This window comes from Odontesthes bonariensis, chromosome 22 (genome assembly GCF_027942865.1).
Source record: "Odontesthes bonariensis isolate fOdoBon6 chromosome 22, fOdoBon6.hap1, whole genome shotgun sequence".
Classification (NCBI taxonomy): Eukaryota; Metazoa; Chordata; class Actinopteri; order Atheriniformes; family Atherinopsidae; genus Odontesthes; species Odontesthes bonariensis.
In genome coordinates, this window is record NC_134527.1 from 3,221,061 (window position 1) to 3,354,281 (window position 133,221).

The following is a 133,221-nucleotide window of genomic DNA, read 5'->3' on the forward strand; positions in this document are numbered from 1 at the left end:
ATGGCACTTTCATTCATATGGCAGCACATTTAAAATAAAGCTAAATGCTAAAAGCTATACACTACTTTTGGATTCATTTTTGGATTCTGCGTACAAATGCGATTAATCGTGATTAATCAGGGAAATCGTGTGATTAATTAGATTAAACATTTTAATTGTTACCCGGCCCTAATAACAATCCATGCTATATTGGTTTGAATTATTTAATTTGGTCCAAATTCTGACACAGGATGCCTTCGGTTTCTGTAGCTCCAAAAAAAGGCAGTTAGTGGATGTTAAACAATGCAATAATAACAGTATAGCTAAACACTGAATGGTGCATAATGTCCTTAAATCAGGAAACAACACAATCACCCGTCTTACACCATGAGTTGTTTTATTTTAAAGGAAGACATATCATATATGTAACTGCACTACTGATACCATGTCCTCAAATGTATACAGAACAAGTTAAAAGATTTTACACACCTGCCCTTTAATCTAAAACGAGCAGGTGTTTCCAGACCTTTGCTTGGCACTGTGTGACATGAGACAAAGTGGAAACATGGTCTATGTGCACTGGAACACAAAAACTCCCAAAATAAATAATTCCAAACAACAAAATTACACCAGAACTGTAATGAAACCTATTTCGCCTTTAGTTGTATATACACCAACTCTGCATGATGCATTTTTCAGCTTAACACACCTCTGTAATTAGCAACAACTGAATCATGACACTGATAACAGAGAATCATAAAAAAAAATAGATAAATAAGGAAATATGAACCCATGTTTAGCAAATTAATTCAATTTTAAATGGAGTTTGAGTCTGAAAAGAATTTGTACATTTTCAAATTCCTTCTTTTAACGTGGCGACTTGCCATAAGTAACTAACGGCAACCGCCCAAAGCACTTAAAATAAGATGTAGCATAAAGCAAATTTGTGTGTGACAAGCAGCAAAGGCCCCACTGAGTTTGTAATTTCTGTGACAAAGTCAGCGGCTCATTCAGTGTCGGCAGACACCGACACAACAAAGGGATTCCACTAAACTCCTAATTGCTGTTCATCTTTTGCTCTGTAACTGCACTTATAAGTTAGCTTGGAAGCTACATAACTTCTGAGAGAACTGCAGCACCCAGGTGAGCAAGCTAATAAGCAAAAAGTGTGTGAGCTTTATATCAAAATGGTCAGAATCACTTAGCTTTGAATACAATTAAGAGGAATGGCCTATCCAAACAAATCTTTTTTTGAGCTCATTAGCTAATTTGCTACCAACATAGCATGCTCCTTGTGCATAGAGTTGTTAGCTAAACTTGTACAATTCAACTACAGCAGTTTGAAATATCAAACATCCATAAAGGATATTTTTCCTGGATATAAACAGAGTTGTCAGCAGCCCAGATCACAGCAGAAATGGCGTAATTCTGAGTCCAACTCTAGGATTTCTAATTCGCCAACGTAAAAAGGCACATTAGCATAGCATAACAGGACAAAAACGGTTGAGCTTCCTGCCCGTATTTCTTACACATTACGAGAGATTCTCGTTCTAAGTTCATTGGACAGCAGGTTGAGCCAGACACATTCAAGATTTCTTTTTTTTTTCCTTTTTAAATCTGCAGTGAAGCTAATTATGGCATTCTTTCATTTAACCTAGTAACCAGTTTAATGAGGTTAGCCACGTGTAAGCATTTGTTCCCACCCAATGACAGCTGAGATCTACAAGACATGTAGGCTAAGCTGTGGCTGACGTACAGACGGGTGTTCAGTTACTGCACTGAGGTCAGGGATGACCTCAATAACACAATGCTGAATAACACATACTACATTTGGTTACCGAATTAGACAACTACTGAAATTTCATGTTCATACTTTCAATATAGTCCTAAAAACCTGACATATTCTAGTCTTATTGCGCCTACAGGCATGGGACGTAATACAAATTGAAAGCAAAACATTTTTGCTTTGTTGCCTCAGACCTCAGAGTAAGCTAGCAGTTGCTGCTAGCTAGCTGTAACTAGCTAGCTAGCAGTAACTAGCTAGCAGCAAGTTTGCTAAATCTGTTACAAAATCAAACACCAGAGAGTCCAAATGACTTTCATTGAGTAACTAATGGGTATTTTCATTCCAAACTTGATGAAACATAAAAAAAATAAGCACTATAACACAAAGGTTTTAGGGGTCAAACTAGAGTTAGCATTCTTTTCACGGTTGGAGGTGTAGTGGTGTCAGAAAATGTTGAAAAACAAGTGGAGACCTTTGAGATTATCGTCACAGACATGAATAAACTTAAATCCCTGATACGTAAAAGTATAATCAGAGCACCACTGACTTATTCATATGAGCTTCAAACCCAGTAGCTTTTGTGCACCATCATCTTAAAGGACACACTGACAGAAAATGGATAGAAAATGGACATTTCTGACCGTGTCTCAGTGAGTGTTCACCTCATTTCCAAAAACATGACTTAGTTGGTGTATTTTCCCAACTAATTAACTAAAACACCCTCTTAAAATGAAGAGAGGAGTCCGACAATGAGAGCACGGACCGTCACCATTACCCCACAGGCTGTTGCAGAGGTAAAAGATTCCCTTTTCAGTTTCAGAGGTAACAACAATTTGAAAAAGAACTGACAAAATCCATGAGAGGTGTGTGGTCATCAGTACCAGCCAGAGTGGGAAAAAACAAGCGTCTGATTATGGTTAGAAAGCGCCGGCGATGGGAATGTGAGCACGGGAAATTTCAAAAGTCAAAGAGAGAAACAAAAAACCAAAAGGCGTCAGTTCTTTTATCTACACGGACTTTAACCAAAGGGCAGCCGTAAAAACTTACAGGTGGAAGGAGGGACAGCAAAATAAAGTTAGTCCAGTTTGTGTGTGTTTTCTGGGAGACTGTGTGTGAAGCTTTCATATTAAAGATGCTTTCAGTCTCTCCAGAGGTAGCCCTGTTGCAGGAAGGGCTTCCGGTTGTCTAAGTGTTTGTGGGACAGCTTGTTTCTATGAGAGTTTCTGGTTGGCGAAGAAGGCCTTGGTCTCTCCGCAGGTGGGGTTGGTGCACAGGGGGCAGCGCAGCGTCAACTGGCGGGAACACGGCTCGTTGGACTTGAGATGAGACTGGACCAGATCTGCAAGAGCCTGCACACAGCATGAAGACAAAAGGTTCAACATTCAGAGGGGGAACATGTTAGCTTTGTTATGGGAACAAAGCTAGGTCAGAACGGCTAACGGCTAGGTTAGCTAACAGGGTTGGATAGTGGGAGGAATCAGACATCAAGTGCAAAACAAGGTACTAAAATGAAGAAAATATAACCTCAGGTGACATATCGCAAAGTGGAATTATGTATTTGCAGAGGTGGGTCACGTGTGTTCCAAACCGCATACTTCTCCTACTACTCCCACTACTCCCACTAACTTTAACTTTTTTTAAGTTCCCGGATGCATACTAGATTCTCCGAAATGTTGGGTATGCATCATGAGGTTACTACTCATACTCAAACTACCCAAGATGCAACGCAACGTGACGTCGCCGATCGTCATTTCCTGTCAAAACGGCAGTTTCAAGCTAGCTACAACGAGGGTAGGTTCACTTCCTGTTTTCAAAACAAAAGCACCAATTGTATTGTAACGGCTTTCCCTATGATAAAAAGCAACGGGTATTTTATTTTGTGAAAATAACAGGAAGTGCGTTGCTCACTGCGGCTAGCTTTAGTAGCGCCGAATTCGTGGGAACAAAATTGTAAACAGCCGGTATTTTGTCAGGTTTTCAACACGTTGGGGATCTAAACGACTACTTTCTCACCTGAAAATGTTTCAAATGTTGCTAAAGTTTACAGAGTTTAGAGCTTAAGGGAAATCAGCTTCAGGCCGGCTGATTTCGGCTCGGGCAGGAGCGAAATGCATTGTGGGTAAACACTCTGCATACTGTCTGATCGATCAGTATGGCTGTGTTCGAAACCGCCTACTACTCCTACTAACTTTAACTTTTTTAAGTTCCCGGATGCATACTAGATTCTCCTAAATGTTGGGTATGCATCATGAGGTTACTACTCATACTCAAACTACCCAAGATGTAACGTAACGTGACGTCGCCGATCGCCGATTGGACTGAAGACAAGTTTCGGTGCAATCTGTTGGTTTCCTTTGCCAGGAAATTGTTTTTGAATTGGCTCTATATGAATAAATTGGATTATTTTGAAAATAATTATGATTACAATGAATAGAACTCCAATCGGCTTGAATTGGACTTTATTATCTAAGTGCCTTGAGATGACATTTGTTGTAATTTGGCGCTATATAAATAAAACTGAATTGAATTGAATAGTTGTTCCACACTGCTGGTGACCTCTAAAAAAAAGGGGATGAAAGTTAAAATGATCTATAAGGATTCAGCGGCAGACTGAGACCAGCGAGTAATTTGATGGAGGTTCATCAGAGTGAGAGGCAGTGATGGAAAAGCCTGATGGATGCATTTCTCTTCATTTTCCAGCTGCTGCTGCTGCTGCTTGCAGACGGCAGCAGCTCACTAAGAAACTAAAACCACACCAAGGAAACCATCCTTCAGTAACTACCAACTAATCATCCTCTGGATATTGATTTCCTCACGTGCACGTGCACAGACACTTGGAGACTTTGGTTGAGGGGTCTCTGAGCGGGTCTGACCAGCCAGCCAGCCAGCCGGGCGGTTCAGTTCTACTGTAGTCAGCTCTAAAGGTTTCCATTGATCTGCCCCCTTCCTTTAATAAACCCTGAACACACACACACACCTGAACACACACACTTTGCTGTTACAACCGGAGGAGCTGCCTGTTGGAAGGTTTCAGGGATGACAGGAAGGATGGAGACAAAGGAGAGAAAGAGGGAAGGAAGCATCCGTTTATCGAGCAGACATGCCCGCAGTTCACTTTGTTCACAGGACCTCGACAAGCCTTTCTTCCTCAATTCAATTCAGTTTTATTTATATAGCGCCAAATACAACAAATGTCATCTCAAGGCACTTAAATAATAAAGTCCAATTCAAGCCAATTGGAATTCAATTCATTGTAATCATAATTCCTTAATGACACTTCTAGGAGTATTTTTAAATCTCTATACTTTTTCCTTTTCCTTGAGTAGATGTGTGCAGAAGAAACTGTCCTCTTACTCCGCTACATTAGGCTACAATGAGCTGGTTACTTTTCTTCTTACCTCTTTGGTATTCTACGCCTCATTTTTATCCCCCCCGCGTACGCCTCATTTTAATGTTTTATTCTGACAGAGAGAGAGACTTCCGCCAAAGGCTCTACCACCTGACTGTGTTCCACCAATCAGACGCAGCCGTGCAGTCTGGTCACGTGACCGTACTCAATCTCAGCGGCGGGACGGGTTAGCTTTAGCATTAGCAGTCGTAGCAAACAAACAAAGAAACAGATGAAAAATGTCAGAACCAACGGTGGGAAATGAAGACGCAGACGAGGCCTCATACTGAAAGCATGTTTACCTTACAAAGAGTGAGAAACAGCAGCTACATTATGTGTCTTCTGTGTCAACCAAAACAAACGCACATTTCAGCAGAAACTCAACATCTAACTTGAGGAAACATGTAGCGCTAAGTTTCCTAAACTCGTTTTCCCCCCATGGATAGGTGAATGTTTGTTTTTTAGGTTACATATGGGTTACATATGTTTTAAACATTTCCTAAGTCTCTTTTATTTTTTATTGAAGTACTTGAATTTACCTGGATTATTTTAATTTAAGCTATTTTGTAATTAATTCATACATTTTCATTTATTTTATTAATTGGATGAACTCTAATTTGCCTAAAGATGATTATTTAGTATTTTTGTCTGTCTGATTGAATGCTTGTGTTAACAAATAAATCAGACGTTACTCAACAGTTACTCAGTACTTGAGGAGTTTTTTCACCAACTAATTATTTACTCTTACTCAAGTAATTATTTGGATGACTACTTTTTACTTTTACTTGAGTAAACTTTTTCGGCTACTCTACCCACCTCTGCACACGAACTTCACGAAGGAGAAGATTTTGCAGTTTGAGAACCAGAGTTCCAGAATCTATCGCCACCTTTCTCAAAAATGTTGCATCTGCTCGACAGTTAGCGACTGTACAAGTCAGCCTTTTATAAAGCAGACGCACACACACACCTTCATAAAGAGCGGGTTCCCATTCAGCGACTCTGCTCTCCGGATGTTCTCCACCCCGCACTAGAAGAAGAAGAAGAAGAACAAAACAAGTTAAAAGTCGATTCCTTTTTCCGGTCCCATCACAGATTTAGTTGCTCGGTAACTGCTGCAGCATAGATGTCGGTCTGAGGCGCTCTAAGCCCAGCAGAGTGAAGGATTTTGGGTTTTTACTCAACACCAAAGACCTAACAGTGGGCTGTGTTCGAAACCGCATACTTCTCCTACTACTCCTACTAACTTTTTGAGTTAGTAAGCGAGTTTGAATAAGCGAGAAGTTCCCGGATGCATACTAGATTCTCCGAAATGTTGGGTATGCATCATGAGGTTACTACTCATACTCAAACTACCCAAGATGCAACGTAACGTGACGTCGCCGATCGTCATTTCCTGTCAAAACGGCAGTTTCAAGCTAGCTACAACGAGGGTAGGTTCACTTCCTGTTTTCAAAACAAAAGCACCAATTGTATGGTAATGGCTTTCCCTATGATAAAAGGCAACGGGTATTTTATTTTGTGAAAATAACAGGAAGTGCGTTGCTCACTGCGGCTAGCTTTAGTAGCGCCGAATTCGTGGGAACAAAATTGTAAACAGCCGGTATTTTGTCAGGTTTTCAACACGTTGGGGATCTAAACGACTACTTTCTCACCTGAAAATGTTTCAAATGTTGCTAAAGTTTACAGAGTTTAGAGCTTAAGGGAAATCAGCTTCAGGCCGGCTGATTTTGGCTCGGGCAGGAGCGAAATGCATTGTGGGTAAACGCTCTGCATACTTTCTGATCGATCAGTATGTAGTATGTAGTATGTAGTATGTAGTATGTAGTATGTAGTATGTAGTATGCAGTATGTAGTATGCAGTATGTAGTATGCAGTATGTAGTTTGGATATTTCAGAAACGAGCTCCCAGGATGGAGCAAAACGCTTCGAGGCGCAGACGTGGGTTTAGGTGGGCAGCCAGCAGGTGAAGTTAAAAAAAAAAAAAAAAAAAATCCGTCAAGAACATCTTAATCTATATTAGATTTAAGAAAAAAAAAAAAAAGGTTCTGAACATGTGTGGAAAACTGTTCTCATTCTGTTGGACAAGGACGTCAAGAAGTAGAACCATTTTGTTCTCAGTTTCCAATTACTTTTAACAGCAGGTTTCATTTTCCAGAGAAGCTCTTGGCTGTGGATGGACTCAAATGGTCCAGACGTGTGTGTGTGTGCTGTCTGATAGCTCCATCTTTCTGAGGACAAGTCTGGCTTTTGAGCCTTAAGGTGGGAAATCAGGACGTCAACGTTTGGTTTAAAGTAGGGCTGGGCAACGATTAAAATGTTTAATCTAATTAATCACATGATTTCCCTGATTAATCACGATTAATCGCATTTGTACACAAAATCCAAAAGTAGTGTATAGCTTTTAGCATTTAGTTTTATTTTAAATGTGCTGCCATATGAATGAAAGTGCCATAACATTTGTTGTGCAAACACACTAATTGATATTTTAGACTGGAACTACTACGCTGAGAAGACAATTCAACTTGGCAGTGTTTCCAGATGACTTTGGTTCTGTCGACTCCGCCGTCTGGAAGAACTTTAAAATGAAAATGGCCGAGTAAAAGTTCCGTACCCTTCTCCATGTTTGGTGGATCCGCCGATTACTTTCTTTTCCTGTTCCACAGCAGACAGCAGCAGACTTTTACAAAATAAAAGCCTGTGAGCAACAGACTTTTACAAAAATAAAATAAATAATAATAAAAAAATTAAAACGGCCATGTGCTGCATGTTGTTCCCCCTCTCTCTGCCCCCTGCTTCCTGTCTCTCTGAACTTTCCTATCCATTAAAGGCACAAAAGCCCGAAAAATAAATAATATATATATTTATCAGCGTTAAATAATAACGAGTTAACTCGCGCAGCCCTTGTTTAAAGTGAACTTTGGGGGCAGTTAATTATGGGATTTTGGCTCATAAGCATACAGACTATTAAGTGAAAATCCACCACTATATAACTTCCATGTGGAATTTTCTGTGGCTCACAGAATATTTGCGCACGTTTTGACTTTCTGTTGTCAGTTTGAAACAGAAAACAACCAAAGAACTCTACAGCAACCATTAATCATATAAGATATAAGACCGAGACATTTAAGGCAACAATGGATCATACGATCGTGCTTTTTTTTAGGGCCGTAAGAGGCAGACAGAACAGGAAGTGTTGGGAAACTCGAGGTTTTTTTTTTTTTTTTATCTCACCTCTTCCCCCAGCACCTGTGCGTACTCGATGTCCAGCTCGTGTAACGTCTCTATGTGGTCCGAGGTGAAGGCGATGGGCACCAGCAGCAGGTTCTTCTTCCCTCGTTCACACAGGCCTTTGATCACGTCGTCCGTTTGGGGGCCGAGCCACGACATGGGGCCCACCTGCAAGACCAAACACAGGGCACAGTTTCCACCTGATTGGGATCGGGACACAAAAGGCAACAGAAGGCATTTGGTCAGAGATGGGGACTCGAGTCACTGACTTGGACTCGAGTCGCTGTTTTGAGGACTTGTGACTTGGACTCGAGTCGCTGTTTTGAGGACTTGTGACTTGGACTCGAGTCGCTGTTTTGATGACTTGTGACTTGGACTCGAGTCGCTGTTTTGATGACTTGTGACTTGGACTCGAGTTGCTGTTTTGATGACTTGTGACTTGGACTCGAGTCGCTGTTTTGATGACTTGTGACTTGGACTCGAGTCGCTGTTTTGATGACTTGTGACTTGGACTCGAGTCGCTGTTTTGATGACTTGTGACTTGGACTCGAGTCGCTGTTTTGATGACTCGGACTTTAGTTGCTGTTTTGATGACTTGTGACTTGGACTCGAGTCGCTGTTTTGATGACTTGTGACTTGGACTCGAGTCGCTGTTTTGATGACTCGGACTTTAGTTGCTGTTTTGATGACTTGTGACTTGGACTCGAGTCGCTGTTTTGATGACTTGTGACTTGACAAAAAATAAAAGACTCGAGACTCGACTCGGACTTGGAAGTTAAAGACTCGGCACTCGACTTGACTTGAGAAACGATGACTTGAGTGTTAAGCATCCAGCATAACTTCGAACTTTGTTCGTCATTTGAAGATCCATTCTGACTAGTAAGTGCTCGTCAAATTAGCTAATATTATCCTGTTAGCCTAGTCGGTAGTTAGCTAACGTTAGCTTGATATGATACGGGGTGGACAGGTTGGACGCGTTGGCCAATGATGTTTACTGACAGTTACTTATATCTTTGTGTTTTCACTTTATTAAGATCAGATTCTGCAGGTAAAATTAAATAATAAGGTAACTTGACTTGCCCAAGAAAAAATTACTTGAGACTTGAAAGCTAAGACTTGAGACTTGCACATGTGTGACTTGGTCCCATCTCTGCATTTGGTTCATTTGGTTTTCATGACAGTTTCTACATATGTAGAGAGCCGGCTCGCTGCGAGTTGGATTCCTGAGGAGTTTTTCATGCTGAAGATTAAATCTGAAGGTTCTGAACACAGCAGGTGATGCTGCCGGTCCATCCGTCTGCTTCCAGGTATTCCGACAATTCACACTTTTAAGTCATCATTCTGTTCGGTTTGTCTGGAAACACCCAACAACAGCTCTGTCCTTTTCCACTGTGGTCACTTCTGATGATCAGTGAGCCATACAAGCCACCTGCCACCTGCCACCTGCCACCCAGACCTTTGACTGTTTCCAGGAGCTGCAGCATCTCTCAAACCTGTGGCTCCATCTTGTGGACAAGAAGCATCACAGCAGGAACGAGCAGATAAAAAAATAATCTGGTCCTTACTGGGTCTTAAAATGAAGTCAATCAAACCTCAAATGAACAAACTATCTGGAGTCCATCATTCAGTCAAAAAACATTCAGGACAGCCGTCAATCTTCCCAGCAAGGTCACCCCAAGGTCAGAAACCCAAAGAGCTACATCTCAGACTCTGCGGGCCTCAGTTAGCATGTTAAAGGTTAAAGGTCACCCCAAGGTCAGAAACCCAAAGAGCTACATCTCAGACTCTGCGGGCCTCAGTTAGCATGTTAAAGGTTAAAGGTCACCCCAGGGTCAGAAACCCAAAGAGCTACATCTCAGACTCTGCGGGCCTCAGTTAGCATGTTAAAGGTTAAAGTTAGTAAGTTAGTTTTAAGTCATGATGCCTTAAAAACATTTTAACTTTGGCCAGGAGACGCAGCTGGAAAAAACTAGTCCTGACGACATTGTTAATTTGGTATAAAGCAATAATGCCGAGCAGAAGCAGCTCATGACCTCAGGTGTTTGTATCTTCACTCACCCTGGACTGCCACACCAGCCTGTAAGGGTTGCAGTGCCCCAGCCTCTCCATGACCCTCTGCACCGTGGCTCCCACCTCCTGAGGATACGGGTCACCTCTGTTTACAACCTGTGCAGGGAGCACACAGACTTCAGGTTCATTCAGAGCAGAAAACATCCTCGTTCTGCTCCACAAATCAGCGTTAAAGTTGGAAAAGTCGGGACAGTTACACCTGGTTCTGAGTGGGGAATGATTTAAGGCTGCTGTCACCAAACGAATAAGAACTTTGTGTTATTTTATGCCACCTTATTTCAAAAAAAGGTGGTAGTAAACTCCCAGTAATGCTGTTTTTAATGGTGTCAGCTGTGTCTGTTGAACGCTGGGATGGGAGCGCCATCGAGTGAAGAACCCTCCGCCTAAACCGCCTAAACCTGGCCTAAACCGCCTAAACCTGGCCTAAACCTGGCCTAAACCGCCTAAACCTGGCCTAAACCTGGCCTAAACCGCCTAAACCTGGCCTAAACCTCCTAAACCTGGCCTAAACCGCCTAAACCTGGCCTAAACCTGGCCTAAACCTCCTAAACCTGGCCTAAACCGCCTAAACCTGGCCTAAACCTGGCCTAAACCTGGCCTAAACCGCCTAAACCTGGCCTAAACCTGGCCTAAACCTCCTAAACCTGGCCTAAACCTGGCCTAAACCTGGCCTAAACCTGGCCTAAACCTCCTAAACCTGGCCTAAACCTGGCCTAAACCTCCTAAACCTGGCCTAAACCTCCTAAACCTGGCCTAAACCTGGCCTAAACCGCCTAAACCTGGCCTAAACCTCCTAAACCTGGCCTAAACCTGGCCTAAACCTCCTAAACCTGGCCTAAACCTGGCCTAAACCTGGCCTAAATCTGGCCTAAACCTGGCCTAAACCTGGCCTAAACCTCCTAAACCTGGCCTAAACCGCCTAAACCTGGCCTAAACCTGGCCTAAACCTGGCCTAAACCTCCTAAACCTGGCCTAAACCTCCTAAACCTGGCCTAAACCTGGCCTAAACCTGGCCTAAACCTGGCCTAAACCTGGCACACTTAGCAGCTTAGTTTCTGTTCAGTTTGGCTGCAAACGTCCGAATCTCGTGGAGAAGGGAAGAGATGCAGACGGTGCACGGTGATACTCACAGCCATGGGGAGCGAGTGCGCGGAGAACAGAATGACCACGTCGTCTCTTTTCTCTTCGGGAAACTTCAACAGCTCGTTTCTGACATGATCTGCAAAACACTGACAGCACACACAGAGAAAACATCCATTTTTACACAGTTTCCTTTCCTTTTCCATAAATTATCCTTTAATTGTTCCAGGAAGACTTCGACCACGTCTGTCAGCTGCTGTGATGGCAGCCGCAGCTGCCCAATATTAGCTGGAGTCCCTTTGCTCTGTGTGTGGCTCTTAGTTCAAGTAGTAATTTGATCTTAAAGGGACAGTTCGCCTCTTTTGACATGAAGCTGTATGACATCCCATATCAGCAACATCATTTCTGAACATCTTCTTACCCCCTGCTGCGTCCTGTGAGCAGAGTTCCATCCTCGTTTTGGTGTTGACGAAAGTAGTTCCGGCTAGTTGGCTGGGGTTTAAAAAATAAAGCGTTTTGCTTCTCAGAACAATATGCGTTCAAAAGAGTAATACATTTGCATCACAAAATGGTTCTCCAGGAAAAAGTCGGACCTCACAATCTCTTGGGCCTATTTTCTCACCCTTCGAATCACTGCCTGCTGCTACCTGCCGACAGCAGGGGACTGCTCGCTCTGCACAGCAGGTAAAGGAAAGAAAGGAAAGGAAAAGAAAGGAAACAAAAGGAAAGGAAAAGAAAGGAAACAAAAGACAAGGAAAGGAAAGGAAAGGAAAGACGAGGAAAGGAAACAAAAGACAAGGAAAGGAAAGGAAACAAAAGACAAGGAAAGGAAAGGAAACACAAGGAAAGGAAAAGAAAGGAAACAAAAGACAAGGAAAGGAAACAAAAGGAAAGGAAAAGAAAGGAAACAAAAGACAAGGAAAGGAAACAAAAGGAAAGGAAAGGAAAGGAAAGGAAAGGAAAGGAAACAAAAGGAAATGAAAGGAAAGGAAAGGAAACAAAAGGAAAGGAAAAGAAAGAACTGCTCGGTCTGCACGGTCTGCACAGCAGGCAGTGATACGAAGGGAGAGAAAATAGGGCCGAGAGATTGTGAGGTCTGACTTTTTCCTGGAGAACCATTTTGTGATGCAAATGTATTACTCTGTTGAACGCATATTGTTTTGAGAAGCAAAACGCTTTATTTTTTAAACCCCAGCCAACTAGCCGGACTACCTTCATCAACACCAAAACGAGGCTGGAACTCTGCTCACAGGACGCAGCAGGGGGTAAGAAGATGTTCAGAAATGATGTTGCTGATATGGGATGTCACACAGCTTCATGTCAAAAGAGGCGAACTGTCCCTTTAACGTGTGTGGTCGAGGTCGTGGTTTAATGTAATGGTGGGGACACAACACCTGGTCGATCTGATGTTTAGGTTTAGGCATGTGTGTGTGTGTGTGTGTGTGTGTGTGTTTCTAACCTCCACCAGCAGGGGGTGAGTGGGCCAACGGTCGATGACGCTCCAGCTCATTTTCGGCTTGTCTTCCCTGTTGTTGTAGTAACGGTAGATGGCGTTCAGACTGCTGCCTGTTTGAGCAACAAACCAGATTCATGTCAGAAACGTGATGTCACGGAGCGACCCTAACCCTAACCGACCTGGAGGTCTTTAAGATGCTCATCAGGGTGAGTTCAGACCTTCATCTTGGATGAAACTGAGGGGAAAACTTCAGAAACCTTAAAGTTTTCTTACAGGTCGGGAAAAGTTGAGACCAATTCAAGCAAAATATGAGCAGTTTGAACCTTTTTAAAGTGATGGTTCGGAGTAGATTCACCCTGGGGTCATTTGAACCGTGACATCCAGCCAAGTAGCCCACCCGAAGTTTTTCCTATCTTGGCTGAACATCAGCTGAGTTACTGAGTTATCCCGAATAGCTTAGCGCTAACGGACCCTGGCAGTATCTCCAAAATTACCACACTAAAATCACATGCCATGACACCAAACTTCTACAGTAGTACAAATATGGTCTGTACTCACAAAACGATGCATTTGGAAGTTTGTACATAGTCCAGGAGTTTATTATTATCAACACAAGCCTAATAGGAAGTGACGTTGACGCAGCAGAGAAGCTATTAGGCTTGTGTTGATAATAATAAACTCCTGGACTATGTACAAACTTCAAAATGCATCGTTTTGTGAGTACAGACCATATTTGTACTACTGTAGAAGTTTGGTGTCATGGCATGTGATTTTAGTGTGGTAATTTTGGAGATACTGCCTAGGTTCCGTTAGCGCTTGTATTAAGCTATTCGGGATAACTCAGTAACTCAGCTGATGTTCAGCCAAGATAGGAAAAACTTCGGGTGGGCTACTTGGCTGGATGTCACGGTTCAAATGACCCTAGTCTACCCCGAATGACCCTAATCTACTCCGAACTATCACTTTAAAGGCAAAGAAATGCCTTCGAAAAGTGTCCTGCTTTACAAAAACAGAGCTTAAACCTGAGAAAGTTGAGAAGCAAACGTTTCCCATCTGGTTTAACAGACTCAGAGCTTTGTTCTGGCCGGGCTGCGACAGCTACCTGTGGTGGAGCAGCTGTACTGGGGGTACTGGGTGAAGGCCACGGCTCTCTCCACTCCGTCCTTCTCCATCTCCTCGATGGCTTCCTCTGTCAGCGGGTTGACGTAGCGGAAGCCGATGTAGAACTTGTGAGGAGCTGATGAACGAGAAACAGCAAACACCGACACAGCGTGAGAAAAACTGGATCCAAAACGTGCATTTTGCAATAAAATAACCATGGAAACGCAAGAAGAAGAAGGATAAAAGGGAAGGTTTTATGAATATTAATCTTCCCAGCAGACAGTTTAACCAGGGCCGGTTTTTGCTATGGGCAAGACTGATCCCAGGCCACAACACAAACTGCTGCCAATCCAAATAAACTGTATTTCATTCCTAAAATGAACATAAACCCATAAACCTTCAAAGACCAAAGAAGCCATCAGGTGCCCAGTTTAGAAAGAGAAGAGAAGAAGAGGAGAAACGGGCAGAAGATAAAGGGATGCAGATTTCTATCAGTGACCTGAGTGACGTAGGCTATAGGCTAGCTGTTAGCCTGTTGCTAACATGTTGCTGTTAGCCGCGACTGTGTTTGATTTTTAGTTTTGCTGAACTAGAATTGAGGCATCATGTCATGCAGCTAATTTCACCCAAAGGCAACCTGGTCTGGTTTGTGTTTGCAACACAACAAGAAGTCCTGACTGTGGATTATTTTTATTGTTATGAGCTATATGCTGAATTAAATAACTTAAATAACTTCTGATATACATTTACATGGCATTTTGTAAGCTACATGTGGTATATTTGTGCACCTTTTTGTATTTAAGATTACATATAATAAAATAATGTAATATGTTGTTGTGTTGGTGGCGGGTAAGTCTTTTTTTTTTTGGGTGGGGCGGCGGTAAGGGATGGTTCGCCGTAAATCTAGCCAGGACCCCCTCTGAGTTTAACTGCTTCTCCCGTTCACTGGAGCAGCGTTTGGGCTGGATGTTTGTTATCAGCGAGGTGTGTTGCAGGCGTGTGAGGAGACACTCCTTCCCTGCTTTACTATCTCCACTTCACACACTCTGCAGCCACCAACGAAGTCACACACAGCAGCCGCTTCGTTATCGACCTTTAGGGCGTCTTCCCTGATAGCTGAAACAGCCAAACAAAGAGGAGCCGGAGCTCTGCTCACCCGTCTCAGGGCTCATCTCATCCAGCAGCTTCACCATGCCTTCCCCCTGCATGGAGGTCCAGTGTTTGATGGGGGAGCCTCCTCCGATCTTACTGTACTGCTCCTGGATCTTCGGCGTGCGCCGCTTAGCGATGAGCGGACCCAGCGTGCTGCGGAGCAGAGGAACATACGTCTATTACAAAGCAAATCAGGTTTATTTGTAGCTCATTTCATGCACAAACAGTCCAAAGTGCTTTATATAAAATAAAAGCATTGCAGCAGGGAGTGGAAGAAGCATTAAGAATACATAAAAGAATATAAAGAGAAACAAATAAAGTAATTAAAATTATTAAAAACAAGCAGATAAGTTCAAAGATATCGTGCAGATTTCATGCATAGACACATGAGAACAGAAATGTGTTTAACCTGGATTTAAAAATGTCTCCATTTGGTGAAAGTTTAATCTCCACTGGCAGTTTGTTCCACTTGTTTGCAGCATAACAGCTAAATGCTGCTTCTCCATGTTTAGTCTGGAAGCCAGAGTAAAGATTTTAAAGCTGCTGTGATGTGTTCAGATCTCTTAGTCCGGGTTAAAACTCCAGCAGCAGCGTTCTGGATGAGCTGCAGATGTTTGATGCTCTTTGTGGGAAGTCCAGTTAAAAGAGCGTTACAGTAATCTAAGCTTTTATCCTACATTTATACAGAAAAATCCCAAAAGTCTTTGCAACTTTACAGCAAAGTTCATGAACATGAAGCCTCTGCTGCTGTTAGGATGATGAGATATTCTCATTCCTATTTTCAAATATCCTTCTTTTGCATTTTGGCATGAAAGAAACATCTCCTTCCATCTTCCATCCATAACAGCCAGACATGAAAAGTTTATTTTACACCAAAAATGCACATTTAAAGGTGGGCGATCGCAGATTTCATTTCACCTTTTGTGACCCCAAACTTCCACAGGTGAGGTCAGCCGGCTCACGTTTACTTCAGCAAAGAAAGAAAGTGACGCATCTGCTGAACTAAAAGAGCGTTACAGTGATGGATGCATTAACTGCATTTAATTATCGTGGTGTCATCAGGAAGAAGCCACAGTTCCCAACTGTGTGTGAGAGTTGAACATTTCCTTTCTGCAGGAATCACAGGCCAGCGTAACGTCCATGACTAACAGAGCCCGTGGTTCCCGTCCACCACAGAAAAATGAGGAGGCCTCCTAATCTCTGAGAGTATCTGGAGTATTACATCACGCTCACCTGATACCGTGTGCTCAGATCTGAGCAGCCGTGTCACTTTAACGCAGCTCAGGTGTGATTAACGAGTGTTTCCATAAGCCCCAATGCAGGGGGGGGGGGGGGGCGCGTCCTGCAGGTTTTAGATGCTTCCCTGCTTCAGATCAACGCGTCATCGGCAGGTTTGTGCAGAACTTAATCTTTTAAAGATCTGAATCAGGAGCAGGGGAACGTCTAAAACCTGCAGGACAGCGTGCGTTTCATGTGCCGTGTGGACAACAAAGCAGAGATGGGACCAAGTCACACATGAGTAAGTCATTTTTTCTTGGGCAAGTCAAGTCAAAGTCACCTTATTATTGCAATTTTAGCTCGTTTAACCCTTTGTTGCTTGTTCATAAAACGTAGAGCCGGGCTGTGTTCGAAACTGCATACTTCCATACTACATACTCATCGATCAGACAGTATGCAGAGCGTTTACCCACAATGCATTTCGCTCCTGCCCGAGCTGAAATCAGCCGGCTTGAAGCTGATTTCCCTTAAGCTCTAAACTCTGTAAACTTTAGCAATATTTGAAACATTTTCAGGTGAGAAAGTAGTCGTTTAGATCCCCAACATGTTGAAAACCTGACAAAATACCGGCTGTTTACAATTTTGTTCCCACGAATTCGGCGCTACTAAAGCTAGCCGCAGCGAGCAACGCACTTCCGGTTATTTTCACAAAATAAAATACCCGTTGCCTTTTATCATAGGGAAAGCCATTACCATACAATTGGTGCTTTTGTTTTGAAAACAGGAAGTGAAGCTACCCTCGTTGTAGCTAGCTTGAAACTGCCGTTTTGACAGGAAATGACGATCGGCGACGTCACGTTACGTTGCATCTTGGGTAGTTTGAGTATGAGTAGTAACCTCATGATGCATACCCAACATTTCAGAGAATCTAGTATGCATCCGGGAACTTCTCGCTTACTCAAACTCACATACTAACTCAGAAAGTTAGTAGGAGTAGTAGGAGAAGTATGCGGTTTCGAACACAGCCTATGACTCTCGGTCCCGCTGACATGTTGATGCATATCTGATATGAGTTTATTCTCTCCAATAAACACTAAGGTATGTAGAGAGGGCAGGACTGATTGACAGGGTAGGGATCCAATCATGACGCCATTCTCAGCCTGCGCTCCTACCGGGTAATCGATGTTATTCTTTAAATTAATTTACTAATTTTATATTCAAACTGAAAACATGAACTGAATAACTCTCAAGTCATTCAAGTCATCGTGTCTCAAGTCAAGTCAAGTGCCGAGTCTTTAACTTCCAAGTGCGAGTCGAGTCTCAAGTCTTTTATTTTTTTGTCAAGTCAAGTCACAAGTCATCAAAACAGCGACTCGAGTCCCCATCTCTGCAACAAAGATGTCCAAAAATGTATAAATGTTCCCTAATCTGGAGGTTTGGGACCACAAGCTGTTTGGGAACTAAAGAAAAAGCATCGCATTCACCGGCAGAACCTGAAATCAGCAGCTGGAAATCTTTCAAAGCACGCTGACACATTTATGTTGTGCGTTTGTGTTCGTACTTCTGCACGGGGAGCTTCATCAGGTCCGTGTCCATAAAGAGCCGCAGCAGGAAGTCATGAACATCCTCCAGTTTCTCAGGTCCTCCCATGTTCAGCATCAGGATGCCCGTCTTCGGCTTCCTGCACGCAGAAACATCCACATCTCAAAATGTTTTACAAAGTTTATGATAAATCTGTTCAATCATTTCAACATCACATTTTATGCAAACCCATTTTAGAAGGTTTTCTTGAATTTTAAACGGATAGATGCGGAACTGTGCAGAAGTCTTGAGCCGCCCCGATAAGTGGAAGGAAAACAATACATCTAATGAGTGTAATTTGTGTTTCTAACTTCTAAAATCTCTCAAACAAAGGACTGGAATAGAAAAGGAGTTTAGGATTACAGGGAGGAGCGCTGAGCTTGTTCAGATGTGGGATCCACCGGGTCCATTTCTGACCAAATTAAGCTCTCTGCCCAGCACTTTGAAGAGGAATCTGCTGCATCCTTCATTATTATTGCTTGGTTGTAAACTTCAGAGCACAGCTGAGAGGAGGGCTGGCCAGGATCCACCATTTCATTTCTAATAAAAACCAACAGGTCAGATCAGGATGGACTGGCTTCTGTTCAGCTGGATGCTGACTCACGCTTTTAAGGTATTGGAATGTATTTATTTAAGCAAATTAAACCTTTTTTTCCACAAAATGTCCATCTCTTTCTGGAGATTGGTGCTATCACTTTTGGTGTTTCTGACTTTTATCATTTTGAAAATATTAAGGTTTTTGTGCAACTTTTCCTCCCTTTAAAAGTAATGGTAAATCCTTTCAAATCATTAAAAAAAAAAAGCTTCCTCCTCTTTCAAACTTAACTACTTCAGCATACTTTCAGCGAGAGACACCATTCAAACTTTAAAATGTTCACAGGACATTCAACTATCACTGAATGAAGCAGCTTTTTAAAATATTCAGACAATTTTGAACTATCACAGTTTAAAAAGTTAGTCAAATCCTTGATGATTTCTGAGTTTACAATGCATTCCAATGGCACGGAATGTTCGTGTGCAGAGTGGAGGCTCTAACTGACAGAGTGGAAAAATACAGAAAGTTTTTAATCTGTCTCTGTTTCCAAAATCTTTAAGCCACAGAAATAATTTTAGCATTAAAACGTAGGAAAATCTGTCCTCTTTCAGCCAATGTGACTTTCATAGCCTTCAGAACTTTACTTTTTGAATTAGAGGCTGCGCAGTGATACAGTGTTTACTGCTCGGAAAGTTACCCTTTCTGTAGGCAGGCGGCAGCAGGCAGTGATACGAAGGGAGAGAAAATAGGGCCAAGCGATTGTGAGGTCTGACTTTTTCCTGGAGAACTATTTTGTGATGCAAATGTATTACTCTGTTGAACACATATTGTTTTGAGAAGCAAAACGCTTTATTTTTTAAACCTCAGCCAACTAGCCGGACTACCTTCATCAACACCAAAACGAGGCTGGAACTCTGCTCACAGGACGCAGCAGGGGGTAAGAAGATGTTCAGAAATGATGTTGCTGATATGGGATGTCATACAGCCACCACTACCCAACACACTTTTAAAACATACAATAAACCCGCTCTGTGTGTCAGTCGTACCTGTTTTCCTGCGTGTCGGGAGCTGCACTCTGGGCTAAAGCGGCGGCGGTGGAGCGTCTCCTCACACTCAGGCCGACGCTGCTCCTCACAACTGTAAGCAGAGGAGGGAAAACATTCATTCACTCATTCATTCATCCGTCAACTCGTTTTCCTTCGAGTCTGCAGCTCAACAGGAAGTTCAGAGTCTGAACGACTCATCTCCCTGCCAGGCACACTGGTGAAAACATTGTATAAAACGCTGCTGTGTCTCACCAGTGCTGTATAGTCCCAAAGTAAAAATACTTCACTTCTGTACTTAAGCATATTTTGGAATACTTTGTACTTTCCTCGAGTTTAAATTTTTTTGACAACTTTAACTTTTACTTCACTATATTTCCGAACTTAATTGCATACTTTTACTCCGATACATTTTCATTGTTCGGTTTAGTTCCTTGTAACAAAAAAGGAGAGAGAGAAAAAAAACGCAACAGTGTTTTGACCCCATGCATGTTCTGCCTGCCCAAAGACGTGGAAATTCTATCTTACAGAAACTCCCCTTTTTTAGGTTTTAAGGTAGTTTTACAAAAAAGCTCTTCCTCTTCAGATGCAGATGAGCTGCAGTTTCTTTTTTTATTTTGTATAATGGCCGGTTGTGTGTGCACCTCCTATAGCTTGTGAAGTACAGTAATGTAACAGCTTTTTTTCTTGGTGATGTTGGCCGCATTTTCTGTACTGAGTAATTTATTTATTTTTTAGAAAGGTTTACAAAAGGGGTTTCAAACTGGACTCCCTCTTCAGATGCCAGATAAGCTTCAGTTTTCTCCTATTTTTTTCTTTAAATGTTGTTTATAATGATGGCAATAACAGTAGCAGCCTCTTTTGTTTCATTTTTTTCTTAATGGTGTAATGTACGCCTCATTTTCAGCACTGACCTTACATGAAGAAGAAAACCTTAAAGGTTCACAAAGTTTGTATTTTCTGTCTAAACCTGGTCTAAATTTTGCCTGCACTTGGTTGTGTGCAGATTTTAATTGTATTTGACCTTCAAAGTTTACCAAAATATAAAAAATGTCATTCAAACTGCATTTGCCTTGTTTACTTTTTACTTATACTTTTCATTACATTACTTAAGTACATCTATTTTTACAGTAATTCTCATTCTTAAGTACAAGACGTTTCGGATACTTTAAGACTTTAACTCAAGTAACATTTCAGTCAGTGACTTGGACTTTTACCAAAGTCATATTTTGGAGGGGAACCTATACTTTTACTTGAGTGTGAGATTTCAGTATTTTATATACAACACTGGGTCTCACCAGGTAACCTTTTAACACATTTAGATAACCAGCAGCCATGACATCAGCACAAGTGTGTAAAATAACAAACAAAGATGGCAGAAAGCTGCCCAGGAAACACAGACACCGGCGCTTTGTGATATTTAAAGAGCTTCTTATTCATGCAGTGAGTTTTACTTTCATAACCCGGGCTGCAGTATGCCGATTGGCCGCCAGGGGGCCTGGCAGATTACGCAAGTTCCCGGCTCTGTAATTGTGTAACTGCGTGAAAATGTTCACTTCTTTCTCGGGCAGAATAAGCAGACAGTTGCGTCCACTGTCCACGGCACAGCTTCCTAAAAGCAGCAGTGGGTTTGGGTCCGTTATGCAAGGCGGAACAGTGAATGAGCGGCTGACAACCAGCGGAAATGCCTCCATTTGTGCGTAAAATAAAAGCACCCTGAAGGTCACATTTCATCAGCTGTAAATATCTGGAACTATTTTACAGGATTAAAACAAACAAGGAACACATCACTAAATGTATTTTAAGTAAAAACAACGAGCTGCGCGTGTTGGATAAGTAAATAAGGGCGCACGTTGCGGCACAGTCTCACTCACATTGGATCAGGCGGCCGGCGCTGCCCAGGTGCGCCATGACGGGATAAAAAGTCTTATTTCCTGGTCCACTGAAGCCCGGATCCTTCTGCTCTGTGCGGCGGGTTCCACGCGTGTCTCCAACTTAATAATGAGAGCGGCTCAGGTCAGGAGGACGAGACGGACGGATTCCTTCAGCTGCCACCCGGTGGCCGTGCGGGCTTCCGTCAAGAGCTGCGGGAGGAACGGTGGACTTCCGGTTCAGGGTTTCAGAATAAAAGCGAAGCGGACGCAACAGCCATAGATCTGTGCCACCTGCCACCTTCGCTGTGTGTGTTTTCAAGGAAGAAAACTGCATTTTTCACTTTAATTTAACAGACAAACAAACACAAAACATAAATACATACAAGATACACAAATGTAAAAAACTATAAACATATTCATATGTCTTCTTTTACAACATGCTATTCAAACACAGACAGCAGCGTTACCATGGATGGTAACGCTGTGAGACATATAAATGTAATAATAAATTATATTTATATGTCTTATTATTATTATAAGACATATAAATAATAATAATATGTAAAACATAATATAAAAATTATATATTTTTTTATAAAATATATAAAATAATATATATATTTTATAAAATAATATAAAAATGTATATTTTATATTATCAAAATATAAATCGTTACATTTATATGTAATACTTATTAAATATAAATGCAATAATAAATATAAAGACATAAGACATATAATTGTCTTAGATTTATATAGATAATATACTTTATATAAAATAATATAAACATTTATATTTTTACATTATTCAAATATAAATTATATATGTAATAATTATTACATATAAATGCAATAGTAAATATAAAGACATAAGACATATAAATGTCTTAAATTTATTATATCAATTATATAATTATTTTGATATAAATCTAAGACATATATAAATCTAATTGTCTTAGATTTACTCATCTATTTATCATTTTTATTGTGATTTATCTATGTATTTATTTTTATTTTTTTTACTTTATGGGGTTGGCATTCTGTTCTGATTGTTCCTGTGTGTCTGTGTTCTATTGTGAAAAAAAGCTTAATAAACATTTTTTTTTAAAACAATAAAGAAAACCGTACTGATTACAAGCCTGTCGCGAGGGCGCAGTGGAAGTATTTGGAAGTGGGTATAAATACAGGAAAATATCATTTAAAAAAAAAGGACACATTTCCCCTTTGATGGTTTAGGATAAATCCTTTAGAAAATCCATGTTTTAGTAAAACAATGCACTGTGTTTTTAACAGTCGGCTTAATATTCAGAGGTAATAACTGTTTTATTCCTTCTGCTCCATGTCTGATTTTACTGGAAAGATGCCCGACTTTATGCTTTTATCTTGACGGGTTTGGCACGTTTCCGGTGTGGCCCTACTTTCTCTTGTCGGGTTGAGGCCAGTGGTTGTCAGTGCGGCGTCAGATGTACGTAACGAGCTCGTGCTCGTGACACGCGGTGACGCCCACGTCAGCTATTCCCTGTTTCTGCTCCTTGTTATTTAGTTTCTATATTTTTTTTTGGTTTGGCCAACAGTCTGAAGTCCAGACTCTTTATTTGGACTCTTTGGAGTTAAACATGTCAGAACTTTCTGCTCATTCAGGTCAAACAAGGAAGTAACTTTAAATAAAGATTTGTGTGGGTGAAGTCAGTCTGTTTTTATTAGGGCTGGGCAACGATTAAAATGTTTAATCTAATTAATCACATGATTTCCCTGATTAATCACGATTAATCACATTTGTACGCAGAATCCAAAAATGAATCCAAAAGTAGTGTATAGCTTTCAGCATTTAGTTTTATTCTAAATGTGCTGCCATATGAATGAAAGTGCCATAACATTTGTTGTGCAAACACACTTTTAACATCAGCATCTTTCTGTAGTTTTTATGTAGAAGCCTCGCTCCACTGTCTGTTTCCTTGAATGACTTGCTGCTATCAGTTGTGTGTTTTGCCTTTAAGTGATATTTTAGACTGGAACTACTACGCTGAGAAGACAATTCAACTTGGCAGTGTTTACAGATGACTTTGGTTCTGTCGACTCCGCCGTCTGGAAGAACTTTAACATGAAAATGGCCGAGTAAAAGTTCCGTACCCTTCTCCATGTTTGGTGGATCCACCGATTACTTTCTTTTCCTGTTCCACAGCAGACAGCAGCAGACTTTTACAAAATAAAAGCCTGTGAGCAACAGACTTTTACAGAATAAAAGCCTGTGAGCAACAGACTTTTACAAAATAAAAGCCTGTGAGCAATAGACTTTTACAGAATAAAAGCCTGTGAGCAACAGACTTTTACAAAATAAAAGCCTGTGAGCTACAGACTTTTACAAAATAAAAGCCTGTGAGCAACAGACTTTTACAAAATAAAAGCCTGTGAGCAACAGACTTTTACAGAATAAAAGCCTGTGAGCAACAGACTTTTACAAAATAAAAGCCTGTGAGCAGCAGACTTTTACAGAATAAAAGCCTGTGAGCAGCAGACTTTTACAAAATAAAATAAATAATAAAACAGGGGTGGTCCATGGCGTAGTGGGTTGAGCAGACGCCCCATGCTGCATGTTGTTCCCCCTCTCTCTGCCCCCTGCTTCCTGTCTCTCTGAACTTTCCTATCCATTAAAGGCACAAAAGCCCCCCCATTATTATTTTTTTTAACTTTTTAAATAAATAAAAAACATAAAAAAATAAAACCTGCATTAATGCGCGATAAAATATTTATCTGCGTTAAATAATAACGAGTTAACTCGCCCAGCCCTAGTTTTTAATCGACCCAGTTGACAGTATTCTGCATTTTCTGGGCCCGTTAAGTGTCGACAAACATTTCAACATGTTGCACACTTTCCTCCTAATTCTGCTTTAAAAATTAAACTACCTGCAAGTAATCTGATTACATTTAAAAAAAAAGGATAGCCAGTCAGAACCTGCTTCTGATAATAGAAAATGGATTTTCCAGGAAGCTGCTCGGTTCATCCACCTGTTAGAACATATTTTCTTTCATGCAGAACATTTCTTTCAGCAGGTTTCTACAAACCGCGACACCAGTTTTTCCAGACACTGCGATTAGTTTCCTTCTTCCTTTTCGAAGAGAGTTAAAGGGGAACTCCGCTCAAACATTCCTCCAAAAGACGGAAGCGCTCCCTCACAAACCTGCCTCTGTGTGCTTTCTTTTTTCTTTTCAGTATCTGATGGCGACCATTCGAGGGGAAAAGATGCTGAGTCACTGCGGTGCAAGATAACAGCTCACTGCAGCAATTTACTGGCTGAACGAACATCAAACATCTGGAATTAGGAACAAAATGTGTCAAATACGACCTTTTAATTCTTTATTTTTTGCTTTTTTTTTTAGTTAGAATGAATATATTTAAACTGATGTAGAAGTATATTAACTACTGTTCCTTACATAATAAAAAGTGACTGTTATAATCTTCCTGAATTACTGAATTTGAGTGTGGGTGAGACCATTTGTCTCATTTATTAAAACCATCTTTAGTTCACCATACTCGTTTGTTTTCAATCATTTTACTATCAGTATTCATCATTTTACAGATGCAGACTATCCCGGGTTTGTTTGTGTTTTGAATCATGTTTGGTTATATTTCATAGTTCAACATCTTTGGTTCAAATAAACACTGACAAGTATTGGTAAATTCAGTTATAATTTATTGAATTATATTTCCTTAGAATAAGTTAAATGAACATTTCAGTGTGCTACCCACCATGTGCTCAGAGACTAAGGGAGGAAGTGCTGCAATATTTCTGCTTTTATACTCTGAGGAACATGATTGGGGGAGGTCATTGGACTAGTCCACATCAGTAAGGTGAGACACATTAGGTTTAGATATTATTTGGTATTTAATTTATGTCTGGTTAACATTTAGATTAAAAGGTAAAACCGCTAAGAGTGTTTTTACTGTAATTTGTATGATTGGTGACGTGTGAAACAGTGAAATGGTGAAGTTAGAAGCCAGTGGAGTCCCCTCCTCTGTTGGTACGACCCAGTGAGGTGAGGCTATTTAAGCAGCAACCATCGAGCTGATTGGGTGTAGCAATTTACATTTGATTTAATTTCTTTTTTTTGTTGTTTAGTTCTAAGTTGAGTTTTATTTAGTTCAACAAAGTTAACTGTTCAGTTCTATTTTTGCTACACGTGAAGCAGAATAAATAATAATAATGATAATAAAATAATAAATATTAAATAAATAAATAATAATGTAAATAAACACCTTGTGGTGATTTTTTTTTTTTGGACAAACTGCCGTGAATCTGCCTCCTACTTATGCCGAGTGTTGAATGGTGTCGAGTGTTACTGTGTATAACCTGCAGATGACCAACACGTCCTGTTTTACTCTTTCCTCCCGAGAACATCGTGTGCTCGTTATACGAGAAGCCTGCAATCTAAGGAGGATATTTAAGCTTCTTGCTGGTGTGTCTGTGTAACCTTGGCAGGAGTTCTTAAGGAGGAAATGTAGCAGAACGCTCAACTATTCCGAAGGAGCGTCTTTGTCTCAGTGGTCAGAGCTGCTCTGTACCTTGTAATGTTATCAAAAAGCCTCTCATTTATTTACTTATCTCCTCAGAAAATAACCGAATCAATGACAAAGTCTCACCAGCGCCTTTACGGAAACACCTTTACCTTAAATAACTCTGAATCTCCTCCACCTTCCAAGAGCCAATGGGACCATGGACCTGCCCAGCCACCCACAGACCGTGGACTCCTTTAAAAACCTTCAGACCTTCCTTTTTAAAAGAGGCTTTTAATCCATCTTAAAAATAATTCAAATCCATTTTATTTCTTTCTCTTTATGTTCCTTTATGTATTTTTAATGCTTCTTACGCTCCCTGCTGCAATGCTTTTATTTTATATGAAGCACTATGAATCGTTTTGTACATGAAATGTTCTACAAATAGATTTGAATTGATGAAAGTAGTTCCGGCTAGTTGGCTGGAGTTTAAAAAATAAAGCGTTTTGCTTCTCAGAACAATATGCGTTCAACAGAGTAATACATTTGCATCACAAAATCGTTCTCCAGGAAAAAGTCAGACCTCACAATCGCTTGGCCCTATTTTCTCTCCCTTCGTATCACTGCCTGCTGTGCAGACCGTGCAGACGGAGCAGACCCCAGCCAACTAGCCGGAACTACTTTCGTCAACACCAAAACGAGGCTGGAACTCTGCTCACAGGACGCAGCAGGGGGTAAGAAGATGTTCAGAAATGATGTTGCTGATATGGGATGTTACACAGCTTCATGTCAAAAGAGGCGAACTGTCCCTTTAAGCACTTTTTTAAATTATTGTTGTTTTCTTCCTTTTTTCTGACTGTAGCACTTATTATTTTCCTTCTACAATCACGACTGTGTTTGTAACTATGAGCTAAGAAACAAAAAAGAGAGTTAAAGTGAAGCTTCAAGATGGAGAAGAAAGAAGCTAAAACTTAAAGCTGGTTTACTGATTAAATACCGACCGCCGGGACTAAAATAAAGACGACTCGTGCGGCCACATCACTGGATTAGATTTTATTCAAGTGCAGCTTCAGCAGGAGCTTTTTTTCCAGATGAAACAAACAGTTAGACTCACTGATGCCGACACATGCCGTATCATTTCTACGTCTGATTTCCAGTCAGGACACGCGTGCGATGCAGAATTATTCTTTTTGTGATTAAAGTCAGTGATGGAAACACAACGACGGGAGCAGAGTGTGTTAAACTATGTTAAATATCATCATCTTCTTCTCTGTATCAGGCTTTAAAGGAGGGACACGCTTTAAATGCGCGATTTACCTACGATTACAACTAGTTTGAAGGCTGATGTGACTTTTTTCCGCTGTCGAAAACAGGAAGGCTGCAGGTTGAAACTCATTCGAAGGCAAATTAAAATGGATGCCAGTCACAGAACGCGGCCGGATCCGTTTGTGGCGACGCATCACTGCAAAGCTCGGAGATCCTTGGAATCCAACTCTGATACAGACGAGAAAACGGGCAGAGGAACACATCTACGAAATCTGGCGCTTGATTGGATGAGTAGCAACAGCAGGGGGATGAGAGGGGGCGTGGTCACAGGAGAGGGGGCGTGGCCACAGGAGAGCGTGCGCTCAGGGTCGGCAGCGCTGGATGAACCGTGGGTACAGGCACACGTCTCGGATGTGATGCCTGTTCAGCAGCCAGGTGAGGAAACGCTCCAGGCCCAGCCCGTAACCTCCGTGGGGACACGTTCCGTACTTCCTCTGGAAAACAGACGCGGGAGAAAGGCATTAGCATTAGCTTTAGCATTAGCTTAGCTTCAATCTGACAGCTAGCAAGAGTTCATCGTTTTTCTACCGAGTTCAGCCACACAATATCACGGAAGCTAAGGCTGAGCAATTTTACAGATACTGCGATATAGATATATATATCTCGATATTTCGTTTTGTTTTTTTGGAGAAAGCTTTATTGAAAAGTCAGACGTTACAATTAGTGAAAACACGGAACAAAACAGCGATGACTCAGTTCATAAAAACGGTATATCTGTGGTCACGTTGTCCAGAAGACTTCACTCCCTGATGTCCATGCTATTATGGATGATACCATTGTATTTATGGGGGTGTAACCTAGGTACAGAACTAAATAATGTGATTTTAATGAATAACTAACAATTAATTTTGAAAAAAAAAAAGATCACCAGCAAAAGTGCACAGCTAGATGTTAAGGTTCATATCAACATTTATTGACTTTTTTCATAATTTTATTTGGTATTGTCAAAGCATGCTTTCATCGTAGGCCATGAGGGACAAAATAGGTGGCGTCAACTGAAAAAAAACCCCACTATTATTTCCTATAAAAATATCAAATTTAGTTCATGTTTTTTAGGGCTGGGCAACAATTAAAACGTTTAATCTAATTAATCACATGATTTCCCTGAGTAATCACGATTAATCGCATTTGTACGCAGAATCCAAAAATGAATCCAAAAGTAGTGTATAGCTTTTAGCATTTAGCTTTATTTTAAATGTGCTGCCATATGAATGAAAGTGCCATAACATTTGTTGTGCAAACACACTTTTAACATCAGCATCTTTCTGTAGTTTTTATGTAGAAGCCTCGCTCCACTGTCTGTTTCCTTGAATGACTTGCTGCTATCAGTTGTGTGTTTTGCCTTTAAGTGATATTTTAGACTGGAACTACTACGCTGAGAAGACAATTCAACTTGGCAGAGTTTACAGATGACTTTGGTTCTGTCGACTCCGCCGTCTGGAAGAACTTTAAAATGAAAATGGCCGAGTAAAAGTTCCGTACCCTTCTCCATGTTTGGTGGATCCGCCGATTACTTTCTTTTCCTGTTCCACAGCAGACAGCAGCAGACTTTTACAAAATAAAAGCCTGTGAGCAACAGACTTTTACAAAATAAAAGCCTGTGAGCCACAGACTTTTACAAAATAAAATAAATAAAAAAATAAATAAATAAAAAAATAATAATAAAAAAAAACTGCGTTAATGCCCGATAAAATATTTATCTCCGTTAAATAACGCGATAATAACAAGTTAACTCGCCCAGCCCTAATTATTTCTTATAAAAAGATCAAATTTAGTTAATGTTTTTTTACACCGTATTAAACGATGCATTTCAATGTATATATAATGCTGTTTAAATATTAATTTTTGGTGACCCAATAGATGAAATACACCTAAAGAGGTGAGAGGGACTCAAATTGTGCCATTTTCATGGAATGACTTATAAAGTGCACAGCGCTCACGTTTGTGACACGTTCGTTCGTTTCTGTTTGTCTGGCGGTGTCGTCCTTTGGGGTCAAAGGTCGGAGCACCGGTCCAACCAAGTGTAGCGAATCGTCGGCTGAATATCGTGGATCGTATCGTCAGATTGGTGCATCGCTGCTCAAAGCCGAGCTGCAAAAAGAAACAACATCAAAGAGTTTTCTGTTACCTGGTCGGTGTACCAGTAGTACGGGGTCGGGTCGATTCCCTCCCTCTTGTATCCCTCCAGCAGCTCCTCGGAGTCCCAGATACGCATTGAGCCTCCGACGATCTCCCCAACGTTCGGCATCAACACGTCGACCTGCAGCGCAGGAAAATAGTCGCCACATTCAGTCCGACTCATTGTTTTTTAACCTTAGAACGACATCATATCGTGACATCATCCGACTGAAACTGAGCCAGAACTCCATGCGCTCCACGAGGTTGAACTGGATCCCAGTTTGATCTTTCGTACCGACTCGGTGAGGCGTCGGTCTTCGGGACAGCGCTGCATGTAGAAGGATTTGATCTCCGCGGGGAACCGGCAGAGCAGGATGGTCTCGTTGATGGCGTCGGTCATCAGTCTCTCTGGAGCCTCGGGGATGTCCTGAGAGGCAGCGGGACGGACAACGCACGGGTCAGACATGAGAATAAAGCAACTTAAAGAAAATAAATAAATAAATAAAGAGGCGGTGACGTTGTTCTAAGATAATCTAAATTCAATTCTAAAGACCCAACATTCAGATTTCTCTGATATGATGGAACTGCAGCTGCCAAAGTGCAGCAGTGCCCTCTGCTGGTGAGTCTGGTAACTACAACTACAGAACTCTCCTATGCTATTATGCAATTAATTAATTAATTTTCATTTATTTTACTCTAATTTGCCTAAAGATGATTATTTAGTATTTTTGTCTGTCTGATTGAATGCTTGTGTTAACAAATAAATCAGATGTTACTCAACAGTTACTCAGTACTTGAGTAGTTTTTTCACAGAGCACTTTTTTACTCTTACTCAAGTAATTATTTGGATGACTACTTTTTACTTTTACTTGAGTCATATTATTCTGAAGTAACAGTACTTTTACTTGAGTATAATTTTTGGCTACTCTACCCACCTCTGGGGAAGTGTAGCATCTCGTAACTTTTTAACCAGAAAAGATTCAAGTTGCGGATGTTACAACATTGCTTCCTCCTTAAAAATCATCTCTTAAAACCACCTTAAATTCACCTGTTGTACAAATAAGTGAATTTAACCAGTTCACCTCTCCAAACTCATAGTAAGTGCCATCATCTTTCTTGATATCGTGCTCTCTGAGCCACTCGATGGCTTCGGTGTAGTTCATCCTCTTAAAAGGCCTTTTGGGAGGTTTGAAGTTCTGGAAAACATCAAAATTAATTATTCTAACAACCGTCAAAGACAAAGATTCCAGCCTTCAGAGTGGTTCCTAAAAAGAAACGTGACATTTTGCTTCAGCGTAGCTCCACAGTTTCAGAAAACCTTCAAAGCCAGACAGAGAAACAGAGCGGTGGCGTACCGGGTTGATGTCGTGGAGCAGCTGTGCAGCCGGAGATTTGAGCACTCGGTCCACCACGTCACACACCAGGTCCTCCAACCTGGTCAGCAGGTCCTCAAACGAGATGAAGGGACACTCGGCCTCGATGTGAGTGTACCTGAACACAAGGTGTGGAAATAAGCGAAGGCGGGTGGCTCAGAAAACACCAAGAGAGAGAAAGCTGCATGAGTCCAAGTGGCTTCACAGTGTTGGTTACATGAAGGGATGGGAACTGTCAAGATTTCAGCAATTCCGGTTCCCTTATCGATATCGCTTATCGATTCGGTTCCTTATCGATTCTCGCCCGGTTATATGTTGTACAATTATAGTACAAATGGCTTTGGTTGCAGTAACTTTAATTTCAAGTATGCACCAACATTTTTATCTATTTTCGTAACCCATACGTAACCCAAAAAACAAACATTCACCTATTCATGGGGAAAAAAAACGAATTTAGGAAACTTACCGCTACATGTTTCCTCAAGTTAGATGTTGAGTTTCTGCTGAATTTTTTTTAAATCTATTTGTCTCATTTTTTATTTTATTTGAATCTATTTTCGTCTACTTTTTTATTTTATTTTAATCCATTTTCGTCTCATTTTTTATTTTATTTTAATCTATTTTCGTCTCATTTTTTATCTTATTTTAATCTATTTTGGTCTCATTTTTTATTTTAATCTATTTTCGCCTCATTTTTTATTTTATTTTAATCTATTTTCGTCTCATTTTTTATTTTATTTTAATCTATTTTCGTCTCATTTTTTATTTTATTTTAATCCATTTTCGTCTCATTTTTTATTTTATTTTAATCTATTTTCGCCTCATTTTTGGGGTTGCCACTGAGCCTGCCACTGAGCCTGCCACTGAGCCTGCCACTGAGCCCTTTTTGATGAAATATAACCAAAATTTGGAGCACGATGCCATGTTGGAAACATTCTGAGCCAAAATATGAAGCGCGCACATGACGTCATCGCACAAAGCGTCAGACGTTAGCGGAGCCTATAAACGGGATCGTTAGGCAGGCGGATTAACGATTCCATGGAATCGAACCACTGGTTCTCGATTCCCATCCCTAGTTATATGGTATGCATACTGCGTTATGTGCAAATGGAACTCATGTAGAATAAATCCGCTTTGGCTGAGACTCCTGAGTGTAAACAGTGTTTGCAGCAACGTTGTTCCATCTTACGCAGGACGTTTCGTGTTCCTGAGCGGACTCACTCTGAAAGGTGTCTGCGGGTGCGAGACTGCTCGGCCCGGTACGACTGGGCGATGCAGAAGGTGTCGCCCAGCGCGGGTATGCAGGTCTCCAGGTAGAGCTGGGAGGACTGCGTCAGGAACGCCTCCTCGCCAAAGTAGTTGAGGTTAAACAGCGTGGAGCCGCCTTCCACCTGAGTCTGCACCAGGGTCGGAGGAGTGATCTGCACCCAGAGGAAACGGAACAATGCAGCACGTCGTGTAATCTCACAGATACCAGCCTCGCCGTTTCCTCGCCGTTTTACTGACAACACGAACCCAACGTTTCCATCTGCTGCTTCAAACCAACAGATTTCAACCAGCAAAACACAGATAAGCTTTAACTGTTAACAAGTCTGATAAGATGATGTCGTGGTCACCAGGCTCGGACCGGCTGTGTTCCAAACCGCATACTTCTCCTACTACTCCTACTAACTTTTTGAGTTAGTAAGCGAGTTTGAGTAAGAGAGAAGTTCCCGGATGCATACTAGATTCTCCAAAATGTTGGGTATGCATCATGAGGTTACTACTCATACTCAAACTACCCAAGATGCAACGTAACGTGACGTCGCCGATCGAAATGCATTGTGGGTAAACGCTCTGCATACTGCCCGATTGATGAGTATGTAGTATGCGGTATGCAGTATGCAGTATGTAGTATGCAGTATGCAGTATGCGGTATGTAGTATGCAGTATAAAGTATGTAGTATGCAGTATGTAGTATGCAGTATGTAGTATGCAGTATGTAGTATGCAGTATGTAGTATGCGGTATGCAGTATGTAGTATGCGGTATGCAGTATGTAGTATGCGGTATGCAGTATGCAGTATGTAGTATGCGGTATGTAGTATGCGGTATGTAGTATGCGGTATGTAGTATGCGGTATGTAGTATGCGGTATGTAGTATGCAGTATGCGGTATGCAGTATGCAGTATGCAGTATGCAGTATGCGGTATGCAGTATGTAGTATGCGGTATGCAGTATGCGGTATGCAGTATGTAGTATGCGGTATGTAGTATGCAGTATGTAGTATGCGGTATGTAGTATGCAGTATGCGGTATGTAGTATGTAGTATGCAGTATGTAGTATGCGGTATGTAGTATGCAGTATGCGGTATGCAGTATGCAGTATGCGGTATGTAGTATGTAGTATGCAGTATGCGGTATGCAGTATGCAGTATGCGGTATGTAGTATGCAGTATGCAGTATGCAGTATGCGGTATGTAGTATGTAGTATGCGGTATGCAGTATGTAGTATGCGGTATGTAGTATGCAGTATGCGGTATGCAGTATGCAGTATGCGGTATGCAGAATGTAGTATGCGGTATGCAGAATGTAGTATGCGGTATGTAGTATGTAGTATGTAGTATGCAGTATGTAGTATGCAGTTTGTAGTATGCGGTATGCAGTATGCGGTATGTAGTATGTAGTATGCAGTATGTAGTATGCAGTATGTAGTATGCGGATGAGATCTTTCTCGACTTGAAAGAATTGGAATGGGCCTAACAGCCAAATCCGTCCGTTTTCACGCTTAAAGATGCTAAATAATAAAAACCGAGCCTTCACCTCGTAGTATCCACGGCTGAACAGGTGGTCCCTGAAGCACTGCGTGACGGTGGACCGCACCCGGAGGACCTTGGACACGTTCTCCCCTCTGATCAGCATGTGTCGGTTGTTCAGCTGAACGTCCACGTCCGACTCTTCATTCAGCAGGTTGTCGGCGCCGCCTGCCGGAGCTAAGCCAATCAGCTCCCAGAAGTCACAGTGCAGCTCGTGACCGCCGGGCGCCTGAGAGAGAGAAGAAGAAGAAGCAAAAGAAGAAGTCAACATGTGTTACTGCTGGTATGATGTTAGATACGACAGCTTTATAATTACTAAAGAGTTTCATTCTAAACACGAGATTGAGGAATAAAGCTCAGTCGCTTCTTTTCATAAACAGTCAGAACCTTTTTTAAAAATAAGCTCAGCAGTTAGCTTTGGGATCATGCGGCAGGTGTGGGATCCTGCAGCAGGTGTGGGATCCTGCAGCAGGTGTGGGATCATGCGGCAGGTGTGGGATCATGCGGCAGGTGTGGGATCAATGCAGCAGGTGTGGGATCCTGCAGCAGGTGTGGGATCATGCGCAGGTGTGGGATCAATGCAGCAGGTGTGGGATCAATGCAGCAGGTGTGGGATCAATGCAGCAGGTGTGGGATCAATGCAGCAGGTGTGGGATCCTGCGGCAGGTGTGGGATCATGCAGCAGGTGTGGGATCAATGCAGCAGGTGTGGGATCATGCGGCAGGTGTGGGATCCTGCGGCAGGTGTGGGATCCTGCGGCAGGTGTGGGATCCTGCGGCAGGTGTGGGATCCTGCGGCAGGTGTGGGATCCTGCGGCAGGTGTGGGATCCTGCGGCAGGTGTGGGATCATGCGGCAGGTGTGGGATCCTGCGGCAGGTGTGGGATCCTGCGGCAGGTGTGGGATCCTGCGGCAGGTGTGGGATCATGCGGCAGGTGTGGGATCATGCGGCAGGTGTGGGATCAATGCAGCAGGTGTGGGATCAATGCAGCAGGTGTGGGATCCTGCGGCAGGTGTGGGATCCTGCAGCAGGTGTGGGATCAATGCAGCAGGTGTGGGATCATGCGGCAGGTGTGGGATCAATGCAGCAGGTGTGGGATCATGCAGCAGGTGTGGGATCCTGCAGCAGGTTTGGGATCCTGCGGCAGGTGTGGGATCCTGCGGCAGGTGTGGGATCCTGCGGCAGGTGTGGGATCATGCGGCAGGTGTGGGATCCTGCGGCAGGTGTGGGATCCTGCGGCAGGTGTGGGATCCTGCGGCAGGTGTGGGATCATGCGGCAGGTGTGGGATCCTGCAGCAGGTGTGGGATCATGCGGCAGGTGTGGGATCCTGCGGCAGGTGTGGGATCATGCGGCAGGTGTGGGATCCTGCGGCAGGTGTGGGATCAATGCAGCAGGTGTGGGATCAATGCAGCAGGTGTGGGATCCTGCGGCAGGTGTGGGATCCTGCAGCAGGTGTGGGATCAATGCAGCAGGTGTGGGATCAATGCAGCAGGTGTGGGATCATGCGGCAGGTGTGGGATCAATGCAGCAGGTGTGGGATCATGCAGCAGGTGTGGGATCCTGCAGCAGGTTTGGGATCCTGCGGCAGCAGGTGTGGGATCATGCGGCAGGTGTGGGATCCTGCAGCAGCAGGTGTGGGATCCTGCAGCAGCAGGTGTGGGATCCTGCGGCAGGTGTGGGATCCTGCGGCAGGTGTGGGATCCTGCGGCAGGTGTGGGATCCTGCGGCAGGTGTGGGATCAATGCAGCAGGTGTGGGATCCTGCAGCAGGTGTGGGATCCTGCAGCAGGTGTGGGATCCTGCGGCAGGTGTGGGATCATGCAGCAGGTGTGGGATCCTGCGGCAGGTGTGGGATCCTGCGGCAGGTGTGGGATCCTGCGGCAGGTGTGGGATCAATGCAGCAGGTGTGGGATCCTGCGGCAGGTGTGGGATCATGCGGCAGGTGTGGGATCATGCGGCAGGTGTGGGATCATGCGGCAGGTGTGGGATCCTGCTGCAGGTGTGGGATCCTGCAGCAGGTGTGGGATCCTGCAGCAGGTGTGGGATCCTGCAGCAGGTGTGGGATCCTGCAGCAGGTGTGGGATCCTGCAGCAGGTGTGGGATCCGGTGTGTTTACCTGTTTCCCTTCGGGGACCGGAGTGACGGTCCCGTACAGCGCCACGGTGCTCTCTGTGGACAGCACCAACCCGTTGTAGCACTGACACTAAAGACAACGAAACACAAGTCGACAAATGTTAACAGGTGAGAGTTTAAGAGCTTCTTTTTTTTAATTATATACTAAAGTTTCACTGTTTTAACTTCATTCTGTTGCTCATTACAGTGAAAACAAAGGAAGTAAAGCTGTACCAGATGATCCGACAGGACACACTGGAGGAAACCGGTTCCATCTCGCAGCACAATGAACATCAGGTTCTTCCCTGAAGGAGACAAAGACGTGCGGATAAGTCCAAGCTCAACGCAAAAGTTAAAGTTAAAGGTGACTGGATTCCTCACCCTGTCTCCTGAGGCGATGGACCCATCCCAACACTTTCACCCTCTGACCTCTCTTTGCCTCCAGATTAAGGATTTTAACCTGGAAAAAAAAATGCAGTGGTCAATTTTGAGTTTTTTGGGCCAGTTTACTCCTTCAATATGTGTTCTTTCAACCTGCTATAAAGAAAACGTTGAAAACTTAACTTTAATGTTTATTTTATTACATTTTGTTTAATGGCGGCAGTACGTTTCGCCCAAATTTACCAAAATGAAGGTTTCTATTTAAATCTTTAAATGCCGTTTTCTCAAAATCAGTTTTTTGTATTTTTCCAGTATCAATATCTCAGCCTATGGAGCACCTACTAACACCAAACTTTCCAGTTATACACTCAGCAGTATTCTGAAGATATTTACAGAAGGATTTGTTGATAAATTATTCCTGGCCTGATTTATGTGACATTATAATAAAAAAAATATGGCGAAAATCAATGTTTTTTAGGCTATGGGCAGTATATTTTGGTTTCCTAGGAAATGAAAGCAGATATCCTGAAATCCCTCTAATTTTCTTTTCATTTTGTCTGTAAACAAAATGAAAAAAGAATTTTGCACCCGGCTTTATCATATGTTGAGATCTATCTTCCGGTAATATATGCAAATGTGCGCATATTTAATGAGGTAATGCATAAATTGCATAATTAAACATACAAATTTCTAAAACTTGCAATACATTTTTTTTCATATTTTTTACAAGTAATCAACTGAGGAAGTTTCACCGTGATATCTCTTATTTTAAAATATTACCCTATTCACCATGAGAATTGGTTCATATTTTCCATAAATTTAGCCGTTGTTGTTGTGTGGTTGCTAATTTCTTTTTTTTATGATTTAAACTTTTTTTATTTTTCAAACAATAACAATGAACAAACAATAATCCATATTATATTATTATACAATATAAATTCAGTCCTTGACAAGTGACTTCAAGTGAATTATACAACATTACACACACACAAAATTAAATAGTAAAAGGAACGAATGTATACAAAACAAAAATTAACAAATAAAAAAAAATATATATATATATAAATATAATCTTACACATAAGTATTAGTATATTAGTAAAAAATAAAATAAATAAAAAATAATAATAATAAATACAAAATAAATACAAACAAAAGTGATGCCAAACGAAATCTGGACGTGAAGTTTCAAGAGTTCAGCTGTATAAGCCTATTCAATAAGTATTTGAGCTAATGCTAACGCTAATTTCTGTGATTAAAACCAACTATCAAAAGATCTTTAAAAGGTTTCTCTGGGAAGCTGCTGGTTCCCCTGATATAAGCTCTTCAAACATTAACCACAGCGTTCTCACAGCAGCTTAAAGGAAACCTACTTTTGTCGGGTTGAAACGGAGTGAAATACGTACAGTTTCAGGTTGAGGCAGGCTGGCGTCGTTCTTGATGACGATCTTCTTCGCCTCCTCCAGGTTCTTCTCTCTCCTTTCGCTGTCCTCGGCCTGCAACACGGGGCCAACATTTAGACACTTCCTGGTTTTATAGATGCTCCAGCTAAACGGCAACAGGCAGAGACAGAGCCTTCAGTTATCAGGCCCCTCTCTGTGGAACCAGCTGCCAGTTTGGGAGGCAGAGCCTTCAGTTATCAGGCCCCTCTCTGTGGAACCAGCTGCCAGTTTGGGAGGCAGAGCCTTCAGTTATCAGGCCCCTCTCTGTGGAATCAGCTGCTAGTTTGGGAGGCGGAGCCTTCAGTTATCAGGCCCCTCTCTGTGGAACCAGCTGCCAGTTTGGGAGGCAGAGCCTTCAGTTATCAGGCCCCTCTCTGTGGAACCAGCTGCCAGTTTGGGAGGCAGAGCCTTCAGTTATCAGGCCCCTCTCTGTGGAATCAGCTGCTAGTTTGGGAGGCGGAGCCTTCAGTTATCAGGCCCCTCTCTGTGGAACCAGCTGCCAGTTTGGGAGGCAGAGCCTTCAGTTATCAGTTCCCTCTCTGTGGGACCAGCTGCCAGTTTGGTGAGGCAGAGCCTTCAGTTATCAGGCCCCTCTCTGTGGAACCAGCTGCCAGTTTGGGAGGCAGAGCCTTCAGTTATCAGGCCCCTCTCTGTGGAACCAGCTGCCAGTTTGGGAGGCAGAGCCTTCAGTTATCAGGCCCCCCTCTGTGGAACCAGCTGCCAGTTTGGTGAGGCAGAGCCTTCAGTTATCAGGCCCCTCTCTGTGGAACCAGCTGCCAGTTTGGTGAGGCAGAGCCTTCAGTTATCAGGCCCCTCTCTGAGGAACCAGCTGCCAGTTTGGGAGGCAGAGCCTTCAGTTATCAGGCCCCTCTCTGTGGGACCAGCTGCCAGTTTGGTGAGGCAGAGCCTTCAGTTATCAGGCCCCTCTCTGAGGAACCAGCTGCCAGTTTGGGAGGCAGAGCCTTCAGTTATCAGTTCCCTCTCTGTGGGACCAGCTGCCAGTTTGGTGAGGCAGAGCCTTCAGTTATCAGGCCCCTCTCTGAGGAACCAGCTGCCAGTTTGGGAGGCAGAGCCTTCAGTTATCAGGCCCCTCTCTGTGGGACCAGCTGCCAGTTTGGGAGGCAGAGCCTTCAGTTATCAGGCCCCTCTCTGTGGAACCAGCTGCCAGTTTGGGAGGCAGAGCCTTCAGTTATCAGGCCCCTCTCTGTGGAACCAGCTGCCAGTTTGGGAGGCAGAGCCTTCAGTTATCAGGCCCCTCTCTGTGGAACCAGCTGCCAGTTTGGCAGGCAGAGCTTTCAGTTATCGGGCCCCTCTCTGTGGAACCAGCTGCCAGTTTGGGAGGCAGAGCCTTCAGTTATCAGGCCCCTCTCTGTGGAACCAGCTGCCAGTTTGGGAGGCAGAGCCTTCAGTTATCAGGCCCCTCTCTGTGGAACCAGCTGCCAGTTTGGGTCTATATGAATACATTGGATTATTTTGAAAATAATTAAAATTACAATGAAATAAACTCCAATTGGCTTGACTTGGACTTTATTATTTAAGTGCCTTGAGATGACATTTGTTGTGATTTGGCGCTTTATAAATAAAACTGAATTAAATTGAAAATTTGCTGCAGTCTGACGCTGGAATCCTACGAGAAGCATGAAGAAATAAAACAAAAAAACTAGCAATCCTCGTCTTCATCTTGAGTTCCAGGTGTAACATGTGCGCACACTCTGAGATACACATGTGAAAACAGGGGTCGCACTCAACAGATTTTCGGTCACAGGGACTCTGGAGCTCAGCACAAACCTCTTTTTTGTCTTTGGAATCAGTCTTCATCTGTTCGCGGTTAAAAGCCTTCTTTGCGTTCTTCATCTGCGTCTTAGAGATCACCGCCCAACGCTGACAAGGAGCAAAAAAAAAGGGTCAATATTGACCTAAAATGTCTTTACTTACATACAAGGTTACATGTAATAAGAGATAATTATTATGTGTGTAAACAGATGCTGCAACAGTGGCCAGAAACGTTTTTCAAGATGGGATAATAATCTGTACCGGGGAGAAAGAATACTAATGCCTGGGTAAAAAACAAAAAATTAACCAACCTCTCCCTCCTTCTGGGAATCTACATAGATGGTCGGGAACGGCTCCTTCCCAGTGAACAACAGAGCCTGTGAGGATTTAACAAACCAACTGGTGAAACAAGCAGCGATAAAATCCCCTTATTCCTGCATAAAGAAGCATCTGGACACACAACTTGCCTTCAGAGGAGTTTTGAAGGGTTTCTGCTGGGAGCCATCGCCACCCTGGTCGCTGCCACATTTGTCGGACACGTACATCTCACCTGAGAAACAGAAGCCCAGTTAGACATAAATGTAGAGATTTTTAAATCCAGGTTAAAAACATTTCTTTTTTCATTTGTCTATGTATGAAATCTGCACAATATCTTTTAATTTTTGCTTGCTTTTAAATTAATTTAAATCATTTTATTTGTCTCTCTTTATATTCTTTTATGTATTTTTAATAGGGGTGGGACGATATGCTTTGGTCACGATTCGATTGTATCACGATTCTTGATAATTGCGATTCGATATAATCAGAACACTGGAAAAAAATCCCCCTCCAAAAATAAGTAAAAAAACCAACAAATACAAGATGTTTTTGCTTGAAATAAGCAAAAAAATCTGCCAATGGAACTAGTGAAAATCAGCTTGTCAAGATTTCTTGAAATAAGATGTGATATTTAGGACTTTTGAGATAAAAGTGATCTTGAAATTAGCTTAAAAACCTCTTCAAATGTAAAAAAAAAAGCTTGTTTCATATGAAATCCGACTCAAAACAATTTGTTTTCAAGACTTTTTCACTTAACAAGATATTCCAGATGTATTGTATTAAAACCAGTCCCTATATCTGGCTGAAATGGTACTTGTTACACAGTTGTGTCTTATATTAAGTGTAATGAGATATTTTGAGAAATGAGACAAATATACTTGGTAAGACTTTGATTTTTTTTCCAGTGTAATTGCAATTTTCTTCCTCCTTAAAAAATAAGTTGAATCATACACGTCGGAGAATGAATGTCATTCCCATAAACAATGCACGATGGCATTATTTCAACCGAGACAAAAAGAGCTACTTAACATGTACAGCATTTTTTAAAGTTTACAGTTACAAAATGAATTGAAATGTCCACACGGCACAAATGTGGGCTAGTTTTAACATAACTTAATGTAATGAATTGATGAAGTTTTGAGTGGGCACGGATATGACATAATATAAATCGATTCAGGTAAAGAAATAAACTAAAAAATAAATAAATCGATTTTTAAAATCATCCCATTAAAAAAATAAAATCGCGATATGTAGATGAATCGATTTTTTTCGCCCACTCTAATTTTTAATGCTTCTTCCACTCCCTGCTGCAATGCTTTTATTTTATGTGAAGCACTTTGAACTGTTTTGTACATGAAATGTGCTACAGATAAATTTGATTAGACACAGCAAACACAAAGTTCGGGCTCATGACTCTTGGTTTTTGCTAAAATGAGAACGGTCACTGGGAAATTCCAGCCGTCGACACTCAAATTGAAACTCGATGCCAGGTCAGTGCGCTCCATCAGCCCAACGAAAGAACCCTAACCCTCCAGGGAACTTTTTACATTTCTGTTTCACTATGCCCAACACTTGTCTATTGTTCCAATGGTGCTCTGATTGTGAGTGTAATTGCAGAGAAGTCATTGTGTGAAGCTCACAGTAGCAAGAAAAGTTAAAGTAAACTGCCCCGTGGAGCCACGAGTCGTCCAAGGACATCCTGCAGTCTGATGCAATAATGAAAGTGAATGGCCATTTCAAAGCTCATCTAAAGCAGAAACTCCAGCAACCGTTTTTTGTCAACTGACGCCCAAGTGTATTGATGGGACACTAAGTTCAGTCTGAACTTTAACTAGACAGGTTTTAAAAGACTAAATTTAAAGGGATAGTTCGCCTCTTTTGACATGAAGCTGTATGACATCCCATATCAGCAAGATTATTTATGAACATTTTCTTCCAAAAGGAAAGGAAAGGTCTGACTTTTTCCTGGAGAACCATTTTGTGATGCAAATGTATTACTCTTTTGAACCCATATTGTTTTGAGAAGCAAAACGCTTTATTTTTTAAACCCCAGCCAACTAGCCGGACTACCTTCATCAACGCCAAAACGAGGCTGGAACTCTGCTCACAGGACGCAGCAGGGGGTAAGAAGATGTTCAGAAATGATGTTGCTGATATGGGATGTCACACAGCTTCATGTCAAAGGAGGCGAACTATCCCTTTAACTGTGTTAACTGACATTAAACCATGTGTATTTGGATGTTCTCCTATTTTCAAAGCTAAGGCGACACCCAATGTCACAGCCATCGTTTGAACCACATCAGAAAGCAGTATGTGGGCAGTATGTGTTAAAGAGCCCTTTACTCAGTCATATCGCTTATATATATATATATATATATATATATATATATATATATATATATATATATATATATAAAATATAAGAAGTCTGTTTCCTGCTCTGACTGAGATTCAGTTCGGACTGACGCAGCCCCTCAGCCCCTGTACCGCAAAGTGACAGCTGTCCTTGCTAAGTATTAGCCTGCCTGTCACTGGCCTTTTTATTATGAGATTCATTCATTCATTATGTTGATGTACGTAAGTACGTAGGAGCGACTGTGTGTATATGTATATGTATGTATATGTATATATATATATATATATATATATATATATATATACACACATTTATATATACATTTTTTAATATATATATATAAAAAATGTCCCGTATGAATATTTGTTAAACAACAGATGCCTTAAATCAGAGACCAGCGTTAGCCGGTAAGCTAACTGCTACCATCACTGCAACTGATGCAATAAGCCAGACACGCAGGATCAAGCTAACTGCTACTAGCTAGCTAAGCTAAGCTCATCTCTTCCTTACCCACAGAGACTTGTTCCACACCTTTCGTTATCTCCGTCGTCATGTCGGCTCGGGTTCGACAGCACTCCGATGAGGAACAAACTGACTAATTTTAGTTTAAAAAAAAAAATAAAGATGATAATTTAAACGCAGCAGAGGCGGCTGCCGGCGACGTCTGCTTTGCCCAACGTGCAATTTTGCATCAGCCCTGACGCAGAGACGTGACGTGGGAGGACGTTGTGGACAACGGATATGAGTTGGGGCATGTAGCGACCCGACGTGAGTACTTACCCGATGTGAGTAAGTGTGTGTGTGTGTGTATATATATATATTTTTTTATTATTATATATATTTTTGTCATTCACCAATGTATGCAAAAGTAATCATATAAAACCAGTTAGTATATATTTTGCAAAATTAATCGTATAAAACCAGTTAGTCTACTGTTTATGTCCCCTTAATTTTGAAATGAAATTCTTTTTTTTTTTTTTTTTTTACTACTATATTTCAATATTGACTATGCGCATTCAGCTCTTGGTTGGTCTTGTGCTTGACTCCCAACATAGATTAGTGTAATCCTAAAGTTTTAAAACAATGGTGTTTATAAGACTTTCAGTCCAGTCTGCTTGACAGCGCGTGTGTAGTGGTAAATGGTAGACAATAGCACCAAACGGCGTCGTACTAATCTTATATTGTTATTGTTTCGTGTCAACCGTGAGATTACTTCTGCTCATGCGCGACTCACAGCGCGACTCACATCGGGTAGCAGTGGTACCGCAAAGCATTCGTGATGTTTGAAACGCACGTAAATACTCGCCCGGATATCCGGAGTACTCACATCCGGTAAGCACTCACGTCGGGTCGCTACATCGCTACAGGGCACAGCCCTGGTTGGGGGCAGGTTGCCGAAGCTGATTGGCCAGCGTGTGTTCCTGTCAAACACATGGTGCATTCGCGTTACCTCGGAAATGAAGATATTAAGGATACTTTGACCTGTGACTCATCAGATCAAGAACAATCAAAGAAACATTTTACGCTTAAATTAAAGGTAAATAAAGACTTAGAAACACCTTGCATTGATTACAGATTTAAATACTTCTTGTGGTGTTTAAAAAAAATATATATATTATTGTTTTCTCCAGCTGGGCCTCCGAAACACACATACAGCACAATTCCAAGCTGCCGTTGAATCCAGCATGTGTGTCCTGAACACATTTTTTATGTGAACACGATAGGTGCCTAACGGAAAAACAACAAATAAATAAATAAATAAATAAGCTGAATTGCTGTACAGAAATTAATTTAGAAAAATCTAGAATTAAAAAATAAGTCAGGAAAAACACGTCGAACATGCACAGAGTTTTAAAAAATTAAAAAAGAAAATCAATACTGAAATAGTTCTTGGTATTTGCTAAAAAGCCGATAATTTCTAAAAGAATTTGAAGACATTTAATTTTTAATTTAGAATAGAATAGAATAGAATAGAAAAATACTTTATTTATCCCCCAATGGGGGAAATTCAAATTCGTCAAGTAGCTCAACATTTTTTTAAATATTTACAATGATTGTATTAACAACAATAAAACAACAATAATAACACAACTACTATCTAAATAATAATAAATGACTAAATGATCAAATAAACAAATAAATAAAAATAAAAAGCAGTTAAGAAAGCAGGCTTTGTGGAAGAAGAAAAAAACGGACAAATTAATGATATATAAATGCATTGGATTGTTTTTAAATTAATTATGATTGCAATGAATTGAATTCCAATTGGCTTGAATTGGACTGTATTATTTAGGTGCCTTGAGAAGACATTTGTTGTAATTTGGCGCTATATAAATAAACTGAACTGAAAAAAAGAAAACCATACAGAAAAAAATACATCCATAGCCTACACTAAAAAAAACTACAAAGACCTTGCTACTCAGCAGAATGACAAGTGGTAATATGCAGCTGTACAACAGTTCCCCATGCATCAGAAAGTGGTGATAAAGGGGTACCCTGTGTAGAAAGCTCCAGTGTGGAATTAATATACCTTAAACCTTTGGAAGATACAAGCATTCCTGTGGGGGATGTTTTTCTGGGTAAAGACCAGATGTGAGCAGTCTACACAAAGGAAAGGAAACTGAAATCGCCTAATTTACAACCACCTTCGGCCTATGAAAGCTTTTGGGAGTGGATTTAGCAACAGACTTTTGCCATAAACATGAGGGATGCCTTAACAACTCAAGAACCCTTTTTTTGGAGAAGTGGGAGACTAACCCATTTCCTATCTTATCTGGACCAATAAATCGAAGTTGACAACCCTGCATCGATGAATTAATTAGGTGCTACAGTCAACAATTCAGCATACACGTGTAATGGGTGAAATGGTGCTAAAATGAGAACGGTCACTGGGAAATTCCAGGCGTCGACAATCGCCCCAACGGAAGAACCTTCCCTCCAAAGCCAAATTTCTGCTTCAGTATGCTCAACATTCGTCTATTGTTCCAATGTTGCTCTGATTGTAATTGTAATTGCAGAGAAGTCATTGTGTGAAGTTAAACGGACCGGACGCGCTTGCCTTCTTCTGCTCACAAAAAGCAAGAAAAGTGAAAGTAAACTGCCCCGTGGAGCCATGAGTCATCCATGGACAAACTCCAGAGGCCCACTAGATAAAAAAAACAACAACTATTATTAGGGATGGGAATTGATAAGATTTTTACGATTCCAATTCCATTTTCGATTCTGCTTAACGATTCGGTTCTTCATCGGTTCCCTTATCGATTCTCATTTGGAGAAAAAGGACAACAAACCGGTCGATTAGCATCAACTTTGTTTAGTTTAGAAGTAACACGAGTCATGACCTCACAAACCCAACAACGGTGAGGTCCACATTGGTCTATCCTGGCCTGGGTAATTTAACTCTTCCTGCTCTGGTGAAAGGAGAAGCTGGAGGTAGAGGTGAACTGGGGGTAGTACCACCAGCCTCTGAGCCAGTCAGGCTCTGTCTCTCATGATTTCATCTAAATGTAATGCCTGAGAAGGCATTCATTTAACCTTAACCGTTACTAACAGCAGCTTTTACAATGAGGCAAATGGTGCTAACATGATAGGCAGTGTTTGTTAGTTAGTTACCTGCAGTGTTAGCCGAGGACATGCTAACGTTGCTGGGTTCAGATTCACCAACATTGGTCCGGAGCAGATCGAAAACGCGACATTCATTCATAGTTATTGCATGTTGGTAGTATTTCCTCCCATGGGCGTCGCACCTGTGGGGGATGGGGGTGTTTCGACACCCCCACTTTTACAGCAAGATGATTTCACACCCCCACATTTTCCAAAGGTAAACCGGTTTGCCCCATGGATGTATTATATTAACGGTTTGCCCAACCTCGTAGTGCACCAACATAAAATGTGTTTTAAAGACTCTGTACCCTCTTTAGAATAATTCCATCCAGATTTGAGCAGTCTAACTATTGTAGTTTCCATACAGGACCTAGTTTAGGGTAATGAGAATACAACAAAAAAACAGTAAAATGGCCCTGTTCTGCATTTTCACAAATCAGAAAAAGGTTTCACAAATCCCAAACAAGGTTTTAATGAATCTACAGCCTCTTTAGAATAATTCTATCCAGATTTGAGCTGTGTAACTATTGTAGTTTCCATACAGGACCAAGTTTAGGGCGATCAAAATGCAAAAATGCAGTGAAATGGCCCCTTATGCCCATCCATTTAATTCGCGAATCGGATTCCAACTTCAGCGTGGTGTCTATGGGCTTGATGTGGCGCTCATGTGCCCCCCCACATTTAAAATCACTGCTCCACCCCTGTTTCCTCCCTTTGGTGAAATATTCACTTTGCAAGTTGCCCTGTTGTCGTCTTTTTTAGGGATGTGTAATCAAACTTTCGAGCGTTTGTAGCGCTTGGGCGCCATGTTTACTGTTGGCTGCTGGCTGCACTGGACTCGCCACGCAACGTTGCGTGGTGACGTCATTCGCGCCCACTGGAATCGATAAGGGAATCGTTTGCAAAATCGCCAAACGATTCCAAGGAACACTCAACAAGAACCGGTTTTCGATTCCCATCCCTAACTATTATTGAGGTTATTAACAACATTGAGGTGAGAGATTTGAATTTAGTACCTGCAACCGTTTTTTGTCATCTGACGCCCAAGTGTATAGATGGGACACTAAGTTCAGTCTGAACTTTAACTAGACAGGTTTTAAAAGGTCAAGGTCACGTTTATTTATATAGCACCTTATAACTATCCGGGTTGACCAAAGTGCTTTACATAAATAAATAACAATAAAATTCAACAGATCCATTTAACAAAGCGAGAGAACCAGATGCCTAAATAGAACTGGAAATTACTTTACTTAGATTCAAGGTGTCTACATGCACTTAATAACTCAGTCTGATTGTAATTTAGCCAATAATCCGATCCTTTCAGTGCCATGTGACCCCACTGAGTAATAACTGATGAGGCCAAAGAACAGGGGGGCGCGTATCATAGAGTGTACAGGTCGATGATAACGGTGACTCGGTGCTGTCAGAGATCGTATATTGTGATCCTTTCATGCCACTAAGAAAATAAACTAAATTTTGTTTGAATAAAAACTGCTTTATTGGAGGAGAAAAAAAGTGCTCAAATTAATTTCTTTCAGCAAAAGTTTAATGAGTACTTACAGTTATATGAATAAAGCAATGTTTTTAACTCCAAGGTCTTATCAGGATACAATAAAAATCACCCGGTCATGACCAGCATCATGATTAGGTCAGTCAGGGCTCAGATGAAAAACATTGCGTGACATCTTACACCGCCTTATTTATTTAACAGAAACTAAGACACAAGGATGAAGCAGTGAAATCTGGTAGAAAAACCTGAAAACGTTCAGGGGAAATCAGCTTAACATCTGCAAAACAGACAAATATGTTTAAAAAATGGAATTGTTTTGAAGTTGGGGATTAGCTTTGAACTCCAGAAAAACAATTGTTACAATCATTTTGTGTCCCTGACCCAAAAATGACCCAAATCATTCTTTAGTAACTGATTTTTTTTAGGGTAAACCTGTACAGTATTTACATCAGCACTGGGATTTCCACACTGAGTATCAGAATAATCATGGCAACTTTGTGCAGCTTCCAGTCCAGTCCCGGACTCTTGAGTGGGGCAAAAAAATAATAAGACAGCAATAAAACAATGTGATTTACATATCTAAAAAAAGGCAAAATCAGTCATTATTCATGGTGACTCTCTGACAGATGCCCACTGGTGTCCAGTTATTACATTCTTTTGTCTTTTGGACTCTTATTCCAAATAAAGTCCAATGATGGAAAGACGTGAAGACGTCTGGTGAGCAGAGGCGGGAAAGTACGGAAGCCCGGAGCGGACGTGTTACGTACAAACTTTTTTTTATGGTTTTCTCGAGATAACGAGATAATTTACCGCTGGTTTTCGAGGCCAATTTTTCTCCCCAGAGATAACTTTCATATCGGCCCGCGTCCTTTAAGGAGACGGCCGGCTCGACTGCAGCTCAGCAGGCGTTTACACCTCAGTGATCCTGCTGATGTAGTCGACTTCATCAGTGACCAGGCCGTCTCCATGGTTACCGAATGATGCACGAGAGGTGCTGTTATTGTGTTCTCGAGACAACGAGATAAATAACTCGTTTTCTCGAGAAAACGAAATGCTCGTCACACCAGCGGGATTTGCTTTGTGCATTTTCACAAACGCTCCATGTTTGATTCATAGGCGACTTTATTCAGTTTCCAATGAAAGGGGGTAAAAATGGGTAAAAACCTTTGCCAGAAATACATATAAACACATATAAACACATATAAACAGGGGCGGACTGGGGAGAAAAAGTGACCTCGAAAACCATCCGTAAATTAACTCGTTATCACGAGAAAACCATCAAAAAAAAGTTTATACGTACCGCGTCCCCTCTGGGCTTCCGTAGGAATGGCCGCTTGAAGAATCTTTCATTTCCATCATGTTGCAGGATGAGTTTGTTTCTTAATGGGTCAAAAAAAAAAAAAAAAAAAGGTAAAAAGATTTTAAAAAGTGCACGAATGTCTTCAATCTGTGCGAGCCACGGCCTTCTACAGTGTAAAGTTGTACACAAAGTTCATTACACTAATTTGAGGCTATCTCGGATTTACTCCAATATAACCGATTCCTGTAACAGGTGCAAACAATCCCCAGCCGACCATTAACATATGTTTTGGTTTCGCCCAGGCTCGCCACATTTTGGTCTAAAATCTTTAAAACTCTTAGCACAGCTTACAACACTACTATTTCTCCGGATCCCCTCTTGGCCCTATTTGGTTCCCCCCTGCAGCCTCTTGCATCTAAAGTTTGAGAGGAAGAATGGTTAGAATGGAAGGCTTCTCTGTTGCGCTGTACTGCTACGTTGCTACCTGTGAAATTGCTTCCAATAAAGAAAGTCTATTAAAAAAAAAGTGCACGAATGAAAACCAAAGCTTGAATAAAAAGGACAGCACGGGAAACAGTACACATAAAAAAATGTAGGGATCGTCAGTCAGTCTGACATCCAGGGGCCCGTTGCACAAAAGTAGGATTTAGACATCCAGGATGAGTTACTTAGCCAGGTTCAAGGAATCCAAAACATGGCGCCCAGGCTTAGTTGGTTGCACAAAGGCCAATCCAGGATGAGCAGACACGGATTCATTAAGCCAGGTGAAAGCGATCCTGGATAAGTGCTGCACACGGCTTTCTTAAATAGACCCCACGATCGATCATAGATTCACTGATTCACCATGGCAACAAGGGCGGCGTATTTCTCCCCAGCGGAGCAATAATTATTAATGGAAGCATATGAAGAGGTGACAGAGAAAATAAAACAAAAAGGAAATACTTCCACAGTTAAAAAACAAAGGGAGCAAGCGTGGCAAACCATTGCTGACCGCCTGAATGCGTAAGTAGTGCACAAATACACACTCACCACTCCACTGAAATTATCACAATTAGGCAGTGTTCGAACTACGGGGGACTCGGGGGATCCGAGACCCCCTGAAACTGACACGAGACCCCCCCGAAAACATGATTTGGGAAATATTGGCAAAATGTGATTTCCCCTGATGAGTTATGATTGCAGACGCGATGCGTGTGGAGGTGTGGAGCCTGTGTGCGTAATTGGCATAAAGCTGTGCTGTCCGCCGCGTATGATTCTGTATAGCTTCTCATGTGTTTGAGTCAAGCGCAAGCAAGCAACGCCAGCAAATGCCATTACAGTTACAATTACAATGTTAACATTCAGCGTAAGATACTCATTGCATCGTATTACAGGTTTCCCCAATGTCATTGGTGCAGTGGACTGCACACACATCAAAATAAAACCCCCCTCAGGTGGCCATGAGGGGGATTTTGTGAACAGGAAAAACTTCCACAGCATCAATGTACAGGTGAACATGACTTTTGATAAAGTTATTTAATGAACACTGTACATTGCCTGTGATGTGCATTAATTGGTTTAACATCTTATCATTTCAGATGGTCTGCAATGCTGACTATTTGATCAGTAATGTTGTGGCAAAGTGGCCCGGCTCGGTCCACGACTCCCGAGTGTTTCGGAACTCAGAGATCTATCAGCGCCTATCACAAGGTGAGCCACAGAACCTCTATTGATAACCACTTTTAACATCATGGCTGTGTTAAGAATGTCACTACTTATGAGGTTGTGATGGTAACATTTTGTATTCACAGGTGAATTCCTGGGTGTATTGCTGGGTGACAGAGGGTACGCCTGCCAGCCTTTTCTGCTCACTCCATTTGCAGACCCTCTGGAGGCACAACTGGCATACAACCATGCCCATGCCAGAACAAGGGCCCGGATAGAAATGACATTTGGCCTACTGAAGGCACGCTTTCAGTGTCTGACCCACCTGAGAGTCAGCCCAGACAGGGCATGTGATATCACTGTGGCCTGTGCTGTCCTCCACAATGTGGCCTGCCTGAGAAAGGAGAGGGCCCCCAGAGTGCCAGCTCTCATAGACTGGGACATTCCTGCCATCTTCCCGGATGACGACTGTGGTCGGCTGGTCAGAGACCAATATGTGTTAAATTATTTTAATTAATATGCATGTTGATTTAAGTTGGGCCTGCAATGGCAGAGGAATTTTTGTTAGGTTTTTGTGCTGTATAGGCAAGGCAATTTTATTTGTATTACCATTTTTACAAACAGTTTGTCTCAAACTGCATGCTTTGATTCTGTGCTTTTTGTCTTGTAGAGCACTGTGTGACTTCAGTTTTGAAAGGAGCTGATGGTTTACTTGCTTTGATTCATCCTTGTTCAATAAAGGAACATCATGGTACTCTCTAATGTGCATTTATATTTATATGGTGATGTACTTTATGTGTAGTCTGTGGGAAACTAAATTATCTAGTGGTTCATCTAAAATCATCAGTTATCTAAAATGATTTCAATTAATGATCACAAATGTTTCAATAATGATAGTGGGTATAGTTAAATGTTTTAACAATATGTTCTAGGCAGTGGAATAAATATTGGCTTCCATTTGTGGCGACCGCTGACTGAGATAAGGAATGAGATTAAATAGATCCTGGAACTTAGCCTGGTCTGGAGCAGGCTAGCTTCACAGAATAAATCTCCATGGTAACTTACGTCTGAACGTATCCCACTTTTGTGCAACGGGCCCCTGCTCTGACTGCTCACACATTTTAGTCATCTCCTGTTTTCTTTGGTGTAGAAGAGAACTCAGCGGTGGCATCATATGAATACAAACCAACTCCAGGACAGAGCGGCTGAGTGAAGGTGGTCTGCACTCTGTGGAGCAGAGTCATGGTGTCGGAGACGCTGTAGAAGGACAGAACACCTGCTCTGTGGTCCAGGTACACTCCTATTCTGGAGGACAGAGCACCTGAGATGGAGGTTCTGATGTTGTTATGACTGAATTCATAATCACCATCTTTGAAACACTGTAATGCCCAAGACTTATCATTGTTTCCAAAGATACTTTCTCTGCCTGTTCTGCTTATGTTCTTGTATGCGGCTGCTATGAAAACACTTCCTGACCACTTCACCTCCCAGTAACAGCGTCCAGTGAAGCTTTTTCTACACAAAACCTGGTACCAGTCAAGGAATTTGTCTGGGTGAGAAAGTACTTCACTATTATTGTAATGAAATACTACTTTAAAGCCATTCTGAACCCTGATATGCTTGCTTGCAGTGCGTGCATCTAACTCGATGGGACACGCATATTTTAGAAATTCCTCTCTGGTCTCGGGTTCTGCTCGTGGAAGCAGAACGTTCCCTTCAGGTACAGTCGGGGAGGTTTTGGTCCATTCCTCGCTGAGAATGCCCTGCAGGTGACCCGTGGCCTCGGAAACGGCCGCCTTGGCGTCTTCAGCGAACCTCAGAGAAGCAGCGCCGGTGTCGGGGGACTCTGGCGCCCGGCCGGGACGCGACAGCAGCCGGAAGCCGTGCAGTAAGTGCACGTGGTCCTCTGTGTGCGAGAGCCGCTCCAGCTCCACGTTCCTCCTCCTCAGCTCGGTGATCTCCTGCTCCAGCCGCTTTCTGGCCTCATCCACACCGGCCACCTCAGTCTGCTGACGGGATCTGATCCGCTGCCTCACGTCTGTGAGGATCTGCTCACTGCGCCCCACGGCCTCGTCGGCCGACTGATTGATGGCCTCCACCTCCCGCCGCAGCGTCTTCACACCCGTCTCGCTCTCCCGGATTCTCTGCTGGATTCTCGCCCGGCTCGCCTGTAGGGGTGGGACGATATGCTCTGGTCACGATTCGATATGTATCACGATTCTTGAGAATTGCGATTCGATATAATCAGTAAATGCAATTTTCTTCCTCCTTAAAAAAACAAACAAGTTGAATCGTACACTTCTAGAATGAATGTCGTTCCCACAAACGATGCACATCAGTCTGTTTCAGTCAGTCCAGCAGCTGACATTTATTTCAACTCAAACAAAAAGACCTACTTAAAGCTGCAGTCGGCAAGTTTTCAAAATTGCGAGTCTAAAGTCGGAAAATTCGAACTGATACAACTTTCAGGTCCCTCCCCCAACCTCTAACAAGCTCTGAATCGCCCCCCAAACCCCTCCCCCTCTGTGGACGAGGTTGTGCACGTGAGTTCACACCAGTGTGAGCGCACGCTCAGCAGCGTGTGCACAAGCTGTGATTGACAGGTAGGATTCCTCCACCCTAACTTGATTGGTTAAAAACAGCCGGGCGCGCTCGGTTTTTGCAAGCATGATTACAGGCTTTAGAGGGAGCTACAGATTTCGTTATTTTTCCTAAACAGCCTATTTAATATTCTACTTCCAGAATCCCATAACAGTTCAAGCTAATATGACTAAAAAATAGTTGCCAACTGCCGCTTTAAAGGTGGGGTAGGGGTTCTTTTTCTGGAGCATTTTTTTATAGCTTGGGTGTCAGCCGAACTTAGCCCCGCCCATAAAAATTTTGGTCGGGAAGTTCCGTCTGGCTCTGCTCAGTTGGGAAATCATTATGCCCGACCTGGAATTGGACATTATCGACTACGTCACTAAAGAGCGCTTGGTTTGAATCCGTTTGAAACAAACATGGCTGCCGCTGGAGAGCTAGGGCGTGTAGATTCTGCCATCGAGTCTGTTCTACAGGATCTCCACATTGCATTCGTTTTGAAAGACGAACAGAGGAACGCGATAAAGGCTTTTATCGATAGAAAAGATGTTTTTGCCGTCCTTCCTACAACATGTGTGTGTCGCTTAATCTACGTCACATACTATGTTGCTCTGATTGGTTGTAGGTCTATCCAATTGAGCGAAGAGGCATTTTTTCTCCCGGTTCGGTTGAAACACGCCCCATACTCAAATCTCTATCCAGCGGTATCAGACTCACATTCTGACTAGAATCGTGAGTATGACGTAGTCAGGCAAATTTTTTTACATATTGCTTGAAATACTCTTCACACCCCCATTGCAACCAATTAATTAAAAGTTTTGACACAAAAATGAAAAGTTTTAGTGGCCTCTAGGACGTACAATCCAGGAAAAACTGTATCCAATCATACTGAACGGACCATTAACGATGATTGGATTCTGATGCGTCTATCAAACTGCAATCTGCTCCTCCCTCCCCCTCCATCCCCCTGTGCGCGTACTAGGCTTGTCCCGATCCGATATTTGGATCGGCCGCCGATATTTGCAAAAAAATGCGTATCGGCCGGCATGGAAAAATGCCGATCCAGACTCCCGATCCAGTTTTTTTTCCAGCACACCTTCAACACGGTAAAAATGTCAGCTGTGTGGGATTATTTTACCCTAAAAGACGAAACAGATGAAGAGGTGGAGTGCAAAGTGTGGAGGAGATTGGGGAGTAGAAGTCATTTTTGTTTTTAAATAGTTCACAATAATATTTGCACTGATTTTTTTTTAAAAGCCTTGGTTTACACTTGTTCAAGAGCAGAGTACTGATGCTGAGTTAATAGACTATTTTCTACTCAGGTTGTTTGTGTGATTTGCTTTTTTAATACAGTTGACAGTATTATTTGCACTTTTTACTGTTAGCTGATGCCATTTCTGTTATTTATAATTTTGTCAATTTTGTGTTTATCCCTGAATAAACAGGAAAACCTTTTTCAACATGAGTCTGACAACTAAGTTAGTAGGCTAAATAATTTTAAACTTTAATACATGCTTGGATAGGCCGGTATCGGTATCGGAAGTGCAAAAACCTGGATCGGGACATCCCTAGCGCGTACCCTGCTCCGTGAACGAATTACGCGTCCAGAAGCTTGGCAGGAAGCTAAACTAGAGCCAGCTTGGCTAGCACCTAGCATTATTAAACTTATAGTTAGCATATACTAAATACTAAATACGGCAACGATCGATGCTTGCTGTCAGAACAGCGCTCATGCACCTTCGTGCTCGTGCGCGTTCATGTACTCTAGAGGCGTGCCTTCGGGGGGAAAGTGAAGAAAAGGGTTGGGACTTTTGACCTGTGTATTTTCAAAATGCAGCTTCGCTGGACTCAAAATCCAGGATCTCCTACCCTACCTTTAACATGTACAGCATTTTTTAAAGTTCACAGTTACAAAATGAATTAAAATGTCCACACAGCACAAATGTGGGCTAGTTTTAACATAACTTAATGTAATGAATTGATGGAGTTTTTCTGGACACGGATATGACGTAATAAAATCAATTCGGGGGAGAAAAATCGATTTTTAGAATCATCCCATTAAAAATCGCGATATGTACATGAATGGATTTTTCCGCCCACCCCTACTCGCCTGGAGCTCCCGCTGCGTCTCGCTCACTTGCGCCGCAGCAGAGACGGTGTCGTGGCCTCGGTGCTCGTCCATGGAGCACAGGTAGCAGATGCACGTCTGGTCGGTGCGGCAGAAGATCTTCATCACCTCGTTGTGGTGCGAGCAGACGCTCTCCTGGAGCGTGGCGGACGGCTCCACCAGCTTGTGCTTCTTCAGCGCAGCCACGTGGTAGTGAGGCTGCAGGTGCTGCTGGCAGTAGGACACCAGGCACAGCAGGCAGGATTTGACGGCTCTCACCTTCTCTTCGGTGCACAAATCGCAGGCCACATCTGCGGGTTCCGCAGCTGGAGCAGCATCTGGAGCAGCATCTGGATCAGCAGCTGGAGCAGCAGCTGGAGCAGCAGCTGGAGCAGCAGCTGGAGCAGCAGCTGGAGTAGCAGCTGGAGCAGCAGCTGGAGCAGCCTGCAGTCCTGCCTTCTTCTGTTCCTCCACCAGCTCTGCCAGCACCGTGTTGCTCACCAGGACCGGCCTCGGGGTGAAGGCCTGTCTGCACTGCGGACAGTCGGGGCTTTGCTTCCGATCCTCCTCACCCCAGTACCTGCTAATACAGCCCAGGCAGTAGCTGTGTCCACAGGGAACAGTTACTGGATCCTTCATTAGGTCCAAACAGATTGAACAGCAGAGTTTTTCTTGTTGCGCCATTTCCATGTTGGTGATAGTGAGAGAGGAAAGAACTGGTGGGGGCACGGGCTGAGGGGGCCGGACCATTTCAAAGAAGGAAGTGGAGGGAGGGGTTATAAGAGTTTGGTTTATTCCAGGAAATAAAGGCATTTTTTTTTCTTAATACAACTTTATTTTGCTTTACAAGATACAAAAACAGTGCAAAAACATGACAAGTATCATTAACAATAAATGAAGAACAAATAAGCATACCAAAATAAATACACACATAAGTAGTTTAAATAATAAATGAAGAGAGAGATAATATACTAGGGGACATGAACAATGAGGATTACACTGAGTTAAAGATTTCAAAGTGGGAGACTAGATTTATAGTTTTGATAGCTTTCTTGTTATTAGAGGAGGAAATTGACTTGAGATACATCTGGAGTTCTATCATGAAAGCACAAAAATTGGGTTTCACTTTGGCAAAATTTACATTTGTGGATGTAATACTTAGCAAGAATTAAAATGAGATTAATTTAAAAAATATTCTTTTTCAGTGGGAGCATCACTCTTTATAAAAACAAAAATGACATTTTGCAGAAGGAGCTCTAAATCACAGCATATATTATCTAAAATAAATCTACAAATATCTTGCCACAGGCATTTTGAAGCAGATTTTTTTTTTTAAATATACTTTATTTAAACAGAAATAAATATACAACAAACAAACGAATGAAGTATACAACATAACATGACAGTTATGTAAACAAACAACCAGGGGTGTTAGATGAAAACATGCAAAGATGTACATATGGAAATATTGTCCTTAGAGCCTTTTCATTAGTAGAGTCTGTTATTGATTTAAAATATTGTTCTATATCTTTAATAAAATGGGGAAAACATGGCGTTTTATGAGCCAATTTCCATTTATGAATAGAAAATTTAGCAAAGAAAATAAGCAAGTTTATTATAAAAAAAAAACATTTAGCATCCTTTCTGGGGAATCTATAGAAACAAAATAAAACATTTTCCCAGCATAAGGAAAAATTCCTTAAAATATGGTCATTAATAAACCTGCTAAACTCCATCCAAAACCTTCGTGTGAAAGGGGCGGAGCCAAAATAGATGCGTCACAGTTTCTGGAAGGCCATTACAGAAACTGCAATTAGTATTTATGTCTCTTTTAAATTTTACCATATAGTGCTTCCTCCCCTTGAGCTGTCACCTTAACGTGGTGGGGGGGGTTTGCGTGCCCCAATGAGTCTGACCCTGGTAGGGTCACCCATGGCAAACAGATCCTAGATGAGGGACCAGACAAAGAACAGCTCACAAGAACCCCTATGATGATTAAAGAAAATGGACACCGTGTTCCCTTGCCCGGACGCGGGTCAACGGGGGCTCCCCCTGGAGCCAGGCCCGCCGGCGAGCGCCTGGTGGCCAGGTCTGTGCCCGTGGGGCTCGGTCGGGCACAGCCCGAAGAAATGACACGGGTCCCCCTTCCGACAGGCTCACCACCTGTGGGAGGGGCCATGGGAGTCGGGTGCTTTGTGAGCTTGGCGGCAGCCGAAGGCAGGGACCTTGGCGGTCTGATCCTCGGCTACTGAAGCAGGCTCTTGGGACGTGGAACATCACCTCTCTGCTGGGGAAGGAGCCTGAGCTGGTGCGCGAGGCTGAGCGGTTCCGGCTAGATATAGTCGGACTCACCTCGACGCATGGCTTGGGCTCCGGAACCAGCCTCCTCGAGAGGGGTTGGACTCTCTTCCACTCTGTAGTTGCCCGCGGTGAGAGGTGTAGAGCAGGTGTGGGCATACTTATTGCCCCCCGGCTGTGCGCCTGTACATTGGGGGTCACCCCGGTAGACGAGAGGGTAGCCTCCCTCCGCCTTAGGGTGGGGGGACGGGTCCTGACTGTTGTTTGTGCCTATGCGCCGAACGGCAGTTCAGAGCACCCACCCTTTTTGGAGTCCCTGGAGGAGGCACTGGAGAGTGCTCCTCCGGGATACTCCCTCGTCCTGCTGGGGGACTTCAATGCTCACGTGGGCAATGACAGTGAGACCTGGAGGGGCGTGATTGGGAGGAACGGCCCCCCCGATCTGAATCAGAGTGGTGTTTTGTTGTTGGACTTCTGTGCTCGTCACGGACTGTCCATAACGAACACCATGTTCAGGCATAAGGGTGTCCATATGTGCACTTGGCACCAGGACACCCTAGGTCGCAGCTCGATGATCGACTTTGTGGTTGTATCGTCGGACTTGCGGCCGTATGTCCTGGACACTCGGGTGAAGAGAGGGGCGGAGCTCTCAACTGATCACCACCTGGTGGTGAGTTGGCTCCGCTGGTGGGGGAGGAAGCCGGTCAGACCTGGCAGGCCCAAACGTACTGTGAGGGTCTGTTGGGAACGGCTGGCGGAATCCCCTGTAAGGAGGAGTTTCAACTCCCACCTCCGGCAGAGCTTCAGCCATGTCCCGGGGGAGGTGGGGGACATTGAGCCCGAATGGGCCATGTTCCGTGCCTCCATTGTTGAGGCGGCCGACCGGAGCTGTGGCCGTAAGGTGGTCGGTGCCTGTCGTGGCGGTAACCCCCGAACCCGCTGGTGGACCCCAGTGGTGAGGGAAGCCGTCAAGCTGAAGAAGGAGTCCTATCGGGCCTTTTTGGCCAGTGGGACTCTGGAAGCAGCTGATGGGTACCGACAGGCCAAGCGGAACGCGGCCTCGGTGGTTGCTAAGGCAAAAACTCGGGCTTGGGGGGAGTTCGGGGAGGCCATGGAGAACGATTTCCGGACGGCCTCGAAGAGATTCTGGTCCACCATCCGGCGGCTCAGGGGGGGAAAGTGGTGCACCGTCAACACCGTGTATGGTGAGGGCGGGGCTCTGCTGACTTCAACTAGGGACGTCGTGAGTCGGTGGAGGGAGTACTTCGAGGGCCTCCTCAATCCTACCGACACGCCTTCCGATGAGGAAGCAGAGTTGGGGAGCTCGGACGTGGGGCCTCCCATTTCTGGGGCTGAGGTGGTTAAAAAACTCCTCAGTGGCAGGGCCCCGGGGGTGGATGACGTCCGTCCTGAGTTCCTCAAGGCTCTGGATGTTGTGGGGCTGTCTTGGTTGACACGCCTCTGCAGCATCGCGTGGACATCGGGGGCAGTGCCTCTGGACTGGCAGATCGGGGTGGTGGTGCCCCTCTTTAAAAAGGGGGCTGGAGGAAGTGGCCGGGGACAGGGACGTCTGGGCTTCTCTGCTTAGGCTGCTGCCCTGCGACCCGATCCCCGGACAAGCGGAAGATAATGGATGGATGGATGGAGTTTGGGGGAAACAGTTTGGGGAAACAGTTTGGGGGGAAACAGTTTGGGGGAAACAGTTTGGGGGAAACAGTTTGGGGGGAAACAGTTTGGGGAAACAGTTTGGGGAAACAGTTTGGGGGGAAACAGTTTGGAGGGAAACAGTTTGGGGAAACAGTTTGGGGGGAAACAGTTTGGGGAAACAGTTTGGGGAAACAGTTTGGGGGGAAACAGTTTGGGGGGAAACAGTTTGGGGAAACAGTTTGGGGGAAACAGTTTGGGGGGAAACAGTTTGGGGAAACAGTTTGGGGAAACAGTTTGGGGGAAACAGTTTGGGGGGAAACAGTTTGGGGAAACAGTTTGGGGATGGCCCCTTCCTGTTCCAACATGGCTGCTGCACCAGTTCACAAAGCAAGCTCCATAAAGACATGGCCTTCTGTCCAACATAATCAGTGTCTGAGCTCACAGATACTGGAAAAACGGTCAAAAACTCCCATAAACACTCCTAAAGCTTGTGCAAAGCGTGGCCAGAAGAGTTGAAGCCGTTATAGCTGCAAAGGGTGGGCCGACGTCATATTAAACCCTCTGGATTAAGAATGGGATGTTACTGAAGTTCATATGCATGTAAAGGCAGATGAGCCAATACTTTTGGTAATATAGTGCATGTATCAAATTACACAGACTCCACGTCTGTCATAGTTTAATATCCTTTGCTTACAAAACCTGATTTCATGCTTTCACATACAAAAACATGAACATGTCAGGTCCGCCATCTTTAAAACAAGAGCAAAACACACCAAATGACTTCTGTGTCTACCTTGTGATACATTTTCCTTGTAGCTAGCTCTTCATTTCAGTCAAACCCACATGCAAATTAGCTGTGAAATCCCACCCAGCTAGTAGACACAAATGGTTCCTCCAATCTTCTATGTTCAACATAGAAAAAAAACCCGGCTTGAGTGCTGCTTTCTGCCCTCTACCTATGTGTGCATTCAATCAGATAAACACATGTATGATGTAGTTATATCATTCCATTCCAGACTCTTTAAAGCAGGACCAGCAGGGGATGCACTTCTCGGCATAACACCAGTGCTGTGTGAAGCTTTTTCCCTGTACAGAGACCGTTTCTCAATACTCAAGTACGCAAGTCCGTACTCGTGTGCTTACAAGTATGGACTTGTCAGAAGTACGGACTTCTGAGCCCACAAGCACACAAGTACGCTCATTGTGCATTTGGAACGGAAGCGTCATCATTTCTCGTGCCGCACAAGCTGTCTGAAGTCTACACAAGTCACCACAGAAGCAAACTCGATAAAATGGGCGGAGCAAGAACACATCCGGGAATGTGGAGCGTACTTGTCTGGATGCGTACTTTGAATTGGAACAGTACTTGGTCCTTCGGTGATGACGTTTCAGAAGTACACGAGTACGCAAGTACAGACAAGTACGCATATTGAGAAACGGCCCTGGTACAGAGTCTATACTTCAGACAGCATGCTATCCCAGAAAGCAGTGTGGCACGAGCGATGATGACGCTTCCGTTCCAAATGCACAATGAGCGTACTTGTGTGCTCAGAAGTCCGTACTTCTGAAAAGTCCATACTTGTATCAGGGTGCTTGCTCTTTTTCCAAATTAAAATTCCAGACTTTTTCCAGACTTTTTTAAAACTGATACTATTTTCCCCCCAAGACCTTAACTTTATGTACTTGTAACTTGTGTGCCTACTTCATTGGTTGAGATTGTACCAACTGTGTTTATTAGAAATGTTCATTTTTATAGGCTAGTATTCAATGAACAAATGCATTATTCACAGTAAATTATGCTTTTACTGATGAAAACGTTTCAAAACATGAAAATCACAAGTACATGAATTTCACATCAAACAAGTGTCACAAAAACTATCTATAAAAAAAATGAATGGATGGATGAATGTATGTAGAATTCAGTCTCTTCACTCACATCTCATCCCATTAGGCTAATACAGTACGTGACCAGTTAGTAAAATTATAATTTTATAGCCTACCTTCCTATTTCTCATTTCACAATGCCTTTGAGCATACTGTAACATTCTACCATACATTTATTTTCCATACTTTATTAAGACTTTCACACAAAATTCAAGACTTTTCAGGGTCTGGAAAACAGTTCTTCAAAATTCCATACTTATTAAGACTTTCAGAAACGGCCAGGCTCTGATCTGCTTCAAAATGCCTTTACTTCCTGGAATAAACCAAACTCTTATAACCCCTCCCTCCACTTCCTTCTTTGAAATGGTCCGGCCCCCTCAGCCCGTGTGATTCCTGCTGAGTCATGCCCCAACCAGTTCTTTCCTCTCTCACTATCACCAACACGGAAATGGCGCAACAAGAAAAACTCTGCTGTTCAATCTGTTTGGACCTAATGAAGGATCCAGTAACTATTCCCTGTGGACACAGCTACTGCCTGGGCTGTATTAGCAGGTACTGGGGTGAGGAGGATCGGAAGCAAAGCCCCGACTGTCCGCAGTGCAGACAGGCCTTCACCCCGAGGCCGGTCCTGGTTAGGAGCACGGTGCTGGCAGAGCTGGTGGAGGAACAGAAGAAGGCAGGACTGCAGGCTGCTCCAGCTGCTGCTCCAGCTGCTGCTCCAGCTGCTGCTCCAGCTGCTGCTCCAGCTGCTGCTCCAGCTGCTGCTCCAGCTGCTGCTCCAGCTGCTGATCCAGCTGCTGATCCAGCTGCTGATCCAGCTGCTGATCCAGCTGCTGATCCAGCTGCTGCAGAACCCGCAGATGTGGCCTGCGATTTCTGCACCGAAGGAAAGGTGAGAGCCGTCAAATCCTGCCTGCTGTGCCTGGTGTCCTACTGCCAGCAGCACCTGCAGCCTCACTACCACGTGGCTGCGCTGAAGAAGCACAAGCTGGTGGAGCCGTCCGCCACGCTCCAGGAGAGCGTCTGCTCGCGCCACAACGAGGTGATGAAGATCTTCTGCCGCACCGACCAGACGTGCATCTGCTACCTGTGCTCCATGGACGAGCACCGAGGCCACGACACCGTCTCTGCTGCGGCGCAAGTGAGCGAGACGCAGCGGGAGCTCCAGGCGAGTAGGGGTGGGCGGAAAAATCCATTCATGTACATATCGCGATTTTTAATGGGATGATTTTAAAAATCGATTTTTCTCCCCCGAATCGATTATATTACGTCATATCCATGTCCAGAAAAACTTCATCAATTCATTACATTAAGTTATGTTAAAGCTAGCCCACATTTGTGCTGTGTGGACATTTTAATTAATTTTGTAACTGTGAACTTTAAAAAATGCTGTACATGTTAAAGGGACAGTTCGCCTCTTTTGACATGAAGCTGTATAACATCCCATATCAGCAACATCATTTATGAACATCTTCTTACCCCCCGCTGCGTCCTGTGAGCAGAGTTCCAGCCTCGTTTTGGTGTGGATGAAGGTAGTCCGGCTAGTTGGCTGGGGTTTAAAAAATAAAGCCTTTTGTTTCTCAGAACAATATGCGTTCAACAGAGTAATACATTTGCATCACAAAATGGTTCTCCAGGAAAAAGTCAGACCTCACAATCGCTTGGAACTATTTTCTCTGTTCATAAATGATGCTGCTGATATGGGATGTCATACAGCTTTATGTCAAAAGGCGAACTATCCCTTTAAGTAGCTCTTTTTGTCTGAGTTGAAATAAATGTCAGCTGCTGGACTGACTGAAACGGACTGATGTGCATCGTTTCTGGGAACGACATTCATTCTCGAAGTGTACGATTCAACTTGTTTGTTTTTTTTTAAGGAGGAAGAAAATTGCATTTACTGATACAAATCGAATCGTGACCGAAGCATATCGTCCCACCCCTACAGGCGAGCCGGGCGAGAATCCAGCAGAGAATCCGGGAGAGCGAGACGGGTGTGGAGACGCTGCGGCGGGAGGTGGAGGCCATCAACCAGTCGGCCGACGAGATCCTCACAGACGTGAGGCAGCGGATCAGATCCCGTCAGCAGACTGAGGTGGCCGGTGTGGATGAGGCCAGAAAGCGGCTGGAGCAGGAGATCACCGAGCTGAGGAGGAGGAACGTGGAGCTGGAGCGGCTCTCGCAGACAGAGGACCACGTGCACTTACTGCACGGCTTCCGGCTGCTGTCGCGTCCCGGCCGGGCGCCAGAGTCCCCCGACACCGGCGCTGCTTCTCTGAGGTTCGCTGAAGACGCCAAGGCGGCCGTTTCCGAGGCCACGGGTCACCTGCAGGGCATTCTCAGCGAGGAATGGACCAAAACCTCCCTGACTGTACCTGAAGGGAACGTTCTGCTTCCAAAAGCAGAACCCGAGACCAGAGAGGAATTTCTAAAATATGCGTGTCCCATCGAGTTAGATGCACGCACTGCACACACGTATATCAGGATTCAGGATGGCTTTAAAGTAGTATGGTGTCGCTATAAACGTGAAGGTCCTGATCACCCAGACCAATTCCTTGACTGGTGTCAGGTTTTGTGTCGAAAAAGCTTCGCTGGACGCTGTTACTGGGAGGTGGAGTGGTCAGAAAGTGTTTTCATAGCAGCCGCATACAATAGCATAAGCACAACAGGCAGAGAAAGTGTCTTTGGAAACAATGATAAGTCTTGGGCATTACAGTGTTTCAATGATGGTGGTTATGAATTCAGACATAACAACATCAGAACCTCCATCTCAGGTCCTCAGTCCTCCAGAATAGGAGTGTACCTGGACCACAGAGCAGGTGTTCTGTCCTTCTACAGCGTCTCCGACACCATGACTCTGCTCCACAGAGTGCAGACCACCTTCACTCAGCCGCTCTGTCCTGGAGTTGGTTTGTATCTATATAAATCCACCGCTGAGTTCTCTTCTACACCAAAGAAAACAGGAGATGACTAAAATGTGTGAGCAGTCAGAGCAGGATGTCAGACTGACTGACGATCCCTACATGTTTTTATGTGTACTGTTTCCCGTGCTGTCCTTTTTATTCAAGCTTTGGTTTTCATTTTCATTTTCATTCATTTTTTTTTTTTTTTTTGACACAGTAACTATTGTTTTTCTGGAGTTCAAAGCTAATCCACAACTTCAAAACGATTCCATTTTTTAAACATATTTGTCTGATTTACAGACGTTAAGCTGATTTCCCCTGAATGTTTTCAGGTTTTTCTACCAGATTTCACTGCTTCATCATAGTTTCTGTTAAATACATAAGGCGGTGTAAGATGTCACGCAATGTTTTTCATCCGAGCTCTGATGACCGGGTGATTTTTATTGTATCCTTTATTGTAACCTTGGAGTTAAAAATGTCGCTTTATTCATATAACTGTAAGTACTCATTAAACTTTTGCTGAAAGAAATGAGTTTGAGCACTTTTTTTCTCTTCCAAAAAAGCAGTTTAATTTTGTGATTTGAATTATTAAAACAAAATTTAGTTCATCAATTAAATTTTTTTTTTTTTTTTTCCAAACTACCGTATTTACCGGAGAAAAAAAAAATAAAATCGCATTTATTTCATAAAATTTCTCTGTGGCACTTCGGCCCATAGGGATGTCAAACGTGAGGGGGAGCTCGTCCGTGTTGATAATATGATCCCGTGACATGTGTTCAGTTACCTGCTTTTCAATGAACTCACGGAAACTGTCGACCTCGGCCTGGATCTCTGCCGGCAGTTTCTGACACACCCGTTCCCGCCTGCAAAGTTATTTATATTCGTCTCCTTTGGAAGTACGAGGGCGTGGAGACGTAACTGCACCGCTGACAAGCCTCTCCATGCAGTACGTTGTTCTATCACCCATCTGTGGACTCGTCCATCCACCTCCGGCCATCTTGCTTTCAGCCTGCGATTAGCTTTCTTTGTTAGCATAAAGTTGCCACAACCTCGTGTCCTCTCCTCGCTGTAGATAGCAATGTTTACTCCTTTTTTCATGTCAGTCAGCATGAATGGACATTTAAAACCACGTTAAATTAAAAGTATTTTGATATATTAGTCGCACCCGACTATAAGTCGCAGGAGCAGCGAAACTATGAATAAAAGTGCGACTTATACTCCGGAAAATACGGTAGAGAACTATCTGCATAACTATGTTCGGCACTGTGCTCTGATCTGAAGCTCACTGAAAATATTAGAGGGCAGAAATTCCTCCTTAGAAAAAGAAAACAAAAGTAGGAGCTCTAATGGACAGCGGAGTGGAAGAAACTACCAGATTAGATGTTAAAGAACCGTGCCAGTAACAGATTTTTTTTTTAAATGTTTGTCTCACAATATGGAACATAGTTTTAATTCTTCTTATTCCAGAACCTCGTTTGCATCATTTTCTCTAACTTCAGTGTAATTTCTCAGAGTTAAAATGATGCAAAACTTTCTGCATTTTGAGCATTTGACGGCGATCAAACTAGAAATTTGTTCCTCCACGAGTCCGGCAACTCTCTGCACACAGGTTGTGGCTTACACGAATTAAAGTTTTACACTTCTGTACACAGTTTCATCCTTAACACGATAAGGATGCAGGATCTCATTCACCCGTAATATCAGTAAAAGGCCTGTCGTGCTAACCGCTACCACATATTCTGTGATTGTCCCAAGGTAAAAGTCTTCTGGAGGGATGTCCAGTCTTCTTTAAGCACAGTCTTTAACACTCAAATACCCCTGAGTTTTGATGCCCTATACCTGGGTCACGTTCCTTTTTTTTAAATGTAGGAGAGATAAAGCTGCTACTAATACTCTTGGTGGCAAGTAAGAAAACAATTACCAGAAGCTGGTTATGCCCGACTCAGCCTACCTTAGATGACTGGTTTGGAATTACTCTGGAGATATTTAGGATGGAAAAATTGACCTACCAAATAAGACTCCGAAAGGACAAATTTTCATCAAATCTGGAACAACTGGATTTCATTCATAGCCCCCACGAGAGCAGACTTCATTTGATCTCACTGGTAATACTGCTTTGTGATTTACTCATTTTATCTGTGACTGATTATCGATGTTTATCTCTAAGACAGCAGCGGCGGGGAACCCCTCCCCCAGGTTTTCTGTACATAGTTTTGTAACTGTTCCTCCTTCCATTAAGTTATATCAGAATTCTCTATAAGTGAACTTGTGAGCCTCCTCTGGCTCTACTTATTTTGAGCAATTTATCAACACGGGCTTTAAACGGTTAACCGTGTTTCCACCGATGCTACTCCTGTGCAGTTCTCTATGTTATCATAGGAGAATGGGTTCTGCAAGGGACAATCAAAGTCTGACGACATCACACGATTTTCACCGCCTGGCCACGCCCACACCGTTCAGAGATTGGAAAGGTTTCTCCATGATCCCCCCCCCCCCATGTCTTAAGAGTAACCTGGCCAAGTTTGAAGTCTGTAGCATTAAATCTGTAGGACAAGTTCGATCTTATGCAAGGCGTGGAATCGGTCAAAAATGGCACCAAAACTCACTTTCCATCCAAAATGGCCGCCTTCCTGTGGACGTGGGACCATGGCGGCAAGAGGCTTTTTTGTGCGTCTGGGCATGATGAATGAGTGTACCAAATTTCGTCGCCCCACGTGAAACTAACCCCAATGCGGGGGCCATTTTTAAGCATCGTAGGGGGCGCTACAGAGTCACTGAGCGACTCCCAAAAATATGAAGTTTAGATTCTTTCATGTCGTCGACTTTTCGAGCACCTTTTGCAAAGAATAATAATAAACCTTACAGATACAAAAAGGCCTGTCGTGTCTCCACCTGGTCGCAGCTTCTGTTCCTCCACCTGCTGAAGGTCCTCAAAAAGAAGCAGACTTGAGGCACATGCCTTTGAAAAAGGACTGTGTTTTATTTACAGGGCTTTCATCAGAATTACAATATAAACGATTTATAGACCGAGTCTCCAGAGATGAGATTTCATTCAGAGCACGAGGAGGATCGCAGGAGGTTGTGTGTGTGTGTGTGTGTGTGTGTTTCTTTTCCGACAGCTTCCCATGTGGCAGCTCTGGAGGAGGGAAAGTCCTTTGGGTTTATCTGCAGCATCCTCCTCTCCTCAGCCTCCCTTCCCCTTCGTCCTGCCGCTCAGTGGCTCTCGCCTTTCTTTCCAACGACCTGCGGAGCGACAAAGGAAAAGGAAACGGTCGGTGGGTGAGTGCGTCTCACTCTCAGACGCACCTGAACAAACTGCAGCTGCTTCGTACCCTCTTGAAGTCGTTCATGTTGGTGGCCTGGACGGGAGTGCCTATGAATGTCAGGTAGTTGATTTTTGTCGTCTCCTCGTCCCCTTGGTTTGACTTGACAAACAACTGGTGGGATGAAAAGAAATCGTGCAGTTAACAGAGTGGAAATCATCTCTAATGAGATGGTTAGAGCACAGCCACACCTTTCAGGCTGTTTTATTCAGGCTTTGGAAAAGTTTGACCATTAAAGGAGAATTCCGGCCATTTTACAAACATATCCCATCTGTTGGAGACCCAGGAAAGTTGGCCAAAGGGAAAAACGCGAGAAATTTTCATGCCCGCTGCGCAAAGTTGTCCAATTGCGCTGATTTCCATGAAAGCGGGCTCTATCGGGCAAGCTCTTAACCTTTCCTGAGGCTCTTAACGTGTATCAAACTCGTCAAACTCTTCCATTCCAACATCAGAATCTGACGAACTATCCATCTCGAAATTTCTTCCAATAAAATCCAGAGGGTTCTTATCTCCCGCAGCTTAATAATGGGTGAAGGTGCGCTCCTTCGAGCAGTCATGTGACACGTCATGACATCACGGCGAAAATGGGTGTTGAAACGAGTCAGCTGTTCGATAGGAAACAATAACAAACATCGGTTCCCGAGGGTCGTTTTTGGTGGACAAAAAGACAATTTTGGAATACTATAGTGTATGACTTCGGCGATCGATTAATTTGTGCGCACGCCTGTGGAACACGGAAGCTGAGAAAGGTCAGTGCGCTGTTTTTGAAATCTCAAAATGTATCATGTCTGTGCTAGCTAACGGTACGGTTAGCCCCTGGGTTGAATTGTATTGCTACTGACACCACGGCCAATTCGGTAAAAAGTATTTTGATACACGTTAAGAGCCTCAGGAAAGGTTGAACGCTTGCCCGATAGAGCCTGCTTTCATGGAAATCAGCGTAATTGGACAACTTTGCGCAGCGGGCATGAAAATTTCTCGCGTTTTTCCCTTTGGCCAACTTCCCTGGGTCTCCAACAGATGGGATATGTTTGTAAAATGGCCGGAATTCTCCTTTAAATCCTTTGATGAACCACTGTTGGTGCCATCAGCTGAGGTTAGCTTAGCCGCGGTAGCTAGTTTCCTCTAATAACACATGATGGGTTGGACCCATTATCAGAGGTGGGTAGCAACAAGTTACATTTACTTGAGTAAGTTTTTGAAAACATTATACTTCTAGGAGTAGTTTTAAATCTCTATACTTTTTACTTTGACTTGAGTAGATGTGTGCAGCAGAAACTGTCCTCTTACTCCGCTACATTAGGCTACAATGAGCTGGTTACTTTTCTTCTTACCTCTTTGGTATTCTACACTAATGAGCCTAATTTCTATACATTTCTAATCGAATATGGCATCTCATCTCAGATGCGCTTCCATTTCCTCACCGTGACACTCTGCACGTTCTGAAACTTGACGTAACGCAGAGGAATCAGACAGTCGTCTTTGTAGTCCTCCTCCGACAGCTCCAGAGTCTGAGTGGCTTCACTCCGCTCGGCGTCATCGAAACTCATCGACCGAGGAAGATTGATGAAGATCTTCACCACCTTGGGGGCTTGGGCTGACCCAGAGAGGAAATCAGAGTCAGTATTTCTCCAGAGGACAGACTGAGATTACTGTCAGCAGCAGAACTAAACTCACCAAAGTCTGAGGACTGGAGTTTCATAGAGAAGAGCTTCACCGGTTGGTTGAAGGCCATAGTTATCAGTAACTGGGGAAAGAGTCAAAACAAATGAATGCTGGCAAATCACAGACCAGCAGCCGGGGGGGTTGTGCAATCTGCCAGCTTGTACCTGTTCATCGCAGTCAGACTCCATGTAGGAGGAGTCCTTCGTTAAACAGCTGTCGAAGCCACATTCGTCGCTCTCGTTGAGGCACTCGCAGCCGGCTTTGTTGACGAAAGGCATGAGGTCCATCTGAAACAGAGAGGAGGGGACACGCTGAAGAAACCGGGCTTTCCATGAGAGAAGGAAGGCGTGGAGAGCAACAACCAGCCTCTGCTTGTATCGTACGAAATGTTAAAGGGATAGTTCGCCTCTTTTGACATGAAGCTGTATAAAAATCCCATATCAGCAACATAATTTATGAACATCTTCTTACCCCCTGCTGCGTCCTGTGAGCCGAGTTCCAGCCTCGTTTTGACGAAAGTAGTTCCGGCTAGTTGGCTGGGGTTTAGAAAATAAAGCGTTTGGCTTCTCAAAACAATATGCGTTCAACAGAGTAATACATTTGCATCACAAAATCGTTCTCCAGGAAAAAGTCAGACCTTTCCTTTCCTTCTCTTCTCTTTTCTTTTCCTTTCCTTTCCTTCTCTTTCCTTGTTTCCTCTCCTTTCGTGTCCTTTTCTTTCCTTCTCTTTTCCTTTCATTTCCTTTCCTTTATGTGCTGTGTAGACCGTGCAGACTGAAGTGCAGGCCGAGCAGCAAACACGGTAACAGGCTCGGCTGTCGGCAGCAGGCAGTGATACGAAGGGAGAGAAAATAGGACCAAGAGATTGTGAGGTCTGACTTTTTCCTGGAGAACCATTTTGTGATGCAAATGTATTACTCTGTTGAACGCATATTGTTTTGAGAAGCAAGACGCTTTATTTTTTAAACCCCAGCCAACTAGCCGGACTACCTTCATCAACACCAAAACGAGGCTGGAACTCTGCTCACAGGACGCAGCAGGGGGTAAGAAGATGTTCATAAATGATGTTGCTGATATGGGATGTTTAATCTAATTAATCACATGATTTCCCTGATTAATCGCATTTGTACACAGAATCCAAAAATGAATCCAAAAGTAGTGTATAGCCTTTAGCATTTAGCTTTATTTTAAATGTGCTGCCATATGAATGAAAGTGCCATAACATTTGTTGTGCAAACACACTTTTAACATCAGCATCTTTCTGTAGTTTTTATGTAGAAGCCTCGCTCCACTGTCTGTTTCCTTGAATGACTTGCTGCTATTTTAGACTGGAACTACTACTTTTCCATCCCTAGATGGAATGCACTGCCTGCTGCCGCTTGCCGACAGCCGCACCTGTTACAGTGTTTGCTGCTCGGTCTGCACAGCAGGCAGTGATACGAAGGGAGAGAAAATAGGGCCAAGCGATTGTGAGGTCTGACTTTTTCTGGCGGGACGATTTTGTGATGCAAATGTATTACTCTGTTGAACGCATATTGTTTTGAGAAGCAAGACGCTTTATTTTTTAAACCCCAGCCAACTAGCCGGACTACCTTCATCAACACCAAAACGAGGCTGGAACTCTGCTCACAGGACGCAGCAGGGGGTAAGAAGATGTTCATAAATGATGTTGCTGATATGGGATGTCATACAGCTTCATGTCAAAAGAGGCGAACTGTCCCTTTAATGATGAGAGAAACTTGACTGAGTGACAGATTAATCGTGTTGTGTGAGCACCGTGTCTTCTGTAAGTTTTTCACTCTGTTATATGTTTATTAAGTGAAAGCACAGTTCTGGTGACGGCTTTTCCTTTAACTGCTTAGTTGTACGGACTTAATTCAGACCAGATTTTCTCCACAGTTGCAGTTCACAGCAGGAGCGGCGCTCCCACAACAGGTAACACTAAGTCTTTAATCCACAGAGAGGCAGGACACGATGCAGAAGCTGTTTTCTTTAGGGCTCGGTGGGGTTTCATGATGCCAACACAACATTTACTGCGTATCATGGCCGAGTGAAACTAACATGCAGGTCAACAGCAGAGAGAATGAGGATTAGAGAGGAACACCGTGCACTCACATATCCCTTTGGGATGTCTGAGTCCTCGCTGTTTCCCGGGTCGTTCTCTGTGTGCTGTTTGATCTTCTCCTCCAGACCCGCAGAGTCGGCCCCCTGATACTGATCCACCCGAACCCGGTTCCTGAAGAACAAGAACGTCGGTGTGGCTGAGATGTTGTTGGCTGCCGCCGTCGCCTGAAACAAAGAAGCAAAAAGGCTTTCTTTTAACTGGCTTTACGTCGCCGCTCGTCTCTCTTTTATCCCAACTTTTGGGTGACAATCCTATCATTAAAGGGACACTACGTAATAAATTAAGTCATTTATTAGCTCAAATCAACATATTCATTCATAAATTATCCATGTCCTTCTGGTCTGTGAAAAACAACGAAGTGCCGAGAGGGACATAAAGCACTTCGAATCGCGTTTTCCCCGCCAGGCCTGCAAGCGGAAATGACGTCATTTTGACGTTATGTCCGCCAAATGGCTTATTACTGGCGCTAATGGTAAATAGATTTTATATGGTAAATTATCCCACTAATAATGCATTGATTGTTACCAAACTTCTGCCGTAGTACACATAGGCTCTTAACTCACAAAACGAGGCATTAGAAAGTTTGTAAGTTTACCGGGAGTTTATTTAAAAGAACATTTTCCAGATAGCAACTACACACTGCTGCTAACGCTAACGCTGCTAACGCTCACGAAACACAAGATATACCCAATACTGCATTTACTTTCATAACTACAACATGTTGTCCTGTAGCTTAATGAAGTGATTTGTTCTGAAATCGCCGCCGTTCACTGAGGAAATCATGTTATGAAGCCGCCACTAACAGCCAGGCTTCCGAGCCGAGGGCTGCCCGGCTTCAGGAGAGTCAAGTTTTTTCTACAATTCTAGGTCATCATTGGCTAAATCGACAAAAACTCATCACTTCCGAGGCTGCTCGGCGTCTCTGGGGGTAGATTAGACGTGGGCGTGTCAATATGAGGGGCTGTGTCGTGATGATTGGAGTTAGTGTTTGTCCATCATGAGAGTGAAAGTGCTGTCGGAGTTTCACTCCTTTCCCATCGTTTCCATTTCCATCCTCACACACATACACTTTTGTAAATATTACACTGTAAATAAGAAACACATCCTTGTTGTTTAGAAGTTTTGTCAATCATATTCCTGTTGTGCATTTGTTTGTCGTGTTAGCTAGTAGTTTTGTCACAATGGCGGCTATGCTCGCAGCTAAGCAGTTAGCAACACCAAATGTAGTTGTCATGCTTTTAGCCAACCGTAATATGGGCTTCCCCTGTTTTAAAAGTCAGCAGCCGCCACTGGTCAACTTATGTTATCTGACATCTGTATTTATAGTGCTGTTGTATGTGTGTTATGTAATCCTTTGTACTGTGTGTCTTGATGTCTTTTTGTTTGTATGGACCTTGAGTCTGAAGCTATAGCTTCTTGAATCTTGACACATACCGCTTGCCGTAGTTCAAGAAGTTGCAACGCACGTTTGAAAACGCGAGGCGCTAGAGAGCAAATTCATTTGACTTTGCAAAATAAAATTGCACCACTAGATGGGGGAAGAAATTACAAAGCGTCCCTTTAATAATACTACTAATAATAAAACAATCGTGCCTTAAAACCGGGGGAAACAAACGGTGCATCTTGAATAACCCAAAGTATATTGCTACAAGCTCACGGCACGATAACAGGAAAACCAAAAAGGTAAACATGTGTCTGACGCAGGAGTTCAGATTTACCTGACAGACATGAACATCGACTTCGAGGAAGACGACCTGTGGATACTTATTGCTGAACGCGTTGAAAGCCGGAGCTATTCTGACGCAGGGCCGACACCTGAGGAGGCAGAAGAGAGAATGTCAGCCACGTTCTTCAAATTTCTACTATTCCTGTCATACGTGGCAGTAACAACAGCAATGGTGACGATGTGAATAAATATTTTCTGGTGGCAAATATATTTTATTATACTCTTTGGGAAGACAGAATATATTCTGGGTTTTATTTATAAATCAAGGATATTTTAGGCATTTTTCTACAGACATTTCTTGCAGCTCACATTATGAATACACACACATTTAAATCTCTTATCAAGTCCTCCACTGATCTGCTATCATTTCATCAATTTAACAGGCCTAAAAATCAATGAAAGACTCACAACAAACACCTTGTGATGTCTAACAAAATTATTTAAAGCACAGCATGTTAAACATTTTTAATTTAACATAATATTAGCAATTGTGTTTCTTCTTTTCCTATAAAAAAAAAGAAAACATACGCCACAGATGATGGTCCGACCATTATATAAAAAACAACCACACCAGTACATCGTTACAACGCCTCATTAGCCAAGTTACTGTAATACTGCTATGTCATTGTAAGCAACAGTGCTAGCTAGCTACCACCGGCTAACGTTAGCATGCTAACCTACCTTTCCTGGAAACGATAGCTACTATATATTCGGCTCATGCCACCTCAGTTAGGTGACCAGCACCGATAGTTTCTATATTCGCTGTAGGGCAGACAAAGCCTGGTTTAGCCACTCGGCCTCCCAGCCGGTGTTGTAGAGCTTACCCAGCCATTGTGAACTTCACCACGGCGAGTCTGGAGCCGGCGGCCGCTAACTCCGGTTGAAAATCCGGGTCACTCCCGATCACTTTAACACCGACCATGGTGCGATTTGCAGCTGTGGTTTTGAGTTTGTTGCCCCTGGTGATGTTCTGCGGAGAAAACCAGATGATCTAATAAGGAGGAAGTGTTTTGTTTTTAGCTTTCTGTCAATAAAATTAGCTTACTAGTTGCCTAGTGCCGAAGCACACCTCAGGTACAGTGAGCAGTTTCAGGATGGGGACTCCTCATTGGTCAATGAACAACAGGAAGGGCGGGGCTTACTTCTTCTTCTTCTTCTTCCTATTTCGTTGTTTTTATTCGCGGTTGACAAACAACTTAAAGAAGCATTACCCCCACCAACTGGTAAGGAGTGTGGATCACATGACAATTATATATATCTATATCAATTATATATATCTATATTTATATATACTTATATATATATATATATATATATATATATATATATATATATATATATATATATATATGTATATATATATGTATATATCCACATATCCACCCTTATATATACATATATGCCTACACTTTTACATAGTCCCTACTCATATACACTCATTTATATACTTTATATATACTAAATTCTATTATACAACCTACACTGTTTTAAATAATAAAAAATAACCTGATATCCTCTGTTTCCTGATTCTTTTTGCAATAAATCTACTATATCCAATTTCATTTTCATCCCACTAAGATTTCTAATTAAATTATTTCTCTGAGCCTGATAATTCCTACAATATAAAATAACATGTTCAACTGTCTTGTCCCACACTCACATTTCCCTGACTGATGTTTTCCTATCATACATAGGTTTTTATTCAATCCATTATGTCCAAGTCTAAGTCTTGTTATAATTGTCTCTTCTCTCCTACTTCTTTCTGATCTTCTCATTTTCCCTATTTTCCCTTCTTCTTCTTCTTAGATATGGCAGACTACATGTATTAATGACGTGTTGCTGCCCCCCTCAGTCTGGATTCCTCTAGATTTCACCCTCCTGCAAGACTGGCTATTCCAGAACGAGTTGCTTTTGAACAAAACAAAATCCTTCTCTATGATCTCTGGTACCCGACATAAACTCAAATCTATGACAGGCTCATGTGATATTTCTTGTAGTGATGGTACAATTCTGCATAGAGTTGACAGTTTTAAATATTTAGGGGAATGGCTTGACTCTAAACTTTCATTCAAACCTCATATTGATCATATACTGCATAAAGTAAACTTTGGTCTCGGTACTCTTTACCGCTCTCGTCACTGCTTTACTTTAAAAGTTAGGAAAAAACTTGCTACTCAACTGCTATTTCCCTTATTAGACTATTGTGACGTTGTTTATCTCAATGCTCCGAAATCTGTTCTAGCCCCGCTAAACATTGCTTACAATAGAATGTGTAGATTTATTCTCAGTTGTGATTTCCATACACACCACTGTGCACTGTACTGTACCACTGTCTGCTAATTATTCACACCATAAAGATGATATAACCTATTATTTGCAATTTATATTTATAGAAATTACAAAACTATTACAAAAACTATACCTTCTGAGGGTTCTGCCCCAGTGACAAGTATATTTGTCTCATTGAGTATCTCATTACACTTAATATGAGACACAACTGCCTAACAAGCACCATTTCAGCCAGATATAGGGACTTGTTTTAATACAATACATCTGGAATATCTTGTTAAGTGAAAAAATCTTGAAAACATCTTGTTTTGAGTCGGATTTCACATGAAACAAGCTTTTTTTTTACATTTGAAGAGGTTTTTAAGCTAATTTCAAGATCACTTTTAGCTCAAAAGTCCTAAATATCACATCTGATTTCAAGAAATCTTGACAAGCCGATTTTCACTAGTTCCATTGGCAGATTTTTTTAGCTTATTTCAAGCAGAATCGTCTTTTATTTGCTGTTTTCCGAGACGCCTCACTAGGGGGGGGCAACAGAGCTGTTAGAAAAACCCCAGAAGCACCACGATGAGCAGTTTGTGTCGAGCAGGACTCTGTCTTGGTGGCACTAAAGCATGTAAACTGTTGCATGATCAGGCATCCATCCATCTTCTACAACAGCTTCTTCCAGTTTAGGGCCGCAGGGGGGTGGAGCCTATCGCAGCTGTCATTGGGACACCTGAGACGGGGGACACCTGGACGGGTCGCCAGTCCATCACAGGGTCACACGAGATAAAAAACCCCGCTCACACTTGCTCCGAGGGACAATTTAGAGTCACCAATGAACCGAACATGCATGTTTTTGGGTGGTGAAAGGAACCTGAAGAGAACATGCAGACTCCACACAGAAAGGCCCCAGCTGAGATTAGAACCAGCAACCCTCTGGATGCTTGGATGATCATCTTTCTTTAAAGCAAAACTGCTGCATTTTTCTTACATATTCATTGTTTTTTATGTGTTTTTTTTAAATTCTCTTTTTTTTTTAAATTTTAAATGTACTCTTTTTACCCAAAACATATTTTAAAGGATAACTGCGGTATTTTCAACATTAAGCCTCTTTTCTGAGTCGTCTGCAGTGTTTTAGAACCCCCCTCACCGCTTTTTTGATGTTTACTGCTGTCTCCGGTATTTGCCTAATTTTGATTCTTCTCAACCTGCTTCAGAAAGTCATGGTGCATGTCCAAAAAGGTCCGTAAAAGCACCATAAACGTACGTTTTCAAAATCATCAGCTCACCGGAGTGGTTACTGGTGTGCACTGGTAATCCAGATCAAATTTCGTTGCGAAAAGTTGCTTCTGTCGTGTTTTATTTGACATTTTGTACTGGATGTTCGTTGATATTACTCTGCCACCGCTAAGAAAATAGTGCGAGCATGAACGAGCTGCCAAATAAAACACGACGGAAGCAACTTTTCGCCACGAAATTTGATCTGGATTACCAGTGCACACCAGTAACCACTCCGGTGAGTTGATGATTTTGAAAACGGACGTTTATGGTGCTTTTACGGACCTTTTTGGACATGCGCATGACTTGCCGTTCTGAAGCAGGTTGAGAAGAATCAAAATTAGGCAAATACCGGAGACAGCAGTAAACATCAAAAAAGCGGTGAGGGGGGTTCTAAAACACTGCAGACGACTCAGAAAAGAGGCTTAATGTTGAAAATACCAGAGTTCCCCTTTAAGGCAATTTTATTTATATAGCACAATTCGTACACAAGGTAATTCAAAGTGCTTTACAGATAAATAATATCACAAGAAGGCAATAAAATCATGAAAAAGAAATAAAAAATAAAAAAAACATTAAAAATAATCATTAATTAATTAATTTAAAAGCAAAGAGTGCAGATAAAACACTTTCAGGTGTCATATGCACAGCTGAACAGAACTGTTTTCAGCCTGGATTTAAACATTGTCAGAGTTGAGGCCTGTCTCACATCTTCTGGAAGACTGTTCCAGATGTTAGGGGCATAAAACTGAAACGCAGCCTCAGCTTGTTTAGTCCTGACTCTGGGCCCCAGCAGGAGACCCCTCCCTGAGGCAGGAGACCCCTCCCTGAGGCAGGAGACCCCTCCCTGGGGCAGGAGACCCCTCCCTGGGGCAGGAGACCCCTCCCTGGGGTTCTCAGAGCCTTAAAGGGTTTTGTCCATCTTTGCTTTGAAATAAGACACCTTTAAGATAAAAGAAGAAGAACTTCAGCGCTTCCCTTCTGACCTGGGCCTCTTCAGATCTGGGCTAAAAACCTACTTATTTAGGATGGCTTTAATACCCAGTAGTATGATGAGACTTTTATTCGATTTTGTTGTATTTTATTGCTTTCACTGTTCTTTTATTGTTTTTTATTTGTTTTTACTTCTTCTTCTCTTTATTTATTACCTGCTGTAAAGCACTTTACAGACAATCCTTACGGTGTACCAAAGGGCTGTATAAATAAAATACATTTACATTTACATTTGACCTTAAATGCCGTTTCACGTGTTCTTTTCAACATTAAAATAAATCATACTCCTCTATCTGCCAGTCACTGCTGCCTTTCAAACATAAACTGTTCAAAACATATTAAAACTATCTATTGGAATTCAAGTTTCAAGTTTATTTGTCGTATGCATGCAAACACAGGGTCAACAATGCAATGAAATGTGTTGGATGAGACTAAACAGTGCAGACAATAAGAAATGACAATAGTTTAAAAATAAAAACAATTAAAAAATTAAATTAATATTGAATAGAACAATAAAAGAATGTGCAAAATAGAAGAAGTTTTGAAATAAACTTTGTTTATTTCAGATTATTACTATTTTTTTTTTTAATTTAACTCAAGTGAATTGGATTATTTTATAAATAATTATGATTACAATAAATTGAATTCCAATTGGCTTGAATTGGACTTTATTATTTAAGTGCCTTGAGATGACATTTGTTGTATTTGGCGCGATATAAATAAAAATTAATTTAATTGAATTGAAAGTTTCTTATCAAATCAAATCAAATCAAATTTATTTGTAGCACATTTCATGTACAAACAGTTCAAAGTGCTTTACATAAAATAAAAGCATTGCAGCAGGGAGTGTAAGAAGCATTACAAACACATAAAAGAATATAAAGAGAAACAAATAAAATCATTTAAATGAATTTAAAAACAAGCAACAGTCCAGATAAGTAAAAGATAGCGTATGAATCGTAATGAAACAGTCTATAAAAGATGCCATGTGTGACAGCGGCAGCAGCGCGCGACCTACAAGCCGCCACCTGGTTCAATTAAGAACTCAATTTGCACACCTTTACCTGCGCGTCACGTGACCCGGACTCCTCCGCGCCCACTTCCGCAGGTAGAGCCTCCCTGTAAGCGCCGCGCTCAGCTTTCCAACAGGCTGCTTGTTGTTCTGAGCTGGAGCCGTCGGACCGGTCCGGCAGGTTTGTGCAGGGGGGCAGAGCAGGTGAGGCAGCGGGGGAAGAAGGGCGGAGGGCCGCCGCGCCGGAGCCCAGAGCAGCAGGAAGAAGAGGAAAACATGGTGCGGTGACACCGACGGAGAACACGATTCAGCTTTTCCGAACAATCCGCAGAGGTAAGTCCAGAAAAGGGTCCACGCGCTGCGCTTTTACGCGCGTGTCTGTTGTTGTTCCAAAAACACGGGCAGGGTCGGTGTTTCACCCGGCGCTGGACTGACCTTTTCTCCTCAAAGCAGCCGCTTTGTTGGTACTTGTTTATTTCCATGTGATCTCAGGCCCGGTGGCACCTGGATTTAAACTCTCTGAAAGATTCAGAACTCTTTCAGGAACTTTTTTATGGACAAATTCGCGTCTCGGCTCTGACTGTGATCTGAACCCGTGGATTCTTCATTTGGCCTAAGTTCCACAGGTTGTTTTGTAGCAGCTGCCCCCGAAATGGAAACCAATCTACTTGAATAAATTAGGTTTTTGTCCTTCCCAGTCGTTATTACCGCGTTAACTTGTTAATTATTTAACGCCGATACATGTTTTATCGCGCATTAGTGCAGGTTTTATTATTTATTTTATTCTGTTGCTCACAGGCTTTTATTCTGTAAAAGTCTGCTGCTCACAGGCTTTTATTTTGTAAAAGTCTGTTGCTCACAGGCTTTTATTCTGTAAAAGTCTGCTGCTGTCTGCTGTGGAACAGGAAAACAAAGTAATCTTTGTATCCACCAAACATGGAGAAGGGTACGGAACTTTTACTCGGCCATTTTCATGTTAAAGTTCTTCCAGACGGCGGAGTCGACAGAACCAAGGTCATCTGTAAACTCTGCCAAGTTGATTTGTCTTCTCAGCGTAGTAGTTCCAGTCTAAAATATGAAGGTGGATAAAGTCGGTCAGCTCAGCCTACATCTGGCAAAAATAATCCTGCAGTTTGGTGACACCTAAATGAAGATGAAACTGTCCAAACACTGTCACCATGACGGGATTTATAGCAGGAAAGTCGTGTTGGACTGAGTTGTTTTTGAGTAGAAGAGCTCTGAAATCTAAAGGATACTTCTGCGTATTTAAACTCGACATAATGTTTGGTACAACCAGTTGTGTTCCCTTCTTAAAATTGAAAGGGAATTCAGTCCATGTGAAAATCACAATGCATTGTGGGACGTTGACTGCCAAAGCCCGATATAGGGCTGCACGATTCTGGAAAAAAAAATGTGAATCACGATACGATATTTTTGCTTAGAATTGAGATCACGATTCTCTGGAGAAGCAAGATTTTTATTTTTAATTTTTTTTTTTAGGGCTGGGCAACGATTAAAACTTTTAATCTAATTAATCACATGATTTCCCTGATTAATCACATTTGTACACAGAATCCAAAAATGAATCCAAAAGTAGCGTGTAGCTTTTAGCATTTAGCTTTATTTTAAATGTGCTGCCATATGAATGAAAGTGCCATAACATTTGTTGTGCAAACACACTTTTAACATCAGCATCTTTCTGTAGTTTTTATGTAGAAGCCTCGCTCCACTGTCTGTTTCCTTGAATGACTTGCTGCTATTTTAGACTGGAACTACTACTTTTCCATCCCTAGATGGAATGCACTGCCTGCTGCCGCTTGCCGACAGCCGCGCCTGTTACTGTGTTTGCTGCTCGGTCTGCACAGCAGGCAGTGATACGAAGGGAGAGAAAATAGGGCCAAGCGATTGTGAGGTCTGACTTTTTCTGGCGGGACGATTTTGTGATGCAAATGTATTACTCTGTTGAACGCATATTGTTTTGAGAAGCAAAACACTTTATTTTTTAAACCCCAGCCAACTAGCCGGGCTACCTTCATCAACACCAAAACGAGGCTGGAACTCTGCTCACAGGACGCAGCAGGGGGTAAGAAGATGTTCAGAAATGATGTTGCTGATATGGGATGTCATACAGCTTCATGTAAAAAGAGGCGAACTATCCCTTTAAGCCCTCCGGTGGGCTTCTGAAGTGTTGTGAGTGAACACTGCTGGGTGCATGAGTCCAACCAGCCGGCATGTTTTTCCATGAACAGGCCAAAAGGCTCCTTCTGTGGGCCAAGCAGCTTTTGATTAGGGAAATGTCTTCGTCCTTATGGAAATGTGCAACCTCGAAGCAGTGATGGGGGAATTTGAATCGTGACTTGACAGGCAAATAGATGGCGGGTTGTTGGAGGTGAAGACGTCGGAGCAGGTGCTTTAAATTAAATCCCCAGCTGTATGAGAGCGCTGTCCTCTGTTCTGCTGAGTTTTATTGCATTAGTTCCTTTGGTCCTGCTCAGTTTCACTTTGTTAAGACCTCAAGTTGTTCTCGTCTGAACTGAGCAGACACTCGCTTTGGAACCCAAGACCAGTAGGAGCTGAAAAAGCAGCTGGTTCGGTTTGTTTTCTTTCTTTTATCGCTTTAGAATTCCTTTTCTGAGGTTTCAGTCGTCACTCAAATCTACTTTGAGAGAAAAACGCATGTAAATTTGGTAGTCAAATGCAGTTTGTTTGCAGATTGGATGACGTGAGGGCATGTGTTTGCTGTTGGAGGATCCTTTAATGTTTCCAGTGTAAACCAGTAAGTCGGCTTCTGGGTTTGTGCTCCTCGGCGTCGTTGACTTTCTCTGCGAGAGGCTCCGTTAATGTGGGATCGCAGCTGGCGTCTCTGTGGACCGACTGCTTGTTTGGTTACACGTTCATTGTCTGGACTCCAGCTGTGAGTGAGATGCTGAAGGAACTCACTAAAGACTTTACTCATTAACCTTCATTAACTTCCATCAGCAGCCGCACACACAAAGCAAGGTGGGAAGTATTTTTACCTTTTATGTGATTAGATATCACTTTGATTAGGTTATTAAAAGTGGCCTCAGGGCCTGCAGTAGGGGTTATATCTCTGCTTAGAATCCCCCCCCTCGACTCATACCTGGATAAAACCAGAAATTAGATGTATGGACTAATATTGCATCATCATAGCCTTTAAAGTCGGGCAAGTTAACTCGTTAATTATTACTCGCCATACATATTTTATCGCGCATTAGCGCAGGTTTTATTATTTATTTTATTATTGTAAAAGTCTGTTGCTCACAGGCTTTTATTGTTGTAAAAGTCTGTTGCTCACAGGCTTTTATTTTGTAAAAGTCTGCTGCTGTCTGCTGTGGAACAGGAAAAGAAAGTAATCGGCGGATCCACCAAACACGGAGAAGGGTACGGAACTTTTACTCGGCCATTTTCATGTTAAAGTTCTTCCAGACGGCGGAGTCGACAGAACCAAAGTCATCTGTAAACACTGCCAAGTTGAATTGTCTTCTCAGCGTAGTAGTTCCAGTCTAAAATATCACTTAAAGGCAAAACACACAACTGATAGCAGCAAGTCATTCAAGGAAACAGACAGTGGAGCGAGGCTTCTACATAAAAACTACAGAAAGATGCTGATGTTAAAAGTGTGTTTGCACAACAAATGTTATGGCACTTTCATTCATATGGCAGCACATTTAAAATAAAGCTAAATGCTAAAAGCTACACACTACTTTTGGATTCATTTTTGGATTTTGCGTACAAATGAGATTAATCGTGATTAATCAGGGAAATCATGAGATTAATTAGATTAAACATTTTAATCGTTGCCCAACCCTACATTAAAGCTTCGAGCTGAAATGACAACTTGCAGACAGTGAAACATTGAGTTTTGTTTAGTCCCGGTGGGAACAGTCGGCCATGCTCGCTGCTGTTTTCCACCTGCTGCTGACGGACATCAGATTTACCGTGTTCAGGTGCAGAAACCCAGCTCTGTGTCACTCTGAGCCGGTAAAAACGCCTCGTGGGGACGCATGCTATCCTGTTCCCCCTACGCTTGTGCACAGCCAGACGTTCGTCACATCAGGAGCTCCTCCTAAAAATAACCATCGTTTTTCTGTCTCCCTCTTCTCTCTGTTAGATGTCAGGAACGCCTTTAGTGTTTTAATCAGGTGTGGCTCTTTGAATCTGTGGATCAGGACCCAATCAGGACTAAAAAATGTCTATTTACCTCTGATATTTAGCTACTAATATGCAAATACTTTCATATTATAATTTAAAAAACACATTGTCAGCTTTGATGTTTAAAGCAGCAGCCTATATTACCCACGATGCAACATGGCTGCGGTAGTTCAGTCGGAGATGAAAGTATGGCTGTGTTCGAAACCGCATACTACATACTACATACTTCCATACTGCATACTGATCGATCAGACAGTATGCAGAGTGTTTACCCACAATGCATTTCGCTACTGCCCGAGCCGAAATCATTTGAAACATTTTCAGGCCAGAAAGTAGTCGTTTAGATCCCCAACGTGTTGAAAACCTGACAAAATACCGGCTGTTTACAACTTTGTTCCCACGAATTCGGCGCTACTAAAGCTAGCCGCAGTGAGCTAACGCACTTCCTGTTATTTTCACAAAATAAAATACCCGTTGCCTTTCATCATAGGGAAAGCCATTACCATACAATTGGTGCTTTTGTTTTGAAAACAGGAAGTGAACCTACCCTCGTTGTAGCTAGCTTGAAACTGCCGTTTTGACAGGAAATGACGACCGGCGACGTCACGTTACGTTGCATCTTGGGTAGTTTGAGTATGAGTAGTAACCTCATGATGCATACCCAACATTTAGGATAATCTAGTATGCATCCGGGAACTTAAAAAAAGTTAAAGTTAGTATGAGTAGTAGAAGTATGCGGTTTTGAACACAGCCAAAGAGTTCTGTTTGTAATCGGTAACTCGGGTAAGGTTTGTCCACCCCAGCATCCGTATTTACATTCTTTCTTTACTTGCATGTCAAATGACTAAAAAATGTCTAATTATCTCTGATATTTAGCTACTAATACTTTCAGGTTTGGCCTATTTGAAAGAAACAATCCCGTTTTGTTTGCGTGTGTTGACGTTTTTATAATTAAAAAACACATTGTCAGCTTTGATGTTTAAAGCTGCAGCCTGTATTACCCACGATGCAACATGGCTGCTGGTAGTTCAGTCGGAGATGAAAGGTTAAAGTAGCCTGGAGCTACAAACAAATCTCCAGAGTTTCCCTCTTTATTCGAACCAGAAACAACTTCAGGGTTCACGTTTGTTTGGAACTAAAGGAAACAAAAAGCAGGAGTTTGTGTGTTTGTGTTGGTGTTCGTCAGCCATTATCTACAGATTCTCCATTTATCTGAAGCAGTCTGCTCACCTGGGCTGCGCGGGCGGGAGCTGCACCTCCTCCCCGCTCTCAGGTTTCGCTGTCGTCACTTCGGTATGCACTCCTCGCCTTCCTCCTCGTTGTCATGGCAACGCCCCAAACCTGTTCTGAGACAGGCGATACCTGCAGCGCTCACAGGCCCGCCGGCCTCTCTTTGGTCTGTTTTTGTGTGGTGGGCCCTACGCTGGGTGTGGAGCTCTCAGGGGGGGAGAAGCTGAAAGAAACGGTTGTTTTTAATGCGGCCGTTCTCACAGCCAGGGGAAAGTGTAGACTACTGAAGCGCCGGCTCTTTGAATGCTGCCGTTTTACAGATGCCTGAACAGTTTCCTGCCATGTGACGGCATCAGATGCGTCCTTTTAGTTCGCTGTTCCCACATGAATTTAGCTGCTCAGGCGCACCACACAGAGTAATTAACTGTTGCTATATTTAACTAGACTGACATCCTCATGTTGTTATTAGGGCTGGGCAACGATTAAAATGTTTAATCTAATTAATCACATGATTTCCCTGATTAATCACGATTAATCGCATTTGTACGCAGAATCCAAAAATGAATCCAAAAGTAGTGTGTAGCTTTTAGCATTTAGTTTTATTTTAAATGTGCTGCCATATGAATGAAAGTGCCATAACATTTGTTGTGCAAACACACTTTTAACATCAGCATCTTTCTGTAGTTTTTATGTAGAAGCCTCGCTCCACTGTCTGTTTCCTTGAATGACTTGCTGCTATCAGTTGTGTGTTTTGCCTTCAAGTGATATTTTAGACTGGAACTACTACGCTGAGAAGACAATTCAACTTGGCAGTGTTTACAGATGACTTTGGTTCTGTCGACTCCGCCGTCTGGAAGAACTTTAACATGAAAATGGCCGAGTAAAAGTTCCGTACCCTTCTCCATGTTTGGTGGATCCGCCGATTACTTTCTTTTCCTGTTCCGCAGCAGACAGCAGCAGACTTTTACAAAATGAAATAAATAATAAAACGGGGTTCGAGTCCCGCATCGGACGGCCCTGTGCTGCGTGTCGTTCCCCCTCTCTCTGCCCCCTGCTTCCTGTCTCTCTGAACTTTCCTATCCATTAAAGGCACAAAAGCTCCCCAAAATGTTTTTTTTTTTTTAATCTTTTTATTAGAAAAATAATTAAATTGAAATAAAAATTAACTAAAACCTGCGTCAATGTGCGATAAAATATTTATCGGCGTTAAATAATTAATGCGATAATAACGAGTTAACTTTCCCGGCCCTAGTTCTAATACTCCAATAATTTGATTGTTTGCAGCCACCTTTCCTCCAGTAAACCGCAGCCCTTTTATCTCTTTCACAATCAGGGAAATAATTATTTTGGCTGCTTGCATACCGTAAGTAATGACCGGTTTCTTAAAGAGTGCGTGACAGAGTGCAGGTGTGACGCATGGCTCTGTTACAGGTTACAGGACAAGCGTTCTGCCTCCAGAATCCACTCTGAAGTGTAACGTGTGTTGTAAGATGTGAACATCGCAGCCAGACCAAAACAGCTCAGAGGTGCATGGAGAATGGAGCAAGCTCCATTCTTCCCCTCAGGACTCCCAACATCTTTGTCCTCCCCCGCCCACCTCGCTGAGTTTTCATGTTCAGGCTTGTGTGGCCACGCAGACTCCATTCATGCTTCCCCACATTCGTGGTGTGAAACGCTTTTCTTTCCGCTTATTTTATCAAATCAAATTTATTTGTAGCACATTTCATGTACAAAACAATTCAAAGTGCTTCACATAAAATAAAAGCATTGCAGCAGGGAGTGTAAGAAGCATTAAAAATGCATAAAAGAAAATAAAGAGAAACAAATAAAATGATTGAAAACAAGCAGATAAGTTCAAAGATATCGTGCAGATTTCATGCATAGACACATGAGAACAGAAATGTCTTTAACCTGGATTTAAAAATGTCTCCATTTGGTGAAAGTTTAATCTCCACTGGCAGTTTGTTCCACTTGTTTGCAGCATAACAGCTAAATGCTGCTTCTCCATGTTTAGTCTGGACTCTGGACTGGACCAGCTGACCTGAGTCCTTGGACCTCAGAGCTCTGCTGGCTTTATATTCTCTGAACAGATCACAGATTGTAAACCATCAGCAGGCTTTTAAAATCTATTCTGTGACTGACTGGAAGCCAGAGTAAAGATTTTAAAGCTGCTGTGATGTGTTCAGATCTCTTAGTCCGGGTTAAAGCTCCAGCAGCAGCGTTCTGGATGAGCTGCAGATGTTTAATGCTCTTTTTGGGAAGTCCAGTTAAAAGAGCGTTACAGTGATGGAGTCTGCTGGAGATGAATGCATGGATGAGTTTCTCCTGGAAACCTTTAATTCTGTTGATGTTTCTGAGGTGGTAAAAAGCTGCCTTGGTGACAGCTTTGATGTGGCTGCTGAAAGTCAGATCTGAGTCTATCAACACTCCGAGGTTACCGACTCGGTCAGTGATCGTAACGTCCCGAGTCTCAAGATATTTACCAACGCTGACCCTCTTCTCTTTGCTCCCAAACAGAATGATCTCAGTTTTGTCTTCATTTAATTGTAGAAAATTCTCTCTCATCCAGGTGTTTACTTCCTCCAGACACTGACACAGTACGTCTGCTGGGCTGCAGTCGCCATGGTGACAGAGACACATAAAGTTGTGTATCGTCTGCATAAACTGTGACAATTGATGTTAAAGTTCTGGAATATCTGACCCAAAGGGAGCAAATACAAGTTAAACATAAGAGGTCCAAGAATTGACCCCTGGGGGACTCCAAGTCATGGCCACTCGCTCAGATTCATAGCTGCCAATAGTAACAAAATAACTCCGGCCTTCTAAGTAGGACCTGAGATGGTAAAAAAACAAAGGAAGGTAAGAGCAGGGTTCCAGATGTCGAGCTTCCAACTCCTCTACTGTGGTGCTCTACATCACTTTACTGTAGAAACAGTTTCCCCTTCCTGGTTGAAACATTTCTTTGGTGGCGTTGGGAAAACGATCATCACGAGGCTGACAAACGCATTCTTTTTCAGTGCTGCAGGGACGCCATGTCGGCCATTGTTACCCTTCACATACAGACCTTCAGGGTTTGCATATTCTCTGCATGTATTTATTTATTTTTTGGCTATCTGCCTGCATTAAGCAGGAAGATGGTGTCATTCCCTTACGAGTTCCTTCGATGTTGCATCATAATGATAATTAAAAACTATTTTTTTCTTAGATGTTATCACATGCAGTTCCCAATAAACATATTTACTTTCTGTTCCTTTGAGTGTTGCTGCTCTGAGCAACTGTAGGATGGAAATGATGTCTTTTACTTTGAGAAAAGGGAGCGAGTTCTTTGGCTTTTAGGGAATTCAAACAGTTATCTGGTTCATTTCACCCAGTCAAGAACCTTCTTTCCAGCTCAAAGGTTATTTATTAAAGGAGAAAACACTTTCTTTTACAGTTGGAAAAGATGTTTCCCTCATGACGACTGCTTGTCTTCACACTCAGCGGGGTCACATGGCACTGAAAGGATCGGATTATTGGCTAAATTACAATCAGACTGAGTTATTAAGTGCATGTAGACACCTTAATCTGACTAAGAATTGGATCGGATGGGATTCAGACCCCGAGATAACTGGGTTGAAAGTCACTCTAAACCTGCTTGTAGACGCTGAAGCTCGTGGTGAATCAGACTTTGCGTTCTGCGCATGCTCCAGATGTTTTCCCGGGGTCGTGACCCAGAAGTCAAAGGAGACGATATTCCTGTTGTTGTCGCCGTCAGAAAGAAACAAACAACGCGATGGAGAATGCTCCGTTGGGCATCGAGTTTGTGCAACAAGCAGCTCATCACAGACCAAATGTAGAGGGACGTAGCTTCATCTGGCTCTGCGTTCTCCATCTTTCTCCAATGCCTGAGTTTGTTTGTTGTTGTTGGTGGTGCAGAGGTCAACAGGAAGTGGCTCTATTAGCAACAGCTGGAATGGGTACAGCGCCACCTATCATACCGGGGTATGACACGCTTTGTGCCTCTGATCCCATTCATTCACCGCCATATATCCAAGGAGAATTACCCAATTATAGCTGTAATAAAATTAATTTCACCACGTAGACCCACTGAGTGTCTTTAAGGGTCGATTTAGTTCTGCTGTCATTGTTTTATCCACATTTCTACCTCAGTTTGTTGGTCATTATTACGATGAACTGGTTGCAGTTTTAACACGTCTGCAAAAGTGGAGGTCGGCACTATTTCACGTTCGTTATTGGAGGGAAATTTGCACATTTTTAAAAAGCAGAGAAGTTAAAAACATGAACGAAAGGCTCTGTTCTGTTAAAGCTGCTGTTGGAGGGGAATGCTGGGATTGTTCTGCAGATCTGTTGATGCCTGGAAGACATCGCTTTGTAACAGGATGAGCAGAGTTACTCATTTCACCTGTCGGTGGTTTAAATGTTGGGACTGATGGTGAATATATAAACAATGCGTTTTCACATTGAAAGTGTCCCATGAAAACATTTCGACAGTAAAAACATCACATGGACTAAAACTTTCGTTTGAATTTCCTGAAGAGGATTCTCCTTCTCGCCCTGCGAGGCTTTGCTTACCTGGACTCACCTGGTGTCCTCCTGCCACTGTTGAATTTTTCAGAGGTGCATTTGTTCTTGGAACCAGACTAATCCAGACTAATGAACCTTCTCAGCAGCGCTAATCGATCCTTTCAAGGCAGGAATTTCACGAGGGCCACGAGCCACTTTGGCCTTGTGCCCTTGAAAATTATATCTGCCATAAGGCCACAGTGGCCTTGATGCCCTCTCTGACTAAGTTTTGCGGTTTAGCAGTCTGCCTCTTTTCTGACACGGCTTCAATGAGCATCTGGTGGAGAAAAAATAAATAAAAAAGCAGCGGTGCGCTTGATTCGAGCCTGGATTTACACCGCTCGGACGGTCTATGACGACAGTTGACGTCAGTCTATCTCCGCCCACCCCCTCACGCGCCCGTGTGCGTAGCCAGGTGATTCTCCGCTGGAGGTGAGGGAAGGTTTTGTGACGATCCTGTTTGCCGTTAAGTTTTTCATTTGTCCAGCTTTAAGTGTAATTTTATGGATAACATTTACTATTTCTTGCTCGTATGGTGATACATAATTATAATATTTTGAAGAGTTTTTGTTACTATTTGGATAAGTTACATTGCAGTTGTGTTTTATTTTTATCTAGTGCTAGGCAGTTAGCTAACAACTAGGCAGTTAGCTAACAACTAGGCAGTTAGCGCTGTGTTGTTAGCTGTCAAAGACCTCTGTGCAGACTAGGTTCGTTTGCTGCTCGTTTAAACCAGGGCTCTAAATTAAAGAAAGTTATTTTTGGCGTGTATTTAAAAAAAAAACAGTCACTAGCCGGCTTGGCCGATGATATATGAGGAACTTTACAATCGATTTCGCGGGACGCGCGAGCGCAGTTTCTATGGGAACGTATCCGCCGAGGCTGCCGTACTCGGGGAGCGGGTCACTCTTGGTTTGGAAATACGATAGACGCCGGTGTTCAGCCGATTTCTCCTACTTGTCGAGAATTACAACTTTGTGCATGCGCCGAGCCGATTTTCTAAGTTTCGTTTTCACGCCCATAATGTTTTGCTACCCTGCGTCTGATTATTTTCTTTTTTGGAAGACATGCAAAGTAATAAAACACTTATCGTATTATAACAAGCAGTTAGCTAACTTGCAGTTAGCTTAACATGCACAAATGGGGTGTCATTCACCATTTGATTTTTGTATTTGGGACACTTCTGTCTTTATTTAGGTGACTCTGCTCCATCATTGTAAATGAATGCATTGCGTTATTGGTACAAATACAGACGCAAACACTAACAAAATGTGGCGATGGGCCGTGAAGAGAAAAGCTATGCCTGCCAAAGGAGGGGAGGAGACGGAGGATATTTTGAATATATTGAATCTGGCATGGTGACACTTTGTGAGAAAAGGGAAAAAATGGAACTGATTTAGATGGATCCGAAGACAGTTCAGAGAGCTCGGACGATGTTTAAGCATTTCACAGTATCCATAATTCCATAATTAGTCTCTGCACATAGTTTTGTGTTTAATTTTGTGCATTATCTGCACTAAAACATGGTTAGAAAGTTGTTAAATATTTCCATTTTTGTAGATTCAGGGTTCACATGAATACAGATCAGTTTTAAAGTTATTTTTTTTATGTACAAACAATGTGACCCTGAATAGTCTGTGAGGGTTGAGGAGTAATGAAATGTTAGAATAAGTTTTGTATGTACACAAGTTTAATTATTGTAATTATTTTAATTGGATGTACATTCCCAATTTCACTGTAAAATGAATTTAAAGCTTTAGTTAATAAATTGATCAAATTAATTCAGTGGCTCTCATCTGTCTGTGGCTAGTGGATATAAATGATATCGCCCCATTTTCAAAACGCAATCAAAATACCCATTCACATGTCTTGTGGCATGCCTGAACTGTCCACAAAAAAAAATACATTACACCCACTGGCCAGAACTAGCTTAGTTAGCTTAGCATAGCAACTGCCATTCACTTACATTGTAAGTGACGTCCTTTCAACGTAGGCCCACTACCACAGTCTCACAGTGAGCCAAACATGTCTGTGCTATAAGAATCCTGTGTAGTTTTAATAAAAAAAATGTTTAATTGCAATTTGGTGTCCATTAAATGCTTAATAAACATATATAAAAGTATTGTAAACGCATATACAATCGTAGTCACTTCATATCATATGTTAAATCATTGTTTTAATTTATGGCCTTGTTGCCCTGGCTTTTGGCCTTTGTGCCCTTGAATGAAATTCCAGGCCTGATTTCCACCATTAAACATTAAACCGATGGGAAGCGGCAACCCGAGCGTAGCGATTTCTCATTACGAGCAGTCGGTCAGTAATTCCCATGAAATGGTGGGAATGCACCGAGTAATTGGCCTATTTTTCAGCTTGAGCTTCTTTTTTTTTGTTTGTTTTTTCTTCTTTATGTTTTGGGCAATAAATGTGCAGAGTGCATTGGTTTGGAGGCTTTTCACTGCGAGTAAGAGGAAAATAATGTGTTGACGAGGCAGAGGTGCATTTATTTATGAATATAGAACCTCTCTTTGATGTAAATGTATTTTATTAATACAGCCCTTTACAGACAATCATTATGATTTACAGCAGGTAATAAATAAAGAGAAGAATAAGTAAAAACATATAGGGGTGGGGCCAAACTGCCACCTGTGATTCTTTCGGCAGATTATTTGTCCTCATTAACGGTGGGAACATGTCAAATTAAAAGAAAAGGGGGAAAAAAACAAGAGAAAAGCATCAAATTGACATATTTAAGGAGCTCGCAACAGATTTGCTTAAAAGATTGTTGCTTAAACTAGATAAATTGGTTATGGACTGAATAATCGGCTTTTATTTAAAACGGTTTTGATGCAAACATGGCGACAGATTGACGATGCAACAGGAATTACACAAGGTCAGAACAGGTTAAGATGTAAAAGTTCTTTATTTCTACAGCCCCTTTACAGAGAATCCTTACGGTGTACCAAAGTGCTTTACAGCGGGTAATAAATAAAGAGAAGAATTAGTAAAAATGATAAAAGAACAGTACAATGAAATGTTGTCAAATGTTACTGATGGTCAAAGATGTGAAACTGTGTGACGGGGAAAGCTTTGTAGTGTCTGCAGACCATGATTATCAGTCCAAACATCAGTCTGTTGGTGACAAAGATCCAGCATGTCTGTACGTCACAAGCTTGTCTAAAGAGAACATGCACAACACCGTGACACCTCAGCACAGAGCAGGCTTGGTCTGAAGTTGCAGAACTTTTAGGACTTGCAGTGTGAAGCGAATGCTTTTAAAAATAACCGTTCCTGCTCATGTCGTCTTTCTCCAGATACCTAAAGGAGCGAAGATGAGTCGGAGGCGCGCGGACTCGCTGGGGCCCGACGATGAGGTGATGCCCTACAGCGACGACGAGACGGACAATGAATTGGGCGAGAGCTCTGAGGAAGAAGCAGAAGATACTGAAGCCCCTCATCCCCCAGTGGAAACGAGACCCAGTGGTATGCTCCCCTACCGAATTTATTTACAAGTTTTTATTCTTCTTTCTGACCTGGGCCTCTTCAAATCCAGGCTAAAAACCTCCTTATTTAGGATTGCTTTTATTACCCAGTAGTATGATGACACTTTTATCTTATTTTACCTTAACCCTCATACCTGATTAATCTGATTAATTATCCCCACTCAATAATTCCACTTTGCATTCCATATTTTGAAAATACTGGCACCTAAAGGCTTAAAATTTGGGCTAAAAAGTTCAAATTGGCATCTAAAGGGTTAATTTAAAAAAAATAATAATTGAAAACTTGGTAGTTATGATCAGAACTGAAGTGGAAGAAAAGATTTATGAAAAAAAGTGGAAAAAAATTTAAATAAGATGTTTTTAGGTCGTTTTAAAAGAGGACAAAAATGTCCCTTTTCAGAAATGAAGGAGTTTTTTTTTTCTACACAATGAAAAATTGCATTATATATGATGTGTTTGAAATTTGAAAAAATAGTCAAAAATGCACAACTGGACCAAATATGATGAGTATCACTATCTACAGTGTGAAATTAGAGGAGAAAGTACACCCCAAGTGGACAAAAATGTCCCCCATCAGGGAGAAGGGTTAATCGATTTTGTTATATTTTAATGGTTTCACTGTTTTATTTTATTTTTTTGTTTTTTACTTCGTCTTCTCTGTATTTATTACCTGCTGTAAACCGTAAGGATTGTCTGTAAAGGGCTGCATAAATACAGTACATTTACATTTATTAGAAAGATTTCAAACAGGTTATTTTTTTATCGTATTTTTCAGAAATGGGCTGGAAAGTGAAAGCCAACGACCGAGCCTACCACCATCTGCCAGAGTTCCAGAGAAAAGTCTTCCTGTGCATGAAGAAGAGCAGATACTCTGTAAGCCATAGCCGAAACGTAGCCAAACATGGCCGACGCTCCCTGTGCAAATAAAAGGGAAAGAAAGGATCTCTGATTATAAATGTGCTATTTTTAGGGTTATTTGTGCCTTTGTGGTGCGGTTTTGCTGCTTTGTTTTAAACTGAGATGAAGAATGTGGTTCGTCCACACGAGTAAAACTAGATGATCAGCTCCTGTGTGACGCTAATGGACTATTCATGTGAAAGGTGATCGCCACCATGCGAGGCGCTCCCTCCAGCGGAGGGGCGTGGCTTGGGTTTTCCACAGCTGGCGAACACACGAGTGTTTCCATCTGTGACGTTGGGTGTCATCGGTCTTTGTGAAGTCTGAAACCCGACCGCCCGGTCGAGGCGAGCTTTACTAACAGACCCAGAGAGCCGGTGGAACTGAGGGCAGAAGGCGTACCAAACAACAAGTTGTAATCGGCTAAATATGAGTCCTACCTTAAACGATAAGCAGGTGGAAGCTTGAGACACTTAATCATGTCTCTACAGAGCAGGCTTCAACCAGGACTCACACTAAGTTGGTCTTAAAGACCATTTCATTGCAACTAGGGATGTCCCAATTAGGGTTGTTTGTCCCCGAGTCATTTGATTTTGAGTTTCTGCCGATACCGAGTTCCGATTCTTCTACAGTACATCAAAAAAATTAAGAAGAAACAGATCCAGGATGTCCCTGATTTCTTATTTTCTTCACTTATTTTATCATTTAACACTTATAAACAGAGCACTTCTGTGAGGAAGCTTCAACAACCAAAATAATCAAGTAATAAACAAATTCTTCAGTTGTAGTTTAGTGCAACAATGTCTAATATAAAAACCTGACATACCTGCAGGCATGTCAACAAATAAGCGGATAAAAGTCCCACAGTGTTCTAAAGTAAGGCCAGTAATGTGCTTTAACTGCACTCCTAATTCTTACTCTCCTCCTCTGGCTTCACAGAAGGAAATGTCCTTGCCACCCCTTGGAATCCCAAAGTTTGCATCTCACAGTTTGCAATCGCAACGCTTTTGTCGTCCACTTTAAAATGCCTCCACACCGCGGACATTCGGCCCCCAGCTTCTATACGCCTTCCTCAGTGGAAATAAATGCAATGTGGGGGCATTGGAGACCCATCCAAGATGGCTGCCGCGCTTATACGTCAGTCTGAGGCGTCTACGTATATCATGTCTATGGTTGAGACGGTCTGACTCTGTACCACCACATAACAGGAAATACTAAGCTGTTATTTTTTCCTGTTTGTTTTTAAATATTATAGTTCTGATTTAAAATATATATAAATATTAGGGCTGGGCGAGTTAACGCGTTATCATCTGCGTTAATTATTTAACGCCAATAAATATTTTATCGCGCAATAACGCAGGTTTTATTATCGTAAAAGTCAGTTGCTTTCTGCTGCGGATCCACCAAACATGGAGAAGGGTACGGAAGTTTTACTCGGCCATTTTCATTTTAAAGTTCGAGGAGCACCTGTAGCGGTGATGTCCGTCTCTGTGTGAAGCTAACGGAGCTAACCGGCGCTACTTCCTGTTTAACTTGTTTCAACATAAAAGCATGTATTTCAAAATGCATTTAAAAAATAAATAAATGAAATCCTGCCTTTACAGCCAAGTTGAATTGTCTTCTCAGCGTAGTAGTTCCAGTCTAAAATATCACTTAAAGGCAAAACACACAACTGATAGCAGCAAGTCATTCAAGGAAACAGACAGTGGAGCGAGGCTTCTACATAAAAACTACAGAAAGATGCTGATGTTAAAAGTGTGTTTGCACAACAAATGTTATGGCACTTTCATTCATATGGCAGCACATTTAAAATAAAGCTAAATGCTAAAAGCTATACACTACTTTTGGATTCATTTTTGGATTCTGCGTACAAATGCGATTAATCGTGATTAATTAGATTAAACATTTTAATCGTTGCCCAGCCCTAAAATATACATATATAGATGGGCTATATATCCGATCCCTGATCGGGATGAAACGTCTGATACCGATCGAGTCAGAAACCACGTGATCGGATCAGGACATCCCTAATTGCAACAAACACCCAGTGATCCCAACATGTTGTGGAAATGTTTTAATATCCTTAAACAGTACTATGTGCCCGCATCATTGTGTTTGTTGTTTTATTTTATTTTTTTATTTCTTCAGGGAAATGCCATTAAGACATACAAGTACAACGTCCTCACCTTCATCCCCCTGAACCTGTACGAGCAGTTTAAGAGAGCAGCCAACCTCTACTTCCTGGCTCTGCTCATCCTGCAGGTATGTCTAAAGAATGTCACGCCTGTTTTATTTATTTATTTAAAAAAGCCTGAAAAGTAAGGGCTAATAAGTTCCCATCGAATGTGTTTGGTTAGATCATTCCAGATATTTCCACTCTGCCCTGGTACACCACGCTGGTTCCTCTGGTCGTGGTGTTGGGAATCACTGCCATCAAAGACCTGGTGGACGATCTGGTAAGACGCGCCGTTTAACCCATTAAAGTTTAAGATCTGCAATGAACCGATTGGCTCAGATTTCATCTACATGTTCAGCGTGTTTTCCGCTTTGCTTCAAGAACCTTTTGGCCAATAATTCTCATTGTTTTCCTTCCTTCTACCTGCAGGCACGCCACAGGATGGACAAGGAGATCAACAACAGGAAGTGTGACGTCCTGTTGGACGGCAGGTTGGAACAGTTTTGGATCTATTACATTACGGTTATTTTGCAGACGCTTTTAACCAAAGCGACTTACAATAAGTGCGTTCAACATCGGTAGGCAAAAGAACTTCAGGTCACAAGTGCATTTCCTTCCAAAACCAAACGGCTAAGAGCATAACTAGTGCTAGAGTAAGTGCGATAAGTCAGGTACCGAGACAGATGGAAAGACAATTTAGAAAACAAAGACAATTTAGGATTCAATATAAACACAAGAAACTTGTGCTAAAGAAAATAAAAAAATTAAAAAATTTGGACAAGGACATCTATTGGACATCTGTAATGAATTTAAGATGGCTCAAGTTGTTGGAAACTGACGACTGACTGCTTCTGTTTCAGGTTTCAGGAGTCGAAATGGATGAACATCCAGGTTGGAGATGTGGTTCGGATCAAGAAAAATGACTTTATTCCGGTATGACGAAGGAATCGGCACGAGGCTCCAATGATTTTTAAAGTAAAGTGCGTCTGCAGAACTGGTTGATTTTAAAATGTGAAATGTTTTTTCTGTCGATTCTCTTCAGGCTGACATCCTGCTGTTGTCCACCTCCAACCCAAACAGCCTGTGTTACGTGGAGACGGCTGAGCTCGATGGGTAAGACCCCTCCACTGGAAAAAGGATCCTTACCATTATTCTGTGTTGGGCTCAGTTAAAGCTTAACTGCTTCAAAGTTTTTGTTTGATCAGTCTCAAGTAATAAGTCAACAAACAAGTCTGCTATTACAAGAGGGTAAATGTTGGAACTGTTGCCCAGAGCTGAACAGTTTCTGCTAGTTGTCCTCAATACGCAGAGAAGTTTGACTTATTACCGGATTTTCCGGAGTATAAGTCGCATCAGTAAAAAAATGCGTCACAAAGATGAAAAAAACATATATAAGTCGCACTTATTTCACAAAATCCATGACCAAGAACAGACCTCGTCCGTGTTGAGGAGACTCGTTGTGTTCAGTTAGCTGCTTTTCTCACGGAAACTGTCGATGCATGAAGCGGTAACACAAGTCATTTATATTCATCTCCTTGGGAAGTACCCGGGCGCGGAGACTTAACTGCACCTTTGACAAGCCTCTCCCAGCATTGTTCCAGCACCCACCTGTGGACTCGTTCCTCCAGCTCTGGCCTCGATTAGCTTTCTTTGTTAGCATAAAGTTGTCACAAGCCTAGAGTGTCCTCTCGTGGCTGTAGATGGAAATGTTTACTCCTTGTTTCATGTCAGTCAGCATGAATTTTACATTTAAAAGATGTTAAATTATATATATTTTGATGTATAAATCACAGAATTAATCAAACTGGGGGGAAAAAGTGCGACTTATACTCCGGGAAATACGGTAGTTGTGCTTGAATCCAGCTCTGGTGAGAGTGTTTTCTTCAGGAGTCACAATTCAGCGCGTTGTGTGTGTTTTTCTGTCCTGTCGCAGAGAGACCAACCTGAAGTTTAAGATGGGGCTCCGAGTGACTGATGAGGGACTGCAGGAAGAACGAGAGCTGGCAGAGTTTAACGGTTAGCATGGACCACACAGTTCAGTTTAATTGCTTCGATCTCAGCTGCTTTCTCAGCCGTTTCATGTTGCCCACAACTGTCCTTAGTGTCTTAAACTCAGTCCTTCCTGTGCCCCCCCCTCCCCTCTCTGTATTGTAGCCCTGATCGAATGCGAGGAACCAAACAACCGCCTGGACAAGTTCGTAGGGACGATGCTGTGGAACGGGGATCGTTACCCTTTGGAACTGGACAACATGCTCCTCCGAGGCTGCAAGATCAGGAACACCGAGTGGTGTCACGCGCTGGTCATCTTCGCAGGTCTGTATGCCACCAGATCACCTCAGACCTTCTAATCAGGGAAAATAAGATTATATGTTGCTGCATCTTTTATTTACACTGGAAAAAATCAAAGTCTTACCAAGTATATTTGTCTCATTTCTCGTCAAAATATCTCATTACAGTTAATATAAGACAAAACTGCCTAACAAGTACTATTTCAGCCAGATATAGGGACTTGTTTTAATACAACACATCTGGAATATCTTGTTAAATGAAAAGGTCTTGAAAAAAATAGTTTTGAGTCGGATTTCATATGAAACAAGCTTTTTTTTACATTTGAAGAGGTTTTTAAGCTAATTTCAAGATCACTTTTATCTCAAAAATCCTAAATATCACATCTTATTTAAAGAAATCTTGAACAAGCTGATTTTCACTAGTTCCATTGGCAGATTTATTTTGCTTATTTCAAGCAAAAACGTCTTTTATTTGTTGTTTTTTTAACTTATTTTTGGAGGGGCATTTTCTCCAGTGGAGCTTTACCTTTTAGCTGAATCGTAGAAATTTAGACTCCGTCGTCAATTTTTCTTTAGGGGCGGACACCAAAATTATGAGGAACAGTGGTAAAACCCGGTTCAAGAGGACCAGAATTGATGAGCTGATGAACTACATGGTTTATACAGTAAGTTTCTGTTGTTTTCTGTCATCATATTGTATGATTATTGATTATTCAGACTCAGCAGATGGATGAATTGGTTTAGTTTATGGGAATTGAATCGATGGCGTATCTAAGGGAACTCTCGGTCTAAATTGGCACTCTGTGGTCCGTCTCCACAGATCTTTGGACTGCTCATTATGGTCGCGGCCGGTCTGGCCATCGGTCACAGCTTCTGGTACGAAGAAATTGGCGCCAAGGCCTGGTATCTGTACGACGGCAAAGACCAGAACGCCGCTTACAGAGGCTTCCTCAGCTTCTGGGGATACATCATAGTTCTGAACACGATGGTGCCCATCTCCCTATATGTCAGGTCAGTGAAAGCAAGCAGGCATATTTCTGACCACCTGTGGCTTAGCGGGTGCTGAACGGGGAACACTGTGGGCCTGGTTCTGCATACTGATGTCATGTGTTTTGTCTTGAATGCCTTAATCAAATCGAACACAATCACCGTGATCATGATTTTGAACTGGTCAAATGTTTCTACACGAGGGGGCGTCCATCTTTGGATTTATATGGATCACCTTGGAAAGCTTTTATCTTAGTGACAGCAGCATTGAGATAACTTTACTTCTTTCCCACTCCACACACGGGGTTTTCCAGTAGGTTGCCATGGTTGTAAATCTACCGTAAGATAAGAGCAACGTTAAAAAGTGGGGAATTGGACCTGGTTATCAACCCTTAATAATGCATGGTTACTTGTCGTATTAGTTTCTAAAGAAAAGCTTTGGTTGCCAACAAACAAGTAAATTACCGGTCATGGTGATGATACAGAAAATAAGCAAAGTTTAAGATTAATTAACTTTAATTTCTGTAGATGTTGCAGTAAATTAGTTATTTTAATTATTTGTTATAGAATAGAAATGGAAAAATATTTTATTCATCCCCCAATGGGGGAAAATTCAAATTAGGCAAGTAGCTCAACATTTTTTTAAATATTTACAATGATTGTATAAACAAAAATAATACCAATTCTAGTAAAAAAAAAAAAATACTACTACTAACTAATAATAATAAATGACTAAATAAATAAAATTAAAAAAATAAATCAATTTGAGAAGAACTCAGCAGAGTTATGTAGTTCAAACTAAAAAAACGGGAGAACAAAGCATTTGAAAATGTGACCGTTAAAATGAAATGAATGGGTTTTATAGGCCGTGCACGGAGTGTCTGCTGAAACGTGTGGAACTTTTATGACGTAGGTTCTTTAATGATTGTAGCGCAGCTCTATATTCTGATTGGAATTCAAGTCACAAATGTATTTTTCCACGTGCACTACAAGCTGCAGCAGTTTTGGTTGGTTAACCAGTTTGTCACCTGGCTTCAGTGTGCTGTTAATGATCAGGCATGCAAACTTGCCACCTTTCGGCGAAATTCGCCGTTTTGAAATCAAAATGGGTCATTCTTCTGAATCGCGTAGATCCGAGGAGAAAAAAAAAAGGGGGGGGGGGGGTGAGCATGTCAACTAGCGAGTGGAACCGTGAACCTCAAAACTACACTTGACCTATCACCGCCGCTCTCTTCTCGTGACAACAAATGACTGACAAGAGTGGCGTGTGAGAGAAGCACTATCACCAATCAGAAGTGAGGAGGGCGAACGTTTTGCCCATTTGAGGAGGTCGTTTCATTCGTCGTGAGTTTATCAATGCAGAGTCCGGAGAGCTCTGCCACAGGTCGTATTTGAGAGTGCGACCCCCATCCCCTCGCTGTTCGCCCACACCCCCGTTGATGATGACAGCCTACAGGTGCACTCGTGTTCATCCAGTATGATGCACCATCAATCGAAGTTAAAAGGGGCACAATGTAGGATTACGTAGTGCTCGTGGCATGCATGTCTCAAAACTTACATTGTCATGAAAAAATGCCGTTTAACTAAGCTTGCCGCAAGAATGTTTTTCATGTTAGAGTGCCAGCTGTCGATACAAATTTGTCTCTGGCGGTACGTCAAGTGAATTGCTGATATAAGTTTTTCCCGTGGAGCTCGTTTGGCTCGGCATGCCAAAAGTTCACTTTCGTGGTTTAATGACAGCGGACCGTGAAAGTGGTCGGTAGAGTCATCGTTCAGGCTATTGCTAAGCATAGGCTGTCTTGGGGCAGTAATTAATTAAACGTTTAATCCTACATACTTGTAGTATCCCTTTAAGGACCATGGGACTAACTTTTTCGTTAAATTTAATGTAATTAAATGTATGATACTACAGTTAAATGCTTTTGAAGACCTGTGATGTTATATATCAAACACATAATAGTACAGTAAATGCAATTGATAGGCCTACTGTACCTATAAATTCATCTTTTATGCTGCACAGCTGTTCTCTACTTAATGCAAATGGGACATACTGTATATTTTATAATATATATTTTTTATAATTTACAACTTAATGCGTCTCATGTTTCCGCTTTTCCGCGCGTGCCGTGTGTCCGTGTACCCTTGTCACCTTTTTCACCCCTGACCAGTTTGCATGCCTGATGATAGTTCCCAGTAAAACTGACGTTTGCGGGCACCGTTGCACCGTTAGCAGCGAGATGCAGCCTCTGAGATCCAGTAAAAGTTGTTCTTTGTGTGCAGTGTGGAGGTGATCCGCCTGGGCCAGAGTAAATTCATCAACTGGGACCTGCAGATGTATTTTCCAGAAAAAGACACTCCAGCCAAGGTAAATTATGTGATTGAAAGAAAAATATATATATATAGATATTTATTAATTAATACCACTAAATTAGTGCCAAAGCTTTTAATCCCTTCTCCTTTGGGAGATTTTATTCATCTTCTTTAACAAGCTTTGAGCTGTAAAGAGGGTTCAGATTTGTTTGGCCCCGAGGCTTCATACTCAGAGTATTTTGTCATTATCTGAACATGTCTGAAGTTGTTGTGCAGAGTTGTAGAATATAAGTGGAGTTTACAGCTTTCACCAGCCAGTGTTTTAACTCCAATCATCCATGAATTCTTTCTCTAACTCCACACAGGCTCGGACCACCACCCTGAACGAGCAGCTCGGTCAGATCAAATACATCTTCTCGGACAAGACGGGAACTCTGACGCAGAACATTATGCAGTTCAAGAAGTGCACCATTGCTGGACGCAAATACGGTACTTTATGTGCTTTATGTTACCTAAACACATGGAAAAAGTTCAAGTGGAGCCGTTTAATTCGTAGAAAGAAGCCAAATGAGTGTCTGTTCCATCCTTATGCCGTATATAAAATGACTTATAGGACGAGTTGGTGAATCAAACCTGAGAAGATCTATTTCACACTTGTGAAATGGAACATAAGAAAGTCCTCTCCTTTCCAAAAGCAGTAACAACATTTCTGTATGTTTCTGACCTTAATATGCTGCATCTTAAAGGTTATTTCAGATCTCAAAGCTCACTCTTGAATAAAAAGCCAGTTTTAGATGGTTAATCGTTTCATCTACACGAGCGCTGGCATGTTTGCAGTGAGCTTACGGAAACTGAAGTGTTTTGTTGTCCACAAAGGCGTGTGCTGACGTCATCGTGTTGTGTGAAAAATGAGCCTCGATGGGGAAAACCCATGCGAGGAAAAGGAAGCTCTGAGCAGAACAAACAGGTTGTTTAAATAATGGGTAGAAAATGAGTTTGAATGCATCTGTGACGCAGTAAAGATGGAATTGTTGCTAACGGAAGCACTGTGACACTTCTGTCCCTTCTCTATCCACCTGTTTGTGCTGTTCGTTTCTATAGTTACACATCTGTGCTCCCTGTATTGTAGATCTGCAGCGTTTTCATTCCAGGTTTCTGCTTTCCTTCCACAGGCGATCCAACTACTGCGGAGGGTGTGTCGCTCGACCGAGGAAAGGTAAGCTATCGGACCATGACTTAAGAAGATATATTATATATATGTATGTATATATATATGTGTGTGTGTATATATATATGTGTGTGTGTATATATATATGTGTATGTGTATATATATATATGTATATATATATATGTATATATATATGTGTGTGTGTATATATATATATATGTGTGTGTGTGTATATATATATATATGTGTGTGTATATATATATATATATGTATGTGTGTATATATATATATATGTGTTTAAAAAAAAAGTATTTAATTTTTTTATAAATATAAAAAAAATTAAATACTGTTTTTTTTTTTTTTTTTTTTAAACGATATTTTAATCTGGAAACAAAATATCGATATATAATCGCAGTATCGATAAAATTGCTCAGCTCTAATTATTCTCATTTTATATATATATGAATAATTAGGGCTGAGCAATTTTATCGATACTGCGATTATATATCGATATTTTGTTTCCCGATTTAAAATATCGTTTAAAAAAAAGAGTTTTTTTTTTTTTTAATTTATTTTTATTTCTTGTTTTTTTTCTTTGTTTTTAAATTTAAAAACTTTATTGAAAAGTTAGACATTACAATTAGTGAAAACACAGAACATTAATATAATGCAATACAATGCCAGGGGGTCACATTATACAAAACAGTGACAAATTAGTTCATAAAAATGTTATAAAGTGCATAGCTCAGTGGTTTTGATGGCTTTTCTCTTTATACAGTGTTGGATTGTTGTAATATATTGGTTGCGCTCCTTCTCAAAAATTAAAAAAGATGGAATGAATATCGTGTATTGTATCGTGAGATTAAGTAGAGCTGGGTGTCATCTGCGTAGCGGTGGAAGTGAATATGATGAGCAGCGACACCCCTGTGCTGAAAATGTGTAAATGTGCTCCGGTAATTCTAAATAAAAAGGATTTCTTTGTTGCCTCCTAGCCGGTGGACTGGAGCTGGAACCACCATGCCGACAAAAAGTTCCAGTTCATGGATAATTACCTGGTTGCCCATGTCCGATCCCAGAAGGACAAAGATGCCCTGGAGTTCTTCAAACTGCTCTCCCTCTGCCACACGGTCATGGTGGACAACAAAGACGGTAATTCAAGGGGCAAAAGGGAAGAAAACCCCAAATGAAATCCATCAAAAATCAGCATTGGCCCATAACTGAAGTCTTTACTTGTGCATTTAATACTTTAGATTGGTTCAACAGCAGCTTTTAAAGCGTACGACTCTGTTCCCGTCTCTCAGGTGAGCTGGTGTATCAGGCCGCGTCTCCTGATGAAGGTGCCCTGGTGACGGCGGCCAGGAACTTCGGCTTCGTGTTTCTGTCCCGCACGCAGGACACCATCACCATCACGGAGATGGGGGACGAGAAGACCTACGAAATGCTGGCGCTGCTCGACTTCAACTCCGATCGCAAGCGCATGTCCATCATCTGTACGGACGCACACAAATAGTGTATCATAATCATCTGGTCCTCCCCAGCTTATAAAATGAGATGAATACAACCTTAGATGAGCAGCACACGGCATGTTACACTGTGTCATTATATATTTAACAAAAACTAAGCCGAAATGCAAAATTGGTGTGTGAAAATTGAAGTAAATTTTTAGATTTTGGCCCGTCTACTCCTTCAATATGTGTTCTTTCAACCTGCTATAAAGAAAACGTTGAAAACGTAAATTAAAATGTTTATTTCATCACATTTTGTTCACTCGCGGCAGTACGTTTCGCCCAAATTTACCAAAATGAATTCCCCTATTTAAATCTTTAAATGCCTTTTTTCTCAAAATCAGTTTTTTGTATTTTTCCAGTATCAATATCTCAGCCTATGGAGCACCTACTAACACCAAACTTTCCAGTTATACACTTAGCAGTATTCTGAAGATATTTACAGAAGGATTTGTTGATTAATCATTCCTGGCCTGACTTATGTGACATTATAATAAAAAAACATGGCGAAAATTGATGTTTTTTAGGCTACGGACAGTATATTTTTATTTACTAGGAAATTAAAGCAGATATCCTGAAATCCCTCTATAATTTTCTTTTAATTTTGTGTGTAAACAAAATGAAAAAATAATTTTGCACCTGGCTTCATCATATGTTCAGATCTATCTTCTGGAAATATATGCAAATGTGCGCATAATTAATGAGATAATGCATAAATTGCATAATTAAACATACACATTTCTAAAACTGACAGCAGCCAAGATTTATGGCTGAAAATCTTTGGACTTTACTGGATGTGGGATTTCAAATCCTCAAACCCTTCTGCTGTTTCTTGCCTTTCAGTGAAGTTTCCTGATGGCCGTATTCGTCTGTACTGTAAAGGAGCCGACACCGTCATTTATGAGCGACTTTCCCCCAACTCCAGACACAAGGACACCACCCAGGAAACTTTGGATGTGAGCTCGCGTGCTTTCGTTCTCTTTGCAGTCGTGTTTGTTGGTGCCGCACGCAGAAAGAAAACTGTATTTGTTCTTTTTGTGTGTGCGCTTTGAAGGTTTTTGCTAACGAGACCTTGAGGACGCTGTGCTTGTGCTACAAAGACATCAGTGCAAGCGAGTACGAGACCTGGTCCAGGCTTCACAAAGAAGCCCAGGTAGCCATGTACGACAGAGACGCCGCCCTGGACCGCGTGTACGAGCAGATCGAGAGCAACCTGATGGTGAGTGGACAGTCGTTTTACTTTAGTTTGTTAGAAAGTTCTTTTATGATTCATTTAACAAAAAGTAAACTTCAGTAAATGGGAAATAGAAGCACAGCACTGCTTTTTTTTTTTTTTTAAATATAAAGAAAACTGCACTGAGTTAAAAGGTTTAGTCAAGGAATAAAGAAAATATGCATTGTTGCATTTAATTTTTTAATTTAATTATATTTTTTCTTTTCTTTTTTTTTTAATATATTAATTTTATTAATTAAATTTTTATTTAATTTTTTTTATTTAATGTTTATTAATTTTATTTTTGTCTTTTTGTTTTATTTTTAATTTTTTTTTTTTTGTGCATAAAAACATTTGAATGTCTTGAATTTAGCTGATCGGAGCGACTGCTATTGAGGATAAGCTACAGGATGGAGTTCCAGAGACCATCGCTAAACTGGCAAAGGCTGACATCAAGATCTGGGTCCTGACCGGAGATAAGAAAGGTACCATCATCATCTCAGAATACAGGGTGGATCCAAAATGATGAAGGAACAGAGCTACGTTACAAGAATTCGTGACACGTTTTCCTCTTATTTGTCCTCAGAGACTGCAGAGAACATCGGATACTCCTGCTCACTTCTGACAGACGACATGGAGATCCACTATGGAGAAGATGTCAAGTGAGTCGATTAAACTCTGCCATCCCTACACGGTGCATGTACAGCCTCATTTCCATATACCTCTGTGTCCATGCGTGACTCAACTGGAGATCCATTCCTCCAGAATTTACTTGAATTTACTTTTGTGGGGGATTGTGGGTAGAGTCCACACTGTGCATCTCTAATTAAAATCATTTCTAAATGCTTAATCCAGTTTTTTTTAAGAGACTTTATTCTCATGTAGACAATCCCGGCACCCCAGCTCATCTGCCCCCCCTCCAGCTGTCAGTCCACCAATCTTTTGAGCGGTGAGAGTGGGAATCGAACTGCCAACCTTCCAGTTTTTGGACGACCCACTGAGCCGCGGCCGCCCAATATAACCGCATATTTTTCCCCCTTTCTTCCTCCTTCTCGGCCAGTATTTTTAATTTGGCCAGGATTTAATCAAAGTCCCGGTTTTTATTTGAGGATAAATGTAAAAGAAAAAACTAACCTGATGGAGCAAAGTCGTTTAAATTTTTCATGTTTCAACTTTAAACTGTCACCAAATGGAGACATTTTTAAATCCAGGTTAAAAACATTTCTGTTCTCATGTGTCTATGCATCAAATCTGCACGATATCTTTGAACTTATCTGGACTGTTGCTCGTTTTTAAATTCAATTAAATTATTTTGTTTCTTTTTATATTCTTTTATGTATTAATGCTTCTTCCACTCCCTGCTGCAATGCTTTTATTTTATGTGAAGCACTTTGAACTGTTTTGTGCATGAAATGTGCTACAAATAAACTTGATTTGATTTGTTGTTTTCTGTGTCTGCAGTGAGAAGCTGAGGATTCGTCAGACGAGAAGGAGAAATGAACCTCCTTCAACTTCTCGGCGCAACAAGAAACTTTCGGAGCCTTTCTTCCCCGGCTCCGGCAAAAACGCGCTCGTCATCACCGGAGGATGGCTGGTGAGACCCGTTCTGCACCGATAATCTGTCAGACTTTGGTTTTAGATTAATTCAAAGTGTTTCTGATGTCCGTCTCTGACCTCATTCTTACGAAACGATACGAGTGGAATGAATTCATATCGCATGTAGGCACATATTAGTGTTCAAACCGACATTTTTAACTGAATTTGTAAAAAATATAGGCTGTGTTCGAAACCACATACTGCAAACTACATACTACATACTTCCATACTACATACTTCCATACTACATACTCATCGATCAGACAGTATGCAGAGCGTTTACCCACAATGCATTGCGCTCCTGCCCAAGCCGAAATCAGCCGGCCTGAAGCTGATTTCTCTGTAAACTTTAGCAATATTTGAAACATTTTCAGGTGAGAAAGTAGTCGTTTAGATCCCCAACGTGTTGAAAACCTGACAAAATACCGGCTATTTACAATTTTGTTCACGCGAATTCGGCGCTACTAAAGCTAGCCGCAGTGAGCTAACGCACTTCCTGTTATTTTCACAAAATAAAATACCCGTTGCCTTTTATCATAGGGAAAGCCATTACCATACAATTGGTGCTTTTGTTTTGAAAACAGGAAGTGAACCTCCCCTCGTTGTAGCTAGCTTGAAACTGCCGTTTTGACAGGAAATGACGATCGGCGACGTCACGTTACGTTGCATCTTGGGTAGTTTGAGTATGAGTAGTAACCTCATGATGCATACCCAACATTTCAGAGAATCTGGTATGCATCCGGGAGCTTAAAAAAAGTTAAAGTTAGTAGGAGTAGTAGGCGGTTTTGAACACAGCCATATTTCACATTTCCCCATCTCTCATCAGTGAGTGCGGCGCCCCCTATGGGCCAGTCGCCACTATTCTGGACATATTAGCAAAGAACTGAAAAAAAAACTGCTAATAATATGTTAAACATGGCCAGTGATGTTGTTTCTTCAAACTCAAGATGGCTTTTTCATTTTTCTTCCGACAGAATGAGATTCTTTACGAAAAGAAGAAGAAGCGGCGCCGCCTCCGTCTTCGTCTTCGCCGCCTGGGAAAGCAACCTGCTCCCAGCAACCCGCAGGACGGCCAGCCGATGGACGACTTGGAGAAGGAGATGAGACAGGTAGGACTCAGCGCGTCGACCCGGAAGCTGCGCCGCGTTGCCGCGGTGATGTCAGACGGTGAAACGGGAATGCTCTTCCCCCGCAGGTGGACTTTGTGGACATGGCCTGTGAGTGCGAGTCGGTCATCTGCTGCCGTGTCACGCCGAAGCAAAAGGCCAACGTGGTGAGTTTGGTGAAGAAGTACAAGAAGGCCGTGACGCTGTCCATCGGAGACGGAGCGAACGACGTCAACATGATCAAGAGTAAGAGGCGGGGATGGGCCTGGTTCTGATGGGTTCTGCTTTGTGTCGGTTTCGCTCATGGGTCAATTGGGTATGACGCCCAGGGGAAAATGTTAATGTTTGTTTTTCTTTTTTATTTAAAAATGAATTTATGGAATTACTCTGTGTCAATTTATATTGATTATTCTATTATTTAATACATATAAATTAACTACAAATGAAATTCTGAACAACATAATCAATTGATCTAAGTATCATCTTCCCCAACACTTGTATCCCCTTTTGAAATGTGGTATCTCCCACGAGATGACGGAGCCTGGTGGTCAAAGCTGACGTTATTAGCGGGATTTGTTGTTTGCTAATTAATGTAAAATTTGAAAAGGAAGCAGAAAACTTTACATTTATTTATCACCAGCTAAAGGGTGATGATGGTCCAATGTTGCCCCAGCGGCGGAGGAAGGAGGACCAGGTAGTGAAGGCGGGATTCAGGCTGTTAGTCGCTAATGCTAAAGCTAATGGAGTCCATTGTTATGTTAGCGGGGTGTGAGTGAGACTGCATTAGCACACAGATAAGCTACATAGCAGACTTTTGTGGTGATTATTTGCTGGGTATGTATATTTGTTGATTTATTTATACTGTAGTCATGTGACTATAGTGACCTTGCCGTAGCTTAGCTTTAGCTGAATTGACGCCGCTGGTTTCGCTGCTCCTGTGAGCCCCCCCCTGATTCCTCTCCCCGTCCCCCTCCAGCTGCAGATATCGGCGTGGGCATCAGCGGTCAGGAGGGCATGCAGGCCGTCATGTCCAGCGACTACGCCTTCGCTCAGTTCCGGTACCTGCAGCGCCTCCTGCTCGTGCACGGACGCTGGTCCTACATCCGGATGTGCAAGTTCCTGCGTTTCTTCTTCTTCAAGAACTTCGCCTTTACTCTGGTCCACTTCTGGTACTCGTTCTTCAGTGGATACTCCTCACAGGTCAGCAGCTCTGAATACAGTTTGGTGTTCTTCTTCTTCCACCTCTGTTTTATATCAACTAGGGCTGGGCAACGATTAAAATGTTTAATCTAATTAATCACATGATTTCCCTGATTAATCACGATTAATAGCATTTGTACGCAAAATCCAAAAAATGAATCCAAAAGTAGTGTATAGCTTTTAGCATTTAGCTTTATTTTAAATGTGCTGCCATATGAATGAAAGTGCCATAACATTTGTTGTGCAAACACACTTTTAACATCAGCATCTTTCTGTAGTTTTTATGTAGAAGCCTCGCTCCACTGTCTGTTTCCTTGAATGACTTGCTGCTATCAGTTGTGCGTTTTGCCTTTAAGTGATATTTTAGACTGGAACTACTACGCTGAGAAGACAATTCAACTTGGCAGTGTTTACAGATGACTTTGGTTCTGTCGACTCCGCCGTCTGGAAGAACTTTAACATGAAAATGGCCGAGTAAAAGTTCCGTACCCTTCTCCATGTTTGGTGGATCCGCCGATTACTTTCTTTTCCTGTTCCACAGCAGCAGACTTTTACAAAATAAAAGCCTGTGAACAACAGACTTTTACAAAATAAAAGCCTGTGAGCGATAGGCTTTTACCATAATAAAATAAATAATAAAATGTACAGAGGCTATAGTCCTCGCCCAGCCCTAATATGAACAGAACGCCGGCTGCAGAGCAGGACTTTTCTTCGGCCGCTGAAGTTTGTCCTACATTCTTTCACTTTATGTTTAACTGTTTGGCTGCTAAATGTCACTACATCTTACTCACTGAATCTTTGAAATTGTCAGATCATCTCAGGGGAATCGCCTCCCAAAAGTCTGTAAAGTCGTTCTTCTTGTCTGGACTTCCTAAATGCTTCTGCGGTTGATGCTCAGTTTTTGTTCCGTTGGGTCGGGCTCATGTGATGCAGATTCATCCTTTTTGCACATTCGTTTACTCACGAATTACACTACAGTAAATTTTATATATATATATATATATATTTTACACTATAATAACTAGTTTCCTTTCTGCAGATTGCCTATGAAGACTGGTTTATCACACTCTACAATCTGGCTTACAGCAGCATGCCTGTTCTACTCGTTGGACTTCTTGACCAGGTACAAACTGGCGTTGTCATGGATACGGAGGGCAGGAACGCGGTATTTAGGATAAACTGAGGCTTAACTTTGCTAACTTGCCTCCTTCTCGTCCCTCTGCAGGACGTGAACGACAGGCTGAGCCTAAAGTTCCCCAAACTCTACGTGCCGGGCCAGCTGGGCACATTGTTCAACTACAAGAACTTCTTCATCAGCCTGTTCCACGGCATCTTCGTCTCGCTCATCATCTTCTTCATCCCGTACGGCGCCTTCCTGCAGACGATGGGGCAGGACGGGGAAGCTCCCTCAGACTATCAGTCCCTCGCCGTGGTAACGGCCTCGTCCCTGATCTTTACCGTCAACCTGCAGGTGGGTCGCAGCTTCGGGACTCAGAGCAGCCGGAGTTTCAGGGTTAAAGGAGGCCTTTAATGCCTTTAATGCCTTTAATGACGTTCTCTCACATCTCGCCTGTCAGATCTCTCTGGATACCTCCTACTGGACCTTTGTGAACTGCTTTGCGGTGTTGGGCAGCATTGCCATCTACTTTGGGATGATGTTTGACATCCACAGCGCAGGGATCCATGTCATCTTCCCCACAGTTTTCACCTTCACAGGTTAGTCAGCAGAGTTTCCTCTTATTAAAGAGAATAAAACGGCTGAAAATACTCCTGACAAAGAAACTGCGGTTCCTTTGAGCTTCGGCTCCATTCTCTGCTGCTCTTTTTGCTTGGTCTCGCCCCTTTTACCCAGAAGCACTTATTAGACAATCCAATATTTGTTCTGTATTAGTTCAACGCTTTCAGTTTGGTTACAACATCAGAGGTGGGCAGAGCAGCCAAAAATTGTACTCAAGTAAAAGTAAAAAGTAGCCATCCAATTAATTACTTGAGTAAGAGTTAAAAAGTGCTCATTGAAAAAACTACTCAAGTACTGAGTAACTGTTGAGTAACGTCTGATTTATTTGTTAACACAAGCATTCAATCAGACAGACAAAAATACTAAATAATCATCTTTAGGCAAATTAGAGTTCATCCAACTGATAAAATAAATTAAAATTAATTAATTTATTACAAAATAGCTTAAATTAAAAATAATCCAGGTAAATTCAAGAACTTCAATAAAAAATGAAAGAGACTTAGGAAATGTTTAAAACATATGTAACCCATATGTAACCTAAAAAACAAACATTCACCTATCCATGGGGGGAAAAACGAGTTTAGGAAACTTAGCGCTACATGTTTCCTCAAGTTAGATGTTGAGTTTCTGCTGAAATGTGCGTTTGTTTTGGTTGCCACAGAAGACACATAATGTAGCTGCTGTTTCTCACTCTTTGTAAGGTAAACATGCTTTCAGTATGAGGCCTCGTCTGCGTCTTCATTTCCCACCGTTGGTTCTGACATTTTTCATCTGTTTCTTTCTTTGTTTGCTACGACTGCTAATGCTAGCTTAACCATGTCAGAGTATTGACTGCAGTGGAGAAGAAGAAAGAAAAGCAGTTTCTTGCCACCTTGCAGCTGTATTCACGTGTGCATATTGTGCGTTTTTAGGTGCAGCGTCCAACGCTCTGCGCCAGCCGTACCTCTGGTTGACCGTCCTGCTGACGGTGGGCATCAGTCTGCTGCCCGTCATCTGCATCCAGTTCCTCTATAAAACCATTTGGCCCTCTGAGGGAGACGAGGTGAGACCCCCGGCTAATTCCCAGCCTCTTACAGAAAAAGGGGCTTCTAAAAAGATGGAAGATTTGGTGCTTGAAATATTGTAATTAGGGCTGGGCAACGATTAAAATGTTTAATTTAATTAATCACATGATTTCCCTGATTAATCACGATTAATCGCATTTGTACGCAGAATCCAAAAATGAATCCAAAAGTAGTGTGTAGCTTTTAGCATTTAGCTTTATTTTAAATGTGCTGCCATATGAATGAAAGTGCCATAACACTTTTTTACAGAATAAAAGCCTGTGAGCAGCAGACTTTTACAAAACAAAAGCCTGTGAGCAACAGACTTTTACAGATTAAAACCTTCGTTAATGCGCAATAAAATATTTATCGGCGTTAAATAATTAACGCCCGGCCCAAATTTTTAATAATCAAGCAGCAGAAATAAATAGCCTTACAATGAAACTGTTTAAACTACTACAGATGATGTGTTCTGTCCCTCTAAAATGGCAAAGGAAAAACGGTAAAACCGCATTTTTATTGCCTGCTTTTTTTCCCATAATGCATCAGATCCAGAGAAACCGGAAGAAGTACGAGATGGAGCTGGACGAGGAGGAGAAGAAGAAGAAGAAGAAGGAACCAACGGCCTTCCAGCGAGGCCGGCGTTCCCGCCGTTCCGCCTACGCCTTCTCCCACTCCCGCGGCTACGCCGACCTCATCTCGTCCGGGCAAAGCATCCGGCGGCGCCAGACCACCCACCACGGACCCCAGGACCGCATCAGGGAGCTCCCCCGGAGGGAGGCCGAGAACATCTGAGCGCCGAGGCGGAGCGAAGCGGCGGCCGAGGAGGTTTTTAGAACGTGGGAGCGGCGAGCTGAAAGGGCGAACATCAGAAACGCCCCTGAAGCTGCTCGGGTCATGTGACAGACGACTCTAACGGAGCGCTTTCCAAAGTCTGCAGCCTCCCGTTCACCTTCATGCACAGACTCCCTGTTCGCTACGCAAAAACAGAAGAAGAAGAAAAACTCACCGAAGAAACGACCGCCGTCTCTGGGGTTAGATGCCGCGCAGCTCCTGTGGGGCTCACAATGTTCTTTAGCTCAGGATTTTTTTAGATGAAAGCCTTATTTTTAGTAAGTTCACCACCTGATGTGCTGTTATTTAACGACTAAGTTTTAGCTTCGTGTCCACAGAAATCTATAAACGATATTCCACTTAATCCCGTCGGAACGAACCAGATGAGACTTTGTTTGAGCCCAAACATTAAGGTGGGACGAAGCTAAACTTGTTTTAATGTTTTATTCTAACCGGCGGTGGGGTGACGGACACCAGGCTTTAGGTGTTCAGCTGTTAAAGTGTCTTAATTTAAAAATAAGGTGCGTTTCTCCTGCTCTGCCCTGTCAAACCTGTCGTACTTAAGCACCAGTTCGAGTGGTATTGTCCTTTAAAATCTTCTGAACGGCTCCTTCTGTTGGTCCTGGACTTCACGTCCTGTTCTACGTTACATTCCCTCGTTCACAAACTTTTTTTTTACCATTTGTGGAATGAGAATTCAGCCGGTTGTAACAGCAGCTTTTGATTGCACCAGTCTCCTGTTTTCTTTCCATCCTTTTAAAAGTTCTTAAAAGCTAAATCACATGTTCCTTAAGTTAATTAAGATTTTCCGTTTGTTTTTTTTCTGTGTCTTTGGTTTGTTTACAGCTTACCTGAATGAGATGCTCGTCTTTTTGTCAGACCTGTTATCAGATGGAGGATATCTGGGAGACGGCATTGAGCCAAATGGATAATCGTTCTTATTCTGTTACTGATTCTTCTTCATGCTATTCTTACCGTATGTCTTTTATCGCTGAGTGAATGGTGGCAGGCGATCAACACTGCAGGTTGGTCTCTGTCACGTGATGCGGTTTTATCATGAGGTTATTAATAAAAGCCAGCGGCATATTTAAAACTCTGACTTTAGTCTCGTTTTTACGGCGCTGCAGGCACTGAATGTATCAACGGAAAGAGGAAACATTTTGGCTTCGAGAGCATAAAGTGTCAGAAAACATGGGCTGTGTTCAAAACCGCATACTACATACTTCCATAACTCTGTAAACTTTAGCAACATTTGAAACATTTTCAGGTGAGAAAGTAGTCGTTTAGATCCCCAACGTGTTGAAAACCTGACAAAATACCGGCTGTTTACAATTTTGTTCCCACGAATTCGGCGCTGCTAAAGCTAGCCGCAGTGAGCAACGCACTTCCGGTTATTTTCACAAAATAAAATACCCGTTGCCTTTTATCACAGGGAAAGCCATTACCATACAATTGGTGCTTTTATTTTGAAAACAGGAAGTGAACCTACCCTCGTTGTAGCTAGCTTGACACTGCCGTTTTGACAGGAAATGACGATCGGCGACGTCACGTTACGTTGCATCTTGGGTAGTTTGAGTACGAGTAGTAACCTCATGATGCATACCCAACATTTAGGAGAATCTAGTATGCATCCGGGAACTTCTCGCTGACTCAAACTCGCATACTAACTCAAAGTTAGTATGAGTAGTAGGAGAAGTATGCGGTTTGGAACACAGCCCTGGTCTCGCAGGCCTTTAGGTGCTCCTTAGCTCTTTGCATTCCTTCTGTTTTTGGGAGGTGCCAAATCGTTGATCTGGTCACCTCTAAAGCTTCAGCTGCCAGCTGGGCTCCTCCTTTTTGGATCCACATCATTTTGTGATTATTTATTTAGATATTTAGGAAGTATGTGTGTGTATATATATATATGGCATATATTTATATAGGTGTATTGTAGTTGGGATATTTACAAACTCAAGAGTAGTTAAAAGGGAAACTAAAAAAGTATTGTACTTCTTCCCATTCCTTCGGGTGTTTTGTACTTTGTGATTTAATTTTTAATTTCTTTCTTTCTTTTGTATGTACAAATAGTTACATACATTTTCTTTTTTATACATGTTCAAAAATAAAAATCAATCGAATCTACTACAAAAATCGCTTGGAATCGGGCTCTTTTGAAGAGGAGAAATCTGTTTAATCTCTCTGGAATATATCGAGGAAACGGGCCGCATGTAATCGGTTGCATTGAAGCTGTGAAAAGGAGGATGAAGAGGCTGAAAGCCTTAACGCACTGTTGTCGTTAAACCAATGAAAATTAGAGCGGAAAGTCGGTGTTCTGATTGCATCCTGGCTGCTTCACTTTAAACTTTCTGTGATGTTCTCAACCAGCAAAACCTTCAAAAGCTTCCAGACCTGCCGGCAGCTGGAGTTGGAGGCTCAGTTTTTTACAGACCTGAAGATATGTCGGCGCCCTAAAAACTGCCACAAAGCTACAATATATTTGTGTTGATCAATTTGCTGGAATGTACATTTCCTTTTGTTTCTGTATTAATTCTCAACAAGCATGTCGGGTCCCCACGAAGTGAAAAGTGGAATATATTAGCGTTATTATCACGTTAACTTGTTAATTATTTCACGCCGATAAATATTTTATCGCGCTTTAACGTAGGTTTTTAATTAATTTATTTTTTTGGGGCTTTTGTGCCTTTAATGGATAGAAAAGTTCAGAGAGACAGGAAGCAGAGAGAGGGGGAACAACATGCAGCACAGGGCCGTCCGATGCGGGACTCGAACCAGCCGCAGCGAGGACTATAGCCTCTGTACATGGGGCGCCTGCTCAGCCCACTATGCCACGGACCCCCCCTGTTTTATTATTTATTTCATTATTGTAAAAGTCTGTTGCTCACAGGCTTTTATTTTGTAAAAGTCTGTTGCTCACAGGCTTTTATTATTGTAAAAGTCTGCGGCTCACAGGCTTTTATTTTGTAAAAGTCTGCTGCTGTCTGCTGTGGAACAGGAAAAGAAAGTAATCGGCGGATCCACCAAACATGGAGAAGGGTACGGAACTTTTACTCGGCCATTTTCATGTTAAAGTTCTTCCAGACGGCGGAGTCGACAGAACCAAAGTCATCTGTAAACACTGCCAAGTTGAATTGTCTTCTCAGCGTAGTAGTTCCAGTCTAAAATATCACTTAAAGGCAAAACACACAACTGATAGCAGCAAGTCATTCAAGGAAACAGACAGTGGAGCGAGGCTTCTACATAAAAACTACAGAAAGATGCTGATGTTAAAAGTGTGTTTGCACAACAAATGTTATGGCACTTTCATTCATATGGCAGCACATTTAGAATAAAGCTAAATGCTAAAAGCTATACGCTACTTTTGGATTCATTTTTGGCATACAAATGCGATTAATCGTGATTAATCAGGGAAATCATGTGATTAATTAGATTAAAAGTTTGAATCGTTGCCCGGCCCTAGTTTCTAAATGTTCTTCCTGATTTTTCAGGCTCAAAACTCTGCTGCATTTACTGTGAAAGTGAAGCTTCTTTCCAAAGGGATTAAAAGAAGAATCGACCCGTGTTTTAACCATGAAGTCTGCTGTGAATCAGCTCCGACTCACTTGTTGTTCCCTCCCCTTCAGATCTGCAGCTCATGATGGGCGTAACCAACAGAAAGTGAACCGACCGGCTCTGTTATCTGCACAGACACGTGATTTATAGCTCAGAGCTCAGATAAGTTTCAGTTTTCAGGAAATAAAACTCAGTCAGTCGCTGATTTGAGAGGAGAAATGGCGCAGAAAGGAGTTCAGCTGGACCGAGAAAGCTTCTCCTGTTCGATCTGCCTAGATCTGCTGAAGGATCCGGTGGCTATCGCCTGTGGACACAGCTACTGCATGAGCTGTATTAATGCCCACTGGGATGGAGAGGATCAGAAGGGGATCCACAGCTGCCCTCAGTGCAGGAAAACCTTCACACCGAGGCCTGTCCTGGAGAAAAACACCATGTTAGCAGCTTTAGTGGAGCAGCTGAAGAAGACTGGACTCCGTGCTGCTCCTGCTGATCACTGCTATGCTGGAGCTGAAGATGTGGCCTGTGATTTCTGCTCTGGGAGGAAGCTGAAAGCCGTTAAGTCCTGTTTATCCTGTCTGGCCTCTTACTGCGAGGAACACCTTCAGCCTCATTATGATTCAGCTCCACTCAGGAAACACAAGCTGGTGGAGCCCTCCAAGAAGCTCCAGGAGAACATCTGCTCTGTTCACGGTGAGGTGATGAAGATTTTCTGCCGTACCGATCAGAAGTGCATCTGTTATCTCTGCTTAATGGATGATCATAAAGGCCACGACACAGTGTCAGCTGCAGCAGAAAGGACTGAGAGGCAGAGAGAGCTGGAGGGGAGTCGGCAGCAGATCCAGCAGAGAATCCAGGACGCAGAGAAAAATGTGAAGCTGCTTCAGCAGGAGCTGGAGGCCATCGATCGCTCTGCTGATAAAACAGAGGAGCACAGCCAGAAGATCTTCGCCGAGCTGATCCGTCTCCTCCAGAAAAGAAGCTCTGATGTGAAGCAGCAGATCAGATCCCAGCAGGAAGCCGAAGGGAGTCGAGTCAAAGAGCTTCAGGAGAAGCTGGAGCAGGAGATCACTGAGCTGAAGAGGAAAGATGCTGAGCTGAAGCAGCTCTCACACACAGAGGATCACAGCCAGTTTCTGCACAGCTGGCCCTCAGTGGCAGCACTCAGGGGGGCTACACACTCATCCAGCATCCAGATCCGTCCTCTGAGGCACTTTGAGGATGTGACAGCAGCTGTGTCAGAGCTCAGAGAGAAACTACAGGACATCCTGAGAGAGGAATGGGACAACATCTCACTGAGAGTCGCTGAAGTGGATGTTTTACTGTCAGAACCAACGAGCAGAGCTGGATTCTTAAGATATTCATGTGGAATCACACTGGATCCAAACACAGCACACAGACAGCTGTTACTGTCAGAGGGGAACAGAAAAGTGACAGTAATGAATCAACCTCAGTCTTATTCTGATCATCCAGACAGATTCACTGAGTATCCTCAGGTCCTGAGCAGAGAGAGTCTGACTGGACGTTGTTACTGGGAGGTGGAGATGAGAGAGGGAGTTGATGTAGCAGTCGCATACAAGAACATCAGCAGAGCAGGATGGGGGACTGAATGTTTATTTGGATTTAATGACAAATCTTGGTCATTAGATTGTGACCCAGGCAGTTATACATTTAGGTACAACAACATTAAAACCTCCATCTCAGTTCCTCGGGCCTCCAGAGTGGGAGTGTACCTGGATCACAGAGCAGGTATTCTGTCCTTCTACAGCATCTCTGGAACCATGACTCTCCTCCACAGAGTGCAGACCACATTCACTCAGCCGCTCTGTGCTGGGATCGGGCTTTATTCTGGAGCCTCAGCAGAGTTTGTGTAAAGTGAAATAAATGTATTTAGTCAGCTGGTTGCTGTGATGTTTGACTCACAGAAATATTCAAATCTAAACTTCTCTGAGCTCTAAACATCAGTGGGATCCTGGTGTCGGTGTGTCTGTATGTTGTTGTTTCTCTTCCACTTCATGGAGCCCAGCAGAGGAGTCAGCAGACCTTCCTTTATCACAGACTCTTTTCACATCTCATCACTGTGGAAATGGGAAAATAATCCTGGAGTTACGCTGACTTTGATTTTGTTCATTTGTTCAGGCTGTGTTTGAGAATAAAGGCGCTCAGGCCAAATATTCACTTTAAAGCTCCGTTTCTGTCTCATATTCTGTGTTTATATTCATGTTTGAACATGTTTCAGTGAATCAATGCAGCTGTTAACTCGCTAGTTATTTAACGCCGATACACATTAACGCATTTTTAAAATAAACATTTTTGTTGGGGCTTTTGTGCCTTTAATGGAAAGTTCAGAGAGACAGGAAGCAGGGGGCAGAGAGAGGGGGAACAACATGCAGCACAGGGCCGTCCGATGCGGGACTCGGACCGGCTGCAGCGAGGACTGTAGCCTCTGTACATGGGGCTGTTTTATTATTTATTTGATTATTGTAAAAGTCTGTTGCTCACAGGCTTTTATTTTGTAAAAGTCTGTTGCTCACAGGCTTTTATTCTGTAAAAGTCTGTTGCTCACAGGCTTTTATTTTGTAAAAGTCTGCTGCTGTCTGCTGTGGAACAAGAAAAGAAAGTAATCGGCGGATCCACCAAACATGGAGAAGGGTACGGAACTTTTACTCGGCCATTTTCATTTTAAAGTTCTTCCAGACGGCGGAGTCGACAGAACCAAAGTCATCTGTAAACTCTGCCAAGTTGGGGCGCCGACTTGTGTTTATGCCGGTGGGTGCCCGTGGTTCCCAACTGGGGGTCGCGACCCACAGAAAGACCCGTTTGCATAAAACCTTGCTTTCCAATAATATAACCGTTTCATGAGTTGGTCACTTTATTTGTATGTGTAATAAATGTATCCTATTTATTTTCCCTGCGAATGTCACATCAATATTTTACAATAAAATAGCCCATATTTGAATTGAAATTGATAATGAAATTAGGCCTACATTACAGTTGGCAAACTCTTTTCTACAAAGCAACTTAAAAACATAATCACAACATGCACTGAATTGAACTGAAAATATATTTATACAAACTGAAACTTATACTCACGACTCGGAGACCGCATCCACTCAGATTCTTATACTTCTTTATTGGTCATACGTAGTACGTCTTCTTAAAATACACAGGGGTGCGTGCCGATGTAACCACGCAGCTACGGTAGCAGCCTCATAAGCCCATATCTTACATATCCCTTTTAAAAAAACAACAAAAAAGAAACCCCAAAGCAAAACAGTACATTCACCAATCATTAAGGTGCATTAGGCTATTTAGGCTCTTTGCAGGTAAATAAATAACAAAACATAACGTGCTACTTCACAGCAGTAAAAAATGAAACATTCAGTTAATTAACCTATTCAAGTGAACGTAAAATTCAGGCATTCAAGTAAACTTCTCTTCATCGAGTCTTCATCGGTCTTTCCTCGGATCAACCATTATCGTATATTATGCTGATTGTGTCACTTCAATGCTCGGATTTTTCCGTGGGTGCTCATTAATCCCTGTGGGTGCCCGGGCTCCGAAGCACCCACGGGGAAACACAGCCAAGTTGAATTGTCTTCTCAGCGTAGTAGTTCCAGTCTAAAATATCACTTAAAGGCAAAACACACAACTGATAGCAGCAAGTCATTCAAGGAAACAGACAGTGGAGCGAGGCTTCTACATAAAAACTACAGAAAGATGCTGATGTTAAAAGTGTGTTTGCACAACAAATGTTATGGCACTTTCATTCATATGGCAGCACATTTAAAATAAAACTAAATGCTAAAAGTTATGCACTACTTTTGGATTCTGCATACAAATGCGATTAATCGTGATTAATCAGGGAAATCATGTGATTAATTAGATTAAAAGTTTTAATCGTGGCCCGGCCCTAGTTTCTAAATGTTCTTCCTGATTTTTCAGGCTCAAAACTCTGCTGCATTTACTGTGAAAGTGAAGCTTCTTTCCAAAGGGATTAAAAGAAGAATCGACCCGTGTTTTAACCATGAAGTCTGCTGTGAATCAGCTCCGACTCACTTGTTGTTCCCTCCCCTTCAGATCTGCAGCTCATGATGGGTGTGACCAACAGAATGTGAACCGACCGGCTCTGTTCTCTCACAGCCCTTTTACAGACAGCCGTTCCGCTTCCTATTCGCCCCATTATAAAAAATTTGGCTGCAGTTCAGTTGATTTTGTCTGGGGGCGCTGGCGAGCGAGTGCAGAATGACCATTGGCCATAGGGCTGGCGCTAATAACTCAAAAAAATGTCCCCGCTAGCGGCTGAAACCTGAAAATATTTAGAAAAAACTAGGGCTGGGCGAGTTAACTCGTTATTATCGCGTTAACTCGTTGGTTATTTTTTTAAACTTTGTTTATTGAGCTTTTTTAACTCGTTAGTTATTTTTTTATTTTTTTAAACTTTGTTTATTAAGCTTTTTTAACTCGTTCGTTATTTTTTTAAACTTTGTTTATTAAGCTTTTTTAACTCGTTAGTTATTTTTTTATTTTTTTAAACTTTGTTTATTAAGCTTTTTTAACTCGTTCGTTATTTTTTTAAACTTTGTTTATTAAGCTTTTTTAACTCGTTAGTTATTTGACGCCGATAAATATTTTATCGCGCATTAACGCAGTTTTTTTCAAATATAATTTTTTGGGGCTTTTGTGCCTTTAATGTAAAGTTCAGAGAGATAGGAAGCAGGGGGCAGAGAGAGGGGGAATGACATGCAGCACAGGGGCGTCCGATGCGAGACTATGTTGCCATTTCATAATTTTTGACAACTTTTCTGGTGAGACGGGCTCTGTAATGGTACGATATACTTTGAATGAGTTGGTGTGATGCTACATGACATGAATTAAAACTATATTTCATGATAAAATGTGACATGAAGTGAGGTTAAATGAAACCATTTAATTACGGCCGGGTGAGTTAACTCGTTAATTATTTAACGAGTGCATTAACGCAGGTTTTTAATTTTTTTAAATTATTTTTTTAAATTATTTTTTGGGCCTTTTGTGCCTTTAATGGATAGGAAAGTTCAGAGACAGGAAGCAGGGAGCAGAGAGAGGGGGAACAACATGCGGCACAAGGCCGTCCGATGTGGGACTCGAACCAGCTGCAGCGAGGAATATATAGCCTCTTGTACATGGGGCTGTTTTATTATTTATTTTATTATTGTAAAAGTCTGTTGCTCACAGGCTTTTATTTTGTGAAAGTCTGTTGCTCACAGGCTTTTATTTTGTAAAAGTCTGCTGCTGTCTGCTGTGGAACAGGAAAAGAAAGTAATCGGCGGATCCACCAAACATGGAGAAGGGTACGGAACTTTCACTCGGCCATTTTCATTTTAAAGTTCTTCCAGACGGCGGAGTCGACAGAACCAAAGTCATCTGTAAACACTGCCAAGTTGAATTGTCTTCTCAGCGTAGTAGTTCCAGTCTAAAATATCACTTAAAGGCAAAACACACAACTGATAGCAGCAAGTCATTCAAGGAAACAGACAGTGGAGCGAGGCTTCTACATAAAAACTACAGAAAGATGCTGATGTTAAAAGTGTGTTTGCACAACAAATGTTATGGCACTTTCATTCATATGGCAGCACATTTAAAATAAAGCTAAATGCTAAAAGCTATACACTACTTTTGGATTCCTTTTGGGATTTTGCGTACACATGCGATTAATTGTGATTAATCAGGGAAATCATGTGATTAATTAGATTAAGTTTTAATCGTTGCCCAGCCCTAGTTTTTAAATGTTCTTCCTGATTTTTCAGGCTCAAAACTCTGCTGCATTTACTGTGAAAGTGAAGCTTCTTTCCAAAGGGATTAAAAGAAGAATCGACCCGTGTTTTAACCATGAAGTCTGCTGTGAATCAGCTCCGACTCACTTGTTGTTCCCTCCCCTTCAGATCTGCAGCTCATGATGGGTGTAACCAACAGAATGTGAACCGACCGGCTCTGTTCTCCACAGCCCTTTTACAGACAGCCGTTCCGCTTCCTATTCGCCCCATTATAAAAAATTTGGCTGCAGTTCAGTTGATTTTCTCTGGGGGCGCTGGCGAGCGAGTGCAGAATGACCATTGGCCATAGGGCTGGCGCTAATAACTCAAAAAAATGTCCCCGCTAGCGGCTGAAACCTGAAAATATTTAGAAAAAACTAGGGCTGGGCGAGTTAACTCGTTATTATCGCGTTAACTCGTTGGTTATTTTTTTAAACTTTGTTTATTGAGCTTTTTTAACTCGCTGGTTATTTTTTTATTTTTTTAAACTTTGTTTATTGAGCTTTTTTAACTCGTTGGTTATTTTTTTATTTTTTTAAACTTTGTTTATTGAGCTTTTTTAACTCGTTAGTTATTTTTTTATTTTTTTAAACTTTGTTTATTGAGCTTTTTTAACTCGCTGGTTATTTTTTTATTTTTTTAAACTTTGTTTATTGAGCTTTTTTAACTCGTTGGTTATTTTTTTATTTTTTTAAACTTTGTTTATTAAGCTTTTTTAACTCGTTCGTTATTTTTTTAAACTTTGTTTATTAAGCTTTTTTAACTCGTTAGTTATTTGACGCCGATAAATATTTTATCGCGCATTAACGCAGTTTTTTTCAAATATAATTTTTTGGGGCTTTTGTGCCTTTAATGGAAAGTTCAGAGAGATAGGAAGCAGGGGGCAGAGAGAGGGGGAACAACATGCAGCACAGGGGCGTCCGATGCGAGACTATGTTGCCATTTCATAATTTTTGACAACTTTTCTGGTGAGACGGGCTCTGTAATGGTACGATATACTTTGAATGAGTTGGTGTGATGCTACATGACATGAATTAAAACTATATTTCATGATAAAATGTGACATGAAGTGAGGTTAAATGAAACCATTTAATTACGGCTGGGCGAGTTAACTCGTTAATTATTTAACGAGTGCATTAACGCAGGTTTTTAATTTTTTTTAATTATTTTTTTGAATTATTTTTTGGGCCTTTTGTGCCTTTAATGGATATGAAAGTTCAGAGACAGGAAGCAGGGAGCAGAGAGAGGGGGAACAACATGCAGCACAAGGCCGTCCGATGTGGGACTCGAACCAGCTGCAGCGAGGAATATATAGCCTCTTGTACATGGGGCTGTTTTATTATTTATTTTATTATTGTAAAAGTCTGTTGCTCACAGGCTTTTATTTTGTAAAAGTCTGTTGCTCACAGGCTTTTATTTTGTAAAAGTCTGCTGCTGTCTGCTGCGGAACAGGAAAAGAAAGTAATCGGCGGATCCACCAAACATGGAGAAGGGTACGGAACTTTTACTCGGCCATTTTCATGTTAAAGTTCTTCCAGACGGCGGAGTCGACAGAACCAAAGTCATCTGTAAACACTGCCAAGTTGAATTGTCTTCTCAGCGTAGTAGTTCCAGTCTAAAATATCACTTAAAGGCAAAACACACAACTGATAGCAGCAAGTCATTCAAGGAAACAGACAGTGGAGCGAGGCTTCTACATAAAAACTACAGAAAGATGCTGATGTTAAAAGTGTGTTTGCACAACAAATGTTATGGCACTTTCATTCATATGGCAGCACATTTAAAATAAAGCTAAATGCTAAAAGCTATACACTACTTTTGGATTCATTTTTGGATTCTGCGTACAAATGCGATTAATCGTGATTAATCAGGGAAATCATGTGATTAATTAGATTAAAAGTTTTAATCGTTGCCCGGCCCTAGTTTTTAAATGTTCTTCCTGATTTTTCAGGCTCAAAACTCTGCTGCATTTACTGTGAAAGTGAAGCTTCTTTCCAAAGGGATTAAAAGAAGAATCGACCCGTGTTTTAACCATGAAGTCTGCTGTGAATCAGCTCCGACTCACTTGTTGTTCCCTCCCCTTCAGATCTGCAGCTCATGATGGGTGTAACCAACAGAATGTGAACCGACCGGCTCTGTTCTCCACAGCCCTTTTACAGACAGCCGTTCCGCTTCCTATTCGCCCCATTATAAAAAATTTGGCTGCAGTTCTGTTGATTTTGTCTGGGGGCGCTGGCGAGCGAGTGCAGAATGACCATTGGCCATAGGGCTGGCGCTAATAACTCAAAAAATGTCCCCGCTAGTGGCTGAAACCTGAAAATATTACTGTGATTTCTGACAGAGGGATGTGGATTTATATCGAAAGTACAATAACCTGGGAGTTATATCTTTCTGTTTTCTTACAGGTCTGGCATTTGCGAGTCAGTCTCCGCTAGCATCTAGCTAACGGAATCTGAAGAACGCACGGCTGATTACGACCGGCTGCTTTACGGCACTCGTCCACTGTGCCAGAGTGCTAACCTGGTGCCGCTAACAACAACCAAAGCTAAACCAGAGGCTAGTCAGAGAGTATGTAAAAGGGCTGTGCTGAAATCTGTAACTATTTGAGCTAACACCTCTCTGCTAGCTCAGCGCTAGGACTGACCATGCCGTAAAGTGATGCCACATGCGTGACGTCACTTGGGATGCAATACTGACAATAAATGTGTATTTTAAACAAATCTAGTGAGTCTAAAAAATCAAACCAAGTGCCGTTTGAAATGATAATTTATCCTGCCTTTAGGAAAATTAAAATGAAAAAATATAAAAAATGATATCCAAAGCAATGGCTGCATCTAAGGTGGATCTCATAGTACCACCAGAGAGTTCTGCCTGCTCTGCACTGCTTCGTTGGCGCCCCCTAGAGTGCAGTACCACCCGGAAAAAGCCGCCAGCTTTCCCTCTCCTCATAATAGAGACTCTCTGGTAGCGCCCAATAAACGGCTCTAGGCATTCGTAAACCACGCCTCAAATACGAGAAAATGCACACCTAGTTCCCAGACCACCATCTCATCGAGGTGTGGACGCGTCAGCCAGGCTACATGTCTACTGGAAAAAATGAGAAATTGTTTCGGTAAATCAAAATTATGACTTTGAATCTCATAATTATGACTTTCTATCTCATAATTGTGACTTTGAATCTCACCACCAATCTTTTTAGCGGTGAGAGTGGGAATCGAACTGCCAACCTTCCAGTTTTTGGACGACCCACTGAGCCGCGGCCGCCTAATATAACAGCATATTTTTCCCCCTTTCTTCCTCCTTCTCGGCCAGTATTTTAATTTAGCCAGGATTTAATCAAAGTCAAAATTTTTCATGTTTCAACTTTAAACTTTCACCAAATGGAGACATTTTTAAATCCAGGTTAAAAACATTTCTGTTCTCATGTGTCTATGCATGAAATCTGCACGATATCTTTTAACTTATCTGGACTGTTGCTTGTTTTTAAATTCATTTAAATTATTTTGTTTCTCTTTCTATTCTTTTATGTATTCTTAATGCTTCTTCCACTCCCTGCTGCAATGCTTTTATTTTATGTGAAGCACTTTGAATTGTTTTGTGCATGAAATGTGCTACAAATAAACTTGATTTGATTTGTTGTTTTCTGTGTCTGCAGTGAGAAGCTGAGGATTCGTCAGACGAGAAGGAGAAATGAACCTCCTTCAACTTCTCGGCGCAACAAGAACCTTTCGGAGCCTTTCTTCCCCGGCTCCGGCAAAAACGCGCTCGTCATCACCGGAGGATGGCTGGTGAGACCCGTTCTGCACCAATAATCTGTCAGACTTTGGTTTTAGATTCATTCAAAGTGTTTCTGATGTCCGTCTCTAACTTCATTCTTACAAAACGATACGAGTGGAATGAATTCATATCGCATGTAGGCACATATTTGTGTTCAAAATGACATTTTTAACTGAATTTGTAAAAATATAGGCTGTGTTCGAAACCACATACTACATACTCATCGATCAGACAGTATTCAGAGCGTTTACCCACAATGCATTTCGCTCCTGCCCGAGCCGAAATCAGCCGGCCTGAAGCTGATTTCTCTTAAGCTCTAAACTCTGTGAACTTTAGCAACATTTGAAACATTTTCAGGTGAGAAAGTAGTCGTTTAGATCCCCAACGTGTTGAAAACCTGACAAAATACCGGCTGTTTACAATTTTGTTCCCACGAATTCGGCGCTACTAAAGCTAGCCGCAGTGAGCAACGCACTTCTGGTTATTTTCACAAAATAAAATACCCGTTGCCTTTTATCATAGGGAAAGCCATTATGATACAATTGGTGCTTTTATTTTGAAAACAGGAAGTGAACCTACCCTCGTTGTAGCTAGCTTGAAACTGCCGTTTTGACAGGAAATGACGATCGGCGACGTCAGGTTACGTTGCATCTTGGGTAGTTTGAGTATGAGTAGTAACCTCATGATGCATACCCAACATTTAGGAGAATCTAGTATGCATCCGGGAACTTAAAAAAAGTTAAAGTTAGTAGGAGAAGTAGGCGGTTTGGAACACAGCCATATTTCACATTTCCCCTCCTCTCATCAGTGAGTGCGGCGCCCCCTATGGGCCGGCCGCCACTATTCTGGACATATTAGCAAAGAACTGAAAAAAACTGCTAATAATATGTTAGAAATGGCCAGTGATGTTGTTTCTTCAAACTCAAGATGGCTTTTTCGTTTTTCTTCCGACAGAATGAGATTCTTTACGAAAAGAAGAAGAAGCGGCGCCGCCTCCGTCTTCGTCTTCGCCGCCTGGGAAAGCAACCTGCTCCCAGCAACCCGCAGGACGGCCAGCCGATGGACGACTTGGAGAAGGAGATGAGACAGGTAGGACTCAGCGCGTCGACCCGGAAGCTGCGCAGCGTTGCCGCGGTGATGTCAGACGGTGAAACGGGAATGCTCTTCCCCCGCAGGTGGACTTTGTGGACATGGCCTGTGAGTGCGAGTCGGTCATCTGCTGCCGTGTCACGCCGAAGCAAAAGGCCAACGTGGTGAGTTTGGTGAAGAAGTACAAGAAGGCCGTGACGCTGTCCATCGGAGACGGAGCGAACGACGTCAACATGATCAAGAGTAAGAGGCGGGGACGGGCCTGGTTCAATTCAATTCATTTTTATTTATATAGCGCCAAATACAACAAATGTCATCTCAAGGCACTTGGATAATAAAATCCAATTCAAGCCAATTGGAGTTCAATTAATTGTAATCATAATTATTCATAAAATAATCCAATTTGTTCATATAGAGCCAAAATAATTTCCTAGCTAAGGAAACCAACAGATTGCACTGAAACTTTTAGTCTATTGTTATGTTAGCGGGGTGTGAGTGAGACTGCATTTGCACACAGATAAGCTACATAGCAGACTTTTGTAGTGATTATTTGCTGGGTATGTATATTTATTGATTTATTTATACTGTAGTCATGTGACTATAGTGACCTTGCCGTAGCTTAGCTTTAGCTGAATTGACGCCGCTGGTTTCGCCGCTCCTGTGGGCCCCCCCTGATTCCTCTCCCCGTCCCCCTCCAGCTGCAGATATCGGCGTGGGCATCAGCGGTCAGGAGGGCATGCAGGCCGTCATGTCCAGCGACTACGCCTTCGCTCAGTTCCGGTACCTGCAGCGCCTCCTGCTCGTGCACGGACGCTGGTCCTACATCCGGATGTGCAAGTTCCTGCGTTTCTTCTTCTTCAAGAACTTCGCCTTTACTCTGGTCCACTTCTGGTACTCGTTCTTCAGTGGATACTCCTCACAGGTCAGCAGCTCTGAATACAGTTTGGTCTTCTTCTTCTTCCACCTTGGTTTTATAAAAACCAGGGCTGGGCAACGATTAAAATGTTTAATCTAATTAATCACATGATTTCCCTGATTAATCACGATTAATCGCATTTGTACGCAGAATCTAAAAGTAGTGTATAGCTTTTAGCATTTAGTTTTATTTTAAATGTGCTGCCATATGAATGAAAGTGCCATAACATTTGTTGTGCAAACACACTTTTAACATCAGCATCTTTCTGTAGTTTTTATGTAGAAGCCTCGCTCCACTGTCTGTTTCCTTGAATGACTTGCTGCTATCAGTTGTGTGTTTTGCCTTTAAGTGATATTTTAGACTGGAACTACTACGCTGAGAAGACAATTCAACTTGGCAGTGTTTACAGATGACTTTGGTTCTGTCGACTCCGCCGTCTGGAAGAACTTTAAAATGAAAATGGCCGAGTAAAAGTTCCGTACCCTTCTCCAGGTTTGGTGGATCCGCCGATTACTTTCTTTTCCTGTTCCGCAGCAGACAGCAGCAGACTTTTACAAAATAAAAGCCTGTGAGCAACAGACTTTTACAATAATAAAATAAATAATAAAATGTACAGAGGCTATAGTCCTCGCCCAGCCCTAATATGAACAGAACGCCGGCTCCAGAGCAGGACTTTTCTTCGGCCGCTGAAGTTTGTCCTACATTCTTTCACTTTATGTTTAACTGTTTGGCTGCTAAATGTCACTACATCTTACTCACTGAATCTTTGAAATTGTCAGATCATCTCAGGGGAATCGCCTCCCAAAAAGTCTGTAAAGTCGTTCTTCTTGTCTGGACTTCCTAAATGCTTCTGCGGTTGATGCTCAGTTTTTGTTCCGTTGGGTCGGGCTCATGTGATGCAGATTCATCTTTTTTGCACATTCGTTTACTCACGAATTACACTACAGTAAATTATATATATATATATATATATATATATTTTACACTATAATAACTAGTTTCCTTTCTGCAGATTGCCTATGAAGACTGGTTTATCACACTCTACAATCTGGCTTACAGCAGCATGCCTGTTCTACTCGTTGGACTTCTTGACCAGGTACAAACTGGCGTTGTCATGGATACGGAGGGCAGGAACGCGGTATTTAGGATAAACTGAGGCTTAACTTTGCTAACTTGCCTCCTTCTCGTCCCTCTGCAGGACGTGAACGACAGGCTGAGCCTAAAGTTCCCCAAGCTCTACGTGCCGGGCCAGCTGGGCACATTGTTCAACTACAAGAACTTCTTCATCAGCCTGTTCCACGGCATCTTCGTCTCGCTCATCATCTTCTTCATCCCGTACGGCGCCTTCCTGCAGACGATGGGGCAGGACGGGGAAGCTCCCTCCGACTATCAGTCCCTCGCCGTGGTAACGGCCTCGTCCCTGATCTTTACCGTCAACCTGCAGGTGGGTCGCAGCTTCGGGACTCAGAGCAGCCGGAGTTTCAGGGTTAAAGGAGGCCTTTAATGCCTTTAATGCCTTTTAATGACGTTCTCTCACATCTCGCCTGTCAGATCTCTCTGGATACCTCCTACTGGACCTTTGTGAACTGCTTTGCGGTGTTGGGCAGCATTGCCATCTACTTTGGGATGATGTTTGACATCCACAGCGCGGGGATCCATGTCATCTTCCCCACAGTTTTCACCTTCACAGGTTAGTCAGCAGAGTTTCCTCTTATTAAAGAGAATAAAACGGCTGAAAATACTCCTGACAAAGAAACTGCGGTTCCTTTGAGCTTCGGCTCCATTCTCTGCTGCTCTTTTTGCTTGGTCTCGCCCCTTTTACCCAGAAGCACTTATTAGACAATCCAATATTTGTTCTGTATTAGTTCAACGCTTTCAGTTTGGTTACAACAACAGAGGTGGGTAGAGCAGCCAAAAACTGTACTCAAGTAAAAGTAAAAGTAGTCATCCAAATAATTACTTGAGTAAGAGTAAAAAAGTGCTCGGTGAAAAAACTACTCAAGTCCTGAGTAACTGTTGAGTAACGTCTGATTTATTTGTTAACACAAGCATTCAATCAGACAAAAATACTGAATAATCATCTTTAGGCAAATTAGAGTTCATCCAATTGATCAAATAAATTAAAATGAATTCATTAATTACAAAATAGCTTAAATTAAAATAATCCAGGTAAATTCAAGAACTTCAATAAAAAATAAAAGAGACTTAGGAAATGTTTAAAACATATGTAACCCATATGTAACCTAAAAAACAAACATTCACCTATCCATGGGGGGAAAAACGAGTTTAGGAAACTTAGCGCTACATGTTTCCTCAAGTTAGATGTTGAGTTTCTGCTGAAATGTGCGTTTGTTTTGGTTGACACAGAAGACACATAATGTAGCTGCTGTTTCTCACTCTTTGTAAGGTAAACATGCTTTCAGTATGAGGCCTCGTCTGCGTCTTCATTTCCCACCGTTGGTTCTGACATTTTTCATCTGTTTCTTTCTTTGTTTGCTACGACTGCTAATGCTAGCTTAACCATGTCAGAGTATTGACTGCAGTGGAGAAGAAGAAAGAAAAGCAGTTTCTTGCCACCTTGCAGCTGTATTCACGTGTGCATATTGTGCGTTTTTAGGTGCAGCGTCCAACGCTCTGCGCCAGCCGTACCTCTGGTTGACCGTCCTGCTGACGGTGGGCATCAGCCTGCTGCCCGTCATCTGCATCCAGTTCCTCTATAAAACCATTTGGCCCTCTGAGGGAGACGAGGTGAGACCCCCGGCTAATTCCCAGCCTCGTACAGAAAACGGGGCTTCTAAAAAGATGGAAGATTTGGTGCTTGAAATATTGTAATTAGGGCTGGGCAACGATTAAAATGTTTAATCTAATTAATCACATGATTTCCCTGATTAATCGCATTTGTACGCAAAATCCAAAAATGAATCCAAAAGTAGTGTTTAGCATTTAGCATTATTTTAAATGTGCTGCCATAAGAAAGTGCCATAACACTTTTTTACAGAATAAAAGCCTGTGAGCAGCAGACTTTTACAAAATAAAAGCCTGTGAGCAGCAGACTTTTACAAAATAAAAGCCTGTGAGCAGCAGACTTTTACAGATTAAAACCTTCGTTAATGCGCAATAAAATATTTATCGGCGTTAAATAATTAACGCCCGGCCCAAATTTTTAATAATCAAGCAGCAGAAATAAATAGCCTTACAATGAAACTGTTTAAACTACTACAGATGATGTGTTCTGTCCCTCTAAAATGGCAAAGGAAAAACGGTAAAACCGCATTTTTATTGCCTGCTTTTTTTCCCATAATGCATCAGATCCAGAGAAACCGGAAGAAGTACGAGATGGAGCTGGACGAGGAGGAGAAGAAGAAGAAGAAGAAGGAACCAACGGCCTTCCAGCGAGGCCGGCGTTCCCGCCGTTCCGCCTACGCCTTCTCCCACTCCCGCGGCTACGCCGACCTCATCTCCTCCGGGCAAAGCATCCGGCGGCGCCAGACCACCCACCACGGACCCCAGGACCGCATCAGGGAGCTCCCCCGGAGGGAGGCCGAGAACATCTGAGCGCCGAGGCGGAGCGAAGCGGCGGCCGAGGAGGTTTTTAGAACGCGGGAGCGGCGAGCTGAAAGGGCGAACATCAGAAACGCCCCTGAAGCTGCTCGGGTCATGTGACAGACGACTCTAACGGAGCGCTTTCCAAAGTCTGCAGCCTCCCGTTCACCTTCATGCACAGACTCCCTGTTCGCTACGCAAAAACAGAAGAAGAAGAAAAACTCACCGAAGAAACGACCGCCGTCTCTGGGGTTAGATGCCGCGCAGCTCCTGTGGGGCTCACAATGTTCTTTAACTCAGGATTTTTTTAGATGAAAGCCTTATTTTTAGTAAGTTCACCACCTGATGTGCTGTTATTTAACGACTAAGTTTTAGCTTCGTGTCCACAGAAATCTATAAACGATATTCCACTTAATCCCGTCGGAACGAACCAGATGAGACTTTGTTTGAGCCCAAACATTAAGGTGGGACGAAGCTAAACTTGTTTTAATGTTTTATTCTAACCGGCGGTGGGGTGACGGACACCAGGCTTTAGGTGTTCAGCTGTTAAAGTGTCTTAATTTAAAAATAAGGTGCGTTTCTCCTGCTCTGCCCTGTCAAACCTGTCGTACTTAAGCACCAGTTTGAGTGGTATTGTCCTTTAAAATCTTCTGAACGGCTCCTTCTGTTGGTCCTGGACTTCACGTCCTGTTCTACGTTACATTCCCTCGTTCACAAACTTTTTTTTAACCATTTGTGGAATGAGAATTCAGCCAGTTTTAACTTGTAACAGCAGCTTTTGATTGCACCAGTCTCCTGTTTTCTTTCCATCTTTTAAAAGTTCTTAAAAGCTAAATCACATGTTCCTTAAGTTAATTAAGATTTTCCGTTTGTTTTTTTTGTGTGTCACTGGTTTGTTTACAGCTTACCTGAATGAGATGCTCGTCTTTTTGTCAGACCTGTTATCAGATGGAGGATATCTGGGAGACGGCATTGAGCCAAATGGATAATCGTTCTTATTCTGTTACTGATTCTTCTTCATGCTATTCTTACCGTATGTGTTTTATCGCTGAGTGAATGGTGGCAGGCGATCAACACTGCAGGTTGGTCTCTGTCACGTGATGCGGTTTTATCATGAGGTTATTAATAAAAGCCAGCGGCATATTTAAAACTCTGACTTGAGTCTCGTTTTTACGGCGCTGCAGGCACTGAATGTATCAACGGAAAGAGGAAACATTTTGGATTCGAGAGCATAAAGTGTCAGAAAACATGGACTGTGTTAGAAACCGCCTACTTCTCCTACTACTCCTACTAACTTTTTTTAAGTTCCCGGATGCATACTAGATTCTCTGAAATGTTGGGTATGCATCATGAGGTTACTACTCATACTCAAACTACCCAAGATGCAATGTAACGTGACGTCGCCGATCGTCATTTCCTGTCAAAACGGCAGTTTCAAGCTAGCTACAACGAGGGTAGGTTCCCTTCCTGTTTTCAAAACAAAAGCACCAATTGTATGGTAATGGCTTTCCCTATGATAAAAGGCAACTGGTATTTTATTTTGTGAAAATAACCGGAACTGCGGCTAGCTTTAGTAGCGCCGAATTCGTGGGAACAAAATTGTAAACAGCCGGTATTTTGTCAGGTTTTCAACACGTTGGGGATCTAAACGACTACTTTCTCTCCTGAAAATGTTTCAAATGTTGCTAAAGTTTACAGAGTTTAGAGCTTAAGAGAAATCAGCTTCAGGCCGGCTGATTTCAGCTCGGGCAGGAGCGAAATGCATTGCTATTTTCACAAAATAAAATACCCGTTGCCTTTTATCATAGGGAAAGCCATTACCATACAATTGGTGCTTTTGTTTTGAAAACAGGAAGTGAACCTACCCTCGTCGTAGCTAGCTTGAAACTGCCGTTTTGACAGGAAATGACGATCGGCGACGTCACGTTACGTTGCATCTTGGGTAGTTTGAGTAAGAGTAGTAACCTCATGATGCATACCCAACATTTCGGAGAATCTAGTATGCATCCGGGAACTTCTGCTTACTCAAACTCGCATACTAACTCAAAAAGTTAGTATGAGTAGTAGGAGAAGTATGCGGTTTCGAACACAGCCCTGGTCTCGCGGGCCTTTAGGTGCTCCTTAGCTCTTCGCATTCCTTCTGTTTTTGGGAGGTGCCAAATCGTTGATCTGGTCACCTCTAAAGCTTCAGCTGCCAGCTGGGCTCCTCCTTTTGGATCCACATCATTTTGTGATTATTTATTTAGATATTTAGGAAGTGTGTGTATATATATGGCATATATTTATATAGGTGTATTGTAGTTGGGATATTTACAAACTCAAGAGTAGTTAAAAGGGAAATGAAAAAAGTATTGTACTTCTTCCCATACCTTCCGGTGTTTTGTACTTTGTGATTTAATTTTTTATTTCTTTTGTATGTACAAGTAGTTACATACGTTTTCTTTTTTTTACATGTTTGAAGATAAAAATCAATCAATCGAATCTACTACAAAAACCGCTTGGAATCGGGCTCTTTTAGAGGAGAAATCGGTTTAATCTCTCTGGAATATATCGAGGAAACGGGCCGCATGTAATCGGTTGCATTGAAGCTGTGAAAAGGAAGATGAAGAGGCTGAAAGCCTTAACGCGCTGTTGTCGTTAAACCAATCAAATTAGAGCGGAAAGTCGGCGTTCTGATTGCATCCTGGCTGCTTCACTTCAAACTTTCTGTGATGTTCTCAACCAGCAAAACCTTCAAAAGCTTCCAGACCTGCCGGCAGCTGGAGTTGGAGGCTCAGTTTTTTACAGACCTGAAGATATGTCGGCGCCCTAAAAACTGCCACAAAGCTACAATATATTTGTGTTGATCAATTTGCTGGAATGTACATTTCCTCTCGTTTCTGTATTAATTCTCAACAAGAATGTCGGGTCCCCACGAAGTAAAAAGTGGAATATATTAGCGTTATTATCGCGTTGACTTGTTAATAATTTAACGCCGATAAATATTTTATCGCGCATTAACGCAGGTTTTTAATTCATTTATTATTTTTTTAGGGCTTTTGTGCCTTTAATGGATAGAAAAGTTCAAAGAGACAGGAAGCAGAGAGAGGGGGAACAACATGCAGCACAGGGCCGTCCGATGCGGGACTCGAACTGGGGCCAGCTGCAGCGAGGACTATAGCCTCTGTACATGGGGCGCCTGCTCAAC

At 42.3% G+C, this 133,221-nt stretch overlaps 8 protein-coding genes across 9 annotated transcripts; 4 read left to right on the forward strand and 4 right to left on the reverse strand.

Annotated features, from left to right (window-relative positions):
- Window positions 1–359: 359 nt before the first annotated feature.
- On the reverse strand, window positions 360–21,702 carry fech (ferrochelatase). Its single transcript, XM_075455870.1, has 11 exons — window positions 21,492–21,702; window positions 19,621–19,711; window positions 18,020–18,139; window positions 15,245–15,393; window positions 14,090–14,224; window positions 12,991–13,097; window positions 11,582–11,680; window positions 10,440–10,547; window positions 8,385–8,549; window positions 6,121–6,180; window positions 360–3,114 (listed from the first exon to the last, which is right to left on the reverse strand). Exons 1-11 carry the CDS (start codon window positions 21,526–21,528, stop codon window positions 2,977–2,979), a joined length of 1,209 nt encoding a protein of 402 aa, XP_075311985.1. The 5' UTR covers window positions 21,529–21,702; the 3' UTR covers window positions 360–2,976.
- A 5,307-nt stretch (window positions 21,703–27,009) lies between these two features.
- On the reverse strand, window positions 27,010–42,676 carry nars1 (asparaginyl-tRNA synthetase 1). Of its 2 annotated transcripts, none has more exons than XM_075455879.1 (15): window positions 42,504–42,676; window positions 39,766–39,848; window positions 39,610–39,675; window positions 39,314–39,406; window positions 37,490–37,579; window positions 36,085–36,163; window positions 35,938–36,008; window positions 35,708–35,794; window positions 33,600–33,821; window positions 32,021–32,220; window positions 30,782–30,917; window positions 30,509–30,622; window positions 29,722–29,853; window positions 29,437–29,568; window positions 27,010–27,742 (listed from the first exon to the last, which is right to left on the reverse strand). In XM_075455879.1, exons 1-15 carry the CDS (start codon window positions 42,523–42,525, stop codon window positions 27,611–27,613), a joined length of 1,659 nt encoding a protein of 552 aa, XP_075311994.1. In that variant the 5' UTR covers window positions 42,526–42,676; the 3' UTR covers window positions 27,010–27,610. The 2 variants fall into 2 exon arrangements, with proteins under 2 accessions (XP_075311994.1, XP_075311993.1); XM_075455878.1 differs by having other exon boundaries at window positions 42,483–42,676.
- An 8,146-nt stretch (window positions 42,677–50,822) lies between these two features.
- LOC142372486 (E3 ubiquitin/ISG15 ligase TRIM25-like) lies at window positions 50,823–55,434 on the reverse strand. Its single transcript, XM_075455399.1, has 2 exons — window positions 54,720–55,434; window positions 50,823–52,197 (listed from the first exon to the last, which is right to left on the reverse strand). The coding sequence occupies exons 1-2, from the start codon at window positions 55,404–55,406 to the stop codon at window positions 51,151–51,153; spliced, it is 1,734 nt and encodes a 577-aa protein (XP_075311514.1). The 5' UTR covers window positions 55,407–55,434; the 3' UTR covers window positions 50,823–51,150.
- A 5,488-nt stretch (window positions 55,435–60,922) lies between these two features.
- Window positions 60,923–63,963, forward strand: LOC142372570 (tripartite motif-containing protein 16-like). Its single transcript, XM_075455502.1, has 2 exons — window positions 60,923–61,713; window positions 62,491–63,963. The coding sequence occupies exons 1-2, from the start codon at window positions 60,949–60,951 to the stop codon at window positions 63,514–63,516; spliced, it is 1,791 nt and encodes a 596-aa protein (XP_075311617.1). The 5' UTR covers window positions 60,923–60,948; the 3' UTR covers window positions 63,517–63,963.
- A 2,440-nt stretch (window positions 63,964–66,403) lies between these two features.
- Window positions 66,404–73,402, reverse strand: txnl1 (thioredoxin-like 1). The gene is made up of 9 exons (XM_075455205.1): window positions 73,330–73,402; window positions 73,109–73,254; window positions 72,277–72,373; window positions 70,549–70,722; window positions 68,598–68,720; window positions 68,446–68,515; window positions 68,193–68,365; window positions 66,778–66,882; window positions 66,404–66,688 (listed from the first exon to the last, which is right to left on the reverse strand). Exons 2-9 carry the CDS (start codon window positions 73,204–73,206, stop codon window positions 66,659–66,661), a joined length of 870 nt encoding a protein of 289 aa, XP_075311320.1. The 5' UTR covers window positions 73,207–73,254; window positions 73,330–73,402; the 3' UTR covers window positions 66,404–66,658.
- Window positions 73,403–77,992: 4,590 nt separating this feature from the next.
- Window positions 77,993–112,461, forward strand: atp8b1 (ATPase phospholipid transporting 8B1). Its single transcript, XM_075456123.1, has 30 exons — window positions 77,993–78,174; window positions 91,119–91,287; window positions 92,083–92,180; window positions 94,353–94,466; window positions 94,562–94,660; window positions 94,810–94,871; window positions 95,241–95,313; window positions 95,423–95,493; window positions 96,314–96,396; window positions 96,535–96,693; window positions 97,245–97,333; window positions 97,489–97,679; window positions 99,936–100,020; window positions 100,331–100,454; window positions 101,138–101,181; window positions 102,126–102,282; window positions 102,435–102,623; window positions 103,482–103,594; window positions 103,693–103,857; window positions 104,225–104,336; window positions 104,438–104,513; window positions 105,313–105,445; window positions 106,422–106,556; window positions 106,643–106,799; window positions 107,530–107,753; window positions 108,793–108,876; window positions 108,979–109,224; window positions 109,331–109,469; window positions 110,403–110,533; window positions 111,084–112,461. The coding sequence occupies exons 2-30, from the start codon at window positions 91,137–91,139 to the stop codon at window positions 111,327–111,329; spliced, it is 3,750 nt and encodes a 1,249-aa protein (XP_075312238.1). The 5' UTR covers window positions 77,993–78,174; window positions 91,119–91,136; the 3' UTR covers window positions 111,330–112,461.
- A 2,674-nt stretch (window positions 112,462–115,135) lies between these two features.
- On the forward strand, window positions 115,136–117,071 carry LOC142373064 (tripartite motif-containing protein 16-like). Its single transcript, XM_075456129.1, has one exon. It carries the CDS (start codon window positions 115,136–115,138, stop codon window positions 116,786–116,788), a length of 1,653 nt encoding a protein of 550 aa, XP_075312244.1. The 3' UTR covers window positions 116,789–117,071.
- A 6,718-nt stretch (window positions 117,072–123,789) lies between these two features.
- On the forward strand, window positions 123,790–130,808 carry LOC142373301 (phospholipid-transporting ATPase IC-like). The gene is made up of 10 exons (XM_075456505.1): window positions 123,790–123,821; window positions 124,365–124,497; window positions 125,441–125,575; window positions 125,662–125,818; window positions 126,274–126,497; window positions 127,504–127,587; window positions 127,690–127,935; window positions 128,043–128,181; window positions 129,109–129,239; window positions 129,801–130,808. Exons 1-10 carry the CDS (start codon window positions 123,790–123,792, stop codon window positions 130,044–130,046), a joined length of 1,527 nt encoding a protein of 508 aa, XP_075312620.1. The 3' UTR covers window positions 130,047–130,808.
- Window positions 130,809–133,221: the final 2,413 nt, after the last annotated feature.

What these genes read in the sequence shown, in the direction of transcription:
- LOC142373301 (XM_075456505.1), top strand. Translation starts at nt 123,790, where the DNA reads ATGTCTACTGGAAAAAATGAGAAATTGTTTCG. An exon ending in TCATCACCGGAGGATGGCTG is followed by an intron (nt 124,498 to 125,440) that starts GTGAGACCCGTT and finishes TTCTTCCGACAG; the next exon opens with AATGAGATTCTTTACGAAAA. An exon ending in CACAGTTTTCACCTTCACAG is followed by an intron (nt 128,182 to 129,108) that starts GTTAGTCAGCAG and finishes GTGCGTTTTTAG; the next exon opens with GTGCAGCGTCCAACGCTCTG.
- atp8b1 (XM_075456123.1), top strand. Translation starts at nt 91,137, where the DNA reads ATGAGTCGGAGGCGCGCGGACTCGCTGGGGCCCGACGATGAGGTGATG. An exon ending in CGCGCTGGTCATCTTCGCAG is followed by an intron (nt 96,694 to 97,244) that starts GTCTGTATGCCA and finishes ATTTTTCTTTAG; the next exon opens with GGGCGGACACCAAAATTATG. An exon ending in AAAAAGACACTCCAGCCAAG is followed by an intron (nt 100,021 to 100,330) that starts GTAAATTATGTG and finishes AACTCCACACAG; the next exon opens with GCTCGGACCACCACCCTGAA.
- txnl1 (XM_075455205.1), bottom strand. Translation starts at nt 73,206, where the DNA reads ATGGTCGGTGTTAAAGTGATCGGGAGTGACCCGGATTTTCAACCGGAG. An exon ending in ACTCCAGTCCTCAGACTTTG is followed by an intron (nt 68,366 to 68,445) that starts GTGAGTTTAGTT and finishes TCTCTGGGTCAG; the next exon opens with CCCAAGCCCCCAAGGTGGTG. An exon ending in ACATGAACGACTTCAAGAGG is followed by an intron (nt 66,689 to 66,777) that starts GTACGAAGCAGC and finishes GTCGCTCCGCAG; the next exon opens with GTCGTTGGAAAGAAAGGCGA.
- LOC142372486 (XM_075455399.1), bottom strand. Translation starts at nt 55,406, where the DNA reads ATGGAAATGGCGCAACAAGAAAAACTCTGCTGTTCAATCTGTTTGGAC. An exon ending in AGACGCAGCGGGAGCTCCAG is followed by an intron (nt 52,198 to 54,719) that starts GCGAGTAGGGGT and finishes CCACCCCTACAG; the next exon opens with GCGAGCCGGGCGAGAATCCA.
- nars1 (XM_075455878.1), bottom strand. Translation starts at nt 42,525, where the DNA reads ATGACGACGGAGATAACGAAAGGTGTGGAACAAGTCTCTGTGG. An exon ending in ATTCCCAGAAGGAGGGAGAG is followed by an intron (nt 39,407 to 39,609) that starts GTTGGTTAATTT and finishes GCTCCTTGTCAG; the next exon opens with CGTTGGGCGGTGATCTCTAA. An exon ending in CCATCGCCTCAGGAGACAGG is followed by an intron (nt 36,009 to 36,084) that starts GTGAGGAATCCA and finishes TGTCTCCTTCAG; the next exon opens with GGAAGAACCTGATGTTCATT.
- LOC142372570 (XM_075455502.1), top strand. Translation starts at nt 60,949, where the DNA reads ATGCCCCAACCAGTTCTTTCCTCTCTCACTATCACCAACACGGAAATG. An exon ending in AGACGCAGCGGGAGCTCCAG is followed by an intron (nt 61,714 to 62,490) that starts GCGAGTAGGGGT and finishes CCACCCCTACAG; the next exon opens with GCGAGCCGGGCGAGAATCCA.
- fech (XM_075455870.1), bottom strand. Translation starts at nt 21,528, where the DNA reads ATGGCGCACCTGGGCAGCGCCGGCCGCCTGATCCAAT. An exon ending in CGCCGGCCGCCTGATCCAAT is followed by an intron (nt 19,712 to 21,491) that starts GTGAGTGAGACT and finishes CTCTGCTTACAG; the next exon opens with TTGTGAGGAGCAGCGTCGGC. An exon ending in GGAACCCGCTCTTTATGAAG is followed by an intron (nt 3,115 to 6,120) that starts GTGTGTGTGTGC and finishes TGCTGTGTGCAG; the next exon opens with GCTCTTGCAGATCTGGTCCA.
- LOC142373064 (XM_075456129.1), top strand. Translation starts at nt 115,136, where the DNA reads ATGGCGCAGAAAGGAGTTCAGCTGGACCGAGAAAGCTTCTCCTGTTCG.